General features: G+C 55.1%; 7 protein-coding genes across 19 annotated transcripts; 2 read left to right on the forward strand and 5 right to left on the reverse strand.

The window, feature by feature from the left end:
• Positions 1-9,403: 9,403 nt before the first annotated feature.
• SLC4A3 (solute carrier family 4 member 3) lies at positions 9,404-22,922 on the reverse strand. Of its 5 annotated transcripts, XR_014795716.1 has the most exons (24): positions 22,706-22,823; positions 22,407-22,549; positions 21,951-22,116; positions 21,095-21,369; positions 20,858-20,973; positions 20,243-20,442; positions 18,557-18,705; positions 18,238-18,418; positions 17,687-17,822; positions 17,230-17,413; positions 16,556-16,655; positions 15,993-16,177; positions 15,152-15,377; positions 14,735-14,953; positions 14,265-14,413; positions 13,886-14,080; positions 13,214-13,432; positions 12,808-12,897; positions 12,138-12,304; positions 11,434-11,687; positions 10,920-11,089; positions 10,583-10,756; positions 10,398-10,453; positions 9,404-9,737 (listed from the first exon to the last, which is right to left on the reverse strand). XR_014795716.1 is itself a non-coding variant. In XM_084892113.1 (23 exons), the coding sequence occupies exons 2-23, from the start codon at positions 22,455-22,457 to the stop codon at positions 9,660-9,662; spliced, it is 3,684 nt and encodes a 1,227-aa protein (XP_084748239.1). In that variant the 5' UTR covers positions 22,458-22,549; positions 22,706-22,922; the 3' UTR covers positions 9,404-9,659. The 5 variants fall into 5 exon arrangements, 2 of the variants coding, with proteins under 2 accessions (XP_084748239.1, XP_084748240.1); XR_014795715.1 differs by lacking the exon at positions 10,398-10,453 and having other exon boundaries at positions 11,480-11,687; XM_084892113.1 differs by lacking the exon at positions 10,398-10,453 and having other exon boundaries at positions 22,706-22,922.
• Positions 22,923-33,260: 10,338 nt separating this feature from the next.
• STK11IP (serine/threonine kinase 11 interacting protein) lies at positions 33,261-48,576 on the reverse strand. Of its 3 annotated transcripts, XM_084892482.1 has the most exons (25): positions 48,459-48,576; positions 48,218-48,303; positions 46,053-46,258; positions 45,778-45,852; positions 45,464-45,559; positions 44,990-45,097; positions 44,800-44,871; positions 43,118-43,244; positions 42,729-42,832; positions 42,520-42,615; positions 42,237-42,278; positions 41,909-42,043; positions 41,651-41,735; positions 40,767-41,084; positions 40,420-40,625; positions 39,995-40,111; positions 39,729-39,906; positions 37,171-37,404; positions 36,950-37,053; positions 35,864-35,961; positions 35,585-35,763; positions 35,286-35,367; positions 35,041-35,111; positions 34,317-34,546; positions 33,261-33,642 (listed from the first exon to the last, which is right to left on the reverse strand). In XM_084892482.1, exons 2-25 carry the CDS (start codon positions 48,276-48,278, stop codon positions 33,493-33,495), a joined length of 3,174 nt encoding a protein of 1,057 aa, XP_084748608.1. In that variant the 5' UTR covers positions 48,279-48,303; positions 48,459-48,576; the 3' UTR covers positions 33,261-33,492. The 3 variants fall into 3 exon arrangements, with proteins under 3 accessions (XP_084748608.1, XP_084748606.1, XP_084748607.1); XM_084892480.1 differs by lacking the exon at positions 48,459-48,576 and having other exon boundaries at positions 43,118-43,180; positions 48,218-48,302; XM_084892481.1 differs by lacking the exons at positions 48,218-48,303; positions 48,459-48,576 and adding an exon at positions 48,105-48,126 and having other exon boundaries at positions 43,118-43,180.
• A 13,818-nt stretch (positions 48,577-62,394) lies between these two features.
• INHA (inhibin subunit alpha) lies at positions 62,395-65,263 on the reverse strand. Of its 2 annotated transcripts, none has more exons than XM_084892472.1 (2): positions 64,927-65,263; positions 62,395-63,336 (listed from the first exon to the last, which is right to left on the reverse strand). In XM_084892472.1, the coding sequence occupies exons 1-2, from the start codon at positions 65,195-65,197 to the stop codon at positions 62,504-62,506; spliced, it is 1,104 nt and encodes a 367-aa protein (XP_084748598.1). In that variant the 5' UTR covers positions 65,198-65,263; the 3' UTR covers positions 62,395-62,503. The 2 variants fall into 2 exon arrangements, with proteins under 2 accessions (XP_084748598.1, XP_084748599.1); XM_084892473.1 differs by having other exon boundaries at positions 62,404-63,336; positions 64,864-64,927.
• Positions 65,264-65,579: 316 nt separating this feature from the next.
• Positions 65,580-86,136, forward strand: OBSL1 (obscurin like cytoskeletal adaptor 1). Of its 2 annotated transcripts, XM_084891386.1 has the most exons (21): positions 65,580-67,400; positions 69,093-69,362; positions 69,447-69,698; positions 69,850-70,152; positions 70,317-70,613; positions 71,696-71,968; positions 73,202-73,474; positions 74,033-74,305; positions 77,061-77,333; positions 78,330-78,605; positions 78,680-78,967; positions 79,108-79,383; positions 80,325-80,594; positions 80,759-81,031; positions 82,113-82,379; positions 83,187-83,299; positions 83,815-83,971; positions 84,110-84,271; positions 84,598-84,702; positions 85,002-85,271; positions 85,964-86,136. In XM_084891386.1, the coding sequence occupies exons 1-21, from the start codon at positions 66,386-66,388 to the stop codon at positions 85,969-85,971; spliced, it is 5,694 nt and encodes a 1,897-aa protein (XP_084747512.1). In that variant the 5' UTR covers positions 65,580-66,385; the 3' UTR covers positions 85,972-86,136. The 2 variants fall into 2 exon arrangements, with proteins under 2 accessions (XP_084747512.1, XP_084747513.1); XM_084891387.1 differs by lacking the exons at positions 77,061-77,333; positions 78,330-78,605; positions 78,680-78,967; ... (8 more) ...; positions 85,002-85,271; positions 85,964-86,136 and adding an exon at positions 74,743-74,958 and having other exon boundaries at positions 65,791-67,400.
• Positions 86,137-86,243: 107 nt separating this feature from the next.
• TMEM198 (transmembrane protein 198) lies at positions 86,244-96,030 on the reverse strand. Of its 5 annotated transcripts, XM_084891400.1 has the most exons (6): positions 94,900-96,030; positions 94,744-94,812; positions 93,364-93,594; positions 89,313-89,888; positions 87,482-87,684; positions 86,244-87,105 (listed from the first exon to the last, which is right to left on the reverse strand). In XM_084891400.1, exons 1-6 carry the CDS (start codon positions 94,961-94,963, stop codon positions 86,968-86,970), a joined length of 1,281 nt encoding a protein of 426 aa, XP_084747526.1. In that variant the 5' UTR covers positions 94,964-96,030; the 3' UTR covers positions 86,244-86,967. The 5 variants fall into 5 exon arrangements, with proteins under 5 accessions (XP_084747526.1, XP_084747527.1, XP_084747529.1 ...); XM_084891401.1 differs by lacking the exon at positions 94,744-94,812; XM_084891403.1 differs by lacking the exons at positions 94,744-94,812; positions 94,900-96,030 and adding an exon at positions 92,855-93,024 and having other exon boundaries at positions 93,364-93,811.
• Positions 93,958-99,291, forward strand: CHPF (chondroitin polymerizing factor). Its single transcript, XM_084891390.1, has 4 exons — positions 93,958-94,532; positions 96,038-96,611; positions 97,126-97,305; positions 97,623-99,291. The coding sequence occupies exons 1-4, from the start codon at positions 94,225-94,227 to the stop codon at positions 98,880-98,882; spliced, it is 2,322 nt and encodes a 773-aa protein (XP_084747516.1). The 5' UTR covers positions 93,958-94,224; the 3' UTR covers positions 98,883-99,291.
• A 165-nt stretch (positions 99,292-99,456) lies between these two features.
• On the reverse strand, positions 99,457-121,684 carry ASIC4 (acid sensing ion channel subunit family member 4). Its single transcript, XM_084891396.1, has 10 exons — positions 120,390-121,684; positions 105,541-105,685; positions 105,331-105,458; positions 104,980-105,142; positions 104,407-104,463; positions 102,345-102,498; positions 101,115-101,206; positions 100,959-101,038; positions 100,473-100,577; positions 99,457-100,307 (listed from the first exon to the last, which is right to left on the reverse strand). The coding sequence occupies exons 1-10, from the start codon at positions 120,969-120,971 to the stop codon at positions 100,194-100,196; spliced, it is 1,620 nt and encodes a 539-aa protein (XP_084747522.1). The 5' UTR covers positions 120,972-121,684; the 3' UTR covers positions 99,457-100,193.
• Positions 121,685-121,896: the final 212 nt, after the last annotated feature.

Below are 121,896 nucleotides of genomic sequence, written 5' to 3' on the forward strand. Positions count from 1 at the left end.
ATAGAGAAGAATTAGAGGAAAAGTTTGCTGGAAAAGCAAAACCAATAGTTCCTACATCAGGGTGCTAAAGAAAGGATCAGAATTTGATGGAGGCAGAGTAGAGAAGACATTGCCTGGGAAAAATAAAAAATCTGAGCATTCGTATGGCTCTGTTTTTTATAGTTCCACCATTCTGGCAATTATCTACTGAATTTTCAAAAAAGGAGATTATCAGTATTCATTTTCCCAGTATCTACATTACCAATAATCCACAATTGCCATGTGTAAAATTGGAGTAGAAATAAAGTAGAGAGGAAATATCCTGAAGAAGAGTCCAGCTTCTTCCTCTTCTCATAACTGATCTGAATCCTTATCTATTTTTTATGGACATTTATTACTTGGTTGAGTGTAGGGAGGGCCATGCAATATCTAAACCTACTTCCTATATTTAGGAAATTTCTCATTTTAGAAGCAGCAATGTCCTGGTAAAAGTTTGACAACCTACTATGGAAAGAGAGGAAACCTAATTTGCAGTGTTTGCTCATTTCTGTGATGTAGATACTCCCACTGTGGCCGATTTCCAGCTATCAACGTGATGTCACTAAATGCATTATTGGGAAGAGAGGAACAGCAGCACATTATTCGAGAATAACTCCTCCATACAGATAAAACAGGCATAAATAACTTCAAGAGCACAGATAATAGTAAAACTAATACAATAAAAGAAAGTGATAAATTTGGAGTATTGAACTCTATTGTTTTTAATATAATGTGTTTGAGTTTATATCATTTGTTTTAAATAAAGCTTTTTGTTCTGATATCAATATCACAACAAGGATGCTGACCTTGACCCAGCCAAGATACAGAACATTGCCATCACAACTCAAGGGCCCACCCAACCCATTTGCAGTGGCCTTTCCATGCAAATGACTTGTCTTGGCTCATGCTTAGGATATTCCTAAAATCTCTCAAAGGTACACAAACCCCAAACAAGCACCACCTGGCCTTGATGTGCCTGCACCTTTTGCTAAGTGACCCCAAGCCCAGTGCTAGAAGCAACCTGATTCAGTTCACACTTGGCCTCTTCTGCATACCTCCAGTCCCAACACAAGTAGCAGCCATCTGTATATCACTTTGTAGCTCATGCTGCATGGCCTCTGGAAGGGCAGAGGTGGTGGCTGACCTTGGCCTGAATCTCCTAAGAGGTTTCAAAAGGGATGTCCGAGGGGTCCCAGATTGGAGAGGGTGTAGGCTGAGCTGAGGGACACACACCCCCATGCACAAATTTCATGCACCAGGCCATTAGTCCTATATAAAAAATTAAAAAAAAAAAAAAAGGCTAATATGCAAATAGACTGAACAGCAGAACAACTGAACAACCAGTCACTATGACATACACTGACCACCATGGGGTGCACGTGGTACTTAATGGGCATCAACAGCAGGCAGCAGAGCGCGGAACATGGAAGGCATTGGCTGTGGCAGGATGGTGGAGCAGGTGAGCAGGGATGCCCAACCAAGGTGGGGTGCCAGTCGCTGTCACTGGGGCAAGCCTCTGGTGGTTACTGAAAATTCTTTGCTCCTGCATGCTGCAGTCCCACTGGGTGCTCACACCCACTGCCAGTGTCCAGTGGTGGCAGGAGTGGGGCTGCAGGCAGACAGGGGACTGGGGGCCATGGCAGGAAGGGCTGGGCAGGGGTGTTGAGGATGGGCTGAGACCCACCCCTGTGCACACCGCAGCCCCACAGTCCACAATTCCTTTCAAGATGCAAGAATTTGTGCACTGGGCTTCTAGTATAGTTAATAATATTGTAATAACTATGTTTGGTGTCAGATGGGTACTAGATTTAATGGATCACTTCATACATAAGCTATATAAATGTCTAATCACTGGGTTGTACACCTGAAATGAATATATTGTATGTCAACTGCAACTGAAAAATAAAACATTATTTTTAAGAGAGAGAAAGAGAGAGAGAGAGAGAGAGAGAGAAAATCATGAGTCTCAGGGAACTCACCGATGTATTGTTCTTCTCCTGTCCCTTTGGAGTCTTCTTGTGTTTCTCTTATATACAATGCCCAGGGGTTTTAGTTGTACTTTGTAGGAGGAATAAGGGAAAGTATACATACTATAACTTACATTTCAATATTGGTTCTGTTTAATAATTGGCTCAAGTCCCTGAAATTTTAACAGTGGGCTCTTATAAGCTGACTCTAGTAGCCCACTGCTGGTAATCTCTGATAGTCCAAGCCCAGCTCCCGCCACAGAAGCTTAAATGCCACACACTCTTTCCCAGCTGTCCCTGCACCTCGGGCACAAGTGCATTAGTTACCCAATCAGACACGTGCACCTGAGATTTGAACAAGCTAGCAATGCAGAGAAGCAGGATCGCAGAGAATCATGCTGGTGACCATTTCAGGGCAGCATGGCAGCAATCCTCACGTTGGCACCCACCACCAGGGGCTCGAACTGTGCCATCTCATGCTCAATGGTGAGCGCAGCATGGTCTCCAAATTTTTTCTACGCCATGCCTTCAATTTTGGTTCTCTGGCCAATATTGCCTCTGAGCTGGATTTTTCTGTTGGTTCTGGGAGAAGCCTTTCAATAGTGCTGTTTCTGCTGAAATTGGCTACAGCTGGCTTCTGTTGGTTGCAAATAAGAAGTCTGACTCTCAAACCCCTCTGGGAGAAAAAAAGCCTCAGGCTCTAACACAGAACGTCTTTATTTTTGCTCAGGGGAAATGATTTAAGCAATAACTTACAGCAAACAGAACCATGGAATTCCACCTCGAAGGGCTTGCTGAGAGGGGATGCCAGCAAACGAAAGCCATCACGACTCAACCTGCTATCTTAGTTGCCAAACACCCTCATCCGCTATTCTGATCCCCCACGTGGGAGCATAGACTTAATTATAGTTTCTCCACATGAGATAAGCAATTTGGCATTGAACAAAACACATTAACTAGCCTGACCTTGGGGATCAGACAATCCCAATGACACTAAACTCTTATTTTCCCTTCTCCACCCCCACTCACCCTCCTGCACCACTGAAGATCCACTCACCAGTTAGAGGAAAGGTTTTTATATCCTCGGGGTGGCTTTTATGTGCAGAAAAGACTACTTACTCATAGCTTTACTTGGGTCTTGAAAATTAGTATTTGATTTATTAAATGTATAGTATCAGAAATTTATGGCTCTTCCTAAAGCATTTAAAATCAGCTTAGGAATCTTATTATCCTATTTATAAGTCTAGCAAATATTAACAATCACTTTGAGAGAGGGCTTTTGATTAATGTTCAGTCCCATTTAAACACTTAGTTAATTAAACCTCCTTAACATTTTAAGCAGCATTTGTAAATTTAATATATTCAATTCCTTTGGAAGTACTTCATCTGACTGAGAAACCTTCCCAAGTACTAAAGTGACTCTTACAGATTTAAAAAATTAAGCATGTGCGCGCGTTTACACACACACACACACACACACACACACACACACAACACAAAGCTTAAATTCTCTTAAATTTCAAATTTATATGCAAACTTAGAAATACTTCAATTTAAAAATCACAAATCTTAATCAATTATTCAAGTACAAACAAAAGTAGAATGTTAGGAGTCGTCTATTATTCTAATAGCCAATTTTTCTTTAAAATTGCATGTTTATAATGTATCATTGGCATGTACTGAATATTTGTCTTCCCCCCCCGCCAAAAAAAAAAAAGAAAGAAAGAAAGAAAGTAAGAAAAAAAAAGTTATATATTGAAATCCTAATCCCCAATGTGATGGTGTTTAGGAGATGGGGCCTTTACAAGATAAGGAGATCATTAGGGTGGAGCCCCCATAAACGGGAATCAATGCCCGTAGGAAAGAGACCCCAGAGATCTCCCAAGTCCCTCCCACCATGAGGACATAGTGAGAAGACGGACAGCAGTCTTTGAACTAGGAAGCAGGTCCTCACTAGACACCAAATCTGTAGCACTTTGATCTTGAACTTCCAAGCTTCAAGAACTATGAGAAACAAATCCTGTTGTTTATAAGCCACCTAGTCTATGGTATTTTGTCACAGCAGCCTGAACAGGCTAAGACAATAATTTATGCACAAATTCTTTTAATTTGAAAAATATAGATGCTCCTTAACTTACAGTGGGGTTAATTCCCTATAAACCCATTGTAAGTTGAAAACCATTAAGTCAAAATGCATTTTATACTACTTTATAGATTATCAGTTGTTTACCCTAACTGCCCTCCCCTGCTGGCCTGGTCACCCCTAACTGCCCTCCCTGCTGGCCTGATTGCCCACAACTGCCCTCCCCTACTGGCCTGGTCCCTCCCCCACTGCCTTCTCCTACTGGCCTGGTCCCCCCCACTGCCCTCCCCTGCAGGCCTGGGTGTCCCCCACCCCCCCCCCAACTATCCTCCCTGAAGTCCTGGGTCCTCCCAACTGTCATCCACTGCAGGTCTGGACCCCCCCCCACAACTACCCTCCCCTGCCAGCCTGGTCATCCCCAACTTCACTCCCCTGCAGGCCTGGGTCCCCCGCAACTGCCCACAACTGCCCTCCCCTACCAGTCATCTTGTGTCCACATGGGGGCAGCCATCTTTGACCACATGGGGGTGGCCATCTTGTGTCTTGGAATGATGGTCAATTTGCATATTATTCTTTTATTAGATAGAATATGCATTACCCAGGGATACAGACAATAGGATGATGAAGACCTGGGGTGGGGCAAGAACTGGGTGGAGGGGGGCCTATGGGGGGGAAAAAAAAAAGTGACATCTGTAATGATCTCAACAATAGATTTAAAAAATAATTTAAAAAATAGCTTTCAGCTATCATGGAAATGTGGACCCAAGAAAGCTGAGCTGGGGGAGAGAAAATGGGGAAGGGAGGCCTCATGAGCCCTGTCCTTGGGGAAAGTTCTTACAAAAAAAGCCCTGTACACAAGAGGCACTCCAAAAGCCAAAATAAAGAAGATGCTCTGGTCCCCATCCTTAGCATTTTTTTTAAAAATGCTCACCTGAGGATATTTTTTCATTGATTTTTAGAGAGGGTGGAAGGAAGGGAGGAGGGGAGAGAAACATTGATGTGAGAGAGACATATCAATTGGTTGTCTTCCACAGGAGCCCTGACCTGGGGCCGGGGATCTAACAGCTGAATAAATGGGCTAGGACCATCATTAGCGTTGTGAACAACCACTGATGGACTAGGGATGGACAGCTAAGATGGAACACAAGGCTTCCTGCTGGCATCAGTCCCAGCGCCACCTCTCAGGCTCCTCACCTTAGCTCCTGGGCCAGTGGTCAACAAACTCGTTAGTCAACAGAGCCAAATATCAACAGTACAATGATCAAAATTTCTTTTGAGAGCCGAAAACCGACTTCTGCGCATGGGCCACGAAGTTTCAATCACGCAGTACGTGCATGCCCTCGCGTGGTATTTTGTGGAAGAGCCACACTCAAGGGACCAAAGAGCCCCATGTGGCTCACGAGCGCAGTTTGCTGACCGCTGTCCTGGGCTACTGCAGCCTCTGATGCACTTTGTCTTTCCCACCTGACACTGTCTACCCATCACCCTTGTATACAGGGTCGCCAATACTTCTCCCTCCAGCTGGCTCAGAAAGAAACCCACAATGCCTCTTTGGGTTTTGAGGGTATCACTACTCACAGACACAGAGAAGTAACAGCTGTAATTGAAACTACCAAAAATGATAACCAAAACATTTCCAGAATCCTTTATAAGTTCTACTGGTGTCACCCTTGGCTTTCACTAGATCCTAAATGGGGAAGCGTCCTTGACCTACTGGCCCTTTCTTCTCTGCCACCTGCTCACCCCTATGCCCTCCACACACCCCTATAGCCAGGCACTAGTGCTTTTTTAGGGATACAAAAAAAGCTCAGGCCAGGTCTCTGCCCATCTTATGGCCTAGAAGGGAGACAGACAAATACAAGTCACAGGAGCGTGGTGAGAGGGGTGCCGTGGCAAGCATACTGAGGGATCCTCTAATCAAAGTTTTGTCTTGTGTCTCCTCAGTGCTCCCTCCCACCCACCCGCATCATCCCAGCTGCTCCCAGTCCCTACCCCACTTCCTCTCTGCCCTTCACCTCCCATGGTCCTGGAAGCCCTGTCCCAGGCGCTCTCTGCTCCTCCTTCGGCTCCCAGATCCAAGTGGGACTCACCCACCACCCAGAGAACATCTCAACAGCTGTGTGTTTACTCAGCATTTGATATAGAACTATTCAATAAAAAAATAAAAAATAAATTTTTTTAAAACCCAGTTCCAAGTAAAGTAAAAATAATCCCAGCAGAGATCTCAAATATTAAATCTTCCCTCTGGAACAGAAACCCTGTAAATATTAGCATTTGTACAGTGGTGAGTCATGAGAGCAGTTAGGTTCCCTCTCAATTATATAATGTATTTATCTGGGAACCAAACTTCTCACTTTGGGTTTCCTACTTGCCACATTGGATTCAATCCCGTTCGGTGCTTGCCCAGAACCTGTCTTATTGTTGTTTTCAGAATGGCTTAAGCACCAGCTGTATGGGCAGCGTTGTGTGCAAGTGCCCTTGAGTTCTGTTTTGCCCTTCTCATGCTGCTCAGAATTCCCTCTGAGAGCTCTAGGTGTCAACAGGCATGATCATTATTGGAGTCACCTGACACAATACAAGAAGAGATGTCACACAGGCTGCCAAAGGGGACACATTATTGCCAGGTTCTGAGCCCTAAAGGAGGGGCCCGGGGCAATCCAGGCAGATGGCGTTTGGGCTCTGACAGCCGGGAGCTTTCATGAGGGCATCAGGCGTCTCAAGTGAGCTGACTCCTCAGCGTGGAACGAGGAAGTGTCAGCTGCCCTCTTTGCTCAACGTAGAAGAATGAGTTAGCAGTTCTTTGGGCCTAAAGTGGGCTTGAACCTGTGCAAGGATAATGAAAACTTTATCAGCAGCTGTCCAAGATGTGGCCTTAACCCCACTCAGAGAGCCCCAAGGGGCAAGATAGCAATGAGACTCCCATCCTCCTTTGCTGGAAGGGTGCTGGGCCACCTTACACATGCCCACTGGTAAGTAGCTTCCAGTCTAAAGGAGATGGTGTGGGACCTGTCACTCAAAAATATCATGGCCTCTAGCCCACCCCTTCGTCCACCAGGACCAGATGGGGCTTCTCTCTGTTGAGTCCCCTCTACACCTGGAAGAAGTAGGCCTCTCTCAAGCTTATCCAGGAGGATAAGGTTGGAAAGTAAGTGAAGAGTAAGTTAGGGGCTACAATGGCTTTAGGATAAATCCCTAATGTCCCCAAATGAAAAGATTTCTAATTGCTTGGCCTCCCTACCCCCACCCCGGTTGCCTAGCTAGGAGTTTGCCATGGTCCCATTATCTCTTGTCTTTCTCTCTTTGATGCCCAACCTGGCCCCACTGACTCTCTCCTCTCCCATCCCTCAGTAAGCTTCTAGGTTGCTATGGCCCCTTAAGACCTCTCAGGGCCTCCACAGGCCCCTACCCAGAGTGCGGAAGTGTCCTCTCTGAACAGGCCCAGCTCAGCATGTGTTTGGGCCAACTCTGGCCTCAGATACTTAACCAAACTGCAGCTGCCTGCCCTCAGGGGGTAGGGGTAAGGGCAGGTGGGAATTGCATAGTCTTCAAGGCTCCTGGCTCTTGGGCCTTATTCATGTACTTCCCATTTGGGTGGCATGTTCACCGGCCAGAGGTTATGTCTGGGATCTATCCTTAGGGACCTATCCTTCACTGAAAATTTTTCACCTCTTTTCCTGAGGCCTCGGGGCCTAGTTATACTAGAGGCCACCCTGACACACCACCTGGGACCAGAGTTCATTCTATTTCAAAAGCTTCCACCTTATTTCTCATTTTCCAATTGAGGAATATCCACAGTTCTCAGCTATTTGCCAAACGCAACCAGGGTCCAATGAAGAGCTTCCTGGTTCAGGTTGCCTTTTTCTCTCAGAGGCTGGGGACGAAGTGGTTCCTTCCTGTGAGGGTCTTGGCATCGCCTACATCCAGCCCGCCCCCACTGGCCTTAACCCCACTCAGAGAGTCGAACAGGCCAGCCTGCACCCGCTGAGACCCACAGGGGAGCCAGGCGACCTGATGCAGAGTTCCGGAAAGGAATGGAGTCCTGCATGCCAAACCTCTCAGCCGTGCTCCTCTGCCTGGCCCTTGGTATCTGTGTTTGGGATCTGCTCTGTACACATCTATGTTCGAGGTTTTTGCGTTTGCCTTTGCTAGCAAAGTCCCTCTGAAATCCACCTTGCCTTGGCCAACCTCAGAGAAAAGGCCCTCGGGCAAGGAGAGTTCGTCAGAGGCCAGATGCTGTTAGGAGACACGGTGGCGCCAAAGACGAAAGCAGCCAAAGGGACTGGATGAAATGCTTAAACCTGGGTGACAATCCCAGACAGCTGGAAAGGGGCAGTCTTCCTTAGGAACACAACAAACAGCCTCACAGCAGTCTGTCCCTTCTCTCAGGACCAGCTACCTAGCTCTAGCTTTTTGCCTGAATACTTGGGAAGAAACTGGTAAAAGGTTAAGGAAGAAGCAAGGCTGGCTCCAGCAGAAGCGGCTAATGGGGATGAGGAATCCTGGCTCTGGATGCTCACAGCCTCCTAAGGCCGGGACACCAGGGAACCTCTCTGCCTTCCCTCTCTCGGAAGGAGAATGTGCTTGAATGGGTTCTTTGACCACTGGGGGTCCTCCAGGAGGCTGGGCATCTCCTACCAGACGGGGCAGAGCCTGCAGTGTGAGAGAGCGGCCACCAGAGGGCCACACAGAGACAACTAGCTCCCACAGGCAGCCGGTTGCCAAGCAACTGTGACGTAAGGACACCCAGTTCGACCCTACTCAAGGCCCCCAGGTTATTTCTGGTTTAACAGGCTGTGGCACAGGGGTAGCCTCAGGAATCCCAGAACTGCCTCTCTTTTAAGCCGAGAGAATCTAAAATGGTCCATGAACCCCAAATCCAGCACTACCCTGGCGTCTGAGGAACTGGGCTACTGTCCCTGCTCCTCTGAATGCCAGGAATCAAGAAAAGAAGATAGACGTTTTTACATTCCCTTCTGTAGCTCCACAGCTCCGATTTCCCTAGCGGCTAAAGCAAAGCAACAACTGCCTTCTCCCCTCCCCCACTCACCCCTCCCAATCAGGGGCAGGATTTAAGCATGTGACCTTGAGCCAGACCTTGAGAACTCCCGGCTCCTCCTGGGCTGCACCTGAGGGGCCTCAAGGGGGTGATGCTAAAGCCTAGCTCTGACCTTTTGTGGTCTTGATTCTCTCCCTTTCAACCAAGAATTCTGTCCTCGCCTCAAACCTCCTCTCAGGTTTTGATGACCCTGAATATAGAATTCTCCCAACTCTTCCAATTCCAGATGGATAACTCTGACCTGAGAAACCAGACGTGGAACCAAGAAAGTGAAGCAGACACAAGACAAGGGGTGTGGTTATAATGAGCTCAAAGCCTGTGCCGGTAAAGCCTGTGCTGGTCTGTGAAAGGGCCTGGTGAGATAAGGTCAGAGCCTCGGGCACAGTCAGGGCCCCTCTGGCCGTGGCATCAGTAGCGGTTCCAGGGACGTCTCTGGGTCAGGAGGAGCCCGCCTGCCCTGGGGCTGGGCTCTGGCAGGGGCCCAGGTATCAGTCTCTAAGACGTCGGGGTCTCTCATGGGCACCGTGTCAGAGGATCACACAGGCATATGTAGCTCGTTGTACTCATCCTGGCCATCCTCGTCGAAGTTTGGCTCAGCATCTTCTGAGTCCAGCTGCAGAAGGAGGGGAAGGTCAGAAGAGGCAAGGAAGCCAAGTGGAGCCTCCCCTGCCCCCTCCCCCAGTTCCCCAGCTCCTCCCAGCCAGCAGCCCTCGCTGCTCCCAGATAGTAGCTACCATAGGTGAAGCACTTTCTTGGGGCCACTCCTAGCTAGCTCTTGCGGTCTACCTCTGTAGACCAGGTTTGGGTGGATGATTTGCAAAAAGATGCCCCTTCCTCTAGATGACAAAAATAGAGCTCAGCTGAAACCGGTTTGGCTCAGTGGATAGAGCATCGGTCTGTGGACTGAAAGGTCCAGGTTCGATTCCAGTCAAGGGCATGTACATTGGCTGCAAGCACATCCCCGGTAGGGGGTATGCAGGAGGCAACTGGTCAATGTTTCTCATCAATGTTTCTAGCTCTCTATCCCTCTCCCTTCCTCTCTGTAAAAAAAAAAAAAAAAAAAAAAAAAAAATCAATAAAATATATATTTAAAAGAGAAGAAGAATGTCATTTACTGTTTAAAAAAAAAAAAATAGAGCTCAGATGGATTTCAGCACTGCCCCACCCCCACCCGCCCCTCAGCTACGCGCTTCTGTTCAATGTACATCCTGCACAGCTGTCTGCAGCAGCCTGGTGCTTACGTCACACCAAACCATCATACTCCGAACTTCACCTGGATTGGTGTTTAAGCCTCACAGCAATCGTATAAGGTAGGATCTTCTATTAGCCCTTATATAGATGAAAGTGAGAGTTCAGGTTAGGCTACCTGTGTCAGTTACACAGCTGTCAGAGGATGCGGCAGAGATTGGAACCCGGGCCCCATCCACACTGCCCCTGCCCCCGAGCACAGTCTCTTACCGCCTGCAGCTCCCTCTCCTGGAAAATCCGGGGCAGAAGGCAACGCCTCAGAGGCACCGTGAGCAGCAGCAGGAAGGGAAAGGCGAGCGAGGCTGCTGTGGACTTGACCACCCAGAGCAGTGCGATGCAGCCCAGCTGGATGCAGGTGAACAGGTGCATCCGCCACGTCTTCACCTGGGAACCGGTGTCAGGTCTCATCACACTCCGGCCCACATCTCCGGGAAGCTGGCTCCTCAGGTCCCAATATATCTTCCCAGTCACCCTATCCTGTCCATAGGGGATCCCCCGGACATCCTCACCATCACCCAGCTCCCCCCTCCATGCTTCCTGGCAGTACCTTGGTCACATAGGGCTGCTCGGGATGGTGTTTTGCTGGCATGAAGATGAGCAACAGGCGCTGGGACAGCTGGATGCCAGACAGTGACGTGACCCCCATGTACAGGAAAATCCCAAAGAGCACAGCCAGCGGGATCTGGCGCAGCACAGCCCCCATGACGATGGACAGGCCTGGAGGAGGAGACACAGACCTACCTGACCCCGCAGACAGCGCTGCGAGGACAGACGGACCTGGTGGGGAGGGGGCACGGACCATCTAACTGACTGGCTGGGCCTCACCACCACGAACAAGAGAAGATGGAGCAGGAAAGAGAACCGGGAAACGCCATGAGGAAAGGGGCTCATGGGGGTCAGGAGGCAGGACTGGTAGGCAGGGCAGGGGCTGGACAAACCGCCTTTGGAGAGTCAGAAGGGACCTGGCCCCAGCCCGGAGGAGAGAGCTGAGTTAAGACCTTGGGGTCCAAGAAGGCAAGTCTGGGGAGCGGGGCCCGGCCTTACAAGGTGGTCGCTCTCACCCACAAGGCTGGAGATGAGCACGCCAGTGACCCGCTGCTCCCGCACCTCCTGGATCTGGGGCTTGTCTCCAGGCGCGATGGCGGTGCGCATGACAGTCAGCGCGTTAACATGGGTGACCGAGCGGACGGTGGCAGCCGTGAGCCAGGGCAACCCAAACAGCCCACAGAGGCCCCCCAGGGAGCCGATCAGAAGCAGGTCCAGGTGGAAGCCGGAGCCTTTGAGCAGCCTCCGTGCCTTCTGGCTGACAATGAGCCTACGGAGAGCGGAGTGGGGGTGAGTGGGCCAGCAGCCGGGCCAGGCGTGCACAGCAGGGCAGGGTAGTCGGTGGAGCAGAGAAGAGCTCTCCCAGGATCTGCCGACTTCCTCTTTCAAGTTCCCCAATTAAAGTTCTCACGTTTAAGCAAATCTGAGCCAAATTCCTTACACTGTGGATGTTTAAAATACCATAAAAGCCAGATGCCAGATCTCACCTCGTTATTGCGACTCAACCAAAATGAGATCATGTGAGCGTCGCTGGGTGAGAGAACATACTGCCAGAGCGTTCTGGGAACCGTCAAGTGCCACCCTGCAAACGCCGGCGGCACCAGACAGATGGCCCGGCCAAGCACCACAGGCAAAATACTGTCCCCTTGCTGCCAATCCCACCACCACACTCATGCGCCCGGGCCCCACCCCCACACCCCTACCTCCCCCGCCCTCTCACGCAGTGATCTGTGTCTCCATGAAGATCAGGATGAGGACCAGCAGGGCGGGGACGGCAGCTGCCACCATCATCCAAGGCGGGAAAGGACGGGCACTGCCCATAGGCGGGATGAACCACGTGCGCTTATGGGGGGAGGTCACCGAGAGCCCCGTGGGCACTGTCAGCTTCTGCGAGGCCAGGAGGAAGGCAGGGTTCAGGGACACTGCCCCCCTCCCCCATGCTAGGAACCCATGCAGCAGCTGCTCCCGCAAAGCCGCATATCCCCAGTACCAGGGCTCCAGGGAATTGGGGTGTGAACAGGCTTGAAGGAAGTTAGTTTTGCATCCTCCGAAGTTGCTGTCCCTACAAGGGTCCCGTATAGGGCAGAGACATGACTTATCTTCTTCCAGGTCCCCAGAGCTGCCAGGAAACCTGCTGGGGGGGCACCTGTCATTCTGCCCCAGCCCCATACCTGCTCCCCGGGGTCTTGCCTAGGGTCGCACATAGCCTGAGGGTGCTGGGTGGCCTCCTCAGTGGGACCACATGGCTGCTCTGAACCGCCAGCTCATCATCTAGCGTGACCCCAGCAGGTCACTGCCTTCCCACCAGGAAAGCTGGGTTCCAGCCCGAATCTAACTGCCGCTCGGGCCAGGGGTGAGGACCAGCTGCCAGAGAGGCCGGGCGCACTCACCTGTGTGTAGGTGTCTGTAATGGAGTAATCCACCAGGACCATCACCAGGATGGAGATGGGGATGCCGAAATCCCCGATGATGCGGCGAGCCTTAGGAGAGGGGAGCAGAGGTGGCAGTGAGGGCTGGAGACTCACAAGGGCTTATTACCCCGGACCTCTCGTGGGTCTGAGCTGGTTCAGGAAGTTCCCCAACCTGTCCCTTTAAACCCCATGAGCGCCAGCCAGCCCAGATGGCATTCCGCTTCTGAGTAGACTTCTCTGAGGCTCTGATGGGCTGGGGCCACATAGACGTGGCTTAGATCCCGGGGCCGATGAGGAGAAGGGGGCAGCCCCGCTCTGGAGTGGAGCCTGGCAGTGACAGCAGGAAGGGAGAGTCCCCCAGGGGCTCCACCTGGAAGCCATGTACCTTGCCCCCCAGGAAGCGGCTGTTCCTGAACTTGCGCAGGAAGAAGGCGATGAGGAAGGTCCCAAGCATGAGGATGAGGGACAGGAGGGCCGTGTTGGGCTGGTTCCTCGGGCCTGGTGGCCCCTCGGTGGCGGGCAGAGCACTCCCATTCAGGTCCAGCCTCGGCTCCAGGGCCCCCTCAGGGGGGTAGAATGGCAGCAGTGGGTGCTCCGTGAACACCTATGTGGGTTACAAGGCTGCCCTAGTGCTCGCCTGGGCAGGTGACCCTGATTTCATCAGCTGCAAGGGAGAGGGCTGCTCCCTCACCTACATGACCAGGCAACAGGAACACATAACATCCAGCTACCTCACACACACACACACACACACACACACACACGCACACACGCACTCTGCAAAGGTGACCCAGCCCTTAGCGTCAGTGACCACTTCACACACCTGTGCAGGTGAATCCTGGCGTTCTGACCAATACCCTATGGGTTTGATTCCTTCCCCTTCAGTGCAGACCTACCCCAGGGTGTCCTCGACCCCCCACGCCCACATACAACAGAGCCCCTCTTTGAGCCCTCTGCCCCCAATCTCCAGACCACCGCCTCCCATGCTTCTGGTGCCAGGATGCTGCCCACCCACATCTCCACCTGCCCTGCCCCCAACCCCTCTCTGGGCCTCTACCTTGTAGAGCTTGTAGAAGGTCTCATAGATGAAAATGAAGGAAATGAGGAAAGCAAAGATCTCCTGGGTGAAAGGCGAGATGTAGCGGACCAGGAAGCTGCCCTCAGCGGCCACCAGAGCAAGAACAAAGACCACCAGCCAGAGGCCAACCCACACCCGGCCGGTGAGGTACTCCAGGTCATGGGACTGGCAGAACTGGTGGCCAGAAGGGAGGAGAGGTTACCCTCCCTGAACATCAGGGCCCCATGAGGTAGGGAGTGGGTCAGCTGGGGGGTAACTCCACGGGGGAGGTGGGGGACCTAGCAGGGACCTGTCACCTGGGCTGAGGGGCCAGGGGAGGAGCAGGTGGTCCCCGGGGAGCAGCAGGGAGGGCTGTCACCTTGAAGAAGGCTTCTTCGAAGACCAGCAGTGGCCCTGAGAAGCCAACCACAAGCAGCGGCTGGGCCCCCAGCAGAGAAAAGAGGATTCCAAGCACGGCCGTGGACACGATCAGCTCAGACACTCCCATCAGCCCTTCGGTCTTCTCCCCTGGGGAGGGCAAGGGTCAGTGGGACAGCCCTGCCCGGCTCCTCCCTGGCCCCTCTTCCTTATCTAGCTTAACCTAGCCTGGGGACCTAGCAAGAATGGAGCAGCCCCCAGAACAGTGCATAGGGCCCCTTACTAACCCCGTACTTCCTGCCCCTTCACCACCAGCTCCCCAAGGTGATCTTTATAGCCCCCCCAAAAGTGAACTCTGGAATCCCCTGACCCAGCAGCTCAGGATGGCCACACTGACAACTCTCTCCTCTCACCCATAAGCCCCCAAAGTGCTCACTGGAGATGACGGGGAGCCCCCACCCTCCGCCTCACCGAGCAGCCCCCCGAAGGTGATGGCAGGGCTGAGGGCAGCGAAGTAGATGAAGAGCACGGCGGCCACACACTGGTAGTGCAGAGCGTCCCGCAGGTCGCTGGGGTAGTGCGGGTAGCGGCGCTTCACGTCCCGGACCAGGCCCCCAAACACCGAGCCCGTCCGCCGCAGGGGGTCATCTTCAGGGGTCACCTCAGAGCTCCCCAACTCCAGCGACAGTCCTGGGGAACAAGGGGCTGCTGGGACACAGACCACCCCTCCATCCTTCCCGGCCAAGCCCAGGGGCAGAGGCCTGGGTCGGGGGTTGGAAGCTGCATCCAGGATTCTGGGAGCCAGGCCAGCACTGAGGTCACGGACTTAGCTGTGAGGGGGAGCACGGGGGGAGGGGGGGGGTGCCTCTGGGTCCCAAAGGGCCTGACCTTTCCCAGGGGCCACGTAGCCTCCCCGGGCGGCCATCTCCACTTTGTTCTGCTCCCGCTCCCGCCGCTTCCGCAGCAGTTCCCGCTGGAAGGCGGCCACGGAGCGCAGCAGGTCGCGGCCCTCCACCTCCGACGGGGGGATCACGATGCTGCCGTCCAGGAACTCGCTGATGGCGCTCAGGAGGTCCTGCCGGTCGTCGGCCTGGTAGGCAGCCTCGTGAAACAGCTGGGGGGGCAGGAGAGCAGGGGCTGAGCTGGCCGGGGGCCCTGGCTCGGGGCCTCAGGGAGAGGGGTTCGGACGATCCGCCACACGCACGGGTCCGGTCCAGTTGTCAAAATTCTGACTCACAGGCCCTGCTGGCTGGCAAGCCACAGTCCTCAGCACTGCCCCCTCCCAGGGCCCTCTCTTCCCCTGGGAGCCTCCAGACTTTCCCACAATCCAGCAACTACAGGGTGACACCTGGCACTGCAGAGATCATTCTGCCTGGGCAGTGCCCACGTCCTGCAGGTTGGGAAGCATTTTGAACATCACTCTCCTATCCACACCCGGGAGAAGCCACGGCAAAGACCAACACAGCCAGCCCCTTCAAGTCCAGGTCACATCCAAAGCCCAGAGGTCTGGGCTGCTTCTCCCTGCCCCACCTCCCCTCCCACAGCCCTGGCTCAGAGGGCTCCCTTCCTTCCCTCCGCCAACAGCCTCTCCACTCCCCAAAGCGCTGCTCCACCCAGGAGGGCCTCTAGCGCCCCTGCACCTGTGGTACCCGGGGCAGTGAGAGGGACAGAATAAGGAGGGGACAGGAGGCAGGCCTGGAGAGCCCAGCCCACAGGCTGGAGGACCGACCTTGTCAGACATGAGGGTGGCGATGGAGCGCCCCAGCTCGTGATAGTCAGTGCTGGTGTGGCGGGGCCCAAGCATCACGAAAAGGAAGCGAACCGGCACGGGGACCTCGAGCACAGACTCCAAGAGCACCGCCTCACTCAGCCGCACGAAGGCTGCCGCTGGCTGCTCCAGGAAAGGCACACAGCCTGGGGAGAGAGGGCACAGCGCTGGGCACGGGGGCGAGGGCCAGGCGGCCCGGAGGGGGTGACTCAGGAACATGGTGTGCAATGGGGCAGGCGTGCACTGAAGAGAGAATCCCCATTCTAAAGGAGACTTAGTCATGTATATGTTTGTACATTTACCACAATTCATCAACAGATAGAAATTAAGGGGCGCTTTTCTCTAATTCTCACAAAGGTGCTAGGTGGCCTAGTAGTTATCCAGGGTAGCCGAACATCGGAAGGGACGCAGGCAGAGGACTGGGGATGAGTTGGGAGGGGCAGGTGGGGCCCGGTGGGGATGAAAGAGGCACAGAGCCCACGCCCCTGCCCCCGCCGCTGCCCCCAGCACCCGCCCCTCCTTACCCACAAGCACCACAGTGGCCTCGGCATCCTCGGGGATCTTCTCCAGCAGCTTCAGGCTTTTCCCCCGGTGACTGTCTCCCCCAGACATATGGAGGGGCTTCTGAGGACGCAGAACTGGAATAGGGCTGGGACCCAGACCGGAGGCCGTGGCAGGCCCTCCCTTCCCTCGCTCCAGCCCTGGACTCTGCCCACCAACCCCTGGCTCTCCCACCCTGCTTCCTCCTCCCCCCCCCCCTCCACCTCCCCCTCACCAACCAGGGGAAGGACTACGGGCGATGTGCCTCATATCAGGAGGGGACCAGCCCGGAATCTGGACCCCGTCTCCAAGCCCCCCACAACCTGACTCACAGGCCCTGCTGGCTGGCAAGCCACAGCCCTCAGCACTGCCCCCTCCCAGGGCCCTCTCTTCCCCTGGGAGCCTCCAGACTTTCCCACAATCCAGCAACTACAGGGTGACAACCACCTCAGCCTTCCCCCCTGGGTCTGCCACATCATCCCATTGAAACCTCCTGTTTCTCCAGAATAGGGGTCCCTCGTGGATTCTCCCTAAAGATCCCCCCACATGCCCAGCATATGACACCAGGCATTTCACCTTCCTGGCCCACTCGGTGGCCCCTTTTGAAACTAGAAACCCTCTCAGTCCCCCAACCCAGGGCAGAGTAAAGGCGACTGACCTCCTTGGCGTCAGGGTCGTGAGGCCAGAGGGGGGCTGGCTCCCCCAGGTCATCGGCCATGGTGGGCACTGCCCCGTCAGGGCCATGACTGGGGGTGGGGTGGTGATTCCCCATGACCGAGTTCACACTGGAGCTGGATGTGTTCCGGGGAAAGAAGCCGCTGTCCTTGTCATCGTTGGGGTGGCTGGGGGAAGAGCAAAGGGGGAGGTAGTGAGGCGGAGAGGACCTTGGTGACTGAGGTGATGGGGAAGGGAGACATGGAGGGCCAGGGCCTCTATCCCTCTGCCTCAGTGTAAGAAAGAACTTCCTAATGGGTAGTGCAGGAGGGAGGAGGGATGGGGAACCAGCTCCCCATCACTTGGGTGCTCAAGCAGAGGCCGGAAGCCTCCCAGGAGAGTCTGCTCCTGTAGAGACAGCTGAGCCAGGAGGCCCCCTCCTGGGCACCCCCTCCCCGCACCTGTGCTTTAGTAGCAGCGTGCGCAGGACGCTGGCCCTGTCCTCTGGCCGGATCTGGTCAGACACGATCATGGTCTCCACCACAAGATGCGCGATGCCGGGCAGAGTGGTCTGCTCCAGGTCCAGGAGGGTGGCACCTGGGGGCACCGTCAGAGGAGGGGGCATCAGAGAGGGACAGCCCGCCCCAGCGGCCTTGCTCCCCCAGGGCAGGCAGACACGCTGGGGGAGCCACACACCCCGCACCCAGGCGGATACACTACTCCACGTGGCCAGAGCCCAGCTGGAGAGATGGCCGTGGAAACGGAGCACGGAATGAGGGCACGGCCCCTCTTCGCCCAGGGAGGGGAGTCGATTATGCCAAGGTAAGTGCCAGGGACCAGGGGCAGCACCCCACCCCTCACAGCAGACAGCTGGGCAGGCAGTTGGACTCCACACCCCCAGGGTGGCAGCCAAGACTCCAGGGGCTAGTCTCCGGGAGGTGGGCAGCCTGGTACAGGCTCTGCGGTCTGTGAAGAGGGCATGCAGCCCAGGGCCGGGCCTGCAGGGCCCTACCGTGGGCGATGGTCCTCCGGAGCTCCAGGAGGCTGCGGAAGGAGAGCGAGGCCACGTGGGGCTTCCCCCAGCGCTCCGTCTCTTCCTCCACGTCCTCCTCAAACTTGATCCAGCGCGCCGTCTCCCGCCAGTGGGGCTCCTGGCTGCGGTCCAGCATCAGCTCGTTCAGCTCCACAAACACCTGGGGCAGGCACCAAGGATGAGGGCCTGGGGGCCACCAGGCGGGACCCAGTGCCAGGGCACGGCGGGAAGTCGGGGAAAGGAAGGCTCTGGGAGCAGAGGCAAGAGGAAGCTGACGGCCCACGCCCGGGCCCTGTACCTCATGAGGCCTCCGGTCCAGCTTCTTCTTCTTCTTCTTCCTGCGCAGGATGGGGGCCAGGCCGCCGGGGCTGCCCCTCCCGCCCTGGGTTCGAGATGGCTTCTTCACCAGGTGCCGCCGCATGCCAGGGTTGTCTTCCAGCCGGTGGCCTGCGGAGAAGGTGGGCTTGGCAGTCCCGAGGGTCTAGCTCCGGACCTCGGGGTCATGGCCAGCCCCTCTAGCTCCCTGCGCTGCCCAGCCAGTTCACTGGCGGGCACCATAGTCACCCAGGGGCCATGCCAACAGGACCCCCTTGTCAATGTGGCTACTTCATAGATAGGAGACTGAGGCCCAGAGCGGGGGAGGCACTGGCCCAAAGTCACACAGAGGACCGCTGGCCGAGCCACAGTAACAAGGCAGATCCCTACGCAGGCAGAAGCCCCACCATGGCCACTGCCTCTCACCCGGAGTGCCAGGCCCCACATGAAGCCGCCAGGCCCAAGCCCCCAGGCTGCCCCTGAGCCTCTCTGGGCGCCCAGGTCTAACCCTGGCGCCCAGGTCTAACCCCGCAGGTCCTCGGCCGGGCACACTCAGGCAGATGTTCTCTCCCTTCCTCCCCACCTGCCCCTTCCAGGCCGGCAGCTGGTGGAAGGTCCGCAGCCGTTTACTCACAAGCTGGTCCCCCTGCCATGGGGCTCAGCTGGTCCCTGGCAGACTCCCACAGGTCACAGTCCTCAAGGTCCCGCACAAACATCTCTAAGTCCTCTGAGGCCAGCGAGTCTCGAGGGCTTTGAGCTGGAGCCCTCCAGGGACCCAGGCCCTCGGCATCCCAGGGCCCGGAGCTCAGTGCCCCGTTGGGCTCTGTGAGCTCCAGCTGGCTCGTCATTCCCGACACTGGCTGAGGGAGGCCTCAGCCCTGTGCCCCCTCAAAGCCCCAGCTCTCCTGAGAGATGGGAGCCTGGACAGGACTGGTCTCTGTCCAACCAGAGCCCCAGATGGCCGGGCCTCTCAACTCCGACTCCCAGGGCCCCAGGGCTGCTCCCGGCTGCTTTAAGCCCCCACCCGGGATCAGTAAACACGCCCTCCCTCTGACCCTCCCCATCCCCGCCAGCAGCACGGCTGCTGCCATCGGATTGTTCCTGTCCCTGTCCTCGGGTCCTGGCAACTTTCCATGACGTACTGAGCTCCAAGCCCTCCTCCCCGCCCCCGCCCACACGCTGTTCTAAGGGGAGGGAGGCGGGGTCAGTGGTGCCTCTGGCCTGGGCACCAAGCCCCGGGGGTGATGACAGGTGGCACAGAAACCAGGGACTGATAAGGTGGAAAGAATGTGCCGAGATCACAGCCAGGCCAGGCCCAGGGTGGTGGGTCAGGAGCGAGGAGGTGAGCCCTTGATGGAGGGAGAAGCAGGGCCTGGCAGAGTGGCTCAGCGCCAGGGGGCTGGTTTGAAAGGGTGAACAGAGTCTGCCCTGAGAAGAGGAGGGGGATCTATTGGTATCTTCAACCATCATGTGGAAGGGGGGCTGCCCTGCTCCAGGGGTGAGTCAGAGGACCGCATCAGGGCTTTGAAGGGCAGAGGTGTCATGAAGGGAAATCTCAGCTCTGGAAACCCAGGTGGTGAGCGGGGAGGGCACAGAGCCTCTTCAGGGTCCCTCACAGGCCCGGTGCTCATGGGAGTGGCCACGGGGGCTGCCACAGGGTGTCACTCACTCTTCATGTCGTCCAGGTCTGCAGAGCCCAACATCTGAGCCTCCGCCTCGTCAGTGGGCACCTGCTGCTCTGGGCCACCCAGGCTGCCCAGGGCACTGCCTGGGCACAGCCGCTCCCGCAGGTCATAGCTGGCCGATGGGCTCCAGGGCCGGCTCTTCTCTCCGGTGACTCCGGGGGGCCGGGCCCGGGGACTGGGGGAGCTGAGGAGGCAACAGGCAGCCTTGGATGGCAGGGAACCAGAGTGGAGATAGATCAGGATTGGGGGTTCCTTGGCCTCCAACTTGGGGCAGGGCCTGGAGTGCCCCCCTGGGCACTAGACACAGGCTCCTCCTGGGCAGAGAAGAAAGCTCACCTCCACCTTACTGCCCCCACCATGCTGGTCTCCCTTCCTCCTGATCCCCATCTTCCTCTCCACTCTGACACACTCTCTCCTGGAGGACTCACCCTCTTAGCCTCTGACTCTCTCCCCCTTGCCAATCATACAGACAGACAGGGGCACCCCCTACCCCGCGCCTCCTCTGCCCCCCTCCTCTCCTCTCTGGGTCAGAGGTGGACACACTCCCCGGATCAGATAGCAGCTTGGGATCTCCTCTGAGCTGGGCTGCAGGCCAGTACCTGACCGAGCGCTGGGGGCTCTTGTCCGAGTGAGTGGCCGCCGAGGACGAGGGCGTGGTGAAGACAGCCCTCCCGGAGAGGTCGGGACTGTCATCCTCGTCACTCCCGATGGAGAACTGTGGGCGAAGCAGACATGTCCTGGGCCCTGCCCCAACCCAGCCGCTCAGCCTGGCGAGGCCCCCACTCTCACTCCGCCCGCTCTATGCAGCCAGCCCTCCCACAGGGCCAGACCCCTACCTTTGCTTTCTGTGGGGACCCTGAGGGTACAAGCTCCACAGGCACGGCCTCATAGTCCCCTTCCTCTTCCTCCTCCTCCTCCTCTTCCTCCTCCACCCCAGTGCCCCGCTCCTCCTGGATGGGAGGGGTCCCCTCGGAGGGAGCAGCAGAGGTTTTCTCCTTCTTCTTCCTCCTGCTTTGCCTGGCAGAGGTGGGGGGCGCTCGCCGCAGCTTGTGGGGTGGAGGCAGGCGCACCGAGAGCGGGTGGTGGGTGTGATGGGATGTGTGCCGGTGAACTGTGGGGGCAGGAGAGCCAGTTGGGACCCCCACAGCAGCAGGGGACCCCACACCACCCTAGGGACACACACCTTATTCTAGGTCAAGGCCTCAAGCAAGGGCACCTTAGTCCTTCCCCAAGAGCCAGACTCCCCCTAACACCTGTGTCCCTGTCCTGTCATTGGTGAGGCCTAGTAGAGTGGGGGTCCAGGAGTAACAGAGGGGGGCATGGAAGAGGGGGTGGTGGGGATGGGAGGACACGATGCAGCAAAGAAGGAAAAGTAGTCAGAGAACTCAGGACGGGAGATGACGAGGCGGAGAGAGGAGGGCCGGGGTGTGGCAGAGTCTTGGGGAAGATAGGGGTCCCTACGGGAGGCCTCTGGCCCCTGTCCCTACATCCCCCTGCGACTGGGACCGGCTTCCCTGGCAGGTGAGCAGGCGATGGGTGAGTGAGCAGGATGACTTAAACATGGCATGGTGGCCCAGCACAGCGTCCAGCACAGGATGGCACTGGGTGACCCAGCCAGTGTGAGCACGGAGATGGTGGCAATGAGGTGATAGTGGTGAGGGCGGCCACACTAGGGGTCCCCAGGCTACCCACACTCAAAGTCCCGCTCGCTGTAGCTGCGGCTGGGCTTCTCGGGGTCCCAGGCGGGGGGCTTGCTGATGAGATCCCCAAACCTGCTCACAGCCAAGGTCTTGCCCAAGTCATCATCCTCCTCCTCCACGTCTGGACTCAGAGGGGGCTCCTCCACGGGCACCCGGACCTGCGGGCTCAGACAGCTCACCTAAGGACCCTGGACCCGGGAGCGCCCCACACCCCCAACTCCAACCCGGGGTGGAAGAGGGGCGGGGACCAGCAGGCTCCATCTTCTAAGGCCTCCTCTTCCAGGCCCCCAAGCTGGGACCGGCGCCCCAGCTCCCAAGATCCAAAAAAGAGCCAAAGACCCCCTCTTTCTCCATGCGGCCCATAGATGGAGCAGGGGTGTCCCAGGGTCACCCCTCTCCTCCTTAGGGTCTCTCCACTCCTCATCCCCCATCCGGACGCGTCAGTCACCTGGGGGAGGGGGGAGGCGCCCCCGGGCGGCGGGATCACTCCGTTGGCCATGGCCGGGGAGGCGCTCGGGGGGCTCTCGCTCACTGAGGGACCCGGGACGCGGGTGAGAAGAAGGGGGCGCTGCAGGGACCTAGTGGAGAGTCCTGGGGAGAAAAGCAGGGTCAGGTCCTCTGCCCCTCCCGGTCCTCTCCCCCTCCCGGAGCCCGAGCGCCCAGGCCCTGCCAAGCCCGGGACACCCAGGGGCCCGCCCGGTCCGGGTGCCGCGCCCGCCCCGCCCCGCCCGCCCCGCCCTGCGGTACCTCGGGGCTCTGGAGCCTGCGGGACCCGCGCCGGCCTGCGCGCCCCATCTCCCTCCCGCTTCCTCTCCGGGGCCTGTCGCCGCGCAGGGCCAGGCAGCCGCGGGGCGCCCACGGCGGAGGCGAGCCAGGCGAGCTGTGGACGCAGGCGCCGGAGCCCGCAGCCCGCGGCTCCACCTCCCGCGCTCGGCTCCGCGGCCCCGCCGCCCCGCCGCCGCCGGGCCGCACAATGGGAGCGGGCGGCGGTGACTCACCCGCCCCGGCCGCCCGGCCCCCACGCGCGCCCCCGCAACAGCCCGCCGGCTCCTTCTCCGGGCGTCCCACCCATCGCTGGGGATGGGAGCACGGCCCTCCAGTCCCACAACCCCCACATCCCCTCCCCACCCCGCTTGCTTTTAGCCTCCCCTCTCCTCAGGAGCCCCCCGGGGGCGACCCCTCCGCATACATAAACCCCTGCAGTCTTAAGAACTGAGTTCACAGCCCTGGGAAGCACACACCACTTCCAACAGAGCCCCTAAAGCCTGGCTTCCGCCAGCAGGCACCGCCCAACATTTGACCTTGGCACATCACCTCCCGCCCAGGGCCTCCATTTCCCACCTGTAGCCAGCAGCTGGCCTGCAATAGGAGTTTCCAAAGGGCCAAGGGCTCTGAGACCCTGTGGCTGTTTCCACGGCTCCTCTCCCTGGCCTCCCACTCCCTGAGGTCACACCTCCTTTTCCAAGGGCAGAGGTCTTTGGAAGAAACGACTGGATCCCAGTTTGACCCTCTGAGGTCTCCTGAAACTGGGCACCTAGCACGTAAGAGGATGTAGAGGGGAGAATTGAGAAGGGGCTGGTGGTCAGGGGGAGATGGAACTGGCCAGGCCCAGAAGAGGAACTAACTCCTAGGAGGAGGAGGGGGAAGATGCTGGCCAGGATGGTGCTCCAAAGAGGGGGGAAAGTTTAACCCTGAGACCCTGGACGTGTAATTTACCCTCTCCAACATCTGTTCTCATCTGGGGTCTGAGCTCAACCCAAAGGACGATCTCTCTACCTTCAGAGCTGCACAAGGGGTGAGGGGCAACATCTCCGGTGCTTTATCCCAGTAGCCTGTGCTCATTCCTCTCCAGCCCATCTCAGACCCATGACCAAGGTTCAGGGAGGCTTCACCTGCTGTGGTTACAGCTGGGAAGCAGATGCCCACAGAGCATCATTGGTGTGGCAGTGACTTCCTGAGTCACCGCCATTTAACTGCTGTAGGCCTGTTTCACCGATGTGCGCAGGCCGGGGCCTGGGCCCCTGGGTGTCTTGCACGGTGTTGAGAAGGTAAAACAAGCCAGTGTGGGAATCAGCTGTGTGTGAGCAGCACTTGTGAACAGTACCCAAGTCTCAGGATGTGAGTCCTCTCCATGATGGGTCAAAGTGTGTTCCCCCAAAATTCATATGTTGAAGTCCTATTCTCCAGTACGTCTGAATGTGACCTTATTTGTAAACTAGAGGCCCAGTGCATGAAAATTCATGCACTGGAGGGGGAGGTACCTCAGCCAGATGTGCTCCCTTTCACAGTCCAGGAGCCCTAAGGGGTGGGAGATGACCCAGCCATCAGGGAAAGGCAACACCCCATCACATCTCTGCTGCTGCCACTGCTGGCAGTGCAAGCCTTGGCCAGCCCTGGTTATCTGAGCCTCAGGTGGTCCTTGGCAGCTGGGAAGCTGCCATCCAAGGGGGGCTGGAGGGCTGAGGGGACTGGGCACCACCATCTTGTGGCTGTGGGCGCCTCCATATTTGAGGGCATGGCAGTCAATTAGTATGTTCCCTCTTTGTTGGCTCTGGGCACTGCCATCTTTGTGATTGTGTGAGAGTCAATTAGCATATTCCCTCTTTATTACATTTGGAAATAGCTCAGTTACAGATGTTAAGATGAGGTCATACTGGGGTAGAGTGGCTCCTTTTCCAATAGGACTGATGTCCTTACAAAAAGAAGATTTTGCTCAGACTTCCAGCCTCCAGCATGGTGAAATAATAGATTTGTTACTGAAGCCACTCTGTTTCTGGAACCTTGTTCTGGCAGCCCTCACACCAGTGCTCCATCCCAATCCTTTACCGCTGAGCTAGGCAATTTGGTTCCAAGTCTCCACCTTGAGTGTTGTTTGGGTGGAACCTACACTTCCTCAGAGATAAGCAAGAGTCTTGGAGCCTTTCCCAGTGGGGACATGTTGGAGGGCTCTCTGGTCTTCAGCCTACCTTCTACATCTGGGTCTTGACCTCAGTCTTTGACTTCCACTGAGTAAATTCTGACGGTAGAACCTTTAATACCAGTCTGAAGTGGGTCTTGCCAAATGGGACCTCGTGAACTGGGCCTTGGACATTGATGCCTTATGGGCACCACTTGGCTCGTCCTCTGAGGTCCTGGTCTTCCTGAAACCCTCAGACTCTTCTCCTCTTCCCAGCTGGGGACTCCCCCACCCCACCCTCAGTCAGCAGCTTTTGTCTCAGCCCTTGCCAGCTTTTTCCTGTATCCCCTATCAGCAGTGGTCGACAAACTCATTAGTCAACAGAGCCAAATATCAACAGTATGGCAATTGAAATTTCTTTTGAGAGCCAAATTTTTTTAACTTAAACTTCTTCTAATGCCACTTCTTCAAAATAGACTCGCCCAGGCCATGGTATTTTGGCCCCACACTCAAGGGGCCAAACTGCCGCATGTGGCTCGAGAGCCACAGTTTGCCGACCACGGCCCTAGCCCATGGGATGATGGAGTGCAATCTCCCGTGAAAGGATCTCATGAACTTAGACATACAAGTTCATCTCTCCAAGATGCTCACAGCCACCAGTTGTTTCCGTGCCAGCTCATCCAATTAGTTGTTGGTGTATGCTTTCGTTGTTCCTACTCAGATCTCCTCGGACCTTGAGCAAGCGATTTACCCTCTATGGGCTTCAGATTCCCCATCTGCATAACCACCATCATAACGGGCTTGCTGAGAGGATGAAATAAGTTCAACCATGTAAAGCACTAGAACAGTGCCTGGCACAGAGTAAGTTTTCAATAAATGTCAGCTAGTTTCACTACTACAAATTGAAGATACATAAGCACTGGGAATCCCTCAGGTAACATGAGAAATGAATATATACACACAGGAAGGAAGTGGAAGTTGGCTTATATTTACAAGGACAAGTATTCCAGATTCCACCCATGTACATTAATGAGTAAAATAAGACAGAAAGATCGGAACCACTTTTATCTCTACCAAGGTAGATTCTGACCCTCTTGGCCAGTGGACCTATCTTTGCCTTTGTAACCCTAACTTAGCAGGCCAGAGAGTTTCTGGAAGATGGTAGGATGTGGGTTCAGGTAGCGAAAGGTCGTCACTTAGACTGACCTGGAATTCCCTCGTCAAGAATATCTCCTCCCTGCTCTCCAGAGAGGAGGGCCAATGTCATTTGCTGTAACTGGCCTCATGGTGAGTAAGACCTTATTTTTGCAAGAGGTAACATGGCATTTAGAAAGAGCCCAGCCTCTGGAGATAGAGAGGCTATATATAAAATGCCAGTTTAATGCTTGGCACACACTATGTGCTCAATAAATGCCATTCTTATTTACTATGGTTGTTACTCTACAGTGGTTAATCCCATCGTAATCTTTGTGTCCTTCAGTAAATCTGGACTTAGATTTGAAACAAATCCAACTTCAGGCCAGGACTGCCTGTCCCTGGAGATTCTCTCATCCCTGGAGATTCTCTCATCCCTGCAGAGCTCACCTTTTAGCTCCAGAGGTACAGACTCATCTATGGCTAGGATGACATTTTGACATGAAACTATGTCCTTTCTCTCTCCTCCCCCAACCCCACCCGAGCAAGTAGCCTGTTTTGAATTCTGTTTTGGGGAATGGGTAGGGAGGTTTGCAGAGGAGGAAAAAGAAAGGGTTAGTGAGAGTAGATACAGTGTCTTAGCCAAAACCTGGAGTAGGGGTGGAGGAGCGAGTCTTTGCCCTCCCCATCAGCAAAGAAGGATGTTCCCATCCCCAACCCCTGCCCAGCCGGCCAGTGTGGCTCAGTGGTTGAGCGTTGATCTATGAACCAAGAGATCACGGTTCAATTCCTAGTCAGGACACATGCCTGGGTTGTAGGCTCAATTCCCAGTGTGGGACATACAGGAGGCAGCTGATCAATGATTCTCATCATCGATGTTTTTATATCTTTCTCTCTCCTTCCTCTCTGAAATCAATAAAAAAATATTTTTTTAAAAAAGAAACTTGGATGAGAAATATCCATCGGCTGCCTCCTGCATGCCCCCTACTGGGGATCGAGCCCACAACCAGGCATGTGCCCTGACTGGGAATCCAACCGGGGTTCATAGGCCGAAGCTCACCCACTGAGCCACACCAGCTGGGCTAGACTGTAAGCTTCTTGAAAGCAAGAGCATGTCTGATTTCTCCTTGTATTTCACCCCCACTCCTCTCACAGAGAGCCTGGCACACTTCAAGAGCTCAATAAGCATCTGTGGAATTGTGGACCAGTGTACAATTATAGTGACTAATAAACTGAAGAATGTTTTTGTGGAGGACAGAGAAGTCACCAAGTCCAAGATCAAATGACAAAGGATGAGCCAAGAAAAAACATGCTGTGGCTTGCTCACATTCCAGCAGTGTCTGAAGCAAGTGGAGAAACAGCCACTCACAGGCACATGGACAGTGAGATGTGGGTTTTCCCTCTTCTGATGGCAAAGGGCCTTTCTGGGCAGCAAAGCAGGTGGCAACAACTACCAGGCAGGTTGTTAAATCAACACTTACTTAATGCTCTATGGTTCGCAGAGCACTTCCACATACAGTGTGAACTGGATGATTGATTAGCTTCATGCCCTCTCTGTATTGAACTGGGTAAGTGATTGATTAGCTTCACGCCCTTCCATGAGTCAGAAAGGGCAAGTGACTTGCTCGTGGCTAAATAGTGAGCTGCAAAACTAAGGCAAAATCCTGAATCTTCTTGGATCTAAATTCACCGTGATTCTCCCATACAACCACCACACCACACTGGCTCTGAAGTGGGTAGATACAAAATACTGCACATGCCCAGAGATTATTAAGGTAACACACACAGAAACCTGGCTGAATGTCTGTGCAGTAACCAGTCTGGGCAGGGCCTTGTCAGAAGCTACCCCAGCAGCATGACAAAGGAGTGGGAAGGACCTCACCCCTCACTCTATGTGAAATGACTCATCAGCCAAGATGGCCCCTCTCCCGTTGAGATAGAGAGATGGATCCTTCAAGCTGACCCACTCCCCTCTTCCAAAATCTTAGGAAGCAGCATTAATATTGCTCAGTTTGACCACTGACCCCTGAGGGTCTCATATACATTTTTTAATCTAATTTTGAATCATAATACATTGAGAGTTTTAAAACACTTTAGGTAAAATGTAAAAACAACTCAAAATCACTTATTCCCCCTTTCTCCCTTGTTCTCGAATTCACCCCCCATTTTCCCTTTCTATCTATCCCTCTAGAACTTATTTATACAAGCAGAAGCAAACATGAATATGTATTTCCCTCCCACCTTTTTTCCCCCACAGAAAATACAGCATCGTGCAGTTATGTAGAGTTTCAGGGCGTGAATCCTTTTTCTCCACTGCCACTGCCAGCAAGCCCGAGGCAGAGGCAGGCAATCCATAAGCACATGTTGGAGGGCAAGGCCAGCCTGAACAGACGAATCAATTTCCAGGGACAGTCCAGGGTACGGAAGGCAAGTTCTGATGACTGACATCTGTTTACAAGTGTCAGTGGCAAAGCAGTCCTGTCTGCTCAGAGCACGGCAGGGTCTGAAAAGGCATCTTCTCCCGGAGGGGCACAGAGCTAAAGGTCGCCCCCTTTTCAGGAGTAACAGGCACCAGGCAACACCAGCACCTGTCTTCTGGGTCACCAACGACAGCACCCACAGGACAAAGGGTGCAGAGGGTGTTGGTGAATCGTTCAAGAAAACAAAAATGTTCAGAGAGCTTAACCACAAAGAAATGGAAGAAGCTCTTCTTTCACTGCCCCAGCCTCAGACCACTTTTCTAATCACCCTAAAAAAAGATTGGCGACCATTCTGTCCCATCTGGACCAGGACTGAAGGGGCTTGTGGGAAGTGATTGTAAATGCACCCGACCTTCACAGAAGGTAGCTCTGGGTCTAAGCCTGGGCAAAGCTTCCTTGGGGCCTGCACTGGCTCATGTTCACAGATGGTGCAAAATCACTGATGGGGAAGCGGGGGTGTGCACGCTGCCGGGAAAGTGGACTAATATTTTTGGGAAGTTTTAATTTGCTTCAATTAAGAAATTCAGGCCAGCTCTGAGCAAAACAGAAGTAGGTGAACTTCTTTTCAGAGGACTGTGCACAGTCCTCTCTGGGCCCCTCCACCCTTCTGCAGGCCTATCACTGAGGGACCTCACCCCAGCCAGCACTTCCCACTGGCCAGTTCCAAGGTTCAAACCATCTCCTCCCCACTCTCCCACCAGACCAGACCAGGGCCTTGCTGGGGGAGAAATCACTGGGCTCCAGTGGACAGGAGAAACCTGGGTCTGGGGCCTCAGCATCTACCTCCAGGTCTGGGTCATGTCTAAACACTGACGGTTTTGGTTTTGTTTGTTTTTTTTAATATATTTTATTGATTTTTTTACAGAGAGGAAGGGATAGGGATAGAGAGTTAAAAACAATGATGAGAGAGAAACATGGACCAGCTGCCTCCTGCACACCCCCCACCAGGGATGTGCCCACAACCAATGTACATGCCCTTAACCGGAATTGAACCTGGGACGCCTCCAAACTGGTTTCTGCTGACGGCTCTTTTCTTGAGCAAATGGGCTCTGTATCTTGTGATCAAAGGAGTATGAGACATGGTAAGAATGTATGGGATGTGGTAAGGGCTCACTAATCTAATCTGTTAGATTGTTACCCTCATCACTGTGTACAGGCATTCCTCCATAAATCTTCAAGAGAGCTTTAAATACTGACCCCACGCCCCCACCTGCAGCCCCAGCCGAGGAGGTAGCTGCCTTCAGGGAGGCAGTTTATGAGCCACTAGGAACCCCTCCTGCCCTGACAGCTGCTTTAACAGGCTCTGTGGTAGAACCTGTGCCCTGCTAATCTCTTTCAAGTGAAAGTATAAATAAACTCACCCATTCATTGTGTGTGAGTATGTAATGCACACGTTTCAGAACAGGAACAATGCCGGCCCACAGTGGGGGTCAGGAAAGGCCGAGCTGGGAAGGGTGGGCTAACCAGACGCACAGCCTTCTCCTCCTTGAGGCCCAGCAGCCCGTTCCCTGGGAACCCAAGGACTTCCTGCCCTCCATGAGAAAGCCCTGAGGCTGAGGGTCAGTCTGCAGTGCATTGCTTCTTTCCCACAGGATTCCACCCTTCGGGGCCCTAGGGTTTGTATGGGGCTGGCTGGGTCAGGGGTGGAACTGGGCTCCAGCCCACTACAACCATCCCCCTCCTTCCCCACCCATCCAGGAGGTGAGGCCCTTGGACTTGCCAAAGGTTGAAGGCCCATGGGTGTGTGTGGGGGGGAGGGGGGAAGAGTACCTTCAAGACCACTACAAAAGAACACACCCTGCCTGCCCCTGCCCCTAGGTCCATACCTTCTAAACCTGTCAGTGTTGACTTTTCTATTAATACAATATATATTTTTTATTGATTTTTTTACAGAGAGGAAGAGAAAGTTAGAAACAACAATGAGAGAGAATCAGCTGCCTCTTGCACACCCCCTACTGGAGATGTGCCTGAAACCAAGGTACATCCCTTGACCGGAATCGAACCTGGGACCTTTCAGTCTGCAGGCCATCGCTCTATCCACTGAGCCAAACTGGTTTCAGCAGTGTTGACTTTTCCAACAACAGATGGGATCCCAGAAATGTAGTAGTCCCCAGGTAGGAAAAAATGTTTTTTCCCTACAACTCAACTGTACCCTTATAATGAGCCCAGTGATTTATTTTATTTTTTTTTTTATGAGATAGCCAGAATAAATTATCTTTTATTAAGATTCTGTTCTAGGATATAAGTTGTCCTTTTATTAAATCATTTTTATTTTTTAATTACATGGTATGTACATTATTATATTAGTTTCAGGTGTATACCTTCAGTGATTAGACACTACATAACTTACTAAGTGATCATCCTGATAAACTCACACCCATCTGACACCATATAAAGTTATTAGATTATTATTGGCTATATTCCCTATACTATGTGACTGAGTTACTTGTAGGGGTGCTTGGGTGGTGATGCTTCAACATGGTCTGAGGCTAGGTGTACTGATGAGCCCAGTGATTTAAACTCAATCACTTCATGTCTAATTGGGTCACATCCCCTTTTGGGGGCTGGGTCTATCCCATCCCCCAACACCCTGTCAGCTGACTTCCAGGGCCCACAGGATTCTCTGGGACACCTCCCTTTTCCAGGCAAAAGATATCTGGACAACTGTCACCAGCCCTATCCTGTCAGGTCCTTCCACACTGCTATCTCCTGCTGCCGTGGTGGCATAGGGAGCATCTGACAGGTCACTATCCCCCTAATTCCAAGCAGGGAGTGAGGCACAGGGCCCCTCCATCCTGAGAGCCCCCCACCCTAATGTTGGGGACTTGTTCCTCCACTGCTTCTAATGCTCTTCTCAAAAATCCTCCCCTCCTCATTCTGGAGCTCTTATCTATTTATGGTCCCGTTTCAATCTCTTCTGATACTGTGTTTCCCCGAAAATAAGACATCCTCCGAAAATAAGACCTAGCTCAACTTTGGGAGAAAAAATTAATATAAGACACTGTGTCTTATTTTCGGGGAAACAGGGTAGCTTAGCCCTTTCACTTAAAACCTGACATCTTTATCCTCTCCAGTTCGGCTAGGAGGGGTGAGAACCACCCATGAATTAATATTTCATCTAACACCTCACCACACTCTGGGGGAAAGAAAAAACAAATATGCATCTGGATCTGCCTGTCCCAGACAAGTCTAGGATTCTTCAGGAGATCCCCAACCCAGGGCAGGTGGGCAATGAGCCCTGTCTGAGAGTGGGGCTGGGCAAAGGAGGGAGTGTTGCCCAGTGGCCTGCTGACAGCCCAGGCTTTGAAGTCATACAAGCCTAGACTCACCAGATCTCCTCCATTTACTGGTGTGATCTAGAGCAAGTCACTGAACTCCTCTAAGCTTCTGTTTCCTCGCCTGTAACAAGATGCCACCCACTGCCCTGACCCTTCCCAGGTTTGATTCCAGCCAAGGGCACATGCCTGGGTTGCGGGCTCCATCCCCAGTAGAGGGTGTGCAGGAGGCAGCCGATCAGTGATTCTCTCTCATCATTAATGTTTCTATCTCTCTCTCCTTCTCCCTTCTCTCTGAAATAAATATATTAAAAAAAAAAAAAAAAAAAAGGATGCCACCTACTTCCCAGGACCCCTGTGAGGAGCACAATGCCAAGCTCTTGGCTCAGCACCTGGCATGTAAATGCTCCACAGATGAGGTCCATCCGTTATGACTCGGAGCCACACACACACTCAGCCCGAGCCCAGCTTTGGGGCTCAAGGGCAGCTTGACTTGAGTCCCCAACACACCTTCCCCAGCCCTCACCAGGGCAGGGCCCGTCTACGCAAGTATGTGGGTGCCACTACTGCAGTGCTCATTCTTGGGGACAAGAAGCAGATCCCGCTAGGCTAGCTCAAGTCAGAATGGGGATACATGTAGTTAGGACCCTTTCAGTGGCTCATATTTGCTCCAATTAGCTTAAGCTAAAAAGAAAAGAGGTGTCCCTTCGCTCAGCGGTCACCAACCTTTCTGACCTCACAGACCTCCAGTGGTCCATGGACCACCAGTTGGCGGCCGCTGCCTTAGCTCACATCACCTGAAAGTCCAGGGTTACTTGCCTCCAGGCACGGTTGGGCCAGGGGGCTCCAAGGACACCACCAGCACTTGTCCCTGCTCACTCCCCGTCAGCTCGCTCTTCTCTGCATGTTCCAGTTCCAGCAAAGCTCTCCCCTCAGGCCAGGGGCTGCAGGCTCATCCTCTCAGCAACCCGCATGGGGAAACTTGCTTCTTTCTTGATCGCACCAAAAGGTCTGGGTGTTGGCAGGCCAAACGGGCTACATGAGCATTCCTGAACCAACCACCGGGGCCACGAAGACAGAGGTCAAGGAGTGGGGTCAACCTCACCTGGCCCCTCACGGAGTGAGGCAGTGCTGACAGAAGGCAGGAGCAGAAACCACCAGATGCCAACCCCAACTCCACGTACCCTCTCTCCAGTCACCCTCTCATGTCAGCCCCCACCGCCAATGGCCGGAGGTCCTCACCAGTTCCCAAATGCATTTCAGGAGTGAGAATCTAACTGGCCCAGCTACTTGTTAGGCAGTGATTTTCAGGCTGAGCCGCATACCAGGCGCTGTGTACTGAGGACTGGTGCCCATGGGTCAGCAGTCCCACTTGATCCCATCATGAGGCCAGAGGAGGACTGAGGCAGAGTTTCACAGGAAAAACAAGGCTGCCTGGGCCCCTCACTGGGCGCGGCAATTCCTGTCAGAAGATGTAGAAGAACCACAGGCCTCCCATCCAAATACACTCATGACCTCTAGAATGGAAATAGCTTTACTGATACCTGAGAAAAAGTGCAGAAGGAACATTCCTATGGCCACTTAGCCTGTCCCCTTGGATCAGGTCATCCAGAAGCCTGACCATTTCTCTCTCCCTTCCCTGGAGCCGTGGGTCATTTGGGGCCCAGACCCTGGGGAAGTCCACAGCCAGAGCCTGGAGAACACCTGTGGCCAGGCTCCTGCGGCCAGGGTGGGGCCCGAGTGGAGGCTTCACCGGTCAAGGTCCAGAGTATCTTGGGTCACAGTTCGGAGGCCAATGGAAAACAGCTGCTCCCAGGGCTCCCGGATCCAGGCCAGCAGGGGTGTCAGCTGCTCTGGACACACGACACGGAGTGCCCAGAAACTCTCAAGCCGGGACACCTGGCAGACCAAGAGTGGCGAGTGAGACTCAGAGGACCACACCAGAGAAGGGGCAGGAGGTCTCAGGGAAGACCGCTGCCCCCTTGCTCCTGGCCTCTCCCCTTCCCCAAGCCAGCGTCACTCCCCATAAACGATGCTGACTTTTCAAACAGAACCCCACCAATGCTTACTGAAGGCCCCCACTGTCTTCCCTGTTTTCCAGAATGGAAGTTCTGGAGTCAATTCCAAGGAACCGCTTGGGGTTCAGTTCCTAGCTCTATCACCTGTGACCTGGGCAAGCTAGTTAACATCCCAAAACTGCAGTTTCCCACCAGTATTAGGACTAATGATGGGACCTCCTCACGTGCAGGTTGTAAAGGTTAACTGGCTGGCAGCAGGGCCCAATCAAATGCAAACCCCAGGGAGCAGCCACCGCTGGGTGCTTCACTCAAGCTAACACAAGGCTGGGCTCCAAGTTCATGGTGTCTCCACAGCCTACAGCTGCCCACCCTCCTCCCACTTGCTCTGGTCCAAACCCACTGAGCCTCCCAGGTCCTTGTACCCTACTTCTCTGTTCTCCCCATACTGCCCCCATTCCTAGTCTTCCTAGACCCATTTCCCACACCACAAACCACCTCTGCATGACCCACCCCCCACTCTCTCTCACACACTCACATAAACACGTGCACACACACCTCATCGTAGAAGACCAGCCGCAGGTCCTCCGGGGCCGTGCGATAGAGCAGCACTGAGCTCAAGCTGCTGAGTGGCTGCTGCTCCCTGACACACAAGGAGGGGCCGGGCCCCGAGGGCAGGGCCTTCTCAGAGGCTTCGCCAGATGACGCCTGGGACCCTACAAGGTCCTCATCTAACAGGTACAAGGTGGACAGAGTCAGCAGCAGGGACACAGGACAGGTCGTGGGGCCTGCAGTAAGAGAGGCAGGGTGGGGATGAGTGCGAGGCTGCAGAGAAGCCCAGACCCTGTGGCCAAGGCCCAGGGCGTGGGAGAAGAGGGCGAGCCGCACTGCAATGGCCACAAAGCAACTAAGCCTCTGGAACAAATGTCAGGGACCTCTGGCCTCCAAAACCTCTGAGGCCTAAGTCAAAGGAAGCCTGTCCACCACCCACCTGACTCAGAAAGGAGGATCCACTCTCGCCTCCCCCACTCCCCACTCCCTCCCATACCCTCCTCCTCCCCCCCAGGATGAGGCAGAGCAGACCCAGCCAACCTGCTCCCCATCACAGTGATGGGCACAAGAGCAAAGGTTTCTGGGCACTTCTCGGCCCCACCCAGAGAGGCTGGGGACACGGAGGGGGCTACTGGGTATGCCCAGGAGTGACAGAAGTCCAGATGCCAGGAACTGAGAATTGCTACCAGGACAGGAAGGCCTGGGAGAAGATGGGGTACAGCAGCCTCACCGTCCACCAGGAACACTTGAAGGTAGAAGAACCGGGAAGGCTCTGAGGAAGAGTCTCCTTCCAGTAGTGGCCTGCGGGGAAGATGGCAGCCCCAGGAGAGAGTGGTCAGCTGGAGGGGGGAGGGGGAGTCACAGGAGGGGCAGACAAGGAGGAAGAGCCAGGCCTCGGGGCCTGAGGTCAGGTGGCCTGTGCTCTAAGAGCAGCTGTTGGAGACCAACCCCAGCCTCACCCTCCCACCGACTCACCAGAATCGGTGCTCTGGGGTCACCTCCTCCTCGGTGGCACTGACGCTGCTCCTCCAGGCTGGGGGCAGAGACTGCAAGACATCTGGACGGTGCCAGCCAGAGACAGGAAGCCCTCGTGACACCATCTCCTCTATCCCAACTTCACTGCCTCTCAGCACCTTCCCCTTCTCCGTATTTCCAGATTCCAGGAACTCCTCCGAGAGGGGAGTTTCATTACCCATGTGTCTCAGCTGTGGGTGGACCTATGACCCTCGGCCTGCCCTGCCTGCCTCTCCCTTCCTCTCCCTTCCCTCTCTCACCAGTGAGTTCCTCTAGGAAGGCTCGGCAATGCTTGGCATCTCGGGGCAGCAGGACACAGCAGCCCGCTCCAGCTGCCCACTCCAGCCGCAGGCTCTGTCCTGCCAGGCCCAGCTCTATGCAGCTCAGATCCTGCAGGGGAATGGCCAGGGTTGGCTGCAGCCAGCTAGCTGGAGGCCCGCTGCGGAGAGAGGAGGGGCAGAGTGGCGGGAAAGAGAAGCGTGAAGTGAGACCCACGGGGGAACCCTGACCCTTTCCTGGCCACGGCCCCGTTCACTCACCAGATCTCCCCTGTCACTTTCAGCACATAAAGCCTGTGGTCAGACACGACCACGAGACACAGACACTCCCCAGGGTGGCCTGCCAATGCCAGTGGCACCTGAAGAGCAAAGGAAGTTGATGAGAAACAGAGAGGACCAGGAAGGCAGCTGCCAGATGGAGAGCCGAGCTCCTGTGACAGCACCTTCAGCCTGCCCCTCCCCACTCATCCATCCCGGCCTCTCCATTGGCCACGCTGTCCATCCCACAGCCCCTGCTCTCCAGCCTCTGCCAGACCAATTGTTCTAAAACATAAAACTGGGTGCCACTGCCCTGCTCCCAACCCTTCAGGGGCTCCCATGGCCTTTGGGAGCAAATCCAAACTCCTTAGCTGACACACGAGGTTGCTCCTGAACTGGCCCCTGCCTGCCGGTCCAGACTCCTCTTGGTCACGATTCCCCCACATTCTGGCTGCCCCCATCAGGGCAGTTCTCCCCACTATTACTCTCTCAAGTCTCCATGCATGTGTTGCTTCCTTTTCCTAGAGCATCCATCCTCTGCAACTCAACCTTTAGGACTGGCTTAGCCATCACCTCCTCAGGAAGGGGCAGCTTCCCTAAACCTCCTCAGGCTGGATCAGAAGCCCTTCTAGGGCCTTTGCCTGATCCCAGCACTTTTGCATCACGTGGTCATTGTCTGTTTCTCACACGGGAATGTAAGACAGAGGACAAGACTGATTTACTCTCGCTCCTTTGAGTCCAGCACATGCTAGGTGCTCAGCCTAGAGTCCAAAAGCACCCTGTTTTTACAGCAATGACAGGAGGTCCACTTGCTGAGGCCAGGTGCTGGTTGGGCAGTTTACAGACCTGACTCTCCCTGTTGCTACCACACTCTGAAAGGTTAAGTATTGTTCCCCTTACAGAGGAGTGACAACAGAGACTCAAACGCCAAGGACCGAGTCCACAGACACACAGCAAGTGGCTGCTGAAGCCAAGCGGGAAGCCAGACCTAGCAGTTCCAGAGCAACAGCTTAAGACGCGGTTGGCTGTGATGGAACGAGCAGACGCCCTGCTTAGCTAGGGCAGGGGCAGTGCCAGGCTGGCACAGACCTTGATGCAGCACTGGAACTCCTCCTGGGCATCGGTGAACACCTCAACATCCAGGAAGAGCCGGAGTCGGTGGTCCACAGAGCGGAGGCCACAGCGCTCGGGGGCTGGGAACATGCAATGGGCCATCAGCCTGGCCCGGCCGTGCGGCTCCATCTCCCCTCCCGCACTAGCGCCCCTCCCTCCCCCAAACACCAGCCCCGTCTCATTTTGCCGATACTCACGGGGACTGAGGCTCCACCCGTGGCGGTCGAGGGAGCCCAGTGCCTGAGATGGGGTGCTATCAGCCCTGGTGCTGTCGTCACTTTCGCCAGGAGGGTCATCGTGGACTGTGCTGGGGGACTGCGACGAGGCTGGCGGCTGCTCTTCCTGGTTCTCCTCCCCGTTGGGGGTACCCCCGGATAAAGCCAGGAGAACCACATGGTCACTACCACAGTTTGGACACACAGTAGGAGACTCTGGAGGAAGGGATGGGTATAGTCCCCGTGAACTCCCACACAGCACCACAACCCCCCACCATGCTCAGAATGCTCCCCACCCACTCTCAGACTCACCTGGGCCCACATCTCCAGCTTCATACACTACCACCACACACCACCCACCGCGCCCAGCACACCTGCCTCCCTCTGCAGGCCTGGCTGCTAACCACTCACTCCTCATCCAGTGAGGGACAAGCAAACTCAGATCAATGGATCATAGCCCCTCAAAATTCACCGTCATTTCAGGCCTTCTCAGAAAAAGCCAAACTCAACCACAGCCAAATTCTGGTTCCCTCCCACAGCCTGAGCTGGTCGTGAGCCTCGATGCTCTACCAGCAATATCTAAAGCCGCAAATCAACGGACCAGGAAGGCAGGGTACCAAAGATAGGTCCAATTCCAGGCTCCATCACATAAAGGCTATCACCTATGCCGGTGGTCGGCAAACTGCGGCTCTCGAGCCACATGCAGCTCTTTGGCCACTTGAGTGTGGCTCTTCCACAAAATACCAAATGTGGGCACGCATGTACAGTGCGACTGAAACTTTGTGGCCCATGTACAGAAGTCGGTTTTCAGCCTGGGCAAGTCTATTTTGAAGAAGTGGCATTAGCACACTCAAGGGGCCAAAGAGCTGCATGTGGCTAGCAAGCTGCGGTTTGCCAACCACTGATCTTTGCAATATGACAAGTCTCCTCAGCTCTCTGTGCCTGGTTTCTCATCTGTAAGATGGGGATGATGACAGTGCCAATGTGTTTTTTTGGGTGTTTTTTTTTTATATATATATTTTTTATTGATTTTTTTTTTTTTACAGAGAGGAAGAGAAAGTAATAGAGGGTTAGAAACCGATGAGAGAGAAACATCAATCAGCTGCCTCTTGCACACCCCCCACTAGGGGATGTGCCTGCAACCAAGGTACATGCCCTCGACCGGAATCGAACCCAGGACCCTTCAGTCTGCAGGCTGACGCTCTATCCACTGAGCCAAACTGGTTTCGGCCCAATGTGGTTATTTTTAGAGAGAGAAGGGAGAGGGAGATAGAAACATGGATGAGAGAGGAACATGGATCACCTGCCTCCTGCACACCTCCTACTAGGTATTGTGCCCACAACCCGAGCATGTGCCCTGAACAGGAATCAAACTCGTGACCACTGGGTCCGACACTCAACTACTGAGCCACACAGGTCGGGCAACAGTGCCAACCAATCTTATAAGGTTACCAGGATGAGTGAAGGTAATCAGGTAAAGAAGCCAGGACAGGGATCTGCAACAAGAAGCATCTTGGAGCAGCTACAATGTGCTTGGCATGTGCTAGAGCCTTCAAACAACTGACACACCCTTCCCAAGACTTTGTTTAGGGCCCAGCACTGTGCCCGGTGCCTTTCTGTCACACTTAAATCTCCCACCAGCACTTTGGGGCAATTTCTTTCTCATCTCTGTTTGGAAAAAATACCAGAGGCTCAAGCGAAAAGTGAATGGAGCACACAGGGCTGTTCATTAATAATGCTTCCACTGAGGAAACCTCAGGGGCCACAGGACCCCACGGAGGACAGCCAGGGCCCGGGAGGAGGCAGGGCTATTTCCACTACACACACTGCCCTGCTGAGCTTCCGGAGGTTGCAGCCTCCTGGGTAGGCTCAGGGTGAGGTTGGAGAGGGTCCATTTTCTGAGTAAAACTTAAATTCCTGCTCCAGCAGCTGCCAGGAGGAAAGTAATAAAAAGCATGTGTTTCAACATAGGAGTTATCAAGAATATCTTTCTTCTTCAATGTCTTCAAAAACATGGCTTTTTTTTACTGTTCTACAATGGAAAATGTTCTCGTCTTAAAGAACAGAATGCGAAGAGACGCCACAAGGCACAACTCAGTATCTAGCAGCTTCCAAGGTCAGTCAGGAAGGACAATCTCAGCCAACTCCCAAAGCATCTCACTCAACAGCCAGACGTGCTCGGATGGCACCACTGAAACCCAGCAGTGCACTGAGGGCTCATTAGTTTCTATGTCGTTTCTGAAATGTTAGCCAAAAAAGGGGGGAAGCCTCCAGGTTATGAAAAAATAATGACTATGTTTAAATAGTTACAGAGATTGTATTTCCTGGCATTTCAGAGGAGGCAGGGGGAAGGAGATACAATTTCTCCTTTTTTTACTTTTGTAAACGTAGCAGGCAGACGGTTTTATTTTTCCTCCAGGCAAAAAGTGGTCCCCACGCCGTTCTTCCCTGGGGGGCCCCTCCACGCTCCCTCCCTCCAAGCCATTTTCCCCACAACGGCAGGAGGTGCATGGGCAGGAGGTCAAGGGCAGGGCTTATACCTGCATTTTGGAACAGAGGCCTCCAGCCCTCCACACTGTCCGGTTCCAACCTGGTATCCCCCGGCTTGAAATCGTGGCCACAGCGGAGGCACTGGAGTCTGCCCCCCAGCTGGTCCCTTGCTTCCCCCAGCTGATGCTGAACCTTGGTGGCTGCTGGGGTCAACACAGCAAGCAGCTCCTGAAACAGGGCGGCCGGGCACAGCTGTGAGCGGGAGGCCCCCGGCCCTCGGCTTCCAAGCTCCCACCAGCCTCCTGGGCCCCATCACCTGGACGGCGGCTTGGGCGTCAGGCTCTAGCACCACATAGCGACGCAAGTGCCGGTCGGGGCGAAGGTAAGAGAAGCGAAGAGCGAGGACAGGGGGCAAGGGGGGCAGCTCTGAGCCCTGTGAGGAAAGAGGGGACCAGAAAAAAAAAAGATTAAAAAAAAGTAGAGGGATTAGGGTTACATGGAGAGCACAGAGGAAACAATAGCTCTGGACTCCATTAAAGTGCTTTTGCTACCTTCGCGCTCTGGCCCACAAGCTCTGCTCCTGGCCAGCCACCCAAGCTGCCTGGAGCTGCCTCTGGCCCCCAGCTACCTGCTCGATGGTGCAGACTCACAGCCCGGTGCCCAGCACTCAGAGCCATGTAGTCAGAGCTGGCTCCCAGAAAAAGCCCAGCGCCTCCTCCAGAGCCCCCACCCCACACTCACCTCGGGCAGTGGTTCCCTCTGGGCTTCAGGCTCAGGCTCTATTTCAGCTGCCTCCAAACTCTGGAGCTCGAGCCGTTCTAGGGTCTGAGCTGCTTGGAGTTCCACCTCAAACAGGTGCCCGGACGTGACCCGGAGAAAGCGCTCCTTGCCCCGCAAGCCCTGAGGCCCCTCCAGGGGACATACCAGCATGGGGCGACAGAGCTCCGCTGAGGAGAAATCAAGAGAGGGGCCCTGTACGGACAGAAAGGTGCCAAGACTCTGCCCTCCCGGGAGCTGGCCCTCCATCCACAAGGGGTCAGCCGCCCCACTCTCCCAAACACACCACCCTGCAGCCACCAAGAGCTCACCTTCCACTTCCTTCTGCTCCTCCTCCTCCTCCTCCTCTTTTCCCTGCTCCTCAAACTCCTCTTCCGCCTGTGGCTCGGGCCCCTCGCTGACCTCCTCTGCCATTTCCTGTGGCGACTCCTCTGGCAGTGGAGGACTGGGCACAGGCTGGGGGCTCCGTGTGTCCGGGGGCAGTGTGCTGAGGGCGGGAGTCTTAGAGGAAGCCAGAGCGGGCATGCCCGAGGTCTCCAGGTGACTCCTGTACTGCAGCCAGTCCCGGCCAAACTGTTCCCGGAAGCTGTTCATGAGTTCAAGTTCCCGATGCTGCTGCACAAACCGTCCTGGACAGGTGTGTATTGGGGCAGGGCAGGGGAGTTGTGAGGAGAGAGGGAATAAGGCACACAGCTTAGCCAGCCCCGTCCCTGCCGCCACCCTGTGAGTGCCCCTCAGGGTGAAGTAAAAGCCTATGTAACAGGTGGAGGTGGTGAGGGTTCAGAGAGGCTAAAGGCTTCCCAAAGCAACGTGCCCTGAAGCATACTATTCTGTGAAACACCCTGGTCGCATGCCGTTCACAGCCACACCTCATGTACCACTTTGGGAGATTTGCATTACAGAGCGGCACATTTAAGGTCCTACGATGGCCCAGAGGGAGGACACCTATTTGTTTAACCAAGCATGTCCCCAACGTATCTGGCCACGAATGCTTGTGACAGCCCACAGAAGTAATGCTCCCTGTGAAACACTTCGGAAGGTCCTGTCCAGGAGCAGTCTCTTCTCCTTTCCCCAAACTAAGAGGAAAGACTAAGAGGCCCTCCACAGTGCTGCACTCCACCAAACAAAATTCCTACCCAGAGCCCTGGGGAGCGCGGGGCTGGGACACTGGAGGCTGGGGGGAGGGCTGACTTACCAGCCGGGGAGGGGTCCGGAGTCCGGGGCTCTGCGTCCGTGTCGCTGGGTTCTGAGATGCTTGCCCGCCTCACGCGAACTCGGCCCTGAGTGTGGGTAGAGTGATGAAATTCTGTGAAAGCCAGGCCGCCCACCCAACCTGCCCAAAGCACCCTACCCACATACGCAAGGACAAAGCCTTACTATTCTCAGCCCATCAACAACCCAGAGCCCCAGTCCAGGGACCCAACCCCAGACCAAGGCAGCCAAAGACAGTTACCTTCAACTTACGAATCGGGGGCTGGGCCACAACGCCCCCTGAGGAGAGGCTGTCACTCAAGTCAACACCCCCTGAGGTTTCCGTGGTACTCCCCACCGGCCAGGACGGAGTCGGGGCCTCTGAGGATGTGGAGGTCTGGCGTGTGACAACAGGAAAGAGAAAGAGGTCAGAGCCGGAGGAACCTCTGTCCCATCCAAGCTGGCAGAGAGGCGGGACCCGTCTCCAGCCGCCCGGGAGGCCCCTTACCCCGAAACCCTGTTTCCTTCAGCGAGTGTCCTCCCAAGTCAGCCCCTGCTGTCCCACTCCCGCCACTCCCCATCACACTCACCTGAAAATCAGTCAGTAATAGGACCTTCCCATCCAGAAGGAACTGAGCAAAGAGAAGAGGAGGGGGCGGTGTTGGTGGGGGGCCATTTCCCTGGGGTAGCTCCAAGCAAGGGTGGGAGCCCTCCTGGGCCTGTGAGGACCACCAGGCTCAGCAGGTGGTACCAGCATAATAAGCAAGAATAAGCAAGGGGCCCAGAGAGGGGGTGAGAAGAGGCAAGAGGTGCAGGGGCGAGGGCGGCCAGGGCAGGAAAGGGAAAGGGAGCGGATATGGGAAGATCACTCACACCAGAAGCAGCACCCCTGGCCCGGGGTGACAGGTACTGGGCGGTGGCCGCTCGGTGTGCAGGGTGGAACCACAAAGGGTTTCCCTCCAGGTAGAGCTGAGGGACAGGAAGGAGACAGAGGTGGTTTGAGCTTCCCTGTGAGAGGAAGGGCACTGACCACATCAGCACCGGAAGGAGGGAGGGGCGCACAGCTGGCTTCCGAGCCTCACCTTGCGGAGCTCGGCCAGCAGGCACAGCGGTGCCAGTGCCCTGTGTTCTTCCAACAGGTTGTAAGCCACATCGAGGTGCCGCAACTTCTTCAGCTGCTCCAGGCCTGGGGCGGAGGCGGGAAAAGAGGAAGGGCATGTGAGTGAGCGCAAGTGTGGAGGGGGTGGGGGTAGGGCTGGGGGTGCAGTGCGTCCCGGGGGTAGGCTGGGGAGCATGCAGGGGAAAGATAACCCTGGGCACCTCAGACCTGCCGGTGAGCGTGCCTCAGCTCTGAAGGCACCCGGTTCCCTGGCTGCCTGGCCATCCTGAGTCTCACCCTGCCCCGGTCCCCTCCATGTTTGCCCCACCCTCCCCTACTCCCTGCCTACCACCACCGCACTCCCCCACTCACCGTGCAGGCCCTGGAGCTCATTGCCTCGCAGTATCAGGGTCCCCAGAGTAGCTCCTGAGGGTCCTATTCTCGGCACCAAACACAGGTGGTTATAGGAGATGTCCAGGTGGTAGAGCTCGGACAAGTCCTGGGAGGAAGCGGGTGACAAAGATCTCCTTGACCAAACTCTTAGGCTCCTCTAAGCCCTCTTCTCCACTAGGCCTTACCCTTGGCCTGTGAAACTGCAGACTCTCAGCACAAACGATTTCATCTACCCATCCTCCCCGCCACGTTAAACTTGAACAGGTACTAGTTTAGTTTCTGATAGCTCAAGCCCAAGGATGGCGACTCCAGCCCCCTTACATTCCTGCCGGGGGAAACTCAAGGCTGCCAAGAAAACTGGGTTTGTTCCAGCCAGCATCTAAAGATAGGGCCCGTCTCCCAGCTTCCGTGGGGTTAGAGGCCTAACTGTGGCAAGTGCCAGTTAACAATCCCAGACAGGTTGGTTTCACAATGTCCCCTTCCTGCCTTTTTTTTTTTTTTTTTTTAAGATATTTTTATTGATTTCAGAGAGGAAGGGAGAGAGACTGACAGAGATACTAGTAGAAACATCAATGATGACAGAGAATCATCGATCAGCTGCTTCCTGCATGCCCCCAACTGGGGATCAAGCCTGCAACACGGGCACATGCCCTTGACCAGAACCAAACCGGGCTGATGCTCTATCCACTGAGCAAAACCAGGTAGGGCCCCTTCCTGCTTTTTGTAAAATTCTACTTCCCTGACTTCAGAGGAACCTGACTAGAGTCTGGCCAAGGACAGAATCTGCTCCCGCTAGCCCCCTCCCCATCTCCTCACTCCCACTTTAACGTGTCCAATTACCTCTGCAAAACCGAACTGGAGTTCAGTTCATGCTGAAGAGTTTATTACCGATTAGGAGTTTTACTACTGATTAAATACCATAATAGTTTATTACTTAATAAACTACTACAATAGTTTATTATTATTAAAACCTGTTCTTACCACTTTAACCTGTGTCTGGCTTTCTCTTTCGCAGGGAGACACGAGAGAAGGGTTCTTCACTGTCATCACAAGAGCCACCCTTTTATGGGCTAGGCACTGAGCTAAGCAGCATCAGATACTCTTCATAATCATTCCAATATAAAAGTGCGTACTCCGGCCCCGGTCAGTGTGCTCAGTGGTTAGAGCACCAGCCTGCACACCAAAGGGCATATACCTGGGTTGCAGTTTCAATACCCTCCCCAGTCACAGCGCATGCCGAAATCATCCAGTAGAATGTGGAAGGCAACCAATCAATGTTTCTCTCACATCGATGTATCTCTCCCCCTCATTCTCTCCCTTCCACTCTAAAAATTAACCAATGGAAAAAATATCCTCGGGTGAGGATTAAAGAAAAAAAAGCCAAACAAAAAAGTTTCCACTCCTGTTGTTTCCACTTTTCTGGTGAAGAAAAACTGAGATGTTAACTAATTTGTCCCAAGTCACACAGGGATTAGGAGCTGAGATTTGAATACTAGTTTGTCTTATGCTGAGCCTGAGTCCCCACACAACACTGCCTCACAGGACATAGCTCCATCCAACAGGCAAGGGCACGTGGGAGCAAAACTGGGTCCAGGAGAGGTCAGAGCAGAACGGTTAGAAGCCCCAGGGGCATCAGTTCCAGACAAACTGCTCACACTCACCATCAGGAAGTCCTTGCAGCCCTGGAGTTGATTGTGGCTCAGGTTCAAGAAGCGCAGAGCTGACAAGAGTCGCTGAGGAGGATGGGAAGAGGAAACAGAGGATCGGACACCTCCAGGCAGCCAGCTGGCCCCTCTCCCTAAACACCCATCCCTGTCCTTCCCCAAGCCCCCTTCCCTCTGAGGCACTCACCAGGGAGCTGTCTAACGCAGTCAGTGCATTGTAACTGAAGTCGGCGGAAAGCAGAGCCAGCCAGGGCAGGGCAGAGCAGAGGTCGCCACCGCAGGCTGAGAGGAGCTCCTGAGACAAGGTGCTCAGTCACCTCCATTCTCTCCTCCCCACACCAAGGCCTCACTTTATGGCCCAGCCATTCATTCATTCCTTATATGCTGAGTTCAGACTGAGTACAGACTGAAAGAGAGCCCAGGGCCCTATCCTCAAGGCATCCACTGTGGGGAGAGTAAGGTGACAGAGAGGAGAATATATAATATAATATGGTAGGTGTGACTATGAATATATGGACAGGTACAGAGTGTTGTGGGAGCACAGTGGAGGGAGGAAGTACACTGTCCAGAGGGAAGTGGGAGGCAGGAGCAGGGAAGGCTGCAGAGAAGGGGCAATGTCAGAGTTTGGTCCTGTATCTGGACCCACCCCCATCCTCCTTACTTCTAATGTCTGGATGCTCCTGGTGCAAATCAGGGTCTCCAGCTGGGAATAGATGCCACGGAGGCCGTGAAGGCAGTGGACAGGGACACCTCGGAGCTACAGCAAAGGAAGGGAAGAAGGAAAAGATGACAAAGCCAACTACGGTTCAGGGAAGCATTAAGTGGTAAAGAGAGTAGATGCCACATTGCTGCAGAGCAACGGGCACTCTCAGGCCGGCCCCTCCTCCACCAAAAGAAGCCACCTCTCTTTCCCATCCTCAAATGACTGCCTCAAGCTGGGTTTCTAGTGTTGCAATATCCCCCAATGCTCCATACCTCCAGCTGCCGAAGGGACTTGAAGGGAAAAATCTTGATGGGCCCTGGGAGGCCAGGACCAGGGACATGGACCAGCTAAAAGGAAAAACATTCAGGTCAGTGAGGTTGGGCACGTCTCCTTTTCCTTGGCACGTCTTTCTTAGCCCAGCCACCCATAGCTCTCACACCTTTTGGATCTGAGCCCGGCAGGTTTCTTGCACCCATGCACACCCCAGTCCCACCTCCACTATTCTCCCGGGCTTTTCGTATATCCTGCCCCGTCCCCATCCCAGAACCTTGAGTGAAAGCGTTTTCTGCAGCACATCGAAGAGGAACTGAAGCTGGAGGATGACAGGGGAGTCGGTGGGGTGGGAGGGCAGAGCCACAAAGCCTGTCTGGCCAGGGCCCCATGGCCCCAGGTACAGCTCAAATACGTGGTTCAGCTGCTGCAGTGTGGCAGTCAGCAGGCTCAGTGTGCTACAGCCAGACAGGACCACGTCCCCTGCAGGGAGAGGGGGACAGGAAGGAGGACATAAGGGAAGGGTCTTTCCCTTTATTCTGAGACTTTGTGACCCCCCCACACACACACACACCCACTCCAATCTATACTGTAGGATCCGACTTTTTATCTTCTTCTCACTTAAAAATCCTCAAAGGCTCCTCTATCTAAAAAAAAAAAAAAAAAAAAAAAAAGCTTTTCTAAATTTCCTTTTCCCTTCTGCTCAAAAGTGCCTGCTCTACTCACACTGCTGGAGACAGAGTCAACCTGGTTCATTTTCTGACAAAACCCTTCCAGCTTGACACCCCTAGGCAGTTTTCTCAATACTCGCCGCTCTTTTTATGTAAAAACTAACAGGGTGTTTTTTGGGTTTTTTTCCTTTTCTGATTGCAAAAGTAATATGCACACTTACAGAAACTCTCAAACAGTACTAAAATGCATGACACAGAAAGAATAACCACTCATGACAGCACCAAGGTACTGCTCTCTCTGGTAAAACTGTTCTCTCCAATGAGACTGTCACCCTTCAGGGAATCTTTTGGTCTTCGCCCCATGTACCTAAAAAAGTGCAACTATATGCTAGGCATGGAGAATTTTTTTTTTTTTTTACCTTTTTAAAAAATATAAGGATACAGTCAAAGGATGTCCTAGCAATAGTACAAATAAGTAAATAAGTCCCCCTAAAACCCTTCACCCAGTTTCCCCAATGGTTACATTCATATATAGTACATTATCAAAACCAGAAAAATTGGCCTTGGTACAAGGTATACTTATAGTCCTATGTCATGTCATACGTGTAGATTCCTAAAGCCAACATCACAATAAAGATACCAAACTATTCCATTACCACAAAGATCTCCCTCCTACTACCTCTTTTTACCCACACAATCATCCCTAACCCCTGGAGCCAAGTCAGACTTTTGCTGAATAAATGAACAAATCCCATAACCTTGCATGAAAGATTTTCTGTCCCAGACACTAGATACAGACATGGTTCAAGGACTCTTCCCACCCTCAAAGAGCCTCCCAATCTAGAAGAGCAGATTAGATCTGTGCACAGTTAATTACACAAGCCTGTTTTAACTGCTACAAAGAGAGATTTCACAGAGACCATTTATGGGAGTGCAGTGGTGGAAGGCACCTACCATTAATTGAGTAATATGTGCCAGACAACTGTTACTTCATTTAAACTTCACCAAAATCTCCTAAAGAACAATATTAACGCCCTCCCCTTACAAATAAAGAAATGGGGGCTCAGAAAATCACTGGTAGGAAGCTGCTACTTCTGTGTGATCTCAAAGCCAACACTGTTCTAACCTCAACTAATGCCAAACATGTGCTGAACAACTATTATGGCTCCACTGTGTCCAGGCACTGAGAAGTGCTATTATAATAACAGTTACCAATTTTGAGCACTTACAATATACTCAAACACTGTACTAAAGGCTTCATGTGAATTAGAATTAATCCCCACAACCACCTTTAAATACAATCATTATGCCATTCTGCTGGTGAGAAAAACAGGCTAAAAACACTTAACACAATGAAGCCAAGTATGAAAGGGAGTTGGGATTCCAAATCACGTGGGTCTGACTTCCAATCTCGTGCTTTTAACGATGCTATACTTAGGTCCTCGCCACACAACAGTGATTAGGCCCAGTGTCTGGTCTCGAGGGGCTTACAGCCAAGTAAGGATCGCCTTCCTGTGAGAGTATCGGAGGGCGCATGGAGGAAGTGGCAGTGAAGCTTGGCCGGGAAGGATGGCTAAGGTTTAAACTGTCAAAGACAAAGGACACTAGGCAACAGCGAACAAACCCGAAGGCGTAAGGAAAGTGACACACACACACACCCTCGTGACTCTAAACAGCTGTAACAACTCCTGACTCTTCAGGGGGAGTGGCTCTGGAAGGCAGCAAGCACCCAACCTGGCCCCATCTCCAGCTCACCCGGAAGTCCCCTCACCTGATTCCCGCAGCAGCCCCGCGAGCTTCCACAATAAGGAGTCCCGCGGGGCCGTTGTCATGGCCACGGGACGCTGGGGGCGGAGCCTGTAGAAAGAGGAAGCGAAAGAGCCTCAGGTGGGTGGTACTGCCCAAAGGCCAGGATGTCCTTGCAAACCGAGGCCTCGCGCGGAAAAATAAAGCAAGAAAGAGGCTAAGAGCCTCCTCCATGAGGAGCACGAGGCCTGGCCAGCCAGACTCACCCCGCCGGGCGATCCGCTCCCCGGCTCTGCAGCCCGGCGCCCAGCGCGGAGAGACGGGAAGTACCACCCCGGAAAAAAAAGCCCGATGGAGGGAGAACCGGAAAGCACGCCTCCGTTGCCGGAAAGCACGCCCTACGTCGTGCACAAGTGTCGGCTGGGGGCGTGCTCGCTGCTGCAGGCGGAGGCTGGCCTTGGGGCGGAGCTGCCTGTGCCCCGACCGTGTTCCAGAGCTGGGCCCCCAACACCTCCGCCCCTCGGTGGGCTCCTCACCGCCTGGGGCGGCCGCTGGGCTGGTCCAGGCCCCTCCGAGCCAGCGAGGAAAACCCGACCGGCTGTTTGCAAACTGGGAGGGGAAGCAGAGTTGCGAGAAATGGAATTTGCTGTTAGGAAAAGACGCCTCCAAAGCGAATTGCAATGAAAGGAGAACGTGTCTTCCACAGCAAGTGAAAGAGCTGGGGTTAAAAGGAGACATATGTAAAACTTTAGACAATTAAAAAAAGAAAGAAAAAGAAAGAGCTGGGGTTGGCGGAGGTGCCACTTCTGGGGTTCCTTTGGCACTTTTTCCTAAATCCCCCTCCAAACTCTGGTGGTTTTGTGTTTTTTTCCTTCAGCAATATCAGGCTCACATTAGTGATTGGTAATGTTCTACTTGCATCCCGTCCTTTGTTTTTATGGTGCTTCACCTCATCTGAAAATTATAACAAATTAGCGGCACGTGGACCATGCTTGACGTGTTAGGGAAAAGGGGACCCGGCCCTGAGCGCGTCTACCTAGTGTTGCAGGTGGTGTGCGGGTTCTTGATTTACTGCAGGAAAGATCTCACAGTATGAGTCCTGATGATTTTTAAATTTTTAAAGTTGGGGGCAGTGAAACAAGAAAGAGCCTAGGATAGGAGAGGAACTAGGCGGAAAAATGAACCTAGGCTGGGCTGCTTTGGCTCACTAAGAAGTCAGAGAAAAGGGGCCTTGGGACGGGTTCAGGGAGTTAGCCAGGGAGTTGTCCATTGCCCCTGGTTGCAAGTCTCCTGGGGTCCCTCGGGGTTTAGGAGATGCATGTTTTGGGGGGCAGAAGAAGGGAAAAGGGAAAGGAGCCAGCTGTGCTTCTAGGAGGGAGACTGCACCCTGGGTCCTTAATCTTGAGGCTTTTATCTCTCTCTTGCTTGGAGGACTCTTACCCTGTTTCCCCGAAAATAAGACAGTGTCTTATATTAATTTTTGCTCCCAAAGATACGCTAGGTCTTATTTTCAGGGGATGTCTTATTTTTCCATGAAGAAGAATACAGTACACATTTATTGTTGAATGAAAATAAAGGAAATTTATTACCTGTATATGGTACGGTAGTACGGTGGTTGTCAACACAAACCAGACAAACTGTGAATCCTACAGTATTAAGAATTTACTCATTTATTCAATGACAATCATGTCATCATCTTCTGGAACATCATCATAACAATCCAATTCCTGAATTTCCTGGTGAATTTCTTGTGACTCCATTTCTTTCAGAATCAGTGGACCAAATCTCTCATGTTTAGCCTGGGGGGGGGGGCCTTATTTTCAGGGGGGATGCCTTCTATTTCACTCAGAAGGAAACCTGTAAGTAGGTCTTATTTTCGGAGGATGTCTTATTTTCAGGGAAACACGGTAGAAGAGGTTTCAGAGGAAGGTTTCAGCAGAATATTCATCAGTTTATCACATGTGTCCTTTCAGGGTCATGATCTCTATGGATTGGTCAGGGCCAGGGCAGGGGGTCATTAGTTGCTGCTGCTGGACCTGGGGTTCCCCACCTGGTTTTGCTGCTTTTCTGGATCCGGAGCTGAAATACAACTGAGGTCTAGATGCCTCACCAGATTTGAAAAACTGGTTCACACAGGCTGGCTTGCTAGCGAAGGCCATTCAATTAGTAACTGCACCTATTATAGCTCCCAATCAAATACCACCTAACTGAATTAAGTTTTTTAAAAAAAGTCTTTAGAGAATTTCTGGTTTTCAGGGAGGATTTGTTTGGTTTTTGTTTTAGGTTGTTTGGTGTGTTTTGTGTGTTTTTTAATAAAGTTCCCCTTTTCTGATTCATTTTCAAAATGAATTGTAAGCTAGTTGAGAATAAGAATCCTATATAATAAAAGGCTAATATGCAAATAGATCAAACTGCAGAACAACCAAACAACCGGTCACTATTTCATGCACTGACCACCAGGGGGCTCGCACAGAACATGGTAGGCGTCTGCCATGGTGGGATGGTGGAGCAGGTGAGAAGGGGCGTCAGACCAAGGTGGTCACTGTCATCAGGAGGATCCTCTGGTAGTTACTGAAAATTCTTTGCTCCCAAGCACGCATCAGTCCTGCCCAGCGCTCGCCCTTGCTGCTGGTGCGAGAGCCACCACTTGCACCCGCTAACTGGGCCACCAGCCCTGCTCACACCCACTGCTGGCACTGGTCCAAATCGCTCCATGGCCGTCAGCAAGTGCAAGCAGGTCGCCCCTCAGCACATGGGAGCAGTGGTGGCAGAAGTGGGGCTACCAGCAGACAGGGGACTGGGGGCCACGGTGGAAGGGGCCTGCAGGAGTTCAGAGGATGGGCCAAGACCTACCCCTGTGCCCACTGCGGCCTCCAGGCCCACAGTTCCTTTCAAGGTGCACAAATTTGTGCATGGGGCTCCTAGTAGGTTCATAATCATCTTTATACCAAGTTGCAAAATTTGGAGCACGCTATTTTCTAAAGACAAAATATTTGACATGGTAATCTATGCTCCTAAACCACACAATTTAATGTTTATGGCATACAGTGTGTGATCTGAACCAAAAGCCTAAAGAGTGGCTAAAGGGAAAGCACGTTGTGAACAGCAAAGCAGTAAAATATAAAGTATATTTTTGTTGCATTGTTAAGCCTATAACCGTGATGACTGTCAGCCTGTTTATCAAGTCACCTGGATGTAGAGAGGAAAAGTTTTCCCATACTGTAACTGCTAGCTCTAACTGCCTTAGGAAAAGAGAGAAAGAACCTTTTGAAGGTCCTGACATTTCAGTGTTCTAAAATCTGTTCCAGCGGTGCTTCCCCAGCCCACAGTTTTCTGAGAATTGCTCCATTCATATGGGTAACCCCTGTAGCCAGATTTGTTCTACACCTTCTTGCTTCCCAGAAAAGTTGGAAGTGGGACAAAAAGCAGCAAGGAAAGTTGAACTACAGAGGGAGAGAAAAACAGATCTACTGAGAGAAGCAGCAACAGGAGACTAAGCAGGTTTTTTGTGTGTTTTTTTCCAGCCCCCTTCTGAGGCCCACTCCTCTTTCTGCCCTTGGCCTGCAGGGCTTGGCCTCCTTCCAAAGAATTCTCCCTTTACTTTTTCTGCCTAAGTTCGAGTGTATTGCTCTAAATTGCTGCCATATGAACCTTTACTAAAACAAAGTCTTTTCAAAAAATTAAATTCCAAAAGAAAAATAATTATCTCATTCACCATAACAGAAAAAAAATAAAGTATATACCTAGAACATTTTAAGATGTATGCCAGATCTATGTGAAGACAACCAGAGAACTTTAAGAACATTAGAAATGATCTATGGAAATGAAAGGATAACTTGTTCCTGATGAGAAGATTGTTCCATTTCAATATTATAATGATCTCAATTTAATGCAATCTTCATCAAAATTCTAATAGGAAGATTTTGGAACTTGACAAGTTGATTCTAAAATTATTCTAGAAGACTAAACGCCTGAGCACTGCCAAGAAATGTTGGAGGAAAAAAAAAAAAAAAACACTAATAGGGGACTTGCCCTGCCAGATAGCAAATGCCTATAAGGCCACAGTAAGCAAAGCATCATGATACTGACACAGAGATAGGTAGACAAATATTGATAGAAATTCAGAAACAACCATGATTACATGGATTTCTTTTTTTACTATTACAATAAAATTTATTTTAATGGTATAAATAACAAGTTCTTCAGTAGTTTGGGGACAATTAACTTTCCATCTGGAAAAAACTAAATTCTGTCCCTCTTTCAATGCACATTACATTTCAGAAGAATTAAAGAGCTAACCATTGTTTTAAAATTAAGGATTCTTCAAAGTTTAAGGTTCAAATTCACTTCTTAAAGACTGATCTTTATTTAAAAGGCATGGAATGTCATTTCAAAAAAAAAATTTGTCCTTAGAATGTTTATATATATATATATGGCCTGCTACTGCATAATTTCATACTACCATGAATGAAAATGTGTTTCTCAGAGAAATGCTATGATAGCACGCTCTAATAAAACTTCTGAGGCCCAGCCCGGGTGGCTCAGTGATTGAGCATCGACCTGTAAAGCAAGAGGTCAGGATTCAATTCACAATCAGGGCACATACCTGAGTTGTAAGCTCAATCCCCAGTAGGGTGGTGTGCAGGAGGCAATGGATAAATGATTCTCTCTCATTGATGTTTCTATCTATCTCCCTTCCTCTCTGAAATCAATAAATATTAAAATATATTTTTAGCTGAAACCGGTTTGGTTCAGTGGATAGAGCGTTGGCCTGCGGACTGAAAGGTCCCAGGTTTGATTCCAGTCAAGGGCATGTACCTTGGTTGCGGGCACATCCCCAGTAGGGGTGTGCAAGAGGCAGCTGATGGATGACTCTCTCTCATCGATGTTTCTAACTCTCTATCTCTCTCTCTTTCTCTTCCTCTCTGTGAAAAATCAATTAAATATATTTAAAAAAAAATAAAATAAATTTTAAAAAATAAATAAAATATATATTTAAAAAAAAAACTCTTCTGAGAGTTTGATCTACGTAATAACACTCAATTTAAATGTGCCACTGGGCCCTAGCTGGTTTGGATGAAGTGTTGGCCTGCGGACTGAAGGGTACTGGATTTGGTTCCGGTTAAGGGCACATGCCCAGGTTGTGGGCTGGATCCCCAGTGTGGAATATGCAGGAAGAAGCCAATCAATGATTCTTTCTCATCTTTGATGTTTCTATCTCTCTCTCCCTCTCCCTTCCTCTCTGAAATCAATAAAAAATATATTTTAAAAAATAGTTTAATAAATAAATAAATATGCCGCTGACTTTCCAAGCACATGACCAAGACCTCCCAGCACAGCAGCAGATGTACTAGCGAGGCCCAGCTCACCCACCTCAGGCTTCACTCCCCCTGTTATAATACGTGGGGAGAGACGTGAGTTGTAAGCAGCTGCCACTGGTAGCTTCCCTGCCACTCCTAAGTTTGCTGGGGTGGCTCTGCACAATGTGTGTGACCAAAGGGGTAAGGAAAGGTATGCTGGCCACTAGCTTAGGCAGTATGGATGAAAAGAAAGAAGGAGAGGGCATCTTCATACAAGAATGGCAAAATCAGTGACCGGAGAACACAGACCTCAGGGTCCTGGTCAAAGTCTGCTTGTTTCAGTTACCTTGGACCATCCAGAGGGGAATAGACGTACTAGTTCATCTTTAAGATATGAGCTAGACGTGTCCTGGATCTAGACCTCACCACTCTGGGGCTACAGCCTCCTGCAGCAGATCAGATCCCTGAGACCGGAGGACTCCTCCAAAATGAACATTTTACATCCAAAATTGTGTTGTGGGTAAGAAGGTGAAATTGTACAATCTACTTGTTTCATCAACCAGGTATCTTCATGGAGTTGGAATGGGGGGAGGGGGGGAGGAGCAAATGGAAAAGAATGAAGAGGGGTGATTATTACCCACAATAGAGTCCTTGTGCCTGGTGCCCATGGACCCCACACTGAGTGGTCAGAGGCAGTTCTTTCTACATAAGTTACCACACATAGTGTCCCTTGGCCCATTCAGCCACAGAAGACACCAGGAACGTACCCAGTCTCAAAAAATCAAACATATGGGGCATCTAAGCAGCATTGGAGGAAGTCTAGCATGAGAACTTTGCATGGGACCACTACCACGCAAGCCCATCAGAGCCTGGTTCCAGGAGAGACTAAACATGGGCACACAGAGAGAATGCCAGCAAGGCAGAAGCCAAGCTTCACATGAAATCAGAGAAGCCGGGGCTTGAGAATGGCTGACTGAGAGGAGGCAAGAACATGATATTCCAGTGACCTAGCAGCAGCCCTGGTCACCTGGCCTGACCGGACTTTGCACTTCTACACAAAATACACTGAGGGATTCTCTGAGTGGCTTTCTAGTAAACGGGTCACCTGAAAGCGCCTTTAATTCTTTTCTTTGTCTATCCTGAAAGCCCACGGAGTCATCTGAGAAGGGGGGTTACAAAGGACCATAGACAGATAGGACCCTGTGCTTCATTCAGAATCCAGAAAGGAAGAGATGAGGTGAAGCCTGCATTCCCCATTCAAGCACTCGGGAAAAGAATGAACGAACGCCTGGTAGGAAATGTGAGTGGAGGCATCCATGGAGAGAAAGGAAAGCAGGAGGAGAGGAAGAGAAAGGCACTGTTTCAGGCATAACCCACAAGCCTGTTGGCGAAGTTAGATACATGCATGGCATGTACTTTCCATCTCAATTTTTCTCACCTACGGTGCTAGAGAGAGGAGGAGAAGCAAGAGAGAGACCTGCAGTGTGAAACATGGGTCAAAGGGGAAAGGAAATAAGAGAGGAGTGAGATCAAGAGGCAGTGGTCAGCAAACTGCGGCTTATGAGCCACATGCGGCTCCTTGGCCCCTTGAGAATGGCTCTTTCACAAAATACCACGTGCGGGTGTGCATGAACAGTGCGATTGAAACTTCGTGGCCCATGTGCAGAAGTGGGTTTTCTGTTCTCAAAAGAAACATCAATCATTGTACTGTTGATATTTGGCTCTGTTGACTAATGAGTTTGCCAACCACTGGCTTAGGGTCTCCATGGCTGAAGGAAGGGGAAGGCAGACGCTGCTTTGGAGCCGCTGTAGAACCTCAAAGCTAGAGCAGTCTTTCATTCACTCATTTGTTCAACAAATATTTACTGAGCCCTAACTATGTGCCCGATCCTATGCTGGATTCGACAAGAATGTGGCTCTTGTTCTGCAGAAGCTGGCAGTGCGGTGGAAGAGACAGACACCAGCAATCACATATCAACATTGTATTTGTTTTCTGTTGCTATTGCAAGAATTTACATCAAATGTAGCTGCTTAAAACAGCGTCCATTTAATTACCTCACGGTTCTCAAGGCCGGATGTCCAAAGTGTATCTCAGTAGGCTAAAATTAAGGTGTCAGCAGAGCCATGTTTCTTTCTGAACGATCGAGGGGAGCATCTGTTTCTTGTCTTGGCCCGCTTGAAAGACTGCCACTTCCCAGCCATCAACAGCCAAATTAGCCCATGAGCCTGGAGAAAGACACCCACTGAGAAGGGCTCCTGGTGGCTAACTGGGCTCATGTTTAAAAATCGAAGCCTAGCAATCATTTCTACACGGGAGCTTCTCACACAAGCTGCACTTCAGGGAGAAGCCCACACTGAACTGCCTGCCCGCACTGTTTGGTGCCATCTGAGCCACCCCTTAAAAAGGAGTTCCTGGAATTCAGTTTCAACCAATAGGACTGAGGCTTTCCCCATCCAATCAGGACACCGTCTTTTGGACCAAACTATAAGGATTTGCATGAGGACAAACCAATCCAGGGCTAGGGGTAGGGACCTCTGTCTATATAAGCGAGTTGCGCTTTATTTTTCTTTCTTATATATGTTTTTTAATTGATTTCAGAGAGAGATATAAACATCACTAGTGAGAGAATCATTGATGGGCTGCCTCCTGTGGTTGAGGCTCCACCACTGAGCCACACAGCCAGGCAAGGCAGCTCCTCTCCAGCTAGAGGTAGTGCTATGAGAGATGAGAACACACTTTTCCTTATCACTAAGTCTGTTGTCTCCTGGCTGAGCTGAAACACTGGGCTGGAAGGGACGGTGCAGGCCAGAACAGACCAGCATGGAGCTGGGCAGAGCTGTCTAGTGAGAGAGGCTGTATCACAATTGAGCTGTTTTGCACTGAATAAAGTTTCCTCTTTTATCACACCCTAAATTGGGGATATTAAACTGGCACCAACTACCACCAGTTGACAAGTCTTTTTCACATCACATCGTTCTGACACTAACTCTCCTGCCTCCCTATTCACTTTTAAGGACCTTCATGGCTACATTGGACTCACCTGGCTAAGCCATGAGAATCTCCCTATTTTAAGGTTATCAGGTTAGAAACCTTAATTCCACCAACAATCTTAAATCTCCTTTACCAGGTAAGGTAGCATTTTCACAGGTTCTGGGGAGTAGGATGTAGATATATTTAGGGAGAGGGGGCCATTATTCTGCCTGCCACAAACATAATGCACATTATGGTAGAGGTAGTGCTATGGGAGATGGTTCCAGCCCCAGATTACAAATTGAATTCAGTAAAACCTCAGTACTTGAACATGTGCCATCTTGAACAATTTGCTTCTCAAGCCTCTCATACCTGTATGATCAGCCCCTTGTCTCTCAAGGGACAAAGGAGGGTACGTGTGAATGTGAGTCAGTTTACCGCTAAACCTCCTGTTGTTAACATCTCAGGAAATTGTACTGTGAATATTTTCCTTTTTTTTTTTTTTTTTTTTTTTTGGTGGGGGTGGGGATGGGGGGTGGTGTTCCTTGTCTTTCCAGATTCCAACGGCTGCATGTATTCCTTGGATTGTGACCTCCTTCTTCCATCTTCTTTTAAAATTTATTTCAGAAAGGAAGGGAGAGGGAGAGGGAAATAGAAACATCAATGATGATAGAAAATCATTGATTGACTGCCTCCTGCACACCCCTGACTGGGGTCGAGCCCACAACCCGTGTGTGTGCCCTGACTGGGAATCAGACCAGGGACTTCTTGGTTCAAAGGTTAACACTCAAACACTGAGCCACACCTGTCAAGCTCTTGTAGGGATTTTTAAATCAGTTAGGCGGAATGCCTATAGATGTGCAAACAAAGACAAGTGCCGTTTGGTCTATCATAGTCTTCCAAAACACAGAGGTTTACCTTAGGAGAGAAGCGAAACATCCAGGAGGGAAAAGCAACACTTTCACAAATGCTACATGGTGTTTTGCTTCATTTAGAGCTGTTTTCCTCAATTTCTTTTTTTTTTTTTTTCTGCAGTCACTGTTACTTTTAATCATCTCAAAAAACATTGTGTAACAAGCAGTTAGACAACCGTGTATAAGGTCAGTCATTTTGCACAACATATCTAATTTTAAAAAAAAGTTTGAAGTGTCTGCTTACCAGTAAAAAATGTTTTCACTGAGAATAAATTTTTAAAAGGGGATAAGAAATTTCAGATTAAAATTTATTGCCAAAAATAAAAAGTGACTGCTGTCTGCACAAGTGTCCTGGAGCTGGGACACCCCCCCTTATCAATGGACACAAATAGATTTGTCTCTCCAGCAGGCAGGTTGGAAGAACAGAGGAGAGGAGAGGTGAGGTGGTAATGGAGTAGAGCTGTGGTGCACAGACTCTGAAACAAGACTTCTGACGTTCAAATTCTGTGCCTCAGTTTCTTGATTCGTGCAATGGGCATAATAATCTCAGTGCCTACCTTATCAGTTACTATGAGTGTTGCATGAGCTTTTAGTTGTAATATGCCTGGCACAGTGCTGTGTACATGTTTGTTATATAACTAATGCGATTAACAAAAGAAGCTTATTTCTTGGGGGCAGAAGCATGGTTGCTAAGTTGGGGAAGGCAATAGTAGGATTGGAAAATAAAGTCATAGAAAGCTCTCAGAAATAAAGTAAAAGAATTTTTTCACATTCATAAGGCATGGTAATGTTTGTGGAGAAGAAAAGACTATTTCTATAAGATAGATGTATGTATATAAACTTTGAAATAGGTCTGGCAGGATACTCACCTCTATGAAGGGGACGGAAATTGGGAGAAACACTCAAAATTGAATTCAAATATAAAAACAATATACAAATATTTGAATCTTTATTATTAGACTGTATCTATGTGCTACCTATGAAATAAAAAAACAAGTAACATTTTTTTATTATTTTTATGTTTTTAAAAATGTATTTTTATTGATTTCAGAGAGGAAAGAAGAGAGAGATAGAAACATCAATGATAAGAGAGAATCATTGATTGGCTGCCTTCTGCATGCCCCTACTGGGGATTGTGCCCTCAACCCGGGCATATTCCCTTTACTGGAATTGAACCTGGGACCCTTCAGTCTGCAGGCTGACACTCTGTCCACTGAGCCAAACCAACTGAGGGCCAAGTAACATTTTTTTAAAATCGGCATTAAAAAGCAATGTGCCTAATAAAAAATAAAAAAATAAAGTAAAAAAAAAAAAAAAATATATATATATATATATATATATATATATATATATATATATATATATATATATATCAATGTGCCCAGGAAGCAGTGAGGAACGAGTGGATGACTCTACCACCTGGGGGTCAAGGAGGGTCACAGAAGAGATGACATCAGGATTGGATTTTAAAGGAGCCATTGCCTGGGGAAAAGAGACATACTGGAGATACATGGCAGCTTGAGAATAACATGCTGTATCTGAGCTTGTGTGTGTGGTTAGGTGGGGAGAGGAAGGGAGGAATGGATATAGGATCAGGTTGCAAGAATGGATTTAGGGTCAGTTGTAAAGGGCACAAATACCACACAAAGTGGATTGAACTTTGTGTAGATAAGGGACATGCTCACAAAAGAAGTATCCTCTGGCAGCCAGGTGGGCATGCCCTGGATGGAAGGTTAGGAAATGACTGGTTACAGAGACTGCTAAATTGCCAGATCAAGAATTGCCCCTACATGGCCAATTGGTGTCTATGTAGGGAGAGAGAAAGGGCTTGAGGGGAGAGATAGCTTGGAAAAGAAACCAACAGTACTTTTCTCTAGCCTCTACCCCTTTTGGGGAGTAACTGTCCCCTTTTTTGGGGATATCACCTTGTTCACATTTAGCCCGTGTGCTTTAGTCTCTGGGCTGCAGGGGTAGGACACATAACCAAAGTTATTAACTCATTCTGTCCCCTTGAGCACCCTTCCTGGAGGAGAACACGATCCCAATCAGGACCATCAGGCCACTAAGACTCCTGGGACTTCTGAATGTGAAATCCATCTTGCTAGACCGAGTAGAGTATGGTGGGAGGCCGCTATGGACCTGGGACAGAGCTGACCCAGGGGATGTAGACCCTGTGGCTGGATCCTCGTAGCATCTTTGGAGCTCAGAGTCATAGCTTAGCCAGCTGTGACTTGATATGAAACAGTGATATTTTTATTTTTTATTTTTGGTCTAAGCTCATATGGGTTGGGTTTTCTATTCAAACTGACTCTGAATGAAGAGTATTCAAAGTGTGCCTACTGACTAGCACTGGGAACAGAGAGGATCTCTGAAGTCTACTGCTCTTAGTCTCGTGGCAAGGAGTGAGGGCAAAAGATGTCTTTAGCCACTCTCTGTGCTCTTGGGGAGGGGCAACTGTAGCTTCCTGATTTGCTAAGTTAGCAGAATCTAAGGCCTTAAGACCCTGGAAGGCATGGCCCAGACCAGTGACTGACTCCCAGATTCCAGGGCTTCACAGATTTGGGAATTGGATCATCTTCATCAGCAAAATGACAAAGAAAAATCTTAGGCTCCAAATAAGAATTTCCAAGTTTTAATTTTGCTAATTGAAAAACTTTAAAACAAAACAAAACAAAAAAAACCCACTACCTTCTACCATCACCTGAATATCATAAAAGAAATAACACTTTGGCTCACACCCTCACAGAGAAATGCTAACTTCAGGACAAAGCATAGCCCTTTAAAATGAATACGTTTTGGGGGAGAAAAGGAGAACACCTGTAATACTCTTGACAATAAAGATTTTAAACAACAAAATGCGTACCTTTGGCTTCGTTGAAAGACACTATGTTGTGCTCACTTTTCTCGCTTTGCCTCAATCTCGTGAACATTCTCACCAGCAGCACCAGCCTGCTAAGTGACCTAGTGCTGAGCTCTGTGCCCTTCAGTGGTGTCCCCAGACCTAAGATCCCATTCACATTCCAGGGACAAGGACAGTCTAGATAACACAGGGTCGCAGGTGCCGCCCCCCTCCTCTCCCTCCCCCGCCCTGCCCCCAGCAAGAAGGAGGAGGATCCTGAGCCTAGTAGGAGGATTGAAGAGCCCAGGGAAAGGCCCCCTCAGGCAGGGAGGATCTGGCAAGGGAAGCCACAGGGAGAGTGGTGCTCTGGCAGGCTTAAGGCACATCTCCCATTCCCAGCACTGGCCTAGCCCAGCCAGTCACCTTCCCAGTGCACTGGCTGAGTAGCAACCCAGGAGCCCTGAGCACAGACCGGTTGCGATGCCGGGTCTACATGAAGGTGCTGGGAGTGGGAGCTATGACAGGCAGATCTCTCCAGCAGTTTCCTTTGGGATTCAGTGTCAACAGGGATGGGGCTAGGGCAGGAGCGTGGCTGAGGGAAGGCTACTCTCGTGGGCTCTTGTTTGTCTCTCCCTCTCTGTCACCCCTCTGGTTCTGAAGACTGCACTCTCTCCCCACCCAGTACAGTATCTCACGCAGCTCAGCTCAGGAGGGGGAAGGTGGTAGCCAAAGGGTGCCGGGTGGAGTTCTCTCCCTCCACATGCCCTTCCTGGGCATTACTGGCCCCATGCCAGCTGGACCTGATATGCCCATTCAGCTGGGTTAGTAGGAGAGAGTCTTTGATGAGTCAGTCTGTGAGGAGAAATACACATGCAGTTGTGCAGTCGGCATTAGAAAGTGCTCTAGAATTTCAGTTTGAGGGACCTGAGCATCCCCAACCCTCCCCCACACATACCCCATACACACACCAGTGGCTCCCATATTTTGGAGTCAGAGCAGGGGCTAGGGGGTGAGGTGAAGCGGGGGGGGGGGCAGGAGGATAACAAGACCCAGGGGAGAAGAGTGAAAAAAGCAGGGACGAAGGAGTGGGGATGGGGGTTCCAATGGCCAATTAAGGCTGGCAGAATGGACCCAATGGGAAAAGAAAGGGGCTCTTTGCACACTGCTCTGGACTCAGCATGTACACAAAGAGTGTACCCAGATTCACACGAGATCACACATTTTTTTAGTAGTGGGCTCGGCCTTTCCAAACTTCCAGCGTTAAGTTCTGAGTTAAGGGGTAACGAGAAGATACACAGGGTGGATGGGCCCCATGTGGCTCAGTTGGTTGGAGCGCCATCCTATACACCAAAAAGGTTACGGGTTCAATTCCCTGTCAGAGCACATACCAAGATTGCAAGTTTGGTACCAGGTTGGGGTACCTGTGGGAAGCAATCAATTGATGTTTCTCTCTCACATCAATGTTTCTTTCACCCTCTCTCTCTTTTCCCCTCTCTCTAAATTTGTAAACATTTTAATTTGGGATTTTTAAATAAAGATACCTAGGGTACATCAAGGGAGCCAAAGATTTCAAGAACCAGGCTTCATGAAGGGCTACGTCAAGACCCAATGGAGGTTTAAGGGAGTGCCAAGCCCTCGTTCTTGCACCTCCTCTCTCCCTTTGTCAACTTTCAGACACACATCTTTCCCTCACATCCCACCCAAGTTCTCAAGAAAGCCAAGATCTGACCAGCTCTGACCCTCTATGTTAAGAGGGCACCAAGCCATGATCTCTGACTCTATGAATCACCTAACCTTTAGGTAGGTCTCCATCGGTGGGTCAGAGAATGGCAGGGCAGGGGCTTCTGGCCACCTTAGAGGTAGGCACTCTGTGTGCCTCAGTTGCCTTTATGTGTAGCAGGGCAGACAACCTGATGGATATGTCAGGTCCAGCTGGCATGAAGGCCTGTTCTGTCTCCACAGTGGCTGTCAGGAGCGTGGAGACCTTTGTGTCATCCCCAAGCATCATAGATTCCACCGGATAGGCATCCAAATCCAGCTCCTGAACCCCAGATCTCTGGAGTCAGGTGAGGCTGAACGACCTGAGATCCCACAATCCTGTGCTCCCAGAGACCAGATCTCCCCGCCACCCTGACCGTATCAGAGAAGCCCTAGGATGCAATGTTAAGTCATATACATAATATGCACTGGGTTCTTTATTGTCATAGGGGTGGGGCGGAGGGGAGTCCTCAGGCAGAGAAGTAGAAGGGGTGATGGCAGGGCTTGATCACCCACCAGCAGGACTCCCTCAGACGCAAGCACAGTGCTGCGTGAGAAGGTTGGGCACCGTCTCATACTTGAAAGAGTAGCCCCCGTCTGAGGTGGTGCGGACACGGAGGGACCTCATGGACCCCGGGTAAGCAGCACAGCAGGGCTGGGCCCCTGGCAGCAGAGAGGGGGGCTGGAAAGGGGTAGGGGGAACTCCGGGGACTGGCAGAGACGGGTCCGGCTGGGTAGGCAGCCCACAGCCGCCGTGACAGTAGTAGAAGATGAAGCTCGGAGGGTGTACGATCCAGTGGTCCCAGCCCAGCTCCTGGAAGGAGATGTTGAGGGCGGCTCTGTGGCAGTGGGCATGGGCGGCGGGATCCTCCGGAGGCCTCTGCAGCAGGCGCAGTGCAGCGGGCGACCAAGGCCAGGGCAGCGGGGCAGCGGAGCGCCGGGCTCTTTCTCCTCCACTGGGTGGCTTGGCCCGGGTGTGGGCCACCAAAAAGGGCGTGGTCTCGGGCCGGGCTGAGCAGGAACAGAGAGGACAGCGCAGCAGGAGTACCAGGATCGGATGGGTCAGCAGGGGGAGGGCGGAGGCGGCCAGGTGTAGCACAGCCCAGCGAGGTGGTGCCTGGCCCAGCGACACAGGTACAGCCATGGGACCCTCAGATGACAGGGCCAGCAGGTCCAGCAGGGGCCCAGAGCTATTGGAGGCTGCTGTGCCCCGCTTATCCCGTCCCGTGTGGAACCACAGCTGGGCCGAAGTCACCTGGCGGCTGCGTGTGTGCTGGGACGGTCGGAACATGTATGTGAAGAGGCCCTCCTCCGCCTTCTGGGCCGGCTCTCCCGCAGCTGGCTGGCCCTCACAGCGGACACCTGCAGGAGACAGAGGGTAGAGAGAGGGCAGCCTGACTGGCAGAACCCGGGAGCCCTCCTCCTAGACAGGAGGAAAGCGGCTGCCGTTCAGGAGCCCGCCAAGCACTTCTCTGAGAGGTCTTCCAGACGCAGGGACTCTCCCCAGTCTTGGGGGAACTGACAAAGGCTCCTCCATTTGTAATTTCATCATAAAAGGATTTCAAAAATACAAGACATTGCCGACTTCTCTCCACAGTCGTTTTGCCAGTTTGTATTCCCATCAGCAACGTGCAAGAGGCCCTGCCACTCTAACTACACCAGCTCGTGGACTTGTTAGTTAGACTTAATGCTTTGTTCATCCCATAGTGTGAAACGGCAACTTGAATGGTGTGTACACAGGCATTTGCTATACTATACTTTATATCTTTTTACATGTCAGAAACATTGCACGGTAAATTCTTTCAAATAAGCCCGCTGTATCAAGAGGAGGAAGAGGAGAAAGGCTATCGCTGAGAAGAAAGGCACGTGCTTCCTAAGAAAGGGCAGTTGGCATCCTCACCTGACAGGCACACAGGCTATCCTAAACAAGCACGAAGCAGCACCAGCTGAGGAAGTGGCAACCGGGGCTGTACTGTTATATGAATTATCTCATTATAAACCTCACAATAATTGACCCATTTTGCAGATAAAGAAACTGAGGATTAGAAAGGCAAAGTGGCATTTAACTACTAAGTGGCTAGGCTGGGGTTCGGCCCAATCCGAAAGCCACAGCTCTACTCACTGTGCTGCAAGGGGACTGAAAAGCAGGGAGGCAGGGTCCTCCCTAAGAGAAAGGTGGCCAGATCATAAGAAAGTCCACCCATAAGAAAGTCTACCGAGTTAGTGCAGCGGTCAGCAAACGCATTAGTCAACAGAGCCAAATATCAATAATACAACGATTGAAATGTCTTTTGAGAGCCAATTTTTTTTTTAACTTAAACGATATAGGTAGGTACATTGTTATTAACTTAATTAGGCTACTCCTTCAATCGCACTGTACGTGTGCATCCGCACATCGTATTTTGTGGAAGAGCCACACTCAAGGGGCCAAAGAGCCACATGTAGCTCGAGAGTTTGCCGACCACTGAGTTAGCGGAACAAGGAAAGGTGAGAAGGGAACTGAAGAGAAGCTGGACTAAGAGTCCCAGAAAACTTTCCCAACGAATCTTCCTCCTGCCTCCCTGATGTCTTCTCAAGACCCAGCTACTTGGGGTTAAAGAAACAAGGTTTGGAGCAGGGAGCAAAGACGGAGATAAGAGGAAAGTGGCAGAAAGGGTCCCACACCAGATATCTCTGTCTCAGAGACCCTCCGCCTCCCAGGCGAAAATCCCCCTAACCCCTCCTCTGAGTGGTGCACTCGGAATACACCATCTCCCTGAATCCTGAGAGGTGGGCACCAGTACCCGTTTTATAGATGAGGAGGCAGAGGCTCAGGGAGGTTTAGCAATTGGCCCACGTTGCAAAGCCAGTTGAGTGGCAGGTCTGGGATTTGAACCCAGATCTGCCTACCTTCCAATCCCATGCTGTGTACCACACTGCTTCCCGGAGCCCCCACTTCCCCCTCCTCGTTACCTGCCGTTGGGAAAAGGATGGCCTGGGAGACATCCTCCTCCTCAGGCTCAGAGCGCCTGCGCAGGATGCCCCCCACAGCATGTCTTCGGGGCAGACGCCTGCCTCCAGGGTCCCCACCTTCACCGGTCACTGCCGGGGGCCCCAAAGCATCCAGGAACAGGCTCCTCACTTTGGCCAGGACAAGCTCCCGGTCCAGCCCTGACCCTCGGCAGCCATGCCCCCACTGCGGGGCCACCAGTAAGAAGAGCAGCAGTGGCAGCTGTAGCAACATGGCTCACCTGTCCCTGTCAATGCTGAGCCCACACCCGATCACTGCCCCTTTGTCAGGGTCTGCCCCGGGGCCTCCCACTGTCCCCTCCCCATTCCACCCCGCCCGCTTCTGCCCTTCTCACCCCAGCCTCCCCCGGGCCTTCCCACGCCCTGCAGTCTGAGTTGCCCCTGCCTGTGGCATTGAGACCTCCTCTCTGACGCAGATGTCTGTGGCCCTGAGCCTTATCTCCCACTCCCGCCAGGAATGTGGGGGAAGGTGCTGGAGAGGAGGGTTTTCACCCCAAGTGACCTGGCCCACTACCACCCACACATACATCCCTTTCCCCCTTTCCCCCCCCCCCCCACACACACACACCCCGCTATGTGGGTCACATCCCAGACCCAGCACAGAAGAGACATCAGGCGGGACAGGAGGCTAGGAGCTGGAGTCTGCCAGATCCTAAAAGTGTTATTTGTCAGGGAGACAGTGCCCCAGCCCCTCAGACCTCCTGGGGCCCCTTTCAAACCAGCAGCTGCCAGGTCAGGCATCGGAGGAAGGGCTGAGGCTGGGGCTGGGGCTGTGACTGGGGCTGGAGCTGGGGCCCAGGGCTGGAGCCGGGGATAGTGTGCGGGCAGGTGGTCCCGCCTGCTCTAAACTTAGCCTGGAGGAGCCAGTCTGGGCTTAGTCCTCCAGCTGTGTCATCAGAGAATATTTTTGGGATTGGCAGCTGCGGGCGCCTACTGACACTCCGGCCCCAGCCCAGCGGGTGGTTGGAGACCTGGCGGCTGGAGAAGGGAGGGAGGGAAGGAGGGAGGAGGGGAAAGAGGCCCAGGCTGTGGGAGGGGGCTGGGAAGAGAGGCTCTCGGGAGCCGGAGGCCCAGACGCCGCTGCCCAGGCGGCTGCAGGGCTCCTCGCCGTGAAGGCAAACAGGAAGGACTGCCCCCTGAGCTCTGGGCTCCGGGTCCGGAATCTCCGCGCCGCCGAGCCACAGCCCCGGGCGAGGGTAAGGAGGCGAGCGGAGGCGGGCGGTCCGGGGAGAGGTCCACGGATCGGTCCACGGGTCGGTCCACGGATCCGCACGGCGGGCTCCCGGACGCCCCCCGCCTCCCGGGCTCCCTCCACAACTTCGGGCCTCCCCGCGTCCACCCCTCCCACCCCCCACCTTCCCGCCCTTCCCCAAGCCGCTGCGGGTCGCCTGCGGCCGCCGCGATGAAGACGGGCTCGGGCGATCAGGGCAGCCCCCCGTGCTTCCTGCGCTTCCCGCGGCCCGTGCGGGTGGTCAGCGGCGCGGAGGCCGAGCTCCAGTGCGTGGTGCTGGGGGAGCCGCCGCCCACCGTCGTGTGGGAGAAGGGCGGGCAGCCGCTGGCGGCCTCGGAGCGCCTGAGCTTCCCGGCCGACGGCGCCGAGCACGGCCTGCTGCTGACCGGCGCGCTGCCCACCGACGCGGGGGTCTACGTGTGCCGCGCCCGCAACGCGGCGGGGGAGGCCTACGCCGCGGCCGCCGTTACCGTGCTGGAGCCCCCGGGCCCCGAGCCCGCGCCCGAGCCCGCCGCGCGCCCACTGCCGCCGCAGGGGGCCGGAGGAGAGGGCGCCCCGTGGTTCCTGACGGGCCCCCGGTCGCAGTGGGTGCTGCGGGGCACGGAGGTGGTGCTGGCGTGCCAGGTGGGGGGCCTGCCCGCGCCCGCGCTGCACTGGGAGAAGGACGGGATGGCCCTGGACGACGTGTGGGACGGCAGCCACTTCGCGCTGGAGCCCGGCCCCGCGGAGGGCGGCGGGGGCGTGGGCCTGGCGCTGCGCATCCGGGCGGCGCGGCTGCCGGACTCGGGGGTCTACGTGTGCCACGCGCGCAATGCGCACGGCTACGCGCGGGCAGGCGCGCTGCTGCAGGTGAGCCCGCTCCCCGAGCGCCCGCCCGAGGACCCCGACGGGGCCCCCCAGCCCGCGGTGGAGCCGCTCAAGTGCGCGCCCAAGACCTTCTGGGTGAACGAGGGCAAGCACGCCAAGTTCCGCTGCTACGTGGTGGGCAAGCCCGAGCCCGAGATCGAATGGCACCTGGAGGGCCGCCCGCTGCTCCCGGACCGCCGCCGCCTCATGTACCGCGACCGCGACGGCGGCTTCGTGCTCAAGGTGCTGTACTGCCAGGCCCAGGACCGCGGGCTCTACGTGTGCGCCGCACGCAACTCGGCCGGCCAGACGCTCAGCGCCGTGCAGCTGCACGTCAAAGGTGCGGGGGGCGCCCTCCCCCCCTGCCAGGCCCCCCTAACTCCAGCCCCCTCCGTGCCCTGTGCCCAGGCCACGGTGGGGAGACTGGGAGACAGGAGGCGGGGTATTAAAAATCCCATTTTTTGCCCACTTCCCACCCCTAAGGATTTGGATTTATAATAGCTCTCCAAGGCATCCAGGACCTGCTTAGCCAACTCCCCAGGTGATGCTGAGGCATGAATTGGGAAACCTCCCTTGGACTTATTAACTGGGAGAGGCCTAGAACGCCTCTAGTGCAGTGATTTTTCAGCCTGTTATTTTACGTCCCCTCCCCCAATGGAAATCCCATCTGGGGCCCCAATATATTATAAGAGAGAGGATAGGGTCGTTTTCTGGCTGTATGTTTCTAAGTCCAGATGTAAACCATACATATAGAGCCAGTCGGTGAGAACAGGGGCTGCTTTATCGAATACACACATTTAAAGTGGAGGTTGTACTCATTAAGGGGTCCGGTCTCTGAGCCCTGTGGGGGAGGCCTCGCTGCAGGCCTCACATGGAGCAACTCCTGATTCACACTGAAGGTAAACTTGAGGGAGGAAAACCGCCCTGCGATTGTTAGCCACTCTTTCTTTCGACGGCTCTGCCCAGGTTTGCAAGTGGAAGGTGAAAGAGAAGAAATTCATATTTCAAAGTTGAGTTGCCAACATCAAATAAATAATCATAAATAAAACACCCCAAACTCATACTGGAAATTAAAGCTCTCCATAACAGGAATCCATCACAACTTGCAGATTTGTAAGTTATACAAATTATTTTTTTTTAAATATATTTTATTGATTTTTCACAGAGAGGAAGGGAGAGAGATAGAGAGCTAGAAAAGTCGATGAGAGAGAAACATCGACCAGCTGCCTCTTGCACACCCCCTACTGGGGATGTGCCCGCAACCCAGGTACATGCCCTTGACCGGAACCGAACCTGGGACCTTTCAGTCCGCAGACTGACGCTCTACCACTGAGCCAAACCGGTTTCAGCTGTAAGTTATACAAATTATTATAAAAGAATAACTTTTACTAGTTATTGTCCAACATTTTTCCTCAGAGGGGAAAAAAACACACACAAAAACTTGGCAAATCTCCTGAGCCCAGCCTGGCACACATTCAAGCATGTGGCACCTGTGCCACCGGGGTGACCTCTCGGGCATGCCGCCCCACACTGGCCAGGGGAGCTAAACGCTAGCAGGACAAAAAAGCCCAGAGGGCAGGCAGAACTTCGCACTGTCCAGCAGCAGGTGAAGCCACAGGGTTGCTTCCAGCATCATGCTTCCTTTGTGCAAAATGCCGTTTTGAAAATGCTCCAAGAACTTTAAAAAGAAAACGCAACTCAGAATTTGTAAGGTGCCTTTGAAGGGCCCCAGGGATCAGTTTGAAAATCACTTATGTGGCCCAAGCCCTTCCATCCCTTTTCCCACTCATAGGTAAAACCCCTGGGGCCCAGGATCACTAAAATGGCCTTGCTCAGGGGGATGTGGCTAGTGGCAGGGTGAGGCAAGGAGTTAAGCCTTGGGCTTCCCCGCTGGAGGTTCTCCTGTGCTTCCACCATACCCGCTGGCTCTGGGAGAAAAGCAAATGGCATGAGCTAAGGTGGGTTTAGGTTGTTGGCGGTGCCCAGAGGAGTCCCTCTCTAGAGTTTTCCCTGATCTCTCTCCTCTCCACAGAGCCCCGACTGCGCTTCTCCAGGCCCTTGCAGGACGTGGAGGGCCGGGAGAATGGGATTGCCGTGCTGGAGTGCAAAGTACCCAACTCCCGCATCCCCACGGCCTGGTTCCGGGAGGACCAGCGACTGCTGCCCTGCCGCAAATACGAACAGATTGAGGAGGGCACCGTCAGGCGCCTCATCATCCACAGGCTGAAGGCAGATGACGACGGCGTCTACCTGTGCGAGATGCGGGGCCGGGTGCGCACCGTGGCCAACGTGACCGTCAAAGGTTGGCTGACCGGCGGGGGGAGGCCGAGGCTGAGACAGACCGGTGCCCTGACCCCGGGCTCATGGACCCCCATCTGCCTCTCAGGGCCCATCCTGAAGCGGCTGCCCCGGAAGCTCGACGTACTGGAGGGCGAGAACGCCGTGCTGCTGGTGGAGACGCGAGAGGCTGGGGTGGAGGGGCACTGGAGCCGCGATGGGGAGGACCTGCCGACCACCTGCCAGAGCAGCTCCGGCCACATGCACGCCCTGGTCCTTCCGGGGGTCACTCGAGAAGATGCTGGCGAAGTCACCTTTAGCCTGGGCCACTCCCGGACCACCACGCTTCTGAGAGTCAAATGTGAGGGCGTGAAAGCCCTTGGCCAGGCTTCTCGAGGGCTGGACGGGAGAGCCGGGGCAGGAGGGTGGCCGGGTTGGACAGTGGACCTAAGGAGGAAGGGCAGTGGGAGGCTGGGGCAGGGCTCCCGTTACAAACCCTGCCTTTGTCTCAGGCGTCAAGCACAGTCCCCCGGGACCCCCGGAGCTCGCAGAGATGTTCAAGGGCCGCAAGAACGTGGTCTTGCTGACCTGGAAGCCTCCCGAGCCAGCCCCCGAGACCCCCTTCATCTACCGGCTGGAGCGGCAGAAGGTGGGCTCGGAGGACTGGGTCCAGTGCTTCAGCGTGGAGAAGGCCGGGGCCGTGGAGGTGCCTGGAGACTGCATGCCCTCCGAGGGCGACTACCGCTTCCGCATCTGCTCCGTCAGCGAGCACGGCCGCAGTCCCCACGTTGTGTTCCACGGGTCTGCCCACCTCGGTGAGTCGGCCCTCCAGTCCAGACCGGGCCTGTCAGCAGTGCGATCCCACGTTATAGCCTCTCCTTCCTCCTGCAGCAATCGGTCCCGTCTGCTTAAATGCCTTCCAGCTGCAAGCCCTCTGTCACTCCTCTGGTTCTGATGGCTGCCTCTCTCCCCATCTCAGTACCCACAGCGCGCCTGGTGGCTGGTCTGAAGGATGTGCAGGTATACGACGGGGAAGATGCCGTTTTCTCCCTCACTCTCTCCACCATCATCCAGGGCACCTGGTTCCTTAACGGGGAAGAGCTCCAAAGCACTGAGCCGGAGGGCCAGGTGGAGCCTGGAGCCCTGCGGTACTGTGTGGAGCACAGCAGCACGCAGCACCGACTCACCCTGCACGCCGTCAAGCATCGGGATAGCGGAGCGCTGGTCGGCTTCAGCTGCCCGGGAGTGCAGGACTCGGCTGCCCTCACCATCCAAGGTTGGTGTTGGCGGGGACCTGGGTAGCAGGGACACAAGTCCTGCTGACAGAATAAAGAGGATGCTGCTCCCACTTCTCACATCTGGACCAGGAGAGGAAGGAGCACCCATGGTGGGCTCAGATGGAAGATTCTGGTCCAGAGGCTGGCTGTAACCCACACACAACATACAGGGCCCCCTTGTTTATTTATCAGCATCACATCCTAATTCTTTGGAGCGCTTTATGGTTTACAGAGCTCGGTCATGTTTGTCATCTCAGACACATAGACCCTGGCCCCCAGGCCCTACCTTCCTGCCCACTCATGTAATCACTAACTGTCATGGCTTGTTCCTATGTGCCAGGCATAGTCCTAATCACTTTACATATATTAACACAGCACTCTCAACAGCTATAGAAGGTAGGTTCTTCTCTCATCCCATTTTATAGATGAGGAAACTGAGGCACGGAGTGGTAAAGTGACTTGGCCAAAGATCTAATGAGTGCGGTGGTGCTGGATTACGAACCCAGGCATTCTGGCTCCAGAATCACACTGTCACTTGTGGAGACAGAGGAAAAGAGGGAATGAGGAAGACAGTTGATGGGGGTCTAAAAGTTCAGGGAGCACTCTGGCATTTGCCATCTCACCATTACTGGAGATGTCACACCAATCAAGGAATTTCTCAACACGCAACACAGGCCTTGAGGTAGTCGGCTTCCATCATCCCGGGAAGATGGCAAACTAAGAAATAACTAGCAGCCGGAGCAGCATTTCCAAATGCGACCCAGGATGACCAACGTCAGAGTCATCTGAGGCTGGGTTATGATGCAGATTCCCTGGCCCTTCTATGACTGGGGAAGCGGCGTCTAAGAATCTGCATTTTAGCAAAATCCCTAGGAATCCTTACACTAAAACCACTGCTCTTAGAATTGGTGGATAAGCCCAAACCTGTTCTTTAAGACCAACAAGTGTGTGAACTGCAGTGTTCTCAGCCCCCTACACTGAGTGCATGTACCCGAGGGAAGGCGTGCTTATCCCAGGCAGAGCACGACAAGGGCCTGCATGCGACCAGCGCCTGCAAGTGACCAAGTTTCTCCTTATACAGAAAGCCCGGTGCACATCCTGAGCCCCCAGGACAAGGTGTCGTTGAACTTCACGACCTTGGAGCAGGTGGTTCTGACATGTGAGCTCTCCCGGGTGGACTTCCCGGTGAGCTGGTACAAGGATGGGCAGAAGGTGGAGGAGAGTGAGTCGCTGGTGGTGAAGATGGATGGACGCAAACACCGTCTGATCCTGCCTGCTGCCAAGGTCCGGGACAGCGGCGAGTTTGAGTGCAGAACGGAAGGGGCCTCGGCCTTCTTCAGCATCACCGTCCGAGGTCAGGAGCCATGGCAGCTGGGTTCCTCTAGCTGAGGCTGATTCTGGGGACCATGCAAGCCCTGTCTCCTGTCTGCCTGCTTTGGGGGAAGGGGTGATTCCTTCCAGGGTGGTCCTGGTGGGCCAGAGGACGTGTTTTCAAATCACATACACCAGCACACTTGCCCACTACATACCCTCTGAGGGGGTGGGGGGTGGGAAACTAAGTTCCGCTAAGGCAAGGAGAGTGGGAACTAATGTTTTTGGGGCATTTACTAGTCAAAGTACACACTTCATTTACTCTTCACAGGTAGGTTTACTCTTCACCTGGTTTGCAGATGAAGATATTGAAGCTCAGAGAGGTTATTTGCCAATTATCACACAGCTAGCAAACACCCCGCTGGGTCACACACAGGACTGCTTATCCCTCTGTCCCAGGCAGCAGGGTCAAAAGGAAGTATTAAGTGGTTCTCAGAGCGGGTTCTGGCAGCTTCAGAACTGTCCTGGAGCTTGTTACAGTGCCTGTGCTCAGGCCCCCAGACCGCCAGAGCCAGACCTGCCGAACCACTTACCCAGCTCATCTTCACTTTGAGTGGAAATCCTGTTTCAACTCCAAGGGTGTCTGCATGCACCCCATGACAGGGAACTCACTACCTGTGGAGAGAAGCTGTCCCACTGTGGCCCCCTAGGTCCGTGGTCAGCTACTGCGGCTCTCGAGCCACATGCGGCTCTTTGGCCCCTTGAGTGTGGCTCTTCCACAAAATGCCACAGCCTGGGCCAGTCTATTTAGAAGAAGTGTAAGTTTAAATATTTGGCTCTCAAAAGAAATTTCAATCGTTGTACTGTTGTTATTTGGCTCTGTTGACTAATGAGTTTGCCGACCACTGCCCTAGGTCATTCCCACCTCCTGCCCGAACCAGGGCCAGTGCCCTGAGGCTTCTTTTCAAAGCAGAAGCAAGCCTGGGCCCAAATAGCCTGTGATAGAGGCCTCCTCTCAGCCTAGACAAAGGCTCTCAGTGCCTCCTCTCTCCATGTCCCCACCCAGTGGTGACTTCTGGGCACTCACATAGCATGCTGGTGTCACATGATCTTTACCCTCATGTCATTACCCCCAAACCCTCTGCACAGCATGGCCTTAACCTCCCCAGTGTCCTCCAGAGAGAAGACTTGCGGTCAAGCAGCCAGTATGAATTCTCATCTCTAACTGAGGGGGGACCCGTGTTGGGGGGTACTGCATGACCCTGTCTCTCTCCAGACCCCCCAGTGCACATCCTGGACCCTCGGGAGCACGTGTTCGTGCACGCCATAACCTCTGAGTGTGTCATGCTGACCTGTGAGGTGGACCGAGAGGATGCCCCTGTGCGCTGGTACAAGGACGGGCAGGAGGTGGAGGACAGCGACCTCATGGTGCTGGAGAACGAGGGACCCCATCGCCGCCTGCTGCTGCCCGTGGCCCAGCCCTCGGACGGGGGCGAGTTTCAGTGCGTCGCTGGAGACGAGCGTGCCTATTTCACCGTGAACATCACAGGTAGGGGTCCAGGCAGGGCCGCGGGACAGGAGAAGGTGTTCCCCACCCCTTTCTTCCTCCTCCAGCTGATCCCACGCCTACCCATGGTCTGCACCGCGAGGTTCAGTCATTGCAGGAAATTCGTTGTCCCAATACACTGGTCACAGGTGCATGAATCACAGGGAAGCCCTGCCTTTGCCAGTCTCCTGAAAACCCCTCTGAAGAGAACTTGAGGGGAGACAGTGGTACCATAGGGCAGGTGGGCACTAGAGGGGTCAGGAGATCTGAGGCCTTCGGGAGACCCCAACTCCTCTCCCCAGTCCCACCCTTCCTACTGTCCCTGTCCCAACCTGGAGAATGTGGAGCTTCCTACGGCTGAGGCTGCTGTCGAGCCTTTGATGTGACTGGTGACTGTTCTGCCTCCAGTTATGAGCGTGAACGGCTGTGAGACCCTGTCTCGGGGGGGGGGGGGGAGGGGGTGCGCGATGGTTCCATTTGTGGCACACTTTGCAGGGGTAGGGAACAGGCATGGATCAGGCAGGGCAGCGGAACCCATCAACCCCAGCCCCTGTCCCCCAGATGTCTCCTCGTGGATTGTGTACCCCAGCGGCAAGGTGTACGTGGCGGCCGTGCGCCTGGAGCGTGTGGTGCTGACCTGTGAGCTGTGCAGGCCCTGGGCCGAGGTGCGCTGGACCAAGGACGGCGAGGAGGTGGTGGAGAGTCCCGCGCTGCTCCTGCAGAAGGAGGACACCATCCGCCGCCTGGTGCTGCCTGCCGTCCAGCTCGAGGACTCGGGCGAGTACTTGTGTGAAATAGATGACGAGTCAGCCTCCTTCACCGTCACTGTCACAGGTGTGGACCCACCCCAGCTGCCCGGGGTCACCAGAGGACAGTCCCGAGCCCTGGAAAAGCTGGCCACATAGCCCCTAGCTAGCACACTGGAGGGTGTGGGGGGGGGGAGGGGCTGTGGGTGCATGTACCAGAGCTCCCTGCTCGGAAGAACTGAGGGTCTGTGTTTGAGTGATCAGGTCCCCCCACACACACACACACACCCTCCCGTCCTATGCCCAAGGCCAAGAAGGAATAGCTGTGGTTCACAGACTAATTTACTGAGCACTTTCTGTGTGCCAGATTGGGTTAAGGGCGGTGGATAACTGTATGCAATGCAGACCCCTCCCATTCTCAGAGCTGCCATTCTAGGTGGGGCGGTCCCTGTGAACCAGGGGACGCAAACGGGCAGTCCCTAGCACCCCGTGCCGCCCACAGATGTGTTTTTGTTTGGCCTGCAGAATCTTATCAAAGTCAGGACAGTCCAAATAACAACCCGGAGGTATGCGTCCTCTTGAAAAGGCCGAAGACCCGGCGGCTCTGGTCCCGCTTTCCCCCATGGCGACGAGCAGCTGGCGCTGAGTAGCAGCTGCCCCCATAACTCGGGGTGCTTTCCTGCCCCACCCTCCTGCTCCTCCCCAGACTACTTCAATAAACATGCAAATAAATGTACAGCGACCCCTTGTGACAAGTGCTGTGAGGGACACGATGGCAGAGGGCCCAAGAGAGCAGGGCAGGCGGGTCAGGAAGGGCCTCGGAGAGCCACCGTGCTTCCCTGGGCTGCGCTCTGGATGCTCAGCAGCTCCCAGGCCGACACGCCACTTCTCTCCAGGAGCACACCATAAAGGGTCTTAGAATGTGGGGTTGTCAGGTGTCCTGATAGGGAGCAGAGGGAGCCCAAGGCCTGGGTCTATTAACCAGGCTGGCAGCAGGAAGTGCCTTTGAAACAGATTCCTGGGGCAGGGGCTGAGTTCTCTGAGAGGGAGTCGGGGTTTGGGCCTGAGGGTGGGGGTAGAATATCCAAAGTGAGAAGAGCACAGGACGACTATGGAAGTGCTGGGAGTCATTCGGTGCTGGGAGCTTTGGAAGTGCAGCCCAGCACCAGTCCGGTGTGGAGGTGTGGGGGTGTGGGAGTGTTGGGGGATGAAGGCCTAGGCATCTCTGGGTGGTGCAAAAGAACCCCCCCAGGTACACTAGTGACCATCCCGCTGTTGGCACAATCTTGCCTCTCCCCTGCTCTGCCCTGGGAACAATGCCTCAACCTGGACTGAGCAGCTTAGCGACCCCCACTCCCTGCACCCAAATAGACACAATCACGCCCACAAAGTCAGAGAAGCCTTTGCACATCTGTCCTGTACTGAGTCCCTTCAAACTCACCTGCCCTAAGCCCTGGACCGATATACACACGTGCCAGCGCACATTTGGCCTCCCCACGAAGCACCAGATTTGAATAAGGAAATTCACACACCACCGCCTCAGGGTGTGTGTGTGGGGGGGCGGGGGGGATTAAGTCTGATACCAAGCTGAGGTCCCACAGCTGTGCAGGCACCCCAGCCCCATCACTCCATCCAGTCCTCACTCCACTGCCCCTACACCCTCCCTCACCCCTCAGGCAGCCACAGTCTGCAATCAACTGGCCTTGGCAGAGCCCAGAGAACCCGCCTGCATCCTCTAGACTCAGGAGGAGCTCAGTTAGGAAGGTGGTCTGCCGAAGGAGAGGGCTGAGTGGGTGCCGATGGGCACCTCTGACCATGCTCACACCCGTGAAGAAAGACCGAGAAGCTAGCAGTTCCTCAGCCCAGCCACAAGGGGGCCGAGTGCCAAAGAAGCACTAACGTGTCCTGTAGACAAGATTCTGGGAGACCCCCAGGGTGCCCAGGGAATATGAGCAGGGCCTAGCTCAGTCCATTGTCCGATTCAATGCTGACATACTTTTCTCTCTGTGGAGGAGCAACAAACTCTCAGCAGTTGGAGATGAACTCCCAGGATCGGCATTGAACATCCCTAGGGAACTCTCAGACAGGTGTTGGCAACCCATGCAACAGATGCAAAAATCATTAGTGTTCCTGCAAGCCTTGGTTCAGAATCCCTGCCACTGGCTGCAGAGTCTGAGTTCCCTTTTACAGGTGGTGGTTCTTCCTCCTGCCTTAGAGTAGGTGTAGCCAGCTGGGACCTTAAGGAAGTTGCTTAATCACTCCGTGCCTCAGTTTCCTCATCTAGGAAACCGGGATTAAACAATACCTACCTCCTAGGACTGTGGTGAAGGTTAACTGGGTAAAGTGCTTAGGAACCTCAGAAAGCAGTATATAAGTGTTTGCTATTACAGATCCATGATCCCTTATCCACAGTCTCAAAATCCAAAAATCTCTCAAGACCCAAAGGCTTTTTGTAAGTTTGGTATTCAGAGTCATTTTAGTAAAACTTGAGCTTAATTGCTACGAAGCTATTTGTACTCCTTCATTATTCTGCTTAGCGTGAGTACATCTATATGTTAACACCGAAGAAACGTTCATGTGATTGATTATGGGGGTGCCCCGTGGGGGCTGAAGGGGTGGGTAGATGAGAGGTGATAAATGCACCACTTCTGCAACCTGGAACATGCTGGGTCCTGTCACACCTCTGGCCCCAGGGATTTCAGAGAACAAATTGTGGGCCTACGATTCCTGGTTATTATCCTCATTACTCATCATCGTGGGCGACAGGGACTTCACGCTGCCAGATGGCTCCAGGGCAGCTGGCAGTGAGTTTGCAATGGCCTGTGGTTGCCCTCCCTCTGCAGAGCCCCCCGTACGTATCCTACACCCCCGGGATGAGGTGACCTTGACCGCCGTGAGCTTGGAGTGTGTGGTGCTCATGTGTGAGCTGTCTCGGGAGGACGCCCCCGTGCGCTGGTACAAGGATGGGCTGGAGGTGGAGGAGAGCGAGGCCCTGGTGCTAGAGAGCGACGGGCCCTGCCGCCGCCTGGTGCTGCCGGCTGCCCAGCCCGAGGACGGGGGCGAGTTCGTGTGTGATGCAGGAGACGACTCGGCCTTCTTCACCGTCACCGTCACAGGTGGGAAGTTTTGGGGGGCACCCCGGAGAGCTACAAAAGCAGGAGGCCGAGGGACAGACATCCAAACCCCTGACTTCCTATACCTTAGGCCTCCCTTCTGGCCCCACACAGCCTTTGCCTTCTCCAGCCTCCTTATTCTCAGCCAACAGAGAGCCCCAGATGACTCAAATCAGGTCGGAACAGTGACCGGGGGCCTGGTCAAGAGAGTCTAGCGATCGGTACTCACCCATTCATTTTTTTCAACCAGTACTTATTGAGCAACTGCTATGTGCTCAGCACTGTTCTCGACGCTGATGGATACAGTAATGAACCAGTAAGAGAAAGCCTCCTGTCTTCATGGAGCACACATTCTAATGAGGGTGGGCAGACAACAAATAACTAAAATAGATGTTTTTCCCCATGGTATATGTGCATCAGAGGCAAAGCAGGAGCAGTAGATAGAAAGTGGGTGTGGCATCTGAAGGGTATGCATGGGGGTCAAACAGATCTGGGCTACCTCTTTTTTTTTTTTTTTTAATAAATTTTATTGATTTTTTACAGAGAGGAAGGGAGAGAAAGAGAGGGTTAGAAACATCGATGAGAGTCATCGATCAGCTGCCTCCTGCATGCCCCCTACTGGGGACGCGCCCACAACCAAGGTATATGCCCTTGACCAGAATCAAACCCGGGACCCTTCAGTCCGCAGGCCGATGCTCTGTCCACTGAGCCAGACCGGTTTTGGCTGGGCTACCTCTTTCTGTCCATGAGACCTTGGATGAGTCCCTTTCCTCCAAAGAGGCCTCAGGTCCTCATCTGTAAAGTGAAGCCAGAAGCAGTGCCCCCTGGAGGGTGTCAGGAGTAGCGGGGAAACGAACTGCCGTGTGCTTATCACAGCGCTGGCACACAGTAGGTGCAGATGATGATGATAGCCGGTAGCGTTCCCAAGAGCTGCGCCGTGAAGGGAGAAGCCAGCAGGTGAGGCGGAGCCCACATGTGCCTCTCTCTGTCCCCCACCAGCTCCGCCGGAGAGGATTGTGCGGCCCGCCGCCCGCTCCCTGGACCTGCAGTTTGGGGCTCCGGGGCGCGTGGAGCTGCGCTGCGAGGTGGCCCCCGCTGGGTCCCAGGTGCGCTGGTTCAAGGATGGGCTGGAAGTGGAAGCCTCGGACGCCCTGCAGCTGGGTGCCGAGGGGCCCGCCCGCACCCTCACCCTGCCCCACGCCCAGCCCGAGGATGCTGGGGAGTACGTGTGTGAGACCCGCGATGAAGCTGTCACCTTCAACGTCAGCCTGGCTGGTGGGTGCCTCCAGCCGGCTCGGGTGGGGCAGGTGGACGCAAGCCCAAGCTGACCCCTCCTCTCTCTGTCCCAGAGCCCCCAGTCCAGTTCCTTTCCCCAGAGGCGGCCCCCGGGCCTCTCTGCGTGGCCCCCGGGGAGCCGGTGGTGCTGAGCTGTGAGCTGTCCCGGGCTGGCGCCCTCGTCTGCTGGAGCCACAACGGGAGGCCGGTGCGGGCCGAGGAGGGCGTGGAGCTCCACGCTGAGGGCCCCCGCCGCGTCCTCTGCATCCGGGCTGCGGAGCCAGCCCACGCCGGCCTCTACACCTGCCAGTGCGGGGAGGCCCCGGGCACCCCCAGCCTCAGCTTCACTGTCCAAGTGGCTGGTGAGTACGGCCTGGCCAAGAACCCACGCGTTTCCCCGCTCCACTAACACGCCTTGTCCCCTCCTGGACCTTCCCCATCTTGCCTCCACGGCGCTCCTTGAGCCACTTCCTCCCAGTGATCCAAAGCTCTGTCCCCACAGAGCCCCCCGTGCGGGTGGTGACCCCAGAAGCGGCCCAGACAAGAGTTCGCAGCACCCCCGGCGGGGACCTGGAGCTGGTGGTGCACCTCTCCGGGCCCGGGGGCGCTGTGCGCTGGTACAAGGACGGGGAGCGCCTGGCGAGCCAGGGGCGGGTGCAGCTGGAGCAGGCCGGGGCGAGGCACGCCCTGCGGGTGCGGGGCACACAGAGCAGAGATGCTGGGGAGTACCTGTGCGACGCTCCCCACGACAGCCGCATCTTCCTCGTCAGTGTGGAAGGTAAAGCACCCTCACACCCTCTGGTCCCCAGCTCCCCGGGGTCCACACCTCTCACCATGCTGGGATACACACACACCCCCCTCACTGCCGCTGGCTCCAACCAATTCATGCACAGCTGTTCCTTGGAACGGGGCTCGGAGCCCCCTTGTCTAGGAACTCTCAAACAGGAGGAGGCTTAGCCCAGTGGATAAAAACGGGGGCTCCGGAGTGACCCACCCAGGTTCCAATCTGGATTCAATCTGGATTCTGCTTCCCAGTAGCTGCATAACTTCTCTGAGTCCCAGCTCTGAAGTGTGTGTGGTGTGTGTGTGTGTGTGTGTGTGTGTTGGGGGCGGGGAGGGGTGCTTGTCTTATAGGGCTATTGTGACAGCTAAATGAAATACGTAGGGTCCATGGTAAGTGATTTATTGTCATTAGGGAGCCAGAGAGGTGGGGTACCAGGCAGGATAGAGAGGTGTTGGCCTAAAGAGGCATCTATCTAGTCCAGTGTTTCCCAAACTTCTCTCATGATGAGAATCACCTGGTGGAGTTGTTAAAACACAGATTCCTGAATCCCAACTAAGAAGTGCTAAACTAGAATTTTTGAGAACATATAGGTAAAATTGCATACCTAACTTAGTGCTCTGTATATAAAATCTGTGTTAGAGCACTAGTTAAGTATACAATTTTACCTATATGTTCCCAAAAATTCTAGTTTAGCACTTCTTAGTTGGGATTCAGGAATCTGTGTTTTAACAACTCCACCAGGTGATTCTCATCATGAGAGAAGGTTGGGAAACACTGATCTAGTCCTTTGGGACATCCCTGTGGCTGGTACACAGCAAGTCTCAGGAAAGGTCCCTTCAATACCTGGGGGGTGAGGCCTCTACCCTCTCGAGGGGATGCAAAGGTGGGAGGGAGAGAGACCCAGCCGGCCTCCCTGCCTGACCACCCCCCACCAGCACCGCCGCCCGTGAAGCTGGTCTCAGAGCTGACTCCACTCACCGTCCACGAGGGCGACGACGCCACATTCCGGTGCGAAGTCTCCCCGCCAGACGCCGACGTCACCTGGCTGCGCAACGGGGCTGTTGTCACTCCAGGGCCGGGGCTAGAGATGGCCCAGAGCGGCGCGGCCCGCACCCTGACCGTGCGAGGGTGCCAGCTGAAGGACGCAGGGACCGTGACTGCCCAAGCAGGGGGCACAGCAACAAGCGCCCGGCTCCACATTCGAGGTTTGGTCCCGATGGGGGACGCGGTGGTCTTATTCGCTTACCTATCCTCCTTGCCCCACCCAGCAGCCTTGCCCTTGTGCTCAGGGACAAGCCAGCGAGATGGAACAGGGGGTCCACCTCCAGGCACGCCCAGGCTCCATGGTCCCCTCCTCCTTTCTCCCCAGAAACCGAGCTGCTGTTCCTCCGGCGGCTGCAGGACATGCGGGTGGAGGAAGGCCAGGACGTGTGCCTGGAAGTGGAGACGGGCCGAGTGGGTGCAGCAGGGGCGGTGCGCTGGGTTCGAGGTGGGGAGCCCCTACCCCAGGACTCTCGCCTGTCTGTGGCCCAGGATGGCCACATCTACCGCCTCCTCATCCACGGTGTTGTACTGGCTGACCAAGGCACCTACGGCTGCGAGAGCCACCACGATCGCACCCTGGCCAGGCTCAGCGTGAGGCGTGAGTGCCCTGTCCTCTCCTAACGAATTTCCCGCCCTATGGCACGGCCTTTCCCGGCTGGCCCAGGGCCCCTCAGCCCCCCAGCAAAGTGACCCTTGCCTCTGAGGCCAGTAGACCAGGCTGACCTCCAGGACAGTGACCTGAAGTGACCTGCTGGAAGCATGACTTTTATTTTTCTCAAGTTTTCTATTTACCTTAGAAGTCCATGTGGATTTTGCATTCCACGTCATATGTCCAAGTTGGCTTTGCTATAAACATAAATGTCATCCTTCAGAAAGATTAACGGTGTTTATCCTTTAGCCACTGGCCACAGGACACATGAGCCCATTTCAGAAGCAGGGATGGCGGGCAAATAGCACCCCCCCCCCCCCCCCGAGCTGGAGCCCTCTGTAAATTGTGTGACTAAATGCAAAGTACTTAATCTCTCTGAGCCTCTCTCTGAGCCAAATCTTAAAAATGAGGCTGATTCCTGCTTCAAAAGTCTTTGGGAATATTCAATGAGATAACATAAAAAATGCCCACAAAAACCTTGGTAAATGGTTCTTGTTGGTGATACATAATATTTTCTAATTTATTTCATTCATTTAATAACACACACACACACACACACACAGACACACACACACACACACACACACACACACACACACACACAAACATATCTCAATGCTATTCACCTTGGAGAATTGGAGAAACTAAGGCCCAGAGCGGTCAAGCAGTTTGTCAAAGGTCACACAGTACACAGCTATGTGGCAGAGCTAGGGTCCAATCTTGGTATGTCTGACTCAGAATTCTGTGATTCTTCTGAGTGAGGGTCACAGCACCCCTCGCCCATACTCCTCAGCCTTCTAACCACACCTCGCCCCCTTCTCCTAACTCCAATAAGCTCCTCTCTCCCCCTAAGTCTGGTGGACTGCGCTCCCTTCTTCCTGCATGCTGGTTCTGAGCTTCATTGGATAGGCCTTTAGTAGGATGGGTGTTAGGGGTGGTACAGGTAGGGCCAAAGGGTGTGTGAGACCCCTAAAACCCATGCCCAGAGCTGGAGCACTCATCCTCCTTCTCCCCCATCTCCCCCCACCAGCAAGGCAGCTAAGGGTGCTGCGGCCTCTGGAGGATGTGACCGTCATCGAGGGGGGCAGCGCCACCTTCCAGCTGGAGCTGTCCCAGGAGGGCGTGACAGGGGAATGGGCCCGGGGCGGAGTCCGGCTGCACCCGGGGCCCCAGTGCCACATTCACACGGAGGGCCGCACGCACCGCCTGGCACTCAGTGGCTTGGGCCTGGCCGACTCAGGCTGCATCTCCTTCACGGCAGACGCCCTGCGCTGCGCAGCCAGACTCACTGTGAGAGGTGCGGCCTCGGCGACACTGCTGCCTGCTGACCAGCCTGGGTGTGACTCTGCTGATCCCACTACCTGTGTGGCCCCCACTGACCATGGCCCAGTGTGCCCCACACTGACCTCTCTGCAGGCGTGTGGCTCCACTGGCCCTCCAGTCCCTGCAAACCACTGACTGGGCCCCTGTGAGCCCATTAACCCCTGTATCTCCACTGTGGTATGTCAGTCTGGTCCCTATTGTCTGCCTGTGCTGACCATGGCCCCACTCACCACACTGAGTGTGACCCCACTGACCACACCTGCCTGCTGTGCCCCTGTCTGTCTACCTGAGTGTGCCCTTCTGACCACCCAAATCCCAATGACCCTCTGTCTGTGACCCCATGTTTGCTACTAGCCCAGTGTATTCCCCCACTGACCACACCTGTGGGTCTCCCCATTGCTACTCTGAATACATTGTACCCCCATTGTCCAGGGTCTCCTGTTCATCACAGACCATGCCTGTCTGTGGGTGACTCCACCGGCATCTCTGCTCTGGTTCCCCCCGTGTCCCTCTAGCACCAGCATGTCCCACACTGACCACCTTAAACTGTGACCACCAACTGGCTGCTCCTGCCCCGTTAACCCTTGTAACTCCACTGTGACCTCCACCAACCAGCATCATCCTAACACATCCCCACTGGTGACCTCCACTGCTCACCTTGCCTCAATGTGTCCACCACTAACCCTTTGTGCCCTTGTGTGTTCTCCTTGTCCCTGGGAGCCGGGCCCTCATCCTGTCCTCACCCTGTTCCCTCTGCACTGTCCTCCTCTTCCCATCCCAGAGGCCCCGGTGACCTTTGTGCAGGTGCCACAGGACCTAGAGGTGACCGAGGGCGACACAGCTACATTCGAGTGCGAGCTTTCCCAGGCCTTGGCTGATGTTACCTGGGAGAAGGTCAGAGCCCAGCCCCAGCCCAGCCCCGCTGGGCATCACAACAGTAATAATGCCCCAAACTAATACTGAGTGGGTGTGCCTGCCACTGTGCCCAGATGTGCTGTACATTTAATCCTTTAATCTGCACAACGCTTTCAGGTAGGTCTTATTATCTCCATGTTGTCTCCAAGGAGACTGGGGCTCTGTGGGGTGAAGTATTGCCCAGGGGAAGACAAAGGGGACAGAGCCCATATTTGAATCCAGGTTTGTCTAATTCCAGAATCCACGCTCATGGCCAATGTGGTTGATACATGACCCTGGGCTTCCCGCGCCTGTGGAGTCCCTTCTCAACCTAATGTCCCCTAAAGGGCGACACCTTCCCAACGAGGCTCCTAACTCAGCTCACAAGACTTAACATAAACACGCCTGGAAACTGCTTGGTTGGCATCACCAAAGGGCGCCACCGCCTCCCAGGGCCGCGGTCGCCAGTGCCCAGCTGAGTTCATCCGGACCCTCTGCTCCCTCCCACCCCCCAGGACGGGCGCCCGGTCGTCCCCAGCCCCCGGCTCAGGCTCCAGGCCCTCGGCGCGCGGCGCCTTCTCCAGCTGCGGCGCTGCGGCTCCTCGGATGCTGGCACCTACAGCTGCGTGGCGGGAGCGGCCCGCGCGGGCCCCGTGCGCCTGGCCGTGCGCGGTGGGTACGGGGTGCTGCTGGGGCCGGGCACTGAAGTGGGCACGGGGGCTGACTCGGGGGTACTCCCCGGCGAGGGGCGGGGCAGGGTGGGCACCACCCTCCGCCCAGCCCCGCCTCACGCCCCCGGCTCCGCCCCAGAGCGCGTGGTGTCCGTGCTCTCCGAGCTCCGGCCGGTGAGGGCCCGCGAAGGCGACGGCGCTACGTTCGAGTGCACCGTCTCCGAGGCCGAGACCACCGGCAGCTGGAAGCTCGGGGGCCGCCCGCTAAGGCCCGGAGGCCGCATCCGCATCCGACAGGAAGGTCTGGCCGTCCTGCTACCCCGGCTCCTCGCTGCCCCGCCCCCGGCTCGCATAGACCCCGCCCACTTGGATTAGCCCCGCCTCCACCTCGAACGGGCCCCGCCCACATCCCCAAGCCGTCCGCCTGTCTCTCTGCGAGCCCCGGAGCCTGAGCCCCCCTCAGTCCCGGCCCGCTACTCCGCCCCCTCCGCATCCCAGTTCCGCCCATCCTAGCGCACGTCTGTCGCGTCCTAATCGACCCAATAACCTACTGCCGCCCCACCACGCTCACCCCGGATCCCTTCCCAGAGGTGGCTGCGGCCTCGCTAGCGCCCCCTTCCTCCTCAGGGAGGAAACACATGCTGGTGCTCAGTGAGCTGCGCGCGGAGGACGCCGGCGAGGTCCGCTTCCAGGCGGGACCCGCCCAGTCCACAGCTGAGCTGGAGGTGGAGGGTAAGCCACTGCCGCGGGGGCGGCCTGGAGCGGGCAGCACCTTCCCTGGGGCTGGCAAGCTGGCGGCTTGTCCTAGGGACGCTGCCTCCCCCACCTCCCTTATCTCGAGGGCTTTCCCGGGAAGGGTCACAGAGGGCAGCGGGAGGAGGAGGCTTTGGGTGGAGGGTACAGAGGAATGGGCCCGTGGCACTGAGATCTGAGACCAGGAGCAGAGGCCGTGCGGGGGGTGGAGGGAAGAGGCTCTTCCTGGGGATTCCTGCGTGTCCCTCTTAACTTAAGCCCGCGCCCTCCACCCCCAGCACTGCCTCTCCAGATGTGCCGCCGCCCGCCTCGCGAGAAGACGGTTCTGGCGGGCCGCCGGGCAGTCCTGGAGGTGACTGTGTCGCGCTCCGGGGGGCACGTGTGCTGGTTGCGGGAGGGGGTCGCGCTGTGCCCGGGAGACAAGTATGAGATGCGCAGCCACGGCCCCACCCACAGCCTGGTCATCCGTGACGTGCGACCTGAGGACCAGGGCACCTATTGCTGCCAGGCCGGCCAAGACAGCGCCCACACGCGGCTGCTGGTAGAGGGTGAGTGAAGCTGACTTGGGCAGGAGGGCCGGCCAGGCAAAAGTGGTAACCTGGGAGCTGGTGGGCTGAGACACACACACCGCAGGTTTTTCAGGGCCTGGGATAGCCAGTTGGTCCTGGGGTGTATTGAAGGCAGGGATCTGTTAGGCTGAGGAGAGGAAGGAGTTGTGTTCTCCACGGGAACCACTGGGTTCAGGGCAGCTGTTGCCACCTTTCTACATCACCCCTTCCTGTCCAGTACTCCCCTCACTTCCTCCTGCCACTGGACCGTGTTTGTCTCACCTGAATACCCCATCTGTACCCAAGTTCTTATCCTCCCAATTACCAGCTCCCCTCCCGGTTTGTGGCCCCCACAGGCCCCTCGCCCCCTCCTGTTCTCTGCTGGCTGCCGCCCATCTCAGTGAGTTCAACATCAGCCTGAGCAGAGGGCTCCTGAGCTAGTCCCATTTCTTCCCTCCTCCCACATAGGAGATGCCCTGCTCTCCACCCAAATTCCTGCATTCCCTTCAGATGTCTTGCCCCACCCCTATCCAGCCCCCACTTTCCTGCAGCAAGACAGCCCTGACAGAGGCACGAGAAAGGGTGGGGCAGAGGATGAGGGGCACTCCTCCTATGTGGGTGCCCAGGGTCTGGCAGGGAGGATGGTGGTACCCACTTTCTCCCCAGCCCCACGCAGAGTTATTCCTCTGCAGGTAGCTAGAAGGACTGAACCAGGCCAGGCGGGTGCCCTCGGACAGCTTGGAAGTCGCATGCCCTAACCCTGGGCAGGGATGGGAGGCAGGGGAACCAGAGGTGTTGAAAAACAATAAAAGTGGTGTGGCCCTTTTCCTTGGCTTTCTGTACGATGAAGGAGGGCAGAACTGGCCTGGAGGACCCTGTGGAGTGAGTGACACAGTGGACCAAGAACTACAGTGCTCCTAAGTTGGCCCGTGGACGTGCCAGCCACCGAAGATCACTACTCTTGGCAGAAGCCACAGTTTGGCACATTTATAAAAGATGTAAAACAGGGTGGGGCGGAGGGAGACAGAAGCATGAGGTGTCCAGGGTGGCAATGACAGACACCAGACATGCATCGTGCATTTAAGCCCCCCGAGCCCCAGGTCCCCTTCCCAACCCAGCCCAGAGCAGCAGCCCCTACCCCTATCCTCTGCCACTGCCCTAAGGCTGGTGGTTTTGCAGGGGACAGGGAACCAGGGTGAGGGGTGCTGCAGTGGAGAAGGACAAGAAGCCTCGGATGAATCTGGCTGAGAGGCAGAGCAGTGGGGGAAGAAGGCAGGCCTCCCCCATGTAGACATGCAGGAGAGTGGCCCAGGGGACCCCAGCAGTGGGAGAGGAGGTGGGCAAACCTTGCATAAGCCCTACCAATCAGAAACCTAAGGCAAGGGTCCCAGTGTTCCCTCCAACCCCACCCCTTCATGCACACGCACACACAGGTGGCACTCTCACAACCCTGAGCACACCCCAAAGGGGCTCACACCCCATCCCTCAGGAGCTCCTTGGGAGAGGGCTTTCCCCTCAGACCAGGCATAGCCTGAGACAGGTCCTCCCTTCTGGCAGCCAGGCCAGTCCTCTCCAGGGTAGAGAACAACAGCCATAGGCTACAGGGCGAGGTGGGCTGGGCGGTGGCCCAGCAGGCCTCTGCAAGCTATCAGAGCTGGTCGCCACAGAGTCCAGGTTGGCGGGAGCAGCTCAACTGCTATACCCGCACAGGGGGCCCTGTGCAGGCTGTCAATGGTCCCCGGGACCCGTATTCATAGTCCATGTCCGTGGGTGAGGCCATGAAGGAGCTCAGGGAGCTTCCTGTCTGCCGGTCCCGGAAGCTCTGGATATAGCTCTGTGGGAGAATAAACACAGAGGTGAGTGCAGCCACACACCCCTGCCCTGAGAGCCACCTCTGGCAGACATCCTCTCCCTGCACCCCCACAAGCCTGAGACTCACCCCAGACTGCTGTAGTCCCAGGACCTCATCACACTCATAGCCTAGCCCTGAGACCCTACCCCATACCATACTCAATTAAAATTCTTACTCAGGCACTTTTCCCTCATCCCAGCACTGGGCCCATCAGGCTCCTGGTGCAGGAGTTAAGATGGGTGGACAAACACTAGGCCTTCTAGACAGTGCCCAGCCCTAAGGGAAGCCCAGTCCTGCTTGGACAGAGCTTACACACTCCCTTGACCCCATTCGGATGGGAGGGGCTCGGAGTGCTCACCGGGGAGAGGACATCTCCATTGAAGCGTTTGATGGGCACTGGCCTGCGCCGATAAGCAGGGTCAGGGGGCCCAGGCCTTGGAGGGGCCCGGGAGCCTCTGGAGGGAGCCCTTGGGGGTCTCTTCTTGCGCCGCTTCTCCTTGCGCTCTTCCTGCTGCCTTATCCGCATCAGCTGCACACGGCGTCGCTGCCGGCTGATGACCACTGTGAAGGGATGGGCAAGAAGTGTCTCAGGGGTCCACATGGGTCATCTCCACCCTTCCCACCTGGTGGCCTAGGGCTTCCATATTCCCCTTATCTGTAAACACCCTCCCCCCCTTTCCTGGTCTCCCACCTCCCAGATGGGACTTCCATTGCTCTTTATCTCTGAAGATCTTTATGGAAGATTCCTAGACTCTTGGTACCCCCTCTCCAGCTGTCATCCCTCTCCCAACCCTGTGCTCTAGGTGACTCACTGAGACCAGCCACCATCCCTCTACTGGACAACCTCCGCTATCTCCTCACTGGTTTCTCTTCTACACTTGCCTTCCTCAGTGTTTTCTACATTCAGCAGCCAGAATGAGCATCCCAAATGCTAAATTAGATCATATCCTCCCTGCTTTAAGCCTCCAACAGTATCTTATTGCCCTCCTAAAAGAAAAAAAAGAAAAAGAAAAAAAAAATCCAGTCTGGCCAGGGTGGCTCAGTGGTTGAGCATTGACCTATGAACCAGGAGATCACGGTTCAATTCCCAGTCAGGGCACATACCCAGGTTATGGGCTCAATCCCCAGTGTGGGGCATGTAGGAGGCAGCCAACCAATGATTCTCTCTCTCCACTGATATTTCTATCTCTCTCTCCCTCTCCCTTCATCACTGGAATTAATAAAAATATAAATTAGGCCCTAACCAGATTGCCTTAGTAGATAGAGCATTGGCTTGCGGACTGAAAGGTCCCAGGTTCGATGCCGATCAGGGCATGTACCTTGGTTGCAGGCACATCCCCAGTGGAAGGTGTGTAGGAGGCAGCTGATCGATGTTTCTAACTGTCTATCCTTCTCCCTTCCTCTCTGTAAAATATATTTTTTTAAAAAAAAGAAGAAGCAGCAGCACAAACTGGCCTGGCTCAGTGGTTGAAAGTTGACTGATCACAGTTTGATTCCCGGTCAGGGCAGCCAATCAGTGCTTCCCTCTCATCATTGATGTTTCTATATCTCCCTCTCCCCTTCCCTCTAAAATCAATTTTAAAAATTAAAAAAAAAACATAAATAAATAAAATTCAGAGTCCTCATCATGGCCCAGAGGGCCCACATAATCAGCATCCCTCAGTCTCTACAATCCAGCCCCATTTCTTCCACAAGCCAAGCCCATCCCTTCTCAGGCCCCCACTCTTGCTACTCCCTTTTCTCTAGCTGTTTGCATGGCTGGTCCCTTATTCTGCAGAACTCTACTTAAACGCCACCTCTTCCAAATGGCCTTCCTTGACACCCTGTCTATAATAGCCTCTGAAGGCCACTCATATCTCTTTCATATCACTCTGCACAACCAGAACTCTCTTGTGTGTTTGCATGTCTATTAGGAAGGGACCTCTTCTATTTTTGTCTCTGTTGTATCTCCAGTTCTGGAGTGGACTTAGACAGAACTGCTGTTCTGTACATTGCTGTGGAATGAATAGTACCACTGAGGTCCTGTCTTCCTTCCTAGACCATGATGGAGTCACCGCTCTAACCCTATTGAGGCCTTCCACTGCTGATGTGCACAGCTTCTCCACCCCCACCCCCCCAAATGTTCACCCACCCTCCCTACCCCCCGCCCCCCACTTCTCTTATGACCACCCGGGTCCGTGCCCTCTCACCTTCCGTGTGGGAGTCCCCCTCGGCCGTCACCCGCCACTGCACCAGGACGCCCATCAGGCTGAGCAGAGGCCAAAGCGCCAGCAGGGCCCAGCTCCGCCAGCACAGGGGAGGCACAGGGGCGGCACGCAGCCGCTCCACCGCGTAGCGCCCCAGCAGCAGCAGCTCGGCAAAGTAGTCGGCGGCAGTGGCGATGAGCGCAGCGCCGGTCACAGCGGTGGCCAGAGTGGTGAGCGGGCGAGGCCAGCGCAGCGTGAGCAGCGCGCAGAGCAGGCCGCCCCCCAGCAGCAGCCCCAAAGGGCTCCACACAGAGCCCGGCTGGTAGTAGGGGGTGGAACCCAGCAGGGCAGCAGCGGCGAGCAGCAGACCGAGCAGCAGCCCCACCAGGAAGAGGCCCACGCTGCGCACCAGCATGGCCACCAGCCCGCACAGCAGCCCGATGCCCAGTGCGATGCCCGCACTCGCCCCGGCACTCAGCTGTGTCTCCAGCACCCGCTCTCGGTAGCACAGCAGGAAGATGACCACCGAGCCAAACAGCAACCCAGTGAGGAAGAGCACTGCCTTGAAGCAGCGGTAACCTGGAGGGGAACAGGCGCCAGTGAGGGGCCAACATGAGGTCACCCGGCTGGAGGCAAGGGGTGGAGGGGTCAGAACGTGAAATCACAGGGGAGCGAGAGGTGGGATACTAAGATAAGAAAATTGGGGCTCCTTAGGGTCTTGAGGGCACCAGTGATGGGGCCACTGGGGTCAAGGGAGGTCAGAGAGATAGGTCACTAGGAATCACTTGGAAAACATAGAGACAGACATTGAGATGAACATTTGGTCTTTGAGGGTTAAAGGGGTCAGAGATAGGTCATTGGACTCAAGAGTGTATCAGTGATAGGGTCATTGGGGTCGTTGGAGTCTTGAGGGTCAGAGAAACAGGTCACTGGGGTCACAAGGGGATCATCAATAGAGTCATTGGGGTTTGTGAGGAGGGATTGTTCAGAGAGATGAGGTATTTGGAAGTCAGAAAGAATTTGAGAGATGAGTTCTTGAAGGGGTCACAAGGCTTCAGAGACATGGCATCACAGAGAAAAGAGAAGCAGGGTTAGTTGGGACTGGTTCCAGGAGATGAGGCCTTTGCAGGTCAGGGGGATTGACAGACATGGAATCCTTGGGAGTATTAAAGGGTTTCAGAGAGAGGGTAATATTGAAGCCAGAGAAATGGCGTTATTGAGATCTTGGTGTGCAGGAGGAGCAATCAGGCAATGAGTTCCTAGCAATGGCTATGGGAATGGAGTCAGAGGGATAAAAGGTGATGAGATAGCTGGAGGAGGGGGGTCTCTAGGGCTTACAAGAGGTCATAGGGAGTCAAAGAGAATTACAGGGTGAAATAGCGGTTGTAGAGTTCCAGGAAAGTGGTGGTTATAGGGCCATTGGGTCCATGAAGGGTAACCAGAAGAGTGAGGGACTTGCTGATCCTGAACAGTTGGGAAGATGGGGGTGAAGGGTCAGGGAGAGCCAATTAGAAAGGTCAAAGAAAAGAGTCAATTTTGGGAATGAAGGGAAGCATTAGAATCCAGGAGGTTCTGGAGATAGAAAGAAGAGCAGGGAATACACAAGGTTCAGAGTCCAAGAACCTGGGAGTGGGGGCATCCAAGAGGGGTAAGGTGGCAGGAAAGCCCAGGAGAGGGAATGTCAGGGTGTACTGAGCAACTGCAGAGGGGTTGGGCATGGGTATGGATATGGGTAGGGGAAGGAGGGAGGTTACACAGACCCCTTGGAGGCCCAGAATGTATTGTGAACCCACAGAGGGGCACTGCCTCCTGCCCACTCTGCAATTGTTCAGCCAAGGGTTTGGGGGTGGAAAGAAAAAGACCATCTGGCTCCCATTCCTGCCCACTACCCAGCCAAGCTAGGGGGAGGTATAGAGGCATCAGAACACAAGTCTCACCCCACCTCTGCCAAGCCTGGAACCCAGACCTCCAAGCTTCCTTTACACTTCTTTCTGTCACTGATAATGCTCCTCTTGGAGGCTTTCTTTGGGCCCCCAACCAATAGAGATTGCTCCCCTCTCTGAAGTTCTGCCACTCTTGCTGTAGAGTCACTGGGCACTAACTCCACAAGTCTATCAGGCACCTTTGTGCAAATTAGAAAAAGGGGTGCAACCTAGGCCAGTGTGGCTTAGTTAGTTGAGTGTCCCATGCATCAAAAGATTGCTGGTTTGATTCCCAGTAAGGGGACATGCCAGCTGGTGGGTTCAATCCCTGTTTGGGATGCATAGGGGAGGCAACTGATCGATAGTTCTCTCTCATATCAATGTTTTTCTCTCTCCCCCTCTCTTTTCCTCTCTCTCTAAAGTCAGTAAAACATATTAACAACAAAAAAGAGAAAGAAAAAGGTACGCCTTCCTTTAGGCAAAGCAGCCTTGTGGCAAGGTCTAGAGTTTGGCAAATGGAGCATGAACTGGATTTCAGGCCCCACTTGCCTATTAACTCAACTCACTTGTATAATAGCCATTCTGTACAACTTTTCACAGCCACCCTGATTATTGGAACCTACCTTATAGGTGATCTTCATGTATATGACTACTATCTAGCCTACTCTACAGTTGACCTTTGAACAACACACGTTTGAACTTCACAGGTCCACTTATACATTATTATTTCCAGTAAATATATCCTGCCTGTGCTCCAGTCAGCCCTCCATATCCTCAGATTTTACATGCACAGATTCAGCTGACTGCAGACTGAAAACAGTATTTTGGATCTTTGGTTGGGAATCTGTGCATGCTGAGAGCCAACTTAAGTTATATGTGGGTTTTCGACTGCACCCAAACCCTTGTGCTATTCAAGGGTAAACTATAATATGTATCAAGGTGTGAATATTCCCAAAGTCTCTCCCCCATTATACTCTGTGTGAAGGGACCATGCTTAATCACCCTGCTAAATGTTTTCAGTCTCTAGCTACAACAGTGACCCAAACACATCTTCACCACAATAGCTATTATTTATTGAGTCCCTACTCATTCTCACAACAACCCTATTTGAGGTAAATATCATAAAATCAATAAAAACATATTGTTCCCACTGTTCAGGTGAGAAAACTGAGCTAAGGCAAGTTAATATGCCCAAAGCATCACAATTAGCAAGGTACAAAGCCAGGTTCAAATTAAAGCATGCTAATTCAAAAAAATCTGTGTTTTCTAGTACCTAGAGTCTAGACCAGCGGTCGCCAACCTTTCGGACCTACCAGACCACCAGTGGTCTGCGGACCATGGGTTAGCGACCGCTGCTCCAAATGTTTCCTTAAACCAGCAGTCGCCAACCTTTTGGACCTCATGGACCACCAGTGGTCCGTGGACCACAGGTTGGCGACCACTGGTCTAGATGATATAGGAACATGTGGTATGAAAGAAAGTAAGGAAAGGGAGTTAGTTATTCATGCTAATTTTGGTGGGGGTGGTGGGGATGGGGGTGAAGTTCTGGAGGAGATTTGGAGTGCATCAGGAAAATAGGGAGAGAATGGGGAGCCCAGGTAAGGGATGAATTGGGGGTCTCACCGAAGAAGCAGTAGACGACTCCAAACAGACAGCACATGATGCAGACGAGGGCCGGCAGTGCCTGGTACCTGCGCTCCTGGGGCTGTTCACAGGGTGCACCCCAGAAGGCATCATCTGGCTCAGGGGGCAGGAGCTGGAACCGCAGTGTCGCCACAGTGCCTGGCATAGTGCTGGGAACGAAAGGGAGTCACCCTCCCAGGTCAGCCTGACAGAGAGGAAGCTGGAGTCAAGGAGGAGTCCTGGGTCTCCACCAGGATGGGGCAAGAATGGGAGTGGGAGACCTAGGCAAGGACACGCTGGACAAAGGAGTGGTGCCCACATCAGGCAGCTCCAGAAGCATCCCTAATTGGGGGACAAAAGACAAAGGGAAAAAAGTGTCTGGCTGGAGGGGGGCCAGAAAGAAGTCAAAAGGGGAACTGGTTGGGGGGAGATGAGGGCAGTGTGCTGCCAGTGAGGAGGCAGTCAGGAGACTCTGTGGGCGGCTAAATCTGGGATTGTCCAAAATCTACCTGGGCTGGAAGCGACCTGAGCTTTTGAATGAAAGAGGCTGTGCAGAGGCCAGAGGGTCCAAGGGTGCTGGGCGCCAGAGACCCCAGCAGCTGCCTGGGGTCTAGGAAAAGTCCGTCGTTGGGGAAGGGAGCTGCTGGGCCGGAGGGACCTGTCTCTGCGCGGCGGCGCCGCTCCGCCTCCAGCACCGGCTGGCACTCCAGTCCCGCGGCGTCCGGGGCCTCGGGCTGGGCCTGGGGAAGGGAAAGGAGCAGGAGCAGGGCTCGGGCCGCCCCAAAGCAGCGGCCCCATGCCCCGAGCCCGCCCGCGGCCTTTGGTGCTGATGGACAGCTCCGGCCTCGGCTCCTGACGTCACGCAGGCGCACCGTTCGGGCCGGGGCGGGCTGCCTCTGACGTCATCCTGGACGCACCAACCACGCCGGGGGGAGGTAGGGGGCTCCGCCCCCGGCGTCTCCCTCTCGCTCACTGAGGAGGGGGCACTTCCGGGGGTCCTTCCCCTTTCACCTCCCCCTTCTCCTCCCTCTCCGGTAGCCGGAGCCCGAGACCCCACCCCGGAGGCGGGGCCCTCGCAGTGACACGTCGGACAGCGGCGGCGGCGGGGGCGGCGGAGGCGGCGGAGGCGGCGGAGGCGGAGGCTTCCGTACCGAAAGCGGAGACCCTGCGCGATCCTGCACGGCGGCCGGAGCGGGATTGGGGCGCAGCGCCGGGGGTTTCGACTCGGCCCCCAGCTCTGCCCTGCGGGGTGGGAGCGGGCCAGCCGCTTGGCTCGGGCCTCCGGATCCGCCCCCTCCCTGGTCCCGCCCCCTCGGAGCCTCCGGCTGCTCTGGGGCAGCTCCGAGGCTGGGGCCCGCGGTCCGGGCGCCATGCGGGCATCGCTGCTGCTGTCGGTGCTGCGGCCCGCAGGGCCCGTGGCCGTGGGCATCTCCCTGGGCTTCACGCTGAGCCTGCTCAGCGTCACCTGGGTGGAGGAGCCGTGCGGCCCAGGGCCGCCCCAGCCCGGGGACGCTGAGCTGCCGCCGCGAGGCAACACCAACGCGGCGCGCCGACCCAACTCAGTGCAGCACGGAGCGGAGCGCGAGAGGCCGGGCGCCGGCGCCGGGGAGGACTGGGAGCCGCGCGTCTTGCCCTACCACCCCGCACAGCCTGGCCAGGCCGCCAAAAAGGCCGTCAGGTAGGGAGCAGCCCCGCCAGCTCCACCCCTGGGCACCGGCCGGGACGGGCTCTCCCGGACGCCGCCGCCGCCGCCGCCGCCGCCGGGGCCGGGTCAGACTCCGGAAGGAAGAGCCTGGCCGGCCAGGAAGTCTTTGGGCCGGATAACTTCCGATGGCCCTGCTTGCCCGGGCCCTGGAGCCCGTCTGAGGCCCTCTCTGGGCTGAACCTACCCTGTAGGCTCTGTGCTACACCGGCTTCACTCCCTGGTCCCCCAAACCTCCTCCGAGCTCCCTGGCTGGCTGTTGGGTTTAGAGAAATGATTGGTATGAAATTGGATGTAGAGAGAGAGAGAGAGGGAAAGAAAAAAAGATAAAACTAGGATTTACCTAGTATCTCTTGTTCGTGGGTGGGACACCTCGTGACGAGGTTTGTGGGAGAGAAATGATGCATCCATCCCGCTCATGCCCCTGCCCACGAGTTGAAGTCATTCTCTTCGGTAACACTGAGTTCAAATTCCAGTTCTGCAACTTACCTTCTGTGTTACGGAAGGGGAGTTACTGGAACTCCTGAGCTCCAGCTTGCCCTTCCCCCAAACACACTCAATACACCCCTATGCCATATATTCCATTACATCATTTCTGTGATGGTTTGTGGTATAATGGCATATTTATATAGAAATAAGTACTGTGTACATGGTGTGCAGAGTACCTAAGAGTCAAGCATTTGCCTAAGTGCTTTAAGTAGATACAGTCAACCCCATTTTTCAGATGTGGCCAGTTAGGCTCAGATATGCTAAATAACTTGCTCAAGGACACAACTACTAAGTAGTGAAACAGGGAGTCAGACCCACAATATGATTCTCGTATCTGCATGGATATTGCCAACTCCCAAAAGCACTATGTAGGTAAGACTAACATTTCACTTAAATCCACATGACATCTGGGAGAGATATGTTATTCTCATCCTATTCATAGGTGAGGAGACAGATCCAGAGAGGACATGACCTGTGGAAGCCTATTTATGCTGCTTCCTGTCTTCCTTAAACGTTTTTAAAAAATTGATCTTCGAGAGAGGAAGGAAGGGAGGGAAGGGAAAAGAGAGGGAGAAACGTCAATCAGTTTACCTCCTGCATGGGCCCTGACTGGGGATGGAGTCCACCTGACTATGTGCCCTAATTTGGGAATCGAACTTACCACTTTTTGGTGTAGGGATGACACTCCAACAACTGACCCACATTGGCCAGGGCCCCATTGTCTTTTTTATTATGTTTTTTATACTTCTATTGATTTCATAGGGGAAGGGAGAGGGAAAGAGAGACAGAAACACCAATGATGAGAGAGAGTCCTTGATTGGCTACCTCCTGCAAGCCCCCTACTGGGGATCAAGCCCACAACCCGGGCATGTGCCATTGACCAGAATTGAACCCCGTACCCTTCAGTCTGCATTCCGACGCTCCATCCACTGAGCAACACTGGCCAGGGCCCCATTGTCTTTTTGATAATCGTGTGCCTTCTCCTCCCGCAGGACCCGCTACATCAGCACCGAGCTGGGCATCAGGCAGAGGCTGCTGGTGGCAGTGCTGACCTCACAGGCCACGTTGTCCACCATGGGTGTGGCCATGAACCGCACACTGGGGCACCGGCTAGAGCGTGTGGTGTTCCTGACAGGCTCTCGGGGCCGCAGGGCACCACCAGGCATGGCTGTGGTGACGCTGGGCGAGGAGAGGCCTATTGGCCACCTACACCTGGCACTACGCCACCTGCTGGAGCAGCATGGCAACGACTTTGACTGGTTCTTCCTAGTGCCTGATACCACCTACACCGAGGCCCACGGACTGGTGCGCCTCGCTGGCCACCTCAGCCTGGCAGCTGCTGCCCACCTCTATCTGGGCCGGCCCCAGGACTTCATCGGGGGAGAGCCTGCCCCTGGCCGCTACTGCCACGGAGGCTTCGGGGTACTGTTGTCCCGCACCCTGCTGCAGCAGCTGCGCCCCCATCTGGAAAGCTGCCGCAACGACATCGTCAGTGCTCGTCCAGATGAATGGCTGGGACGCTGCATCCTCGATGCCACGGGGGTGGGCTGCACCGGTGACCACGAGGTGAGAAGATAAGCCGCCCCACCGGTACCTCCTATCTGGGCTTGGGTACTTCACCTGAGAGGCAAAGGGGTGGTTGGAAATATAGGCCTGGATTTCCATGCCAGTTTTCCCCTTTTCTATCCCTGTGACCTGGGTAAATTACTGAATCTCCCGAGTGGCCGTATTCTCATCCATACCAAAGGGAACAATTATTGCTCAGGGTTGTTATAAGAATTAGAAAAAAAGTAAGAGAGCTCTGCACATAGTAGGTGTTCAGTATTGGCAATTATTATTTTATTTGAGCCCCTGGATAGCTCTGAGATAGGATGCATGCCCATTTCCTAGATGAACTAGCAGAGGCTTGACCAAGGTTATGCACAAGCTGACAAATGGCCAAGGTACTTAAAACCACAATTCTGATTGCAAGTCCACAACAGGTCATAGGGTGGGGAAATGAGACACACACCGGGAGGTGAGGGGTAGAGGCTGTTCCATCGTCCTTCCTTTTATGGACCCCGATTCTTTCTCTCCCCAGGGAGTACATTATAGTTACCTGGAGCTGAGCCCTGGGGAGTCCGTGCAGGAGGGGGACCCTCGTTTCCGCAGTGCCCTGGCCGCCTACCCTGTGCGCGACCCTGTGCATATGTACCAGCTGCACAAGGCTTTTGCCCGAGCTGAGCTGGAACGCACATACCAGGAGATCCAGGAATTGCAGGTATGGTCTGGGCTGGGGGTGGGGTGGCAGGTCCTGTGAGGTCTTAAGAGATCCCAGGGAAATAAACTATGAGCACTAGAATCAGAACTCATCTACCTCCTGTCCCTGTTTCTTTCTGTCCATTCTGAGAAGCCCCTCCAGAAATCCCCCTTTCAACTCTCAGGCTGCCTCCATCTGGGGAAAGGATAGGTCGGGGCATTGGGAGGCAGAGGTTGGCAGGGGACAGGACCCATCCCGAGTGGCACCTGCCGTTTGCCCAGACCCCCGGCTGGCCCCTGGGGTCTCTGCCTTGCTCACAGTCTGTTTCTCCACCCCAGTGGGAGATCCAGAACACCAGCCGTCTGGCAGCTGATGGGGAGCGAGCAGCCGCTTGGCCCGTGGGCATTCCAGCACCATCCCGCCCAGCCTCCCGCTTTGAGGTGCTGCGCTGGGACTATTTCACTGAGCAGCATGCTTTCTCCTGCGCCGATGGCTCGCCCCGCTGCCCTCTGCGCGGGGCTGACCAGGCCGATGTGGCCGATGTTCTGGGGGCAGCCTTGGAGGAGCTCAACCGCCGCTACCACCCCGTCCTGCAGCTCCAGAAGCAGCACCTGATTAACGGCTACCGCCGCTTTGATCCTGCCCGGGGCATGGAGTACACGCTGGACTTGCAGCTGGAGGCACTGACCCCCCAGGGTGGCCGCCGGCCCCTCACTCACCGGGTGCAGCTGCTCCGGCCGCTGAGCCGCGTGGAGATCTTGCCCGTGCCCTACGTCACCGAGGCCTCGCGTCTCACCGTGTTACTGCCTCTGGCCGCGGCCGAGCGCGACCTGGCCCCCGGCTTCCTGGAGGCCTTCGCCACAGCGGCTCTGGAGCCTGGCGATGCTGCGGCAGCTCTGACCCTGCTGCTGCTCTATGAGCCACGACAGGCCCAGCGGGCGGCCCACGCAGATGTCTTCGCTCCCGTCAAGGCCCGTGTGGCAGAGCTAGAGCAGCGTTTCCCCGGTGCCCGGGTGCCCTGGCTCAGCGTGCAGACGGCCGCCCCCTCGCCACTGCGCCTCATGGATCTGCTCTCCAAGAAGCACCCGTTGGACACGCTGTTCCTGCTGGCTGGGCCGGACACGGTGCTCACGCCTGACTTCCTGAACCGCTGCCGAATGCACGCCATCTCCGGCTGGCAGGCCTTCTTTCCCATGCACTTCCAGGCCTTCCACCCCGCTGTGGCCCCGCCGCAGGGCCCGGGCCCCCCGGAGCTGGGCCGAGACACGGGCCGCTTTGACCGCCAGGCGGCCACCGAGGCCTGCTTCTATAACTCTGACTACGTGGCGGCCCGAGGGCGGCTGGCGGCGGCCTCGGAGCAGGAGGAGGAGCTCCTGGAGAGCATGGACGTGTACGAGCTGTTCCTCCGCTTCTCCAACCTGCACGTGCTGCGGGCAGTGGAGCCGGCGCTGCTGCAGCACTACCGGGCCCAGACGTGCAGCGCACGGCTCAGCGAGGACCTGTACCATCGCTGTCGCCAGAGCGTGCTGGAGGGCCTGGGCTCCCGCACCCAGCTCGCCATGCTGCTCTTTGAGCAGGAGCAGGGCAACAGCACCTGAACCCACCCTGTACCCCAAAACCCTGGCCTGGGGGTGCTTCTCCCCAACCACCCGGAGCCACCTGTCAGCCTCCCTGGACAGGGCTGGCTGGCCACAGCCTCAGACTCCAGGACAGCCCACTGGCCTCCTCTCTCTGGCTTTGTGGGCACTCAGGCTCAGGAGAAGCCCCGCGGGAGGTGCCCTCAGAGCCACCCCTTCCTGCCCCTGACGCTGCTGACTCAAGCTGTGGCCTCCATATTTATGTAGTGCAGTCGCCCGACGCCAGGCCTGCCTCTAAGTCCAGGGGCTGGGCTGTAGATGACCTGTTGGGAAAGGGGGGAGCTGAGAGGAGGAATGTGGGGTGTCTCCCAGCTTCTCCCTTCTGGACCCGATGAAGCTCTCTGCCTTTAATAAACTGGCTGAGTGTGGACTGGTGATTCTGGGTTTTTGAAAGGTAGGTAGCAGGCAGGGAGGGCTGACAGTGAGGATGGAAACTGTCCTGGCTAGGCCTGGATTTCCTTTTCCTGGGGACTAAGTCATGCCTATGCCCAGCCCCGCCCCAACTCCCGGCCTGGTCACACATACACACAGAGAATTCTTTATGCCTCTTTATTCCTAATTTTGTCAGCTCTTATAAAACCAGACCGGAGACGCAGGCCTGAGAAAACTCTCTTCCCCACCCCCAAGCTCAGCCAGGGTCTGAAAGGTTTGCCTGCTCCTTGTGGAGGGGACTCTGGGGGTGGGGATGGGACAGGGGGGAATTGGGAGCTGGGCCAGGCCTGCTGGGCCATCTGCTCCCCCTGCTTCCATGGAGCTGGGACTGGAGAGGGGCAGGAAGTAGGAGAAGCCCAGCAGTCCCGACTCCTGGGAGCCCGCCCTCTCCTGCTGACACTCTAGGGTCGGGACCCTGGCTGTCACTGAATCACCCACCGCCATAGCCCCACCCACCTTCTATATCTGTATTCCCACCCCCACCCTGTCCTCCCTAAATATATACAAATGTACAGAGGGTTCCACCCCTTCTGGGGTTGGCCACTTCCCCCACCTCCCTCCCTTCTCCCTTCTCTCCTCCACGGGGGGCCATGGTCTGCTCTCCAGCCCTCCCCAGGCACCAACCGCGGGAGGGGGTAAGGACAAGAAGGACCCTTGTGCCAAGCAGCTGGCGCCAGGGTCGGTGAGAACAGGAACTGAGTGTCTTCCCAGTGAGCACCACCCTCTCCCCGTCAGCCTTGGGCTGCCCACAGGCCTTCTGTCCCGGGAGCAGGAGGAGACTATTTTGGGGATCCAGGGAGGAGTCCCAGATGCCTTGGTCCTTTTAGACACAGCATCATCCTAGCAAGCGAAGTCTTCAAAGAGGCCTCCTGCAGGGCCGTGTGGGTGGTGGTGGTTGGGGAGCAGGTTGCTGGCTCCCCCACCTTCAGCCCGGCCCCGGCTCAGACAGGGACTCTGCAAGGTGAAGAGGGAGCGTTCAAACCATGCCCCCAAGCGTCCCACAGCCAACCGTTCCGTCTCCTGTGGCAGAGGCTCCACGGGAGCCCAGGAGCCCTTCTCAGGCTGGTACAGAAACCGTGGAGAAGGCGCTGGCTGCATCCTCTCAGGGCTCATCCTCACCTGCTCCTTCAGCTCCTGCAGCCCCAGGGTGGAGATGCCCCCAGAGGAGGTCCGCAGGGGGGTCTTGGGGCGACGCCACACCCTCTTCAGTCGGTCCCAGGACACCTTGGGGTTCAGGGAGAGGGGACAGTGGTGGGCTCAAGAAACTTGGTAGAGGAGAAGGCCAGTAAGGAAGCAGGGAAGGAATATCCTGGCATCTTTCCCTGGTATTGGTAGACGAGAAGGGCAGACTAGCCAGGTTCACCTTATAGCACTTGCTACCCAGCAAACCCCAACCAGGACTCCCCAATCCTCTCCCCCCACCCCCTTCTCCTGACTTCCCAGCACCCTCAGGCCTTCTTGTCAGCGGACTCTGGCAAGAACCCAGAGCTTGACTTCCTGGTAGCCAGCTCCACCAGGAAGCCCGCACTGCCCCTCTGCTTTTCCCACAGGCCCCTCCTACCCTCCACCAGCTGTGTGGTGGCCCCAGACAGGCCCCTTCCTTGCCTCATAGATGTAGTCGAGGATCTCCAGCAGAGTGAGGATGCTGGCCCCGATGAACAGGCCCATCTGTCCCCCGAGGTCTCCTGGGGATCGTGAGAGCAGGGTCAGAGGGAGCAGGCCCCGCTGGCCCATGCCCATGGAATCTGAGCCAGGTCTCACCCAACAGGGCTGACAAGCCGTAGGCTGCTCGCTGTTCCATGGCCTCGGAGGTGAGTGCTTCAAAAAAGACATCTAGGACCAGGAAGTTCTCCCTGCGGAGGCAGGAAGCAGTGTCCATGTGGGACCACCTTCCAAGGAGGTGGCTGGCAGAGACATCCCACGTCCAGCAGACCCCTTGGGCAGGGAAGCTGGTGATTACCCTCAGACCCCACAAAGCTGTGAGGGGAGGCAATTCCAGACACATGTTAGCTTCACACTTTGAGGGTTACCAAGAATGCTTGGGCCTGCAGATTCCTGCCTGTCTTCTCCTCCAAAGCAGAAAATAGTGTTCATGTTGCCTCATCCCTATACCTCTCTAGAACCTTCAGTGGCTCCCTATTGCCCAACAGTCCACTCCAAAATTCCTCTTCCAGACTTCCACTGTGCATTCTTATTAATCTGCTTTCTTACCTGCTTCTCTTCCCCCTCCTACTCAGGCCAATTCCACGCCACCACACAGTTCTCTAACTGGGATGCCACCCCTCTCTCCTCCTTCCTCTTCCTCTCACAGACTCAGGGTCCTCAGAGGCCCAGCTCAGGCCTACCCTGCTTCCCCTAATCCATTCACATTTATCTCTCCTGGGGCCTGAGAAGCAAACCACACCCTCACATATGGGCTCATCCACAAATTGTGGCATGGGTTTTATATTATAATCACCTGTCTTCATAGGACCCAGCACTGGGCTTGGCACCCAGAGGATGCTCAGCAGTTGCAGGCTGGCTGCTGGGTGCCAGACCCAGTGCTTAGTGTGGCCCCTCCTCATTCCTCTCCCAGTCCTTCCAGTTCTGCTCCCTCAGCACAGCATTCACTCAACATGCACTGAACAGCCCCAGGTTGCTGAGGAAGAAAACACATAAACTGAGGGTTCTAAGACAATGGGTGCATGCAATGACACAGATAGGTACAGGTGCTGTGGCAGCTCAAATGAAAGATGTGGACCAACAAGGACTTCCCTGGAGGTGGAGACAAAGGAAGTGACTTGGAGGATGGGGGAGGAGGGGGGGTTAGTGAGAAGAAAAGGATTGAAAGCATTCCTGGCAGAAGACTCATTATTAACAAAGATGCAGCCTACTCCGCATCTCCATCATGCACCGGGTGTGAAAGTGGCTTCCACCCCCCCCCACACACACACACACACACACGCACACGCACACGCACACACGCACACACGCACACACGCACACACATACCGTATGTAGGTCTCATTGCGGTTGTACTTCCTGGCCAGGTACCGGGCTGAACCCCTGTTGGGGATCCTGACCATGGAGATTTCTTTCCCGTAGCGGGTCAGGTTGCAGGGAGTAGGACAGAAACACGGGCCCTCGGAGCCTCCACCCAGGGAGTCTGCAACACAGAGGCACCAACTTCAGTGGGGGTGGGGCTGGGGGTGGGGGAGGGTAGCCCAAAGGCCCACCAGCTGCAGAGGCTGTCCTGAGGCAGCCATGCCCACACTAAGGGCTTTTACTGGCCAGCACTGGCACTGCCTAGAGGACACTGGATGGAGGAGGTCCCTTCCTGGACCAGCTTCAGGCTACCCAAAAAAGCAGATGAAGACAATGCTCCCGGCACCCTCCCACAGGCTTGTCCCTCTGTCCCCCAGCCCCCTGGGCGGCAGGGAGGGAGGTGCTCAGGGGTCAGAGCTAATCAAACACATGAGGCCTCAGACAAAGGTCTTGGAGAGGAAGCTGGGATGAATGGGTGGGTGGATGGATGGAAGGACAGATGGAGAGACAAAAGAACAAGTGGATGGACTGGATTTGTATGCTTAGTAAGCAGGGTTTTCTCTGTTCACACCTTCAGATCCACTGTCCCTTCTCTTTCACTGTGCCCAGGAGGCTGAGCTCTGCTAAATGCACCACCTGACTCCCTCATCCTCTGGCTTTGGGTTGGTTCTGGACAATGGGAGGCCTCAGCAGGGTCGAAGGCCAGGAGGGGAGAGATACCAGGGTATTTCTTTGCCCGCTTCCTTACTGTCAGGATATAGTTAGCAAAGCCTTCATTCCTCCTCTTGTGACCACAGCTCCTGCCCATCAGCCCTCTTGGACAACCACAGCTCTCTCTGTGAGTTCCAGGGGTCTCCCCTCCTGCACCCATCCAGGCCTGGGGGAGGAAAGCCTCCTGGTGTTGCTAGTTCTGTGAAGTCTCAACATCCCTTGTGGTTTACTTATCCCTGCTCACACACCTGTTCCCTCACTAGACCTGCTTCACCCACCCCTCTGCTTGCCACAGTGGGTGTGTGGGATAGGGAAGGCCTCAATGTGATTCTACTGCCTCAGCATCTCAAGCCCAACACTTCTCTCCTCCTCCTGCCGCGCCATCTGGATTATTGCCATGCTCTTCCGACTCACCCCGCTTCTAGTCTCACTCCCCACCAATCTATTTCCTCCATCTAATCAGAGTCACCTTCCTAAAATCAGATAGTATTCTTGCCTTGCCCTAAGCCATGGCTGGCTTCCCAGAGCCTCCTCTACTCTTCCCCACCCCCTCCTCTGTGTTCTGCCCTCCAGCCACACAGATCTTTCAGGGCCCCAGACATCCGCTCTCTCTGGCCACAAGGTCTTTAGCATGTGCTCTTCTTATTGTCTAGAACATGTCCCCTTTCCACCCGGGTGACTCTGACGTACCCTTCAAGTCTCAGTCTCTGTCACTTCCTCTAAAAAGCCTCCCTGCCTTCCCAGGTGCATGCCCCTCCCTGGGGCCTTGTAGGATCCCTGAGGTTCCCCTACCCAAGGACTCACACACTGTGTCTCGATGCCCATCCACAGCCTTGCCCAGCAGTGAGCTCTGCAAGAGCAGGGCTCTTGTTTCCACTCTCACCACCAGCACCAGCACAGGCTGTAAATGTCTGTTGAATGAATGAATGAATGAATGAATGAATGAATGAAATGCAGATCAGACAGGACTTATGGACAGATGGGGCCTGCCTTACCCACACTGGGAGCCAGCAATGCATTTTTCCTTACACCAAGAAAGGAGCCATTTCACTTCCCCAGAGAAGCAAGCTCATTTGCTGAACCAAACTTAGAAGCCTGGGTTCTCTGCAACCCCTCACCCGGCTGCCTCCACTTACCCAAATGTTCACACCTGCAAAGGTCCTCAGACCCCTGGAGCTATGGGATAAGGCTCAACCCCCAGGAAGAAGCCCCAGGAAGAGACTGGGAGGAGGAGAGCCAAGGTTGTTAGGTGAAGGGGAGACAGAGAGGTGAAGAGGAGGGTGATGAAGAGGCAGGAAAGGGAGCAGGCAGCACAGACCCAGTGTGTGGTCGGCACACTCAATGTAGATATTTGGTGGGCAGATGGTCTCATTGCCTAAAAGGAGAGAAGATTATTCCTGGAGTCTACGGTTCCATCCCCTCTGTCCCACCCCATCCCCAAATGTGGGCACACTTGTGCATGCACACACACATGCACACACGTGCCCCCAAGATATGCACGGTTGCACACACACATGCAGGCATGGATGTATACGTGCTCAAGCATATAAGTATGAAAATGTTCGCGTGCATATAGACATACAAACATATGCACCTGTGTGCACGTATATGCGCATACATTTACATACATGGGTTGAAACATGTGCATACAACCCCCAGAAGTACATAGGTATAGATGTAAATGGTCACCTGTGTGTATAAATACATATCATGCTCATGTGCACATGTGAAAACACGCATAAAATCCCAAATACACACACTCACATGGGTATAGACATGCACACATGTTACACACATGCACCTGCCCATGCACATGAGCAGTCCTCTGCCCCTGGAGGTTCTGGAGCCTGGCAGGGTGGCACAGAGGGTCGGCAGGGTGGTGGGTGCCCACCTGGCATGTGCACCATTCGGCAGTGGCAGCGCTGAAGCACGGCCTCCTTTTCACAGCGCAGCCGGCAGGCAGACACACTGTAGGCCGAGTAGCCCTGAAGCTCAGGCTCCCTGAGCCCGCTCTCCGCCCGGCAGTTGCCCCAGGGCTGGGGCAGATAGGTCAGCTGCAGAGGTGGGCATGGTGGGGTCATGCCCAGGAGTACCATCTGGCCCTCCAGAGCCCACAGCCCCAGCAAAGTCCCTGGGTGGACCGGTGGGCTGCGAGCTTGGGAGGGCAGGTCTGGTCAGCATCCCCTCTAAGCCCAAAGGCCCAGCCCCGGGCCCAACCCAGTGCCCAGCTGGAGGTGATCACCCGCTGTTCCTGGCAGGACACGAAGGTCTGGAAGCCCGGGGACACGCCGAAGCCCAGCTGGTGGATGTAGGGTGGCTCCTCCTGGCTGTGGATCTGCACGCGGATGCCAGCCTCAAATGATGTCTCATCTGCACAGTGGAGAGGGGGACCTTTGGGAAGCCATCCCCGGCAGCTGGCCCAGGCCAGAGTCCCCAGGGTGGCCCTGCGTACTTGTCTCTCTCCAGATGGGCAGGTACTCCTCCTGCTGGATGTCCAGCATGATCTCCAGGCCGCTGCCCATGCCCCCGGCCCGGCTGGGAAGGGAGCTCTGAGGGTCTGCATTGAAAGTATAACACTTCCCATAGCGAGTATAGACCTGCAGGTGGGAGAGAAGAGAAGGGGAGATGGAAGGAGGGCTAACACTCCTTAGACTTAGGCTTCCTGCCCGGGCAGCCCAGTCCCATTATTCCAGGAATCAGTCTACAGCCCAGCCTCTCACCTGAGCTCCATCTTTTCTGCTGACACCCTCCCTTAGATGACTGAGGCACCTCCAGCTTAACAAACAACAGCAGAACTCTTGACATCTTCCCAAATCCGGCCCCCGCCCCACCATTCTCCTCCTCTGAGTGAAGGGCCCCACTACCTACCAAATTTCTCCAGTCAGAATCCCTGAGACCTCCCTTTCCCTCACCAGCAACTGTTTTGGGGCAATTCTACATCTGAAACCCAGCTAGAATTCATTCACTTTCCTTCCACATTGTGTCCCCCTCTCACCTCATGGCCCACCTGGCCACAGCGGTGGGCCTCTAACTGCTTTCCCCTCGCCTACCCTGGCCTCTGCCTCCCGGCCGTCCAGAGTGTTCCTTCCACCCAAGCTGCCTGTCAGCTTAAAGCCCAACAATGGCTTTCCATTTCCTGCAGAACAAAGCCCGGCTCCTTCCCTCTCCTGAAAGCCTGCGTGTGACGTGACCCTTGCCGGCCTCTCCTGCCACTTCCCCCCACCCCCCAGATCTCTACAAATCCAACCTCATGGTGCGCCTTCCTTCCTCAGACCTTTGCTCACTTGGGTCCCTTCCCTGGAATGCCTCCCCCTCCCATTTTGGCAGGGCTAGCTGTTCACCTCTTAAACCTCAGCTTAAGCGTCTTTCCTCACCACACACTCATATACCACACACACACACACACACACACACACACACACGTGCACAGTTCCACCTCCACCCGTCAATCAACGTGTTGGTTGGTTTGGTTTGCTCAAAGTCCTTATCAAGACCTGAGATAATCTTGTTTATCTGTTTGTCTCTTAGTTCAATGTCCATCTCTCCCCCACCAACAGACTGCACCTGCCCTGTTTCGGGAGGTGGGGGAGCCACACAAAAGACTCTTTCTTTAAAATATTTTTTATTGATTTCAGAGAGGAGGGGAGAGGGAGAGAGACAGAAACATCAATGATGAAAGAGACTCATTGATCAACTGCCTCCTGCATGCCCCACACTGGGGACCGAGCCTGCAACCCAGGCATGTGTCCTGACTGGGAATCCAACCGTGACCTCCTGGAGTCCACCGCAATCACTTAGCCACCCAGGCTGGGCAAGAACTGTTTAATAAGCAGTTACTGCCTCGCTGAACAAAGCCCATCTTCTAACTCTGCGGAGACTTCTCCAGCACAGACACCAGATGGCACTAGCGCCCTGGGGATGGAAGTGGAGGCTCCGCTGGGACGTAGCTGTGGTGGGGAGGAGATGGAGGGAGCGGTGGATGCAAGTCCCTCCCGCCTCGCCCCCCCTGCCTGGCTCACCGCACAGAGCCCCCGTGTCAAACCCATCACAGGCAGCACCTTCCCTGGGGGCAGGGGTCAGTGCACTCAATCACTCTCTCTCGCTCCGCCTCCCCTCTCCTTGGGAACGTTTCTACACTGGCAAAACCGGGAAGAAGGCATGAGGCATGTAAGGGAAAAGATGCAGTAAATGCCTAGCTTCAGAGGGAGGGTGCAGAAGGGAGAGGGGTTGGGTTGAGAACCAGGGAGATGAGGATCTGGTTGTGGGACGGACAGGGTTAGGTCTCCCGTCCTCACTAGGTGAATCGCCTTGCTGACCCTCCCCTCTCACACCGTCCTTCCATCACCCCAATACCCTGCCTCCGGTTCCTAAAACAAAACAAGTGCCACGCAGTTGACAGAACAGGGCCTCATCCATTGCTGCCCCATTCCACCCACTCAGCAGCCCCGGTATCAGGCCGCTTGAATTAGCCAGATTATTACAGACAGGACACTGCAGCTCAGAGAGGTGACGGGATTTGCTCAAGGGTCACACAGCTCATCAGTGGAGGAGTGTGATTCACCTAGATGTGGGTGCCCGACCCCACCAAGTCTACTCTCAGCCCTTGTTTCCGCCCCATTCCGCTGACACATGACCCAACATCTGTCCCCTTTTCTCCACTCTCTACACCCTCCTCACTCTTTCTTCTCCAGATCTGCTGCCTCTCAATTCTTCACTCCTGCGCCTGTCCCTCCCCTCCTCCTTCTGCACCCTTGCTGTCTTCTGGGCTCCAGTTCTTGACTCTGTGTCCATCTGTGTGGGGGGCAGTAGTGGACATCGCTGGCAGTCCCAGAGCCTCTTTCTGGCCCAGACACGGTGCCAAAAGGGTAGCCTATGCTTTCCAACTGCATCCTCACAACCATCTATGTCCTACAGGTGAGGAGACTGAGGCTTAGAGAGGGGAGATGATCTGCCTAAGTCTCCAAGATCAGTGCTTCTCCAATGTCAACGTGCCAATGTGCACACACAACACCCAGGGATCTTGGTAAATGCAGATTCTGATTGTGTCAAAAGTGTTAGCAGGCAGGACTGAGATTCTGCATTTCTAGCACTCTCCCCAGAGAGAGGGGCATCCTGAAGGGGGCTGGGTGCAAGCTATCTGGGACCCCGTGGTGTGGGAAAGGCAGAAGGGAATATATAAGCATTCACCCCAAATTTTAAAGCACCCCCCCTCTTCCCATTCCCGGCCAAGATGTTAGAATCAGCTTTTGCTGATGCAGCCAGTTTTAAGTATACGCTCCAGTTGAAAGGCTAAACAAGGCATGAGCTGCGTGGGGACCAGAGTAGTAAACTGCTCACTCGTGTCTCCCAGCATGCTGCACCCCCTCGGCAGAGCCCTGACTGCTGGCTACCCGTGGTCTTCCCTCATCTCAGCTTCATTCGTGGGACTATGGACTGTCTGAGGCCAGGAGCCCCACTTTACCATCTTGGTATCCCCAGATCCCAGTGCCGCTTGCAGAAGGAGGCATGAGATGGAGGGAAGAAGTGCAGAGAGAACACTATCAAATACCAGATCCAATGCTACGTGCCTCTGATCTATTTTTTCCTTTGAGCTGCCAAGACAACCACGTGAGGTAAATGTTATTACCTCCATTTAATGATGAGGAATCGTAGAGAGGGACAGTGACCTGGCTAAGGACATACAGCAAGTAAATGACAGCAGAGATTCAAACGGAACTGAGCCGGATGCCAAAACAGAATGCTTATAAAACACCTGGTATGTTCAGCGAATGAATGACTCAGATACCTCCAACATGTACACACAGACACACATCGCGTGACCCTGAGCTCAGCGCGGTGCAGGGCCAACCCCATTGGGGAAGCTTTGGCTCTGATGGCTTTGGAGGGTAGTGATTATCTGGCACCACTGCCTCAAGTTGGCTGTGCAGAGTGGGTGTGACAAAGGGAGGTGGGTAGAAGGAATCTGAGTCTGAAGGGTATACTTTGCAGGAAATGGACAGGCCAGACAGGCAGGGCCAGGCCACCTGCACAGCCTGGGTCAGGCCCGACTGCTGCGCAGAGCAGAACGTTGCTCTGGAGACGGCCCCTGGGTCAGGCAGGCAGCGCAGGTGGAGCCGCCAGCTCCTAAGTGGCAGAACATTTGTGGCAGCACAGCCACCGCCTCTTCCATGGAGACGGCACGGCCACTCAGGCACATGGGCCCAGGGCTGTCCACTGCTCTCTCCCCCCAGACAGGCCTGGAAGGAGAGCATGTGCACAGGAGCTGGGAGGCTAGGGCTCAGCCACGGGAAGGGGCAGGTTCCAGGCCAGGATGGGACCTGATGGGTCAGGGGCTAGCTCCAGATCGCCCACCACCAGCCCTCTGTCTCTGGACCCTGTCCCCATCTCAGTCCCCACCTCCTCCTTCAAAAGGCCCTCTTCTTCTCTGCTCTTCCTTGCTCTCTGCCTTAGTTCCCAGATCCACCCTCCTGGCCCTCGCCTGAGCATGTGGCCTCCCAGAGCCCTCTGGCCCTAGGCTGGACAGCTGCTTGATGAGACTCTGTCTGCGCTGCATGCAGACCCTTGGGCCCTCCACCACCTTCCTTCTGGCTAGCCTCCACCTGTCACTCCCAGATCACCCCCCTTTAGTGTTAGCCTGCACCAGCTCTGGGTCGGTCTGTCTCTCTGGCCTCTGTCCCCTGATCTGTCTGTCTCTCAAGTCCCTCCTCCTGGCCTGTCTGTCCTCAGCCTCCAGTCCATCTGGTCTCTGTTTTTCTGCCCCTGGCCTTTTGTTGGCCTGTCCCTCCCATTGGTCTGACTACCATCACCCCTCCCCCACTACCTCACACCCTGTTCCTTTGCTGTCTATATCTCTTCCTTATTTGCTTTCCTCCTTTCTTCTCTGCCTATCGCTTAGTCTAGCTGTCCATGACTGTCTCTTTTGTTCCTCTTAGACTTTTACCTGGGCCTGAGGCAGCTCCCCCTCAAGCCAAGAATCCCTCCATAGGTATGCTCCTCTTTTTCGCCCTGCCCTCTCTCCAGGTCTGCCCCGGTCCATGATCAGGGGTTGGGAGAGAGATCTAAGAGGCGGCTTTTCTCAGCCTCCTGAGTTCCGTCTATCCACAGCTCCCATTTCCCCTGGCTCCCTTGGCTGTGTTTTCTCCCATCCCTCCCCATCCCCGCATCCTCCCTGCAGTCACAGAGACCATGGGGTTAACAGGCAATTAGTAAGTCCAGGCCTCAGAGCTGCGAGGGAGCGGGCCCAGCCTCCAGGAGATAAGAAGCAGCCAGGAGCAGCCGAGGCTGGGCTAATCCTGGAGCTAATCTGCAGCCTGGGCTTTATCTCTGCTGCCTTTTGGGCACCCTGCCTCTGCCAAGGCCCTGGCACAACACCCCCCCCCCTTTTCCATGGCAGCTTCATTTCCCCCCAAATTCCATCAGCCCTCTTGCCGCTGCAGTCCAGTCTCTTACTAGCACTCAGGCCCCTGGGATCATTGCCCCTCAGCCTGCAGTGCCCTGGGATCCGGTGGAAGGGGATGCACCTGCATATACCCTGGATTGTGACTAGCACCCCAGGTCCGAGAGCTCCCAGCACAAGCCTCCTCTCTATTCTCACCAGGGGCAGAGGAAGAAAGATGGCAGCAACTCAAAACACCTGGGGTGTCTGCAAGGGGGAACTTGGAAGTCACTCAGTCTAAATTCTCACTATACAAAGGCCAAAACAGAAGCCCAGAGACGCAAGGTGCATATCTAAGGACACGCAGAAAAAAAGAGGGGCAATGAGAACCCAGTCCCCCCGACCCAGTGGCTCCAGCTTTCTCCACTAACTGCAGTCACCCCTGGGTAATCAGAAGACCCTGGTCCCAGCTCCAGCTCCACCACTGACAGCCTGTGGAAGCTTGGTTACTAAAGTGATTTATTGACTTCTTTGGACCTCAGTTTCCTCATCTGTCAAGTGAGGACAGAAATTCCTGCTTGATTTATTTCACAGGGTGGTTGTAAGTCTCAAAATAGACGATATATATGAAAGCCATTTGCAAAGAGAAATCATATACATGATGCCTCGATAGTAGTATAATAAGAGTGCTGTAGAGACCAGTAAGAACCAAGCTATGGCAGAGGCCAACCCTTGGATACGGTGCCAGGAATGGAGCCACCTAAGCTCATAGCCTAGGGGCAGGGGCACAAATCTTGAAGCTTGACAAGTAGGGCTCAAATCCTTACTGCCACCAACCTTGAACGAACAGCCTAGGCTTGTGGTTTCACCTCTTTGAGCCTTGGATTTCTCATCTGTAGAAGGGGAACAGGACTCCTCCTCCTAAGATAGTCACAAGGAGTAGAGCTCGGTGCAGAGTATTACATAGTAACTGCTCAAGAAAAGGAGGAGCCCATTGGGGCAACCACACTTCCTGACAACATGGTGCAGCCACTTCCATCTTGGATTCCCACCAGACCCCCTCTCACAGGGCCTCATGCACCCTGGCAAAGGCTTTATCTGCATTTTGGGAGAGACAGCACTTTCATAGAGGACGGAGCTCTGCCAGAGCAAGACCCCCCCGGGCTCTGAGCTCGGGCTCCCCCACCAGATGGGAAGCAACACCCAGGGCAGAGGCCCAATGTGGTTCACACGTGGGCCCTGCCCTTACTGTCTGTGGGATTTGACTAGTCGTTTAACCTCTTGCATCCTCCATTTTTCATCAGGTAAAATGGAAGTAATAAGAAACACCCTTCAGAGGTATTGCAAGGAAAGAAACAATGTACATAAATAAGAGCCACAGCTAACATATATTTAGCCTCCCTCTGTGCCGAGCACAGTCCTAAGTGCTGTATTAACTCCTTCATCCTCACAAAAACCCTAAACTGGAGGTCTCTAATCATCTGCACTTTACAGACACGAAAGGAGGCCGGGAGCAAGTAAGGAGGCTGCCAGGCCATGCAATGTGGCGGGTCTAGGGACCAGGCAGTCTGGTGCTGAGTCTGTGCTCACAGCCACTGTGCGATGAGATACACCTGGCCTTGCACCAACCAACAGGAGGCGCTCAAGAAACGGCGAGGATTCTAACAACACTTATTAGCCCAACACTGAAGGCTGTAAGGAGTGTCAGGTGCTGTGCTTGGTCCTGGGGATGATTCAGAGAACAAAGCAGCCAGCCTCTGCCCTGAGGGAGCTTGCTGTCCGGCTGCAGAGACATTCATTCGTTCAGAAGGTGTTGATTGAGCACTTACACTGAGCCAGGTGCGAAGCAGTGGGCAACAAAGCTCCGAGCACACAAGCATAGACAGGCCATTAGTAGCAGTGACTGGTGCTGTGATGGGGGGCTGGTGCCAGTCCTCTGACAGTGGAATCAGGGTTCAACTGGGTGGGAGAGTAAAGCTCCTCAGAGCAAGCCCAATTGCCCACCCAGGAAGGGCATCAGACCATGCCAGTCAGGGGGAGAACTCCCACTCCCCAAGCAGGCCTGGCCCCCTCCCTTATCACACCGCCAACACAGTCCCCCAGCCCTCACCCCCAACGCCACCCACGTGCTTTTCACGGTAACTTCCTCCCTGAGGTAGAGGTGCTGTGGGCCTAGAAGGGAATGGGCACAGGGTTTGTTCACATCTAAATGTGGGAGCGGTGGTGGAAGAAAGGTAGGAGCCGGGTCTAAGCCCTGTGACTTCAGGCTGCGGCTGAGCTGGAGCTGGGAGCCCCAGAGAGCTTGGGGCGGAGGAAAGCCCTGACCCCAGGCCAGCACACGTGTCCACCGGAGAGGAGCGCTCAGGGCCGCCACGCGCAGGTAAACAGCCAAACCTATTCCTCCCAGGTAACAGCTACCTAGGCCTTAAACCCTAAAAAGTCAACTTTCCAGGCGGGAAAATTTTTAATTTGTAACAAGATCCTCCCCGACATTTCCGCCCCTCGAAGCGAAGTTATTCGTTAAGTGAATAAGCGAAGTTGTTTGTTTACACCCTAGAGCACACACCCCTGGCCCCCACCCCCGACCCGGCGGGAATTTAGGAGCCAAGACTGAGAGGTGGCAGTGGCGACCGCAGTGGGTGGGAGGGTGTGAGCCACTCAGGGCCCCACTGTCCCCACCGCCCCCCAACCCCACCCCGCACAGACACCCCGGGGTCCAGTCCCGGCCCGCCCCGCCCAGAGAGCCGCACCCATAGGGCCGCACCCAGCGCCAGGCGCTCCCATCAGCCCCTCCTCTCTCCCGCGGGGCAGGCATCCATCACGGCGCCGAGCGCCCTCCCTCCCGTCTCCTGCGGGCTCCTCAGCTCTCCTCCCTGGGTTTGCCTCATTTGCATTCCCTCGGCTCCCAGCTCCTCGGCAAAGTGACCTCCGCACACAGCGGCGCCAGAGGCTTCCACTGCGGAGGGAGCCGCCGCCGCCCCCCGCCCGCCCAGGGAAGGGCGCGGGGCGCGAGCCTGGACGGCGGGGCGGGCCGGGGGCCGGGGAGGGGGCGCTGCAGAGTGGGGTCCGGCTGGCGGGCCCGGGAGCGGCGGGAAAGGCCTGGTGCGGAGGGGCGCAGAGGGACTCGGGAGGCATTTGAACCCTCCACCTCGGGTCCCCAGCGGGCGGGAATGGGACTTGGAGGGCAGCGCCTGGCCAGCAAAGCTGCGCCCCAGAAATGAAGCCGCTGCGCCCCAGAAACGAAGCCCCTGCTTGGAGCCTGGGGTTCCCCGACACTCCCGTTTCCCTCCCCCTAGGTATACCCACTGGAGAGGGGCCAGCCGTACGGGGCAGTCCCCCAAGGGTCCCCGGCCCTCGCATGGCCGCCCAGCCCCCGTCCCTGCCCCCCATGGCCCGCCGAGCCGCCGCCCCTCCCCCCGCTTGGTATTTACACCTTTCACACATTTGTAAGCTATTATCCTGTCCACGCTTAGTCACCGCTGAGCCAAGCGCCACGGATTTAGCTCCTTTAATCTTTCCTCCTAAATCAATCCTCCATTTCCCCTTAATCATCCGGTGGCTCCTCTCTGAACTCTCGCTGCTGCCTGGGCTGCTGCAGCCCAAGCCTGTCTCTCTGGAACGGCTCCCCCTCCAACCCAAACCGATGTCCCAAGGGCATGGTGAACATTTAGGGGGGAGGGGGCTTTTCGGCGCTGCCAGCCTCAGGCCCGGGAGCCACAGTAAGAGGTGTAGGCACCCTCTACCCCTCTGGAAAACAGAGCCCTCTGAACCCTCCATTCTCCCTCCCCTCTCCCTCTCTGTTCTCCTGCCTTCCCACCCTCATTCATCTGAGATGGTTCCAAGACCCCAAGCCTGCACCATGATTTGCAAAAAATAATAATAACCCAAAACAGCGCCTTCGGGCTTCTTGTCCATGGTTCTGGCTGTCCCCTCCCCAGCCGCTTTAAGGAGGTGGCATTGCTGCGAGAGCCTGGCAGGGCAGGGAAACACTGATAACTCACCAGCCTGAGGCTGCCCTCTCCTCCTCCTCCTCCTCATCCAGGGTGGCTGTCCAACTCTCCTGACCATCCATGTCTGCACCCAGCAGTCACTCCCTCCCCTCTGCCCAGGGGTCTCAACCTGAGCAACCCTGAGGTTCTGATGCCCCCACCTCCCTGCCCCCCCATTCCTGATCCTTCTTGCCCCAGCCTGGGCTGAGCGGAGGCAACCCTGCCGCCAGCCACGAGAGGGAGCAGGTTCCTCCGGGAAGCAGAAGGGCAGGGGTGGGAGTCCAGAAAGGAGCACGGGTAGGGGAGAGAAGAGGGGGACATGGGGGCCATTTCTTCAAATGCTAATCAGCATCTTCCGGCGGTGCCGCGAGACGCTGAGCTGATAATGAGCCCAGCTCGGGGCTGATTCCTGATTAATGAAGAGGCCACAGGGCTGCTGAGTGGGGCCGGGTGGGGCGCGTCCTTCATAGCCCTCCCGCTGCCCTTGCAGACCAGCCCTCTGTAACAGTAACAGCCCATGTCCTTGGCTGCTCTATCGACACCGACACCACTCAGATCCCTCTCTGCCATCTCTACTGGCCAACGAGAAGCAGCCCGGCTGAGAGCGCCCCCTCCAGGAGGGCATGGGGGCAGCAGCCAGTAGCAGGGCGGACACTGGGTTTCTGCAATCTGTGAGTTCAAGGTAGCCCTCAGAGTACTATTTTTTTTTTTTTTTTAAATCAGGAAAAACATTATTAAAACAAACAAGGCTCAGGGCTTCTCTGGACAAATTGGAAAAGATGTTCAGTTCTCCTCAGACCCCACCCTTCCCAATTGCATGCCCTTCTCAACCTGACCTGCCTGGCTCCTGAAGGCAGGACCAGCCCTGAACTCAGAAGTTGAATTAAATGTTCTCAAGTTTCATGCCTCCGAAGAAAATAGACCAGAGAGGACAGAGGGCTGGGGGTGGGGATTAGAGGTAGTAAGCGCCCTGAACCAACCTCAGTGGCTACCTCCCCCTCCCTTCTTCCCTTTTTCCCCTCCCCCTCTCCCGCCTCTCTTTCAGGCCCTTGGAGCCAGTGGCCAAGTATGGAGTGGGATATGTGTGAAGTGGCCTCTCTCACACCAAGGGTAGGGGGCAGAGAGGGTCAATATGGGCCCCACCACGCCAGGGAAGGGAACAGGAGGAAGCTTGGACAGAAGGCAGGGGTTTGCTAAGGGATTGGGGGCCAGGAAGACAGAGAATGATAGAGGGCTTGCATGTTGCTCCCCTTGCCTCGTAGCTGCCCTGGTAGCAGCTGGGGTGGAGCCGAGAGGGGGAGGGAGAAGGACAGGGAGGGGGACTGCCCAGCTGGAAGAGGCCTTGTCTAATTGTGCCTGATTAGTAGAGAGGAAGAGAACAGGGCGAGTGATTAATAGTCTCGGCAGTCACCAGCATGTGCAGGAGGAGGGTTGGGAGGGGGAGGGAAGCCAGAGCCCAGAGGGAATGGAGACAGTGAAGCGCTCACAGGTCCCTGGTCACCTGCCGCTCAAGAGGCTGCCTGGACCCCACAGAGAGGGGCAGGGTCCTACCCCTGCCTCCTCAAGGATTCTCCGTCTCCCCTGTGCCTCAATTTCCCAGACAACAGAATGGAAAAGACCAGGGTGTCACATCCTGCCCCTGGGAAGAAAGGTGCATGCACTATTATTGTGGTGCTTCCAAACGCCTCGATGTACCCACACAGGCGCTATCCTCAGCTCAACCTGGGACCTCAGCCCAGAGAGTGGATGCCAGGCACAGCCCGCAGCTGTCATCCTCCGTTCTTTGATACCAGTTGGAGCTCCCAGCCCCACCCAATCAGGCAGTCTGAACCTCGTTCCCAGGACCAGAACTGCTCTGTCCAATACGGCAGCCACGAGCCACATGAGGCTATTTGAATTGAGCATTCATTTTCTGTCACACTAATCACATTTCAGATGCTCAATAGCCGGGATGGCTAGTGACTACCATGTGGGGCAGCACATTTCTGTCATCACACAATGTCCTGTGGGAGAGCGGTGATCTCAAGTGTGTGCTCTCGCTCCTGCACCTGTGCCCGTGTGCATGAATATCTGGGAGGGTTGGCTAGCATGGGAATGCCATAATGGGGGAGAGGGGAGTGCGGGCCTCAGCGTGAGGAAGGGGGAAGGGTAGGTGAAGGAGTAGGGAAAATGCTGGTGTCCCGGTCAGAACACGGCAGGCAGTGCTGGGAACAGCCAGGAGTTGGGGTGGTGGCATTTTAACAGCTGACACTTCCAGGGTGCACTCTAGGAGCCTGCCAGGCAGTGGGCTAAGCCACCTCTTGAATCCTCACAGCCACCCACATTTTTTTAGGTTTCGAATATTTTATTGAATGACTACGGAATCTGATGCTTAGGGATGCTTTTTTACTCCTCCAAGGGCAAGCCGCTTAAAGGGCAGAGCTGAGGTTCGAATCCACATGGTCTGGCTCCAGAACCCACACACTTGACTGCCATACCGTGCCATCCCCAGCTGAGAGGAAATGCTGAATCTTAGAGTCATCCTTGCATTTTACAGCTAAAGAAATGATGCCTAGGAAGACACAGTGATGTCTGCCTTCTAAGTACGTGGGCAGGCTGAGAGCAAGCAGCAGTGGGGAGAGTGTAGATGGGGCTTGGAGCATCGGGGTGGGGACCCAAAGGCGGAAGGAATCAGGGAGGAAGGGGAGAATATAGGTGGTGGTGAAATTATGAGGTGGAGGTGGGAGTGGCTTGGTGTGAGACTGAGTAAGGAGAGGGTAAGGAAAGAGGAGAAGAGCCGGGCAGGCTAGGTGGAGGGCATCATGGGCGAAGAGGCCAGAGTACCCTCCCCATCCAGGAGCCATCTTCTTTTTCTCTCTCTCTCTCTCCCCCTCTCCCCTTTCTCCTTTCCAAACCTCACCCAGCCCAGCATGGCTCATTCCTTAAGTCTTCCCAGTTCTCTTCGGCCCAGAGTAGCCTCCCTCTCTGAACTCAGGCTCTTACCATCCATGTACCTAGTTTGGCAATGAATCCTGGTGCCTCATGACACCACTTGGTGTGCATGGCTGGTTAACTCTTGCATGGCTGGTTAAGCTTTTGAGTGGTCCTGTCCCCATTCCACCACAAGACTGTAGGTTGCTTGAGGACAGGGACTGGGCACTAGGGCTTCCCTTCTTTGTCCTCCCTGCAGCACCTGGCAGGGAGCCTGGCCCCGGGTGGCGCTCAGAACACCATGTTGATTAACTGAGTAAGTAGCTGATTGGGAGTCAGCGAGGGGATATCAGGAAGCGTGGGGGTGAGGGGGCGGGGGGGGAGAGAAGCAATCGCAGTGGTAACAGAAGCAAGAGCAGCAGCTTAGGGGACTGGGGGAGGGTGCATTACCCAGAGTAAAAATAGGCTGGAAAATGTGACATTTATTAACTTGGATTCCGGAGGAAAGGTCACAGCAGAGTGGGGAGTGGAAAGAAGGAAACAGGAAAAGCAACACAAAACACACAACAGCCCCTTCCTTACTCAAAGCGTGTCTCTGTCACTGGCCATCTCCCCGCTCACGCCCTGGCCGTTTCTCCACCAACCGGACCCTGTACCCATCTCCCCACCATCGGTCCCAGATCTCTGGCATGGCTCCAGGATCTCACCACAGTTCAGAATGGACCTCATGCCCTCCTCAGAGACCCCAGGCCACTTCTCCCGTCCTGCCACAACAATACGCCCATCTTCCTCAATGCCATGGTTCATGGACCCCCCTCACAAGCCATAATCCCAGACCCTGTGAATCTGCAGCAGCCTCAGCCCTAGAATGCCAGGTCCAACGGAGAGTTACACTCAGGAGATGGGGGAAGGGGTGCAGGCAGAAGGTATGGGGTCTAGGCTGGGTCAGGGAGAGGGGGAGCAGGATCCAAAGAGAAATTCCTTCCCCCCAATGCTTGCTTTGCCCCTCTGCCCCTCATCGTCCTGCCACAGCCCCAGCGCTGAGACCCACACACACATGTGTACTATCCTCCTCTCCCCAGCCCCAGCGCACACAAGGGACCGTGGGAGATCCACCTTCATCTCGCTGGGGCATCCCCAGGATTCAGACTCGCCAGCCTTGTACAGGGGACTCCCTCTTCCCGTATCCTCTGGCACCTGCTCCTCTCCTGAAGGCCAGGCAGGACCCCCTGCCTCCTCACCTTGCTTCCCCATCCCTTTATCTCTGCCTCCCCTTCCCTCCCACTGGGATTTCATCACCCTTCCCCTTCCCTTTCCACCCCAGCCGGGGCCAGGGACACAAACTCCAGCTCAGGGACACAAAGGGCCCATTGATTTCTGCCCCAACAGCACCTGCTGAGACTGAGTTTTGTCCCCCCACCTCAGACGGGTGAGGACGCCATATAGAAGAGTCCCACGGATCTGAACATCCGCATTCACACTGCACTCCCCACCTCTTTTGGGGGACACTCAAGCTCTGGGTTTGGGAGCAGTGACTTTTTCATAGAAGAGGGGGTTTGTAGCAGGATGACAGGTCAGTGCCCTGACTCCTGTCCCAGCACACCCCATCTCCCTCTGCCCCTTCCCCCAATCCTACCCAATGGCAGGAGGACCCCGAGGCTGCAGGTGGGAGGCAGGCACCCAGTGGGAGCTTGTTTCCTGGTGATACTGAGGCAGTGAGTAAGTAAGTGAGTGAGAACCTGGGTAGGGGTGGCCTGGCCATAAGGAGGGCAAGTCCCCCGTCTCCTGGGCTGGCCCTGGAGGCTGAGCTGGAGTGGGTACCATGTCGACAACACATATGTGCATATGCATCTGGGCAGTGGTGACACGCATGAAAACACTCACATACACAATGCTGGGAGTAAACTGGACTGGGACAGGCATCCCAAGCACCAGGAATAATAGGTAACCCCTGACTGGGTGAATGGAGTGCTGACATACAGACAGCATGTAAGACACCCCCCATACACACACACAGACACATACTCACATACATGGTGAGAGATGGTGACAGCAGTCCCCACATGGGGAGCAGGGTTGAGAGAGATAGAGGGTATCACAAGAGGGAATGACATCCACAGCATGATCCCGGGATCCTTGGCAGCTAAGTAAGAGCTGGGATGTGGGCACAGAGATATGTAGCTCTCTAGCTGTGTGGGTGTGCAGGTGTGCAAGTGAGTGTAATGGCAGGGACACTGAGTGTGTGTGTGACAGGGAGTGTGCAGGAAACTGTGTCCCGGAGCCATAGGGGTGTGTGTGTGTGTGTGTGTGTGTGTGTGTGTGTGTGCTGGGCAGCCATGAGGGTGAGCCATGCACACAAGAGTGAATGAGTGATTCTCAGTGTCAGAGCCAGAGCCGGGCAAGGGAGCAGCAGGAACCAGGAAACGGAGGGAGGGACTGGAACGCGGGAGAAGCCGGAGGGGCAGCATGAAAGAGGGATGTGTGAGGGAGCCTGTGAAAGGGGGTGTGTGTGAGAGACAGAGACAGAAGAGACACTGACACCCAGTGTACGCGAACATCCTCTCCATCCAGCCCGCCGCCTGGGCCAGCTCCCTAGGAGGCAGTCGGAGGCCCTCCCGTGCTGGAACCCCCCACACAACCTCTCCCCTTCACCCTCATTTGGTGAGGAGAGGAACCCAGAAGCCACAGAAGAGAAGTGGGGTCAGTTGGCCCAGCCGTGGCGTGGTGCATTCCTTCCCTGCAAGCTGACCAGCTTTGGGGCCCCTGAGCCCCTCCAGGACCCCAGCCCAGACCTGGGCACTGCGGTGGCAGCAAAGCCAAGAGGAGGAGCAGCAGCAGCGCCAGGGTAAGCCCCTGGGTGTCCCCGGCGCCGTGGCTGGGGAGCCAGAGGGAAACACCAGGCTTGGGGGAGACCTGAGGCCAGCCTCTGGTGGCGGAAGGAAGGAAAACCCCATTGAGGATGCCCCCACGCACCACCACCACCCCCTCCAGCCACCCGGACCAGGCGGGCCAGCTGGCAGGACTCACCACGGAGAAGTTGCTGGCGGAGCAGTGATGCCCACTGAAGTTGCAGCTCTTGAGCATGTCGGCAAGCTGGTGGCCAGTGCGGTTGAGGATGTCTACCATGTCGGGCTCCGGGTAGCGCAGGCCGGCGGCTCGGTGCCCGTCCCGGTCTTTGGGGGGCAGCCCGGTCAGATTGGCCAGGTGGAAGATGTCAGCGTCGCTGAGCGCCGAATGCCGGAAGCGGTTGATGTTGCAGAGGGTGACAGCCGGGAAGCCCGCCACTGGGGCCGGGGCGGCGGGGTCCATTGCCACCAGGTGAGGCCAGCTCAGGTAGCCTCGGGCCAGGCCTGCCGCCTGGTACAGGAAGGCGGTCAGCGAGGTGAATAGAGCCAGTGCCCACAGGGTTCTACGAAGTCCGTGGGGGCCTGGGCTGCAGGCCCGGCCCAGCCCATGCAGAGTGCTTGTGCTGGCAAAGGTGGCCAGGTCCCGGGGTGCTGCTGCCCCCCGCGCAGCCCCCAAAAGGCTCTGCTCATCCCCTGCCTCCTTCTCCTTGGGTTTCGCATCCTCCTCTGCAAATTTGATTTTGCACACAATCTCGATCGGCATCTGTCCCCGGCTGCTGGAACTGGCCAGAGCCTCCCTGCCCCTGTCCCTCCCTGGCCAGCAGCCCCCGGTGCCCTCCGGAGTGTCGGTGGTGGCAGCGGCTGCTCTTCTAAACTCAGGGCAAGCTGGAGGAGGACGGGGACAGGGTGGGGGCCCGAGGTGGGGGAGTCACTCCCACTCCCAGCAGCTCCGCAGCCCTGGTGCTGCCTCTGCCGCCGCTGCCTCTGCCGCCGCTTGTCTCTCTCCTCGATCGTCTCCTTGTGGCTTCCCTTATCAGCACCAGCACAGCTGTCAGCCCCTGCGTGTGTCCCTGCGAGCAAGCGAGTGAGCTGCTCCGCCACGCCGCGCAGCCCCAGCCGCTCCGCTCAGCATGTGCTCCGGAGCCCACCCCGTGCTTAATAATTCAGGACATGTCAACAGCGTTTCACCGGCGGCACGGGCGGCAGGAGCCAGGCCAGGGGAGGGGGCAGCCCCTCCCGGCCCAGGACAGGGATCCCTGGTCTCTGCCTGAGACCTCGAGCTGCCCCACGAACTCTTGCTATACCCTAGCCTCTCCTGGGGTCCCCTGATGGCCCCATTCCCAGGCCACCCAAGGAAGAGTGCTGCACCCAGAGTCCTCAGTGCATTCGGCCACTTTTCTGGGCCACGCCCCAGGAGGGGTCAGCCAGCTCCATCTCCCAGGTCCTGGCCTCCCTGACTCCTGACTCCAGCGTCCAACCACCACTCTCCCCCGCCACCCCACCCCGCTCACGGTGGCTTCTAGAAACTCCTTGGTTGAGCCACTTGTTTGAATGGGGGGGGGGGGGGGCGGGCAGAGGCAGAGGGGGGCAGGATAGACAGACAAGGGGTCAGCATGAGGCTGCCAAGATTCTCGGTTTCCTTAGAGCTTTGCTCCGGACATCCACACCCACCATACCCTGCCCGCTCT

The sequence above is a fragment of the Pipistrellus hanaki genome (assembly GCF_964339955.1).
Source record: "Pipistrellus hanaki genome assembly, chromosome: 8".
Taxonomy (NCBI): Eukaryota; Metazoa; Chordata; class Mammalia; order Chiroptera; family Vespertilionidae; genus Pipistrellus; species Pipistrellus hanaki.

Coding starts and splice junctions, on each gene's coding strand:
- SLC4A3 (XM_084892113.1), bottom strand. CDS start 22,457: ATGGCCAACGGAGTGATCCCGCCGCCCGGGGGCGCCTCCCCCCTCCCC. Junction 21,370..21,950: donor CAGCGAGCGGGACTTTGAGT/GTGGGTAGCCTG, acceptor CTGCCCCCACAG/TTCACCGGCACACATCCCAT. Junction 16,178..16,555: donor GGCCACTGTGGTGCTTGTGG/GTAAGGAGGGGC, acceptor CTCTCTCCCCAG/GCTGTGTGCCTTTCCTGGAG.
- STK11IP (XM_084892482.1), bottom strand. CDS start 48,278: ATGACAACGGCCCCGCGGGACTCCTTATTGTGGAAGCTCGCGGGGCTG. Junction 45,853..46,052: donor AGAAAACGCTTTCACTCAAG/GTTCTGGGATGG, acceptor TTTTCCTTTTAG/CTGGTCCATGTCCCTGGTCC. Junction 40,112..40,419: donor AGAGGGAACCACTGCCCGAG/GTGAGTGTGGGG, acceptor CTTTCCTCACAG/GGCTCAGAGCTGCCCCCCTT.
- INHA (XM_084892472.1), bottom strand. CDS start 65,197: ATGTTGCTACAGCTGCCACTGCTGCTCTTCTTACTGGTGGCCCCGCAG. Junction 63,337..64,926: donor CATCCTTTTCCCAACGGCAG/GTAACGAGGAGG, acceptor TGTCTCCTGCAG/GTGTCCGCTGTGAGGGCCAG.
- OBSL1 (XM_084891386.1), top strand. CDS start 66,386: ATGAAGACGGGCTCGGGCGATCAGGGCAGCCCCCCGTGCTTCCTGCGC. Junction 81,032..82,112: donor GGCCAGGCTCAGCGTGAGGC/GTGAGTGCCCTG, acceptor TCCCCCCACCAG/CAAGGCAGCTAAGGGTGCTG. Junction 84,272..84,597: donor CATCCGCATCCGACAGGAAG/GTCTGGCCGTCC, acceptor CTTCCTCCTCAG/GGAGGAAACACATGCTGGTG.
- CHPF (XM_084891390.1), top strand. CDS start 94,225: ATGCGGGCATCGCTGCTGCTGTCGGTGCTGCGGCCCGCAGGGCCCGTG. Junction 96,612..97,125: donor GCTGCACCGGTGACCACGAG/GTGAGAAGATAA, acceptor TTCTCTCCCCAG/GGAGTACATTATAGTTACCT. Junction 97,306..97,622: donor AGGAGATCCAGGAATTGCAG/GTATGGTCTGGG, acceptor TCTCCACCCCAG/TGGGAGATCCAGAACACCAG.
- TMEM198 (XM_084891400.1), bottom strand. CDS start 94,963: ATGCATCATTTCTCTCCCACAAACCTCGTCACGAGGTGTCCCACCCAC. Junction 89,889..93,363: donor TCAGGTCGCTTCCAGCCCAG/GTAGATTTTGGA, acceptor GTTCCCCTCCAG/GTTACCGCTGCTTCAAGGCA. Junction 87,685..89,312: donor GGGGGACTCCCACACGGAAG/GTGAGAGGGCAC, acceptor ATCCCTTCACAG/TGGTCATCAGCCGGCAGCGA.
- ASIC4 (XM_084891396.1), bottom strand. CDS start 120,971: ATGCCGATCGAGATTGTGTGCAAAATCAAATTTGCAGAGGAGGATGCG. Junction 105,686..120,389: donor CCGCCAGCAACTTCTCCGTG/GTGAGTCCTGCC, acceptor TCCCACCTGCAG/GTCTATACTCGCTATGGGAA. Junction 100,308..100,472: donor TGCAGGAGCTGAAGGAGCAG/GTGAGGATGAGC, acceptor TTCACCTTGCAG/AGTCCCTGTCTGAGCCGGGG.